At 45.9% G+C, this 144,179-nt stretch overlaps 3 protein-coding genes across 8 annotated transcripts; 2 read left to right on the forward strand and 1 right to left on the reverse strand.

Moving 5' to 3' along the window:
• Window positions 1-6,164: 6,164 nt before the first annotated feature.
• Window positions 6,165-7,152, forward strand: LOC126542639 (UPF0489 protein C5orf22 homolog). Its single transcript, XM_050189767.3, has one exon. It carries the CDS (start codon window positions 6,346-6,348, stop codon window positions 7,135-7,137), a length of 792 nt encoding a protein of 263 aa, XP_050045724.2. The 5' UTR covers window positions 6,165-6,345; the 3' UTR covers window positions 7,138-7,152.
• A 2,397-nt stretch (window positions 7,153-9,549) lies between these two features.
• LOC126542460 (uncharacterized) lies at window positions 9,550-112,952 on the reverse strand. Of its 6 annotated transcripts, XM_055077270.2 has the most exons (28): window positions 112,809-112,952; window positions 97,533-97,667; window positions 51,017-51,235; window positions 49,706-49,815; window positions 48,853-48,987; window positions 48,627-48,710; window positions 47,446-47,549; window positions 44,256-44,378; window positions 44,070-44,166; window positions 42,467-42,597; window positions 41,985-42,131; window positions 40,308-40,612; window positions 38,745-38,931; window positions 38,266-38,599; window positions 37,997-38,182; window positions 34,963-35,139; window positions 32,230-32,355; window positions 31,988-32,097; window positions 29,310-29,390; window positions 23,951-24,065; window positions 23,499-23,848; window positions 21,978-22,076; window positions 20,980-21,189; window positions 18,118-18,237; window positions 17,515-17,544; window positions 17,390-17,410; window positions 14,633-14,834; window positions 9,550-12,943 (listed from the first exon to the last, which is right to left on the reverse strand). In XM_055077270.2, exons 2-28 carry the CDS (start codon window positions 97,640-97,642, stop codon window positions 12,684-12,686), a joined length of 4,173 nt encoding a protein of 1,390 aa, XP_054933245.1. In that variant the 5' UTR covers window positions 97,643-97,667; window positions 112,809-112,952; the 3' UTR covers window positions 9,550-12,683. The 6 variants fall into 6 exon arrangements, with proteins under 6 accessions (XP_054933245.1, XP_050045490.1, XP_054933244.1 ...); XM_050189533.3 differs by lacking the exons at window positions 97,533-97,667; window positions 112,809-112,952 and adding an exon at window positions 70,315-71,751; XM_055077269.2 differs by lacking the exons at window positions 20,980-21,189; window positions 97,533-97,667; window positions 112,809-112,952 and adding an exon at window positions 70,315-71,753.
• A 524-nt stretch (window positions 112,953-113,476) lies between these two features.
• Tbca (Tubulin binding cofactor A) lies at window positions 113,477-117,471 on the forward strand. Its single transcript, XM_050189554.3, has 4 exons — window positions 113,477-113,674; window positions 113,944-114,049; window positions 115,293-115,379; window positions 116,222-117,471. Exons 1-4 carry the CDS (start codon window positions 113,622-113,624, stop codon window positions 116,309-116,311), a joined length of 336 nt encoding a protein of 111 aa, XP_050045511.1. The 5' UTR covers window positions 113,477-113,621; the 3' UTR covers window positions 116,312-117,471.
• Window positions 117,472-144,179: the final 26,708 nt, after the last annotated feature.

The raw sequence follows: 144,179 nt of genomic DNA on the forward strand, positions 1-144,179 counted from the left end.
CAGAGCTGCAGTATGGATAAATATATAAGTAAATAAATACGTGATTAAGTATTGTGTGTTCGCGTTCTGCACCGCATTTTCCAGCATAGCAAATACTTTCCTGCCAGGCAAGACGATTTTACCATTACCCCGTTTCCTATTACACTGTCCCAGTTTTTTTCACACCATCTCAAGAATTGGCCCACAAATAGTGCATGCAACCGAGTTCTGATGACGCACCCATGCAAGTTCCGTTATTTCAAAGGGCTAAAATTAGACGTCATCCCATGTTTTTCGTGTGGATTAAATAACGCGCCTATCGCATTACGGGCTTTTGCAACATTTTTTACTAAGTTGCGTAGTTGATGGAAATCAATAATTTCATGGCTATTCGGCACTGCACCCAGCCTTGGCTGCCCAAAAATTAACAACATATTGAGTGTCAGTACGAGTCGAGGTTATTTGAAGTTATCCGAGTCTTGTCTGTAGTGTGCGAATCGTTTGCTGTATCCAGGAAGCTTTGAGCCCTTGTTCATTTCCCTTCCGACTTGCTCTAGCAGAGGGTCCACAGGGAACCGTTTGTCTAACCGGTTTGGAACGGCCCCTCCAATAAATTTTGGTTCGGTTTGTGGGGTTTCGAGCACCCGCAATGATTGTGCAACGCCGCTGCGTTGCGTTTCCGACAACTTCATGTCCCTCGCCTCCCTGCCTGGACGGGCGGCAGCAGGTAAAAAAACACTGTCACTCGGAAGTCATCCCGCCCATGAGGAGGTCAACGGGCTTCCCCCGTCGGCCGACATTTTGGCGAGACCCTGGCCCTTGCTTGCGTGCGCTCTGGGTGCGCGAGCGCAGCACAGGGCTTGGGAAGACCACACCCAGGCGTCGGAGGGTACGCACATCTTCCTTTCTGCCGGCAGCGGCCCGATGGTTACTTCTGCTCGTTGGTGTCCCGGCCTCGGCGGGCGCATCCACTCTTTCGTAGCCTCGATGTCCCGAGGCAGCGCCTTCCGATCGTACCCCCGTGTCCGTTCCTCGGGTTGTTTCTGTTTGTTTTTGTTTTTCTGCTGCGAGGTGTGCAATGGCCAGCTCTGGTCGTACGATAGGGAGCCTCTCTAGACTGCGTTCTTTGCAAGGGCGTAGCCAGGGGGGGAGGATATGGGGCTTCAGCTTCCCTCCCCCCGAAATTTTTTCGTGCTGTCCATGCACCGTCGACCAAAGCAACCCCTGGCGCCGGAAATTCTGTGACCTGTGATTGCGCAACATGTTTAGTTTCCTTGTGCGACGCATTACATACAGTTACTTTTTCTTAGATACGTAGATTTATTGGAGACTTATACGTATATTTAAATATCTTGTTGCGAGGTTTTGTGTATACTTGCAGTGAACTTTCTTTCCAGTGACACTTTTTTGCCCTTTATCAAGCATTTGTATATTCCATTGTATCTTCGCATTTCTAATGAACGAGGGCGAGTCAAATGAAAGTAAACCAACCCATCCCGCGCAATAATGGTTCGGTTCATTATCTCCGAGGCACGCGCGTAGCACACAGGTATCTCTCATTTACAAAAGTGACACGCAGGTGTGAGGATAAAGGTTCTTTAATGATCTCATACACTGGGCTGAACATGGCTGTGTGAGATAATGGACACTCCAAAAGTTGAACAGTGTGGTGTCGTGAGGTTTTTGACAGCTGAAGGTGTTTCCCAAAAAGAAATTAGTCGCCGTATGACTGCCGTGTACATTGAACATTGCATTTCATTGGCCACTGTGAAGCGTTGGAGCAAACGGTTCATAGAAGGACGTGAAAGTTTCAAAGATGATCCAAGACCGGGCCAATTAGCCATCGTGCAATTACCCCCCAACAAAATTGCAAATGTTGATGAGCTGATCAGACAAGAAAGTAGGATAAGCATCGATGACCTGGCAGAGCATGTGAACATCAGTCACGGTTCGGTTCACGCCATAATTCATGAACATCTCGGTTATCGGCTCTTGCGTGCGCAATGGATGCCCAAGATTTTGAACCACCGCCAGAAGACGGAGCGGTTCTGCGCTGCCTTGACTCACCTGATCCGGTATCACAAAGAGGGTGACGACTTCTTGTCTGCAATTGTGATCGGGAACGAACCATGGTGCCACTACTAAGAGCCTGAAACCCGACAGCAAAGCTTACAGTGGAAACATTCGATTTCACCACCCACAAAAAAAGAAAATGCCGTCATTTCTGGCGGAAAGGTGTTGTTGACTCTTTTTTTTTTCGATCGTCAGGAGTCATTACTGATAGAATTTGCTAAACCCGGAGACACTATCAATCGTTTCCGATATTGTGAAATGCCGGATCGGCTGCGTGTCGCAATCAAGAACAAACGACGTGGAAAATTGACGAATGGGGTCATCTTGTTCCACGACATGGCTATGGTGTTTTGCTGCTGAGCACGAGGTCGCGGGATCGAATCCCGGCCATGGCGGCCGCATATCGATGGGGGCGAAATGCGAAAACGCCCGTGTACTTAGATTTAGGTGCACGTTAAAGAACCCCAGGTGGTCGAAATTTCCGGAGTCCTCCACTACGGCGTGCCTCATAATCAGAAAGTGGTTTTGGCACGTAAAACCCCATAATTTAATTTTTAATTGTTGCACGACAATGGCTGTCCCCACGTCGCTGAAGTGGTTAATACAAAACTGGCAAAGTTCGAATGGGAAACGCCGCAACATCCGCTATACAGCTGAGACCTGTCACCTTGCGACTTCCACATTTTGGGACAAATGAAAAAATCAGCTCACGGGAAACAGATTTGTGTCGGACGATGACGTGAAAGAGTCAGTTGCAGACTTTTTGAAGCAGCAACCCAAGGAGTTTTATGAGACGGGAATCACGCGACTCGTAAGTCAATGGGACAAATGTCTAAATGCTCATGGAGACTACTTTTGAATAAAGTACCCCGTTTGTCATATATTCGCATTGGCTCACTTTCATTTGACTCGCCCTGGTAGATTTTGCAGAACGGCTTTGTAATACGTGCTCTCTGTTGGGACAATAATTTCAGTGCAATTACTCACGATACAAGACCGGTGACAGTTGCTCCTGCGCAAGACACTGGAATTAATGACAACGTCACTGAGATTTTTCACCGGCCGTTGCATATATACAAAATAGTAAGCAAGGTTCTTGAATGACAAAGTTTCATTAACATATTTGTCCTCAACTTGTTCATTTCATGGCCTTTACATTTTTCATATCAGTGGGATGCACTGCTTTGCTGGTTTCGAACTGATATAGCTCTAAAGTTCGTGTGATATTTTATTTACTAAATACTAAATACTTTACTAAATACTATTTACTAAATATTTACTAAATAGACAAAAACATGGAAGCATTGATATCAGTTATTTTGGGCACAATTTTTGGCACATACGAGAATATTTTTTTATGAAGAAATACATATTTTACTTGTTTTGACAGTGCGTAGCGTTCAAGAATTTGTTTGCAGCATCTTTGGCAATGGCAATGCAGTTATTATTCATTATTAAATTTGATCCCTCGACAAATTGTTTAAGGGGAAGCTTTAGCTCGGGCGCAACTCCGACGTGGCCTATTCAAATACATGTAAAACGCAGAAACGCTTTTCTGAGATAACCCCTGGATCGCTTTTGATGAAATTCGTTGCATTTGAGAGCAAAAGGTAAATTCAACGATCTGTTGAAAGCGGAATTTCGATTTAGGGCCTGAATATTGTTTAAAAATATTTTGAAATATACGAAAGCGCGAAAGAAATAGAAGCGCGACGTTTACAAACTAATAGCCTTGCATCAAGAACAGATACCGCGGTTCTGTAAACGGCATCTATTACAAGTCAAAGCGGAAAAATTTTGGTATGTCAATTTGTATCTTACGTGAATTGATTACGAGGTGTACAAGGGTTCTGCCAAAGCCATATTTCCATAACACAATTTTTTTTTTTAGATTCATGTGTAACATATCAATTTTGTCCACTGTAGATGAGCTATTAGATGCGATTCACAGAATTGATATTGTCACGTGGTGGTGACGTTAAGAACACAGTGGCAATACTGCGAAAGGCAAAACTAGATTTTATTGGGCGAACCTGTGCCCACAAAACAGGCTACACTTATAGCACAACGAAAGCGGCGAACACAGTCGGCGATCGTCGAAAATCTGATCAGCGAGTCAAGCGCGTCGGCTTTTATAGAGCAGTCGTCGAATGTTCCAGACTAATCGTTCGGACCCGCGTGCCTTCCACAAAGTTCTACACCATTCGCGTTACACGATGAAATCAGATAACACAACGTTCGGCGACAACAGATAGCCGGGTAGAAGTATCGATAACTTTCCAGAAACTTCGGATACCTGCAGGCGCGTCCCGCGCTGTGCGATTACATTTCTTAGGTGGCGAAACGTGGTCGCCCGATAAAGATAAGTACACGTGTCAATACCCCCCTCTTAAAAAGCATCGTCCCGATGCTACAAATATAAGAGAGCGAAACACAAAAGGACCCTTATTAAACATAAGTAACAAAACAACGAAAAGAAATCAAGTCCAAAGGTCAGTTACGCGAAGTCCGAAAGTTCGTCAACGCTGGTGGTACGGCTTGAGTCGCACAACGTGGACAATTTCAGGTCGTGAGCGGCGCCGCTGTGACAGCGAAATGCCGTCTGGCACGACCTCATAGTCCAGTGCGCCAATACGTCGGATGATCTTGTACGGCCCGAAATAGCGACGCAAGAGCTTCTCGCTCAGTCCTCGTCGGCGTATAGGGGTCCAAACCCAAACACGGTCACCGGGCTGGTACTCGACAAAGCGTCGTCGGAGGTTGTAGTGTCGGCTGTCGGTCCTCTGTTGGTTCTTGATCCGCAGGCGGGCGAGCTGTCGGGCTTCTTCGGCGCGCTGGAGATAGCTAGCGACGTCAACATTCTCTTCGTCAGTGACGTGGGGCAGCATGGCGTCGAGCGTCGTCGTCGGGTTCCTGCCGTAAACCAGCTTAAACGGCGTGATCTGTGTTGTTTCTTGCACCGCCGTGTTGTAAGCGAAGGTTACATACGGCAGGACCGCGTCCCACGTCTTGTGCTCGACGTCGACGTACATTGCTAGCATGTCGGCGAGCGTCTTGTTGAGGCGCTCCGTGAGACCATTCGTCTGCGGATGGTAGGCAGTTGTCCTCCTGTGGCTTGTCTGGCTGTACTGCAGAATGGCCTGGGTGAGCTCTGCTGTAAAAGCCGTTCCCCTGTCGGTGATGAGGACTTCTGGAGCACCATGTCGCAGCAGGATGTTCTCGACGAAAAATTTCGCCACTTCGGCTGCGCTGCCTTTTGGTAGAGCTTTAGTTTCAGCAAAGCGGGTGAGATAGTCCGTCGCCACGACGATCCACTTATTCCCGGATGTTGACATCGGAAACGGCCCCAACAGATCCATCCCAATCTGCTGGAATGGTCGGCGAGGAGGTTCGATCGGCTGTAGTAATCCTGCTGGCCTTGTCGGTGGTGTCTTGCGTCGTTGACAGTCTCGGCATGTCTTGACGTAACGGGCGACGTCGGCGGTCAGACGCGGCCAGTAATACCTTTCCTGTATTCTCGACAGCGTCCGGGAGAATCCGAGGTGCCCAGCGCTTGGATCGTCGTGTAGACCGTGCAGTATCTCTGGACGCAGCGCTGACGGTACAACAAGAAGGTAGCTGGCGCGGACTGGTGAGAAGTTCTTCTTCACGAGTAGGTTGTTTTGAAGCGTGAACGAAGATAATCCACGCTTAAATGCCCTAGGGACAACATCGGTGTGCCCTTCCAAATACTCGACTAGGCCTTTTAGCTCCGGGTCCCCTCGTTGTTGTTCGGCGAAGTCTTCCGCGCTTATTACGCCAAGGAAGGCGTCGTCATCCTCGTCATCTTGCGGCGGTGGGTCAATGGGGGCGCGTGATAGGCAATCGGCATCTGAGTGTTTTCTTCCGGACTTGTATGTTACAGTGATGTCGTATTCTTGTAGTCTGAGGCTCCACCGCGCCAGCCGTCCTGAAGGGTCCTTTAAATTAGCTAGCCAACACAACGCGTGGTGGTCGCTGACGACTTTGAATGGCCTGCCATAGAGGTAAGGGCGGAATTTAGCTGTAGCCCAAATGATGGCGAGGCATTCAAAGTCGTCAGCGACCACCACGCGTTGTGGTGGTCGCTTTATTAACCGTGTTATTATTCATGACCATAGCATATAGGTTTTCTGTGTCCGTAGGTGTTCCGAGCCATTGTCTGGGCGTAAACTGTAAACTTGTTGGAAACCATGCTTCTTGCGCCGCTTGCTGGGCTTGCTTGCTTGCTTTGTTTCAAATGAACGCGTGAACACCGGCGGCACATTCAGTACAATGGGTCGCGCTATTCCGGTTCATGTGGTTGAGCCACACTTTCATGCATTGGATCACATCTACCGTGCCATTGGGTCCAAGAAATTGAACTTCGATGGCCTGCTATTGATTCATTTCGACGCCCATCCGGACCTTGTAATTCCTCCCCAGCTCGAACCGCTAAAGATCCAGGACCGTGAGCATGTGATGTCATCTATTGACATTGAAAGCTGGATTATGCCTGGTGCTTTGGCAGGTCACTTTGACCGCCTGCTATGGGTTCGTTCACCCTGGTCAGATCAATTGCCCGACGGAGACCACTGCTTTCTAATTGGCGAAAAGGATGGACGTGCCAAGGTTTCCAGTGCACTGCCATACTTCCTGAGTGAGTGTGCTTGGGCACCTAGTGAAGAGCTGTCCGGTGCACACGGGGTGACTCTGAGGGTGCGGCCCCTGGACTGGCTACTCAAGCAGCGAGCCCTGGATGAGACCTGGCGGCCAAGCAGCTCACGACAGCTGGTGCTCGACATTGATCTAGACTTTTACAGCACGCAGGACCCCTTCTCACTCATGTTCACTGCCAGCCAGATGGCCATGCTGCGAAAACTTTACCACTGGGACTGGCCAAAAGATGTGCGTGATGCACAGAAGGTCAAGGAAGCTCAAGATGGTCGTGCTAGGCAACTTGAACACCTGAGGACCTGTCTTAACTACCAGTTGCAGGACAGCAAGAACTTGGAGCAGCCAGTCGATGAAAACAGCCTCGGAGAGCCTTCATACCCAGCACCTCTACCAGATGTCACGTGGTGGTGACGTTAAGAACACAGTGGCAATACTGCGAAAGGCAAAACTAGATTTTATTGGGCGAACCTGTGCCCACAAAACAGGCTACACTTATAGCACAACGAAAGCGGCGAACACAGTCGGCGATCGTCGAAAATCTGATCAGCGAGTCAAGCGCGTCGGCTTTTATAGAGCAGTCGTCGAATGTTCCAGACTAATCGTTCGGACCCGCGTGCCTTCCACAAAGTTCTACACCATTCGCGTTACACGATGAAATCAGATAACACAACGTTCGGCGACAACAGATAGCCGGGTAGAAGTATCGATAACTTTCCAGAAACTTCGGATACCTGCAGGCGCGTCCCGCGCTGTGCGATTACATTTCTTAGGTGGCGAAACGTGGTCGCCCGATAAAGATAAGTACACGTGTCAATATTATTTTTCATTGTTGAGTTAGAGCGTTTTAAACGTGATAATCTCGTTTACTGAAAATTTCCAATTTTTGCCGATTTTTAATAAAGAATTGACGACCTAAATGAAAAATATGAAACCAGAAGTCAGAAGTATTCATGTTTTTCTTTTAAATGAAACAAACCTCATCAAATTTAGTGCAGTGGTTGCCGAGAAAAACGAATTCACCTTCTACGTGTATTTAGATAGGAGCACCCGAGCTAAAGCGTCGTCTTAAGAGGAAGCTTTAGCTCGGGCCCAACTCCGACGCTGCCTATTCAAATACATGTAAAACACAAAAATTTTTTTCTGAGATAGCGCCTGGACCAATTTCAATGAAATTTGTTGCATTTGAGAGAGAAAGTTAAATTCTAGTGACTGTTGGAAGCGGAATTTCGATTTAGGGACTGAATTTTCATTAAAATATTTTCGAAAATTCGAAGGTTCGAGAGGAATGGAAGCACGAAGTTTACGAATTAATAGCTCTGCAGCAAGAACAGATATCGCAGTTCTGTAAACGGCGTCCATTAGGTCATTGAAAGCGGACATTCTCATTATGTCATTTTATATCTTACGTGAATTTGTTACGTTTTTTACAAGGGTTCTGCAAAAGCTGTATTTCCATATTACTAAGTTTCTTACTATTCTTCTGTAACATATCAATTTTGTCCGCTTTAGTTGTACCATTAGATGCAATTCACAGAATTGTGGCATCATTTTTGTTGCTGAGTTAGAGAGTCGTAAACTTGATAGTTTCGTTTTCTGAAAATTCTCGATTTCTGCCAATTTTTAATAAAAAATTGACGACTCACATAAAAATTCAAAACCAACACTTACTAGATTTTACGTTTGTTTCTTTTAAATGCAACAAACTTCGTGAAATTTGGTGCAGTGCTTGCCGAGAAAAACGAATTCTCCTTTTACATGCATTTAGATAGGAGAACCCGAGCGAAAGCTTCCTCTTCAGGAGGAGACCAAGCAGCAACGCGAGCCCCCTCCGAACGAAATTTCTGGCTATGCCACTGGTTCTTTGAACTGCATTTCTCTGTCGCGGTGCACCGTTATGGACCAGCGGCGATCATGTGGCTATGTTCTGTAGCAATCGCATTCCAATTCGACCGCGTTGTTAAACATGTGTTGTATCGAAACACAGCCTAATAAATGTCCTGTGCTTGTCTGGAGAGCGTCGCCTAGGATCTCCCTTTCTGCGTGCGCGGTCTCGCCTTCCCCTACAACCGGCCGGGAGCACGCGCGCGTCCTGCATGCATGGAGGCTCTAACCCGCGCTAGTCGTTTGGTGCACACGACCCGCGCATGCGTACCGAGAGCTGCGGTACGAGACAGACCACACGGTTCACGATTCACCGAAAATGGTTCGGTTCAGTTCCAGCTCGGCTTGATGCCCTCCCTGGCACTGTTCCATTACGTTTTTTTCTGCATTTGCTTTCGAACACATGTGGGCATTTTCCCCCCTAACTTTACGTCATGCACTGCCCGACCCAATGTGCAACAAACGAACAAATACGGTTGGCCAGTCTACTGGTTGATCGTACCCTTGTTTGCAGTAAAACTGTTCACTGATGATTCAAGACATGGAATTCTCGGGACGACATAACTTAGTTGTGAACATGCACTGAACAGTTGTGAACTTAATGCGTGAGAAATGTAGCCTAAATTTAAATTAATCCTGCAAGTCAACAGTATTGCTTTACCGTAACATTTTAAGGCAAAGAGCTAAAAAAGAACTTTAAGGTATAAGACAAAAAAAAAATGCCACAAATTAAGTTCATAACAGAGCCAATGCATGCACAAATCAAGAAAAAAAAATTTGCATTTCCCGAGACTCTCCAGTGCAAATTGCTGAACTACTGCAGTAGACCCCACCAAGTCGACCTACAGCAGTCATTGGGTGGGACCTAACTAGCGTGCAGGAGAATCTTCGCACCTGCTCAGAGCACAGTATCACACACGTGCAGAAAAATACACAACAGTCTACAAAAGTAAAGTGTTTATTTAATACACCGCACACTGCAGATTGTGCAGGATTATTTACAGTCGCATACTGGCACCAACACGCTGTAGGAGGTGGATCTGTACACTGCAGCCTTTTGCTTGAAAGAGTACTGTCAACTTAAAAGCCACCTTAGAGGTTCAGAAGGCACAGGTCAATTACGATAAGCATAGTAAAATGCTTGAGAATGGAAGGATGTTCCAAGCTGCCATGACTGAAAGGGTGAAAGTTAAAAACAGCCAAAAATAGCTTATTTTTATAAGTGAAGTAAAGCTAAGAAGCTTCATAGGAGAGATACGGAATCCTCGAATTACAGTCCCCAGTATTAGGTTAGTAAGAAATGTACTACCAAAATGAAACCAACCGATTTATCAGTTTGTGCACTGCTGATATGGCCTTGCACTAATCAGAACAAAAAATATAGCGTGGCAACTTGGGTATGTTGCAAAGAGTTAACAACAATGAGTCTAAACAAAGATATTCTGTTGACCCATTGCTGCCTGGTCATGAGCAAAGGCTGTTGAAACAGTACTATCACAAACAAAACATTTTGGAATGTGGCAAATGCACGATCAAAAGCTATGCGTGCAACAGCAATACAAAGAAAGTAAAAACATAATACAAGAATACAGCTACCTGCAGTCTGGCTGCATCGTGAAAATACTGTGTAGTTTTGATGAGGAGATTTCGAGAGGCACTTTACGAACAAAGTGTTACTGCAAGAAATGTGAATGCCTTCCGTTGTGGCAAAGGCAACAGCCCAGATGAAGGTAAGTTGAGACAAGGGCACACACTCGAAATTAAAAAGAAAGCAGCATATGTTGCCTGCCATGTCTGGAATGTTTGCCATAGGTCCACAGCAATGTTGCTATGGCACACAAACACACACACACTAACCCTGACTAGCTGTGTGCTCAATAATCAATACACAAAACATAAATCTGTCAGTGGTCCTTTAGCACGTAATTACCTGAACCCTGTGTTAGTTCCCAGGCAATTATTCTTTGTATACATACAGGGTGTATATATGGTGTATACATATGTGTGTGTGTATATATATATATATATCTATGTATAAATTTCTTTACAACCTAAATACATACAACATACTATAAAGACCTTCCTGAGGTAAATAGGCATACTAGACACCCCTCACAGTACACAGTGGGAAACAAGTGAAAAAAATCCATCAATCACTAAAAGCTGCACATAACTACGAGTTTTATAGCGCCCAGGAAAACTAAGTGAACAAAGTGATTAGCACGTTAATGTCCACAATGTACGCACCTAGCGATATGGCCCTTTACCAGTGAGTAAAGAGTTAGCACAATAAAAAAAAGTCGGCCTTTTTCATTTTCTCATCTGCTGTTGGACGAAACATAGTGAAAGTCCAACATCTGCAAATTGTCAGCCTTATTCTTTTGGCACTGAGAAAAAAGAAAAAGTAATCATTCATCAATTTACTCCACACCTTAAATAAATCGTCTTGAAACAAACAAGTGCTGTATAACCAGCTCAAATAATGTAACTGAATTATGAAACATTCACAGTTCTCTGTTGTAAAGATGAGAGACTTATGCTTGAGCCACTAAGAAGTAACTCTCTTATAATTAGGACATTCCAAATCATGGTATATCACTAATACTAGTAGCTATAAAAAAAAATGTTGCATAAAGATGACATAGTCTCACTCCGCAATCATCTACTGCTCTGCAGTCGAAGAAATGCCACTTCGCATGGCTAGCAAAAAGGTGATGCATAATTCGGTGGCGAATACAACACATAATTTAAATTGCCAGCCAATTTTGCATGAGCTAATTCAGTGTTTAACTCCACTGCAAATATGCATCTTGTACTGCCACTATGCTGCACATATTGAAAATGCAAAAGGGACATTACGCTAATAAAGTTGTTTTGAGAAAAACACAGCAGCAGCAGCATGCTCATCAAAAGCACGTATGAACAAGTTTAAAAGCACACAGCAGCCAAGCAATTAGTAAACACCTAACATAATCTTTATGAGCTGACTTGTACAATGAAAGCTAAATTGCGCAAAGCTGTGGCCTCAGTTGTTCCATAAATATTGATGCCACACAAAAGGAAGCATGAGTAATAATCATGAGAGGATAGCGACACAGCAACTTCCGTGCAGTTCAAAAGCCTGAAATCACTCGCAAATGGGCACAAGATGCAAGGCAATTAAGAAAAGCAATCCAAAACATTTAACCGTACATAGGCATACCATTACTGTATGGCTATTTATATAAAGGTAACCTAGTGCAATGAAAGTTTAGGGGCAGCAAATGATCATAACATTTCAATCAATTGATGCCCTATGCTGGCATGAAACAACGCATAGGCCCAATGTTCCTCTCAATGCATGTAGCTCTGCCAGTTTGACTCAGAAAAAGGAAAACAGCCCTGTTAAATAATACAGCTGTTACAAGTGTCCACACACCCCCTCATGAAACATTCAACAATCAATAGAAGAGTGTTTACAACATATTTCAGAGACATGTGCTGCACTGATAATTTGTTCGGCACATTTTGTACCACACTGATACAATCGAGTCTAGCAAACACAACAAAACATTGATAGTACTACAATGTTGTCTTACCATAAAAAAATTTTCATGCATTAACGAAGCCTAAATTTCACACAGAGAACTGATGACACCTTCATGCAATGAAATGCTTTAAGCTAGGTGATGTAACAAAAAACCACTGGATGTGGTGTCAGCATTCTTCTCTTAAACAGAAAAGGTAACAATGCATCGGTCTAAAATATGAAAGTGCAAAATCCAAAGACAAAGGAGAGAGGGGGTCGTGCCTCACAAATACTTTAGTTCCCATCCTCAGAGACGACAATCATGGTGTGTCACAATCACATGAAAAAAAAATGCTTCCAAGCATAATTAGTAGCTTCCTTACTTTTCTTTTTCAGCTGAACTGTCACAATTAACTAAGCTTTGAGAAAAAAGACGCAACCATATCTAAACAGAAAAGAATTACCACATAAAAACATTACTAAGTGGCATGCCCCGAAAGATATGTTGGCGTTTGCGTGTGCAAATGGTGTAATGGCAAGGCACAGGCACGATCACTGTCCCAAACCCCTAGGACTTTGCAGAGCTGTCAGGATGTCCCTCATGGAGTGGAGGGAATTCCTCAGTGACTGAGCTGTCTGAAAGAAGTCCCTGTTCCACCCGGCGGTCCCAATAGGAGGTGCGCTGGAGAATCCCACGAGATGCTGCAACTCGAGGCCGGCGCTTGCTGCTTGAGGGCTGTCTGGGGACCCCACCGCCTCCTCCCAGCGACGAGCTTGTGGAGCTCTCGTCGGAGGCGTAGCCAGGTGTGACATCCCCTGCTGCTGTGGCTGGTAAACATGAGAAATGTGGAACAACCTCATTATGGCTCGGCACGTACAGTAAGCAATTCCCATTTAAGATGAAGTTGAAGACGACTTTCAAAATCTGTAACTAGGCTTAACCCGTTCCGTACCAACAAGGGGGGCAATGTGGGCTCGTTGGTTGATCATCATGAAGCGGCATGAAGTATAGCTCAGACTAACAAGGACACAAGCGCTAACTTTCAAGAATGAAATTTTATTTTGGGATCGGTTGTACTTATGCATGCTTGAGTACTGTGCTACCAGCAAGCATGAAAAGAATTTCAAAAAGTAAAACCAAGAAACACAGGTAGTGTGTTGCAGATGAAATCATCTCTCAAGGCATGTGCAAATAGTCAAGTTCTTTGGCAGACAACGACAATGAAGGTTGACTGACGCGTTGGTCAGTGGCAAGAGGATGCACTCAATTTCTACTATTAAACCTAGTTTCACATTTACTTCTGCCTACAGTACTGGTGTCTTCTAGAAAGGGGAGGCATGCGGACATTATTTCTCATGTCCTTGTTTTTTGCTGCCCTACACTTTCCTTTCCCTTTCGTGCCATGGACAAGCTGGGATCATTCGCATGTAGATCAGCTCGTCAATGACACTTTCATTTCCTAGTGTATACTGCTGTTAAGTTTCACTTTAGCAGCAAATTCAAGATACAATTTAAAAAATATTGACATATTGTCTTTGTCTACATTGCCTTTCTTAAATGACTCTGCAGTAAAAAAAATGTAGCCATTGTTTGTCAGAATTTAGGATAATAGCATGCCAAAGAAGAGGTTAAAGGAGTACTGACACAAAACTGGTGCCTCGAATTTTTTGTTTTACCTCTTCTTTATGAAATGGCTGACAATTCTGTAAATGCGGTACAACGACTGAATTGATAAAATGTGTAAAAAACTCATGAATCGCACTATCTTTTAGTACAATCAATTCAGAGTGCAAGCAAACGAATAGCGACTTTGCATATGTAAGCCAGGACACCTTCACAAGCCACGAAAATCAGAGGTGCTGGTTGCACAATATCACTGTGCAGCCCAGCCCAGTCAGCCCAGTGCAGTGATCGCCTAGCTCCTCCAAAGTGTGTATTCTTGACAACAGTAGTTGTAACAGTGAACAAAGAGTTTGGTAATTTTGTGCAAGTGTACTATTCTAGTTGCATTAGTGCCAATCAACATGAAGAACCATCTATAATGTATTTGCCCTTCATGTATTACAGAAATATAAATAATTGCCAAGGTACACAATGATGTTGTGACCAAGCAATTTCTTGAGAGATGTTCCTCATAACAGGCAACATTACTGACTCCTTTACAAAGAGTAATAATCGTTTCAATTGCTCTTTGTAGCACCCAATCATTGTGGCACCCAAATACCCAATCATCACTGCTATCAATTCGGAATGGTACTGTTTTGCCATGTAGCACCAAGCTGCCAAAATGGCACTTGGTGAGTCGAAGTCTGCCTACTTAAAGTGACGCTAAATCTGCCAATATGACTAGGGCATAAGTTGAAGTACCCCAGTGCTTCCATGTTCTGCCTCCACAAGAATGTAGCAGCTGCTGCAGCCAAGAATCAAGCATGCAACTTCGTACTCAGCTGTTAAGTGCCACAACCATCGAGTCACTACAGCAGCTACAAGACAGCAATAAAGTAGTTGTGACAAACCTGAAACATTATTGTTCTTGCTGTTGTTGGCTGCTGGCGTTTGCAGCGGGTACGGCTGGAACACTTGCTCGCACAGAGTTCCCGATGCTGGTGGGGATGCTGGTGATGTGACAACAGTGCGGTTCATCCGTCTTGGAACGAGATTTCGTTGGGCATGCTCCCTGAACTCCCGAGGCAAGCTGCGCGCTGTCAGACTGTGGACCTGAGAAATGAAGAAAAGAAGTGCAATCAGAGCAATAATCTGTATCGTGTAAGTATATTTATGCTAGCTATAAGCAGTTCTGTCCTCTACTTATAGAACACAAATAATAGTGGCATTGTACATACAACTGTTGTCTCTTTTAACTTACAGTATATTAATGATGCACCTCGTTCATGATTCTCAATGTTTATAGATATTCGAACAGGAATCCCTACAACACATTTTTACATGAGATTAGAGCAAGGCTACTATGTAACAGTTTCTGCAGCAACTCTTCTGATCTACTCGTACCAACATCAAGTGCTCGTAAAATTTCTAGCTCTGTTCTTGTGGCAGTTTTGGCTTGTTAGCATTTATGCTTTTTGTTACAAAACGGGCAATTTGCCATATTTTTGTGTCATAGTGATACTTTTTGCATGGTCAAATTTACAGGTGCGATAGATTGGTTCATATATTTAGCTACATAACTGCTAAGGGATATCAGAACGAGAACCTATGACTATTACGACAGCTCCTTAGGTTGCATTGCAATCAATGACAGTAATTTCTTTTTAACTGTTTATTGTGTACGTTTTTATCAAATTTAGCCGTTTTGTTCATCAAAAGATATGTGTAGGAGGATAAAAGAAATGTATAGAGCATTTTTTAATTAATACAGGCTGAATATCTTAAAGTGAACTTTATACAACAAAATATTCTACTTGCTTGGAGATATTTCAGTTTAATTGTGCAACTTATTATTAGGCTTGTTTTAACAAGGCTACCTGCTCATTAGCCCATGTTTTGTCTAGCCTATCTGAACAGAAGCAAAGGGGGGCAATCAATATAACAAGCAAGGCATTGGGGAAGCTAGAGATTTCAAGAATGGGATAAGATGGTCACCTAAAAAAATTTGGGTTATAGAATCTTATGACACACCTTTAATATAAACACTGTGAGTGTTATAATATATACTACCAAAGTTTCTACCAAAACATAAGATAAGGACATTCAAGTGCACACTTAGCATGACAATGAACACTTAACACTTATGTGCATAGCCACAAATTACTTGCATTGCATGTGCAAGCAGCAGTGTTGCAGGAGCATAGCAGCACGAGGCTGAGAAAGAATCAGCAGTGCACTCCATGCAGAGTGAATGCACGTCAACATAGAAGCGATAAAGAAAGGCCAAACCTGTTGAGTGTGCTGGTTGTTGTACTGTGCTGCTATCAATCCCACTGATACAATTATGTTCGAGCACAATTACTTTGTTAGCACAAAACAACAGACACAAGAAAGACGACAGGACAAGGCAGCGCCTTGTCTTGTCGTCTTTCTTGTGTCCGTTGTTTTGAGCTAACAAAGTAGTTATGGATTCACACCAACTAGCCCACCAACGCATTGTGCTGAACAATGTTTGAGAAATGTAAAGCCATCAAGCTTGTAAAGCTTATAATGAGCCACTTATTTCAATGCTTTAATGCCAGGTTATTGAGAAAAACCTTCAGATGTGATGTGCATTAGCATCATTGCAGGTGGCACATTCCTGCATCTCTTATTCTACTTCTTAAAAGCAGAAACCAACTGCTTTCTGACACTAAAATAAGCAAGCTGCTCCATATTACAAGAAAAAACTGTTAACCTGAATGGCATGGGCAGCAACATAGCAGTGAAAGCAAGCAAAACACAGTAAGTCAGCACGTTAACTTGCTTCTACACCCTACACAACTAAGCATAAATAAACCACTAATGAAACTTTTGTCTGAAAAATAGTGTTTGTTGTGCTACGTTCTCCACTGTAATATGCTTAAGTCAACTAGTGAAAAGCAAGCAAAGTTACCAAACAAACGATCTTTCACTGTTAAGTGACAAGTACTACCCTTCTCTTTGATTTGCTTCATCGTAGAAAGCTATGAACTCTCTCATACACATTTTTTTCTTCGTAACCTAAATGCACCAGTGTTTCCTTGGAATTTCAATATTGCCATAAGTGGCTTTGACTGCATTTGTGAAAACACTTGGGAAGATGAAGCAGTCTAACAAACACTGTTTTACCTACATTTCAGCTTTAACGGAAAACATATTCAGCGCAGTCCCTTTAAGACATACTCTGTTGAACTACTTTTTCAAAATTAACACCTAGTGGACTTTATTAAGCCGCTCATACTTGCAGTGTCTTTCTGTTAAGACTAACTTCTCTTACGGCACCCCTCCGTTAAGATGAGCTTCCATTAAGACAAATTGCTAAGACAAATTTTAAGGCCGAGCTTCTGATAACAGGAGCGTCTTATATAATAAACAGATGACCAAGCGCTCATGTCAGTATCAAGGGTAATTTACTACAGGCAAGACAACAAAAAAAACAATGAAAGTTGTAACGTGTTCAATAGACATGTGCACAAGGATAAGCACATGAATGCTGTGCATACAAGCATCTGCATGTAGACCCATGCACATAACATTGTGGTCTTTGCAGGAAGCAGCAAAGAGGTGCCAAGGGACTCAAAGATGTCGTTAAGAGTCACGACACAAACATGCAGCTGCACATACATTAAATGAAGTGTTTTACGAACCAGACTTTTTCTTGGCAGAGGCTGAAAAAAGGCAACATGTTCAGGTTAAAAGCAGCAGCGGTGCATTAAGCATTAGAAAAGCTTGCAAGCGTACTCAAATATTTTGAACATGTACCATGACTGACCTGGGGCCTTACTGACGGCTCATCAGAATCCTGCAAGTCATGAACCATACGCAGACATCTATTAGAAGCTAGCGTAAAACAAAGTTAGAAGAAATACAAGCTTATCAAGACAGTATTTGTTCTTTTTAGGGATCTCATGCTTTCTTTCAATTTTTTCCAGCTACTAAGTTGGAACGAAAACTCCCACCTGGAGGTAATAGTTGATAAAGTGAAACTCATTTCAGTGATGTTGCATAACAGCGTCCTAGAATTTACAAAACCAAAGTCAAAATTTATTTATCAAAGTCAATAATTTTATGTCCACAGAGAATACTTCTCATGTCAGTACATAGCATTTTCCTTTTCCCGTTGATTGTATCACAGATGGCCTCACGTAAGTGAAAAGCCATATTTTGTCCCCAACAAGACAAGTAAAGCCTTACGTTTCATATTTCAAATGCCACCGCCGCCAGCCAAGCATAGTGCCTTGTTAAGAAACTCATTCAAGTTTCCACAAATTGCAGTCTTCTCTCAGCACCATTCCCTGACCAACACAAAACTCAACACCACACAATGCAAACATCAGACAGCAAAAGTGCCAAGCATTGTCAGACAAATGTTTACCTTTTTGATGGACCAGGCATCTTGATTTTTAGGAGTTGCGTGGCGTTCTTTTTGAATAGAGTTTCCCTGGCCATTGAGTGCTTTCTCTTCCAAGATCACCTTCTTGTCAGGAAATATGCTCTGCAGGGCAATCAGAAATAGTGCTGGTAAGTGTTCACAGTTATCCACTGAATAAATAAAAAGCCAGAAAATGAGTCATGTTCTTTATAGGGGCACTGAAGATAAAATATTCAGGAAACAATAGCATTAAAGAGACCCTGAAACACTTTTCACAGAAAGACATCACTTGAAAATTATGTCGCCTCGCAAATCTTCTGGCGGAAAAATTTTTCAAATCCTTCAAGCACGAACGAAGTTAGACATGGTTATTGGACCGATGAGCAGCTTTCTTTCTTGTTTCATTTCCACTAGCATGCTGGAAACTACACAGGGGAGACAGCAAGTGGGCGCAAGGGAGAAATGCCCGGGTGGCTTCACCCAAAGGCTTAATGTCTCAGCGATGAGACAGCTCGTGGCGGCACCACATGGCAGCCGCAGTATCTACGTTACAATTTTTATCTCAGAGGTCACACGCAGCAGACGTAGCAACATGCAACTGTCGTGTGTAGACCAGCAGTGGCAAGATGAAATGATTTTTCTGTCGGTTTGAGATCCCAGACACATATATTGGCCAATAGCTGTTGTGGGCTTCGCTGCTTGCGATGACACTGCATAATGACAATGCAAAGGAGAGAGCAAGCAATTTATCACTGGTCTTAACATGAGATTGTAAATTCCCTGCTGCCTGCAGTGCAAAAATATTTGGCTCACATGGTCACAGGAGCCCCGGTAACAGATCAGCAATGTTTTCTTACCATGTTCAAAAAGTGGTTAAGGGCCCTTTAAAGTAACCCTAACATCATTGCAGCCACTAAAGATGCCAAGCAGCAGCTGGTGTGAGCAGTCATACAATATGGTACGAAACCAAACAGCATATTCCTCCAAGCGCTGCACTGTAATTTTGACATTCTGAGTGCACTTGAATTTCTTAATGCAATTCAAGTATCAAACTCTCAAGAAGTTGCATCTTTATGACAGAGCGCAGCAGTGAAATTGGGAAGTGTGTAGGTGTGCACCAAAACCATGCAACAGTGTCAATGTTTGCCGAGTCATTCACATAGGCATCCACATAATCTATGCTAGCTTATCGTTTCACCTCACCATCAATTGTGAAAGCAGACAAGCAAATTAGTACAGCACACGAGCTAGCCAAAGCAGCAGCCCCACACATAAAGACAGAAGCAAGGGCACAAGGTAAGCTTCTTTATACTCACTCTGTTAATTATTTAGCACTAATTATGTCACAGAACCAAACGGCCTAGTTGTCTCTACTTTAGAGATGACTCTGTTTGTAGAGCCAACTCTGTTTGTAGCACCAAATGAGCCACACACTCTGCAACCCTAGGAATCTTACAAAGTCCATAAAAAACACCAACATAAGATTACGCATCCTTGAAATAGAAATGCTTGGGTCATATTCAATGCAAATAAATAAACAGTGGAATGTATAAGCAAAAGAGACCACAGTTGAAAATCAACCGGCACCAATTAACAATTGAACCCAACAATTGAAGTATCAGTGTGTTAGTAACCGCATGCACCTAAAATCTAACAGTCCTCTGATTTGGCTTCACTTTCTGAAGTAGTTCTTGAGGGTGCCGTGAATCATGCAACACATGTTTACATTGTGCGAGTGTAGTGCAGCACCTCTGCACTCTGCAGCCTTTGCAAATTGCGACGATAATAAGTGCAGCAACAAATGAGTTGTGTCATCTGCCGCACACGGCTAAGCATAGTAGATTAATTCACGAGCTGGATACAAATGGTTGCTTCTGTTCATTATCGTAATGCCCTCTGGCATGGCAGTGCTATGTGATGGCAGCCAAGTGATTGCCATGGATGCGACTTTTTCACACAGAAATGCCATGCTAAGAGAAAACTGTTCTAACCAAGGAAATTTAGCATGCTACAGGTGCACAATGTGTGCTGGCAACCATCCTGCCATCTTACATGTAACTTATTTTTTTAGGTCAGTCAGCATATTATATCAGCGTACGAGTGGTGAGAGAGTGCTGTGCCATGTCATCAGCTACCAAAAGCTTTAAAAACGCCTGCCCTTCCAAAGTATTTAGCACAAGAAAACCATGAGTTCATGCTGAACTGGCACCTGATTGTTGCCAAATTGAAGAGTGCAGGGCCAGCGGTGCCTGCTGCACTTAAATATGTGCTAAAGTTATGCACGTCCTCAACTAGAACAGAAAGTACAGCCAAATCCAAGAGACTAAGGCTGACTAGGTGCAACCAGCAACTATGGGATACAATCTAGGTTAGGCAAGATGAAGCAAGGGTCCACCACAAAAGAATTTTCTCAGCCAAAGCCAGACATGGGTGCCCATGAAAAGAAGAAAAAAAATGAAAGAAGAAAAATGAAAAGCCAAAAGATGTGCCAGAGGTAAGAAAAGCAGAGGAGGGCCTGTTTCTGGGAATTAGGTTTTCTAGGAAGTAAGAAAACTGCTCTGCTTATATCACCATCACAGTTGCAGTTATATATAATTTTATAATGCCTGTTATGGTGGAGTATGATGTAAGCTCTGATAGCAATTCTCGCCTAGCCTGTGCAGAGATATATTAGTATAGTAATGGGAGTGGACAGACAAGAGTGAAACACCACAAGATCCTTAATGTGGCATGGCCCTAACAGCTTGTAGTGTCTCTACACTTGCGATTGAGACAATAAGATATTAAATGTGTTCCCACAGATAACGTACTTTGGTAAGACCACCATTCCCCCTGCCAAAGCCAACACTCAAAGCCAAGGCACACCTGAAACTCTTGACCAGGACTGGGAAGACTCTCGGAGTTGGAGCCATCGACAGCTGACTGAGCCGACTGGCTGGCAAACTTCAGCACCAGTTCCCGCACCGAGGGCAACGATGGGTTCCCTAGCTCCTCTCCCATCTCCTCCTCTCCTTCAGACCTTCGCCGCCGACGCCCCGTCCCATTGACAGAATCAAAGGCACCCATGCTGAAACCCTGGGGGCAAGAGGCCAGGAAACAAGAGTTTACCTCTCCTACTAGATGCAAGCGGTGACAGCGAGCACCACTGCTTCATTTTGGAAAAGCTTTGCATATTCACCGACTCCAGAAAATGGCACCACTTACTGCAGTTTTCCCTTTATGTATGTTTATTGCACACACAAAATACTAGCACCCTTCACGGCTACAAGAGGACCTTTCAAGACACCACTTTCAAGTGCAAGGATGAGTCGCATGCATACATTCCTCTGCCTTGATAATCACAACCTTGCTGTTTTACACATATTCGCCAATGAACAGCAGCAGAAAGCATCCACGTTTCAAAAACCACAATGTGTAAATAAGATGCTACAGTGACGAATCATTTGCTGCTAAGCACAACACCTTGACTTTTTTTTTTCTTTCCAGGTCCCTGTTGCTCTTTCATTTGTTAACTTTCCTGCAACGATTCTTGTATTAGTGGCATGCACTCTAATAACTCTGGAGATCTCTGGAACAATGTACTAACAAATGATAATGTGCTTTTACTTTGTAGACCAGTTAGCTCACATTTTTTTGCACCGGTCCCCTCCCCCTCTCCCCACAGAGAACCCCTTTTTTGCCGCAAGGCTTCGCCTATTAAATGCAGAAATAAAGACGTTTAAAAAAAATATATCCCCTTACTTCTGCAACTAGCTAAGTGGCATTTGCTGTCATCTAGTACTTGGTTCTGGTATGTGTCAACATCATACACCACAATGTAATAAAGAAAAATGCAAAGAGATTGAGAAGTGTCTAAAACTCACGGTTGTGTCCTCCATGTTTAGGTGCGGAGTGCTGACAGCAGCTGTGAGTGTTCGCATGTGTGATGCTGGGCGGAATGCTTTTCTAGGGCTAGAGTAAACCTAAAAAGAAAAAAATTTCAGATGCATTCCAACATTAGTCATGCAAGATCCCATTTTTTGCCATTCTCAAATGCTGCACTTAAGATAAGACTCAGCTTTTTTTGCTAGCATTTTTAACATTTTTGTTTAGCAGAATGGTTATTGGGGTGCCATCTTGCTTAGGAAAAGGATGTACAATACGATTTGCATATCTGAAGTAAATACCATGTGCAGTCGTTGTCAAATGAAATAATACGACCAGGAGCAGGAGGGCTGAGCCATAACATCATGACTACATTGTGTTGCACCTGTAAGACACCCAGCACTAGAAAGCTTTTTTTTTTATAAGGTGAGTATGAGAGCTGGCTTCCCCCTGCGGAGCTTTCAATCAGAGCAGACAAAAATATGAATGAATGAATGAATGAATAAAAAATGAATGAATGAATGGATGAATGAATGAATGAATGATCATTTCCCATTGAATGATGGAGGAGGGTGGGGAAAAGGCCGTGAAGAGACTGCTTGAAAACCCTCAACCACCCGACAACACGACAGCGAGGCAGGGTGGCAAAACATACACACACAATAAAAAAAGAAAGAAGAGGTAATAAAGGCATCAATAAGGAGCAGCATGACAACACACATATGATAAACCACGAGACCAGCTATAATTATTCCCACAACGACAAAAGCAGTGCATACCACAAAGCAAAATGGTTAAAATGGACATTTTGAAAACAGTTTGCCTTCTAACAAGAGTGTCATCATTAAGCCCAGGCAATTAATTTAAAAGACAAAGTGGGCTTATTGTAATGATAACTAACCGTTAACAACGGCCTTCTCTTTCTTGTAAGGGCTGGATAGACAAGATTTTCACTGCTTACATTTTGGCAAAGCAAGCAATCTCAGTGAACAAATATGACTATTTCATCCTCCTGAATATTTTCTAGCAAATAAATTCTATTGATAATACCAAACAAACACACAAGAAATTCACAAGACAGCTATGAAATATAGCCTGTGAAGTAGCTGTTATTTATGCCATAAGCAAGTTCATGAAATGTAGCAAACCACTCAAATTGTTATTTTGTGAGTAGCCAATAACAAGGTAAGCAACAGTACAATGTCTGTAAACTTTGTATCTTTTCGCTGAATTCTACTTGAATTAATGCTACAATAAGTAATTCTTTACTATTTTCTTTACTGCATTACATCAACTGCTGTGCACAAGATAAAATTTCCATCATAAACCATTTAACTGGTTAACAGTAACCAGTACACCAACACTATAAAAGCAAAGATGTTAGCCTTGGTAAACTTAAAATTTAGAAACTGTGCATTTGTTTTCACAATTTATTCCTGCTATAAACTTCACATCAGATACTGTATCCTCTGTTCAATCATAATGTCACTAAATTTTGTTCCGAGCTTTTTCAGACTGACCTGTTCTTCAAAAGAGTGTAGAGTTTCCTCAGGGTCCCCGGAAGATGTCAACGATTTAGCACTTTGTGAAGATGATCGCCGCACAGATGAGGCTTCCACTAGTGCCACAAGCTTAGGATTGTTGATGTAATAATCCCGCAGGTAGGACGATGGCAGCACAGGTGAGCAGAAACCATCTTCGTCATTGTCATCCTCGAGTGGTGTGTCAAACGATGACCCTGTCTTGGCAGTGGTCAGAGAGTCTCGACGACTTTCGCTGGCACGCCTTGACAAGTTTTCCACACTGTAAGGGTTGTTTGGCAATGGCACAGCATTCTGCCACTTGGCATGTTCGCGCTCTGCAATAGTACCTGCCAGGACAAGTAAAAATTAATGCACAGGTCAGGAACATTATACTAAGCATCAGATATGTTCATGCATTCTACTGGGACTCCAAGAAGGCAGGAACTAACCAGGTTTGGGAGGTGCATTCAGCAGTTCAACTGAGGGAACAAACTCCGTCTGCTCATCAACATTCTTGAATGTTGATGTGTCATCATAAAGCAGAGAGCTTTCCCCACTCGCAGCCTGAAAAAGAAGTATGTCTAAGCGAGACATGTAATTGAATGGCCAAGGCAATTTGTTGTTGTTTTTTTTCCTCCTTGCTCAAGCAGCTACGTGAAATCAAAGGACATAAGGAGAGTTCACAGCAAAATATAAATTTGCCCATCAATGCTCCTAAGCATTGTATGTGTCTTATAGTGCTGCCCAAGTATAGCTTTGGTTGGCAGCAAGATGACAAAAGCTAGGAACACAATCATTAAGCCCACACTTAAACGGACCTTGAAACACTTTTTATCAAAGTGGAGGAATGCATTTGAAATTAAAATAGGAGCTAAATTGAATAGGAGGCAATCAAGAAAGCCCTTTGCAATGGTTCTGCTCTCTCTTCAATGCCTTGCATTGCAGAAGCTACGGCAGAGCGGTGCGTGCCCACAACGATCTGTCTACTGAACGCCACCATGGTGAGCAGTCCAAATTTGACTTTGGATGTTAACATAGATGCCACTGTTTCGAATTGGACGCCTATGATGCGCCAAATGTAAGGACTAGCACGGTTGTCCTCAGTGAGTCGCAGTGCGCTTAGGCAGTGGACTTGTCGTGGCACCCTGTAGCGGCCGCAGTGTCTGGGCTACATAGCAGACCACAGCTACGTGCAACTGTAGTGCACAGCATTTCCTTCGTGCATGACAGGGCTCGAGTTCGTGCTCGTGCTCATGTGCGCGTCTGGCCATGCTATGCAGTGCGGACCAGCTTTGTATTTCACCAGCTTGACCAACGGATAGTAGCCACATCCAACTTGCACATTTTGAAGCACTATTAATAAGTCTGCCAAAGTGTCTAACCAGAAGCAGCCAGGAGTCTGCACACACTGGCAAGCGTGCATATGGTCTGACCTTAAGTTCACATGGTTTGAGGCAAGCTGAGCGTTCAAAACTAGTAGCAATTAGTGAGACCCGATGGACACGACGATATGCAGGGTGGCCAAAGTTTAATTTCTACACGAGTGGTCGCGGCCGAGTGTGAGCAGATGGTAGTCGACTTCTTCCGGAAGTAAATAATTACTGAAATTCGAAACCAGATTTTTCCTTACTTCAGTCTGCTTATTAAACTTTGTTAATAAATATGCACAGTAACAATGGGAAAAAGCACACTGATCCAAACACACTTCTTTATCGACATCAGCTATTGGCTCAATGGCAGCCATATATGGGAACCCATTATATTACAAACAAAGCTTCCAGAAAAGAGCGAGGAGCAGGCTTCAGTTGAAAAGAGAATGTTTGAGAGAAAGGCGCCTTTGCCCTAAGCTTGTGGGTTCCATGCGCCACGCACGACTACAAAACTTGGCCGAGATGTTCACAGCAGTGTATGCTATCCGCAAACTATGTTTTTCCACCAAGCCCGTGGGGTGGTTCAGGACCCCTTTAATTCTCACGCTAGTACTGCCACATTTAATTGCAATCCTCTGTATAGACACAGAGGACTGCAAAAATGCTTCGGCATAGTCCCTTTATTATGGACACTGCTCCAGCTACTGCTCCTAACAAAGTAGAATAGTCATACAGAACGGTTAACTACAGGTCATTTATCAGCATAGGCATTCATTGCAGAGACATTTCAATTAAATTCATATGTGGTCATGCAAACTGTTAAACAATTATTCATATTTGGCGATTACTATGTATTAAGCAAAGGTCAGCAAAGAGAAAAATATCAGAATATTAACATGTAATCACAATGAGCAGAGGGCAGAGTCAATCTGCAGTGAACGCACAGCCTAAATTGGCAGAAACATTTACATCAACTGGCAGCATATGGAAAAGTTAACTATGCAACGAGCTGAATATTGCTTGCCCATGTCACATTTAGGGATGTCACAAAACAGCAGAAATACAAATGCTATAGGATACCCTCAAAAACCTAACCTGCTTTGCAGAAGCCGGATTATTAGACAAAGAACTGAGATCTACAAATGCTGTCAACATACACAAGCACTGACAACGACTATAATGCTGATGAACAGTACCTATATTTTACGGTTAAAGAGCAGCTGCTGTCGGTACAGGCAATTAAGAACTGATGGAGGCACAATATTATGAATTCAAGACACAACACAATTAAACAAGCACTCGTCCAGTCTTTTCTTTCTTCGAGTGTCTTGAATTTGCACTATCATGTCTCCTCTTTAGTATATTCGTCATTGGTAGACGATAGTAGACCTGTGCTCTTATCGTACAGAGTTATCTGAATGATCACATTTGCATTACACTTGATGTCAAGTCTTCTGACAGGGAGAACATAAATACTGTGACAGCTGTAAAAAGAATTATTTAGCATTAACCATCATGACCTGCAGCAAATAGCACAAAAGAAAGCCTTCTTAATTTCTAACTTTTCTACAAGGAAAGCATTTCTGGTTAGCAAATGATAAGGTCACAAAAGGCCAAGCTTCCAAGTGATATCAGCCATGTATGGAATACATGGATGCTCTTGTCACTCCTTTCATAAATGGTGCTATCCAAAACACCTTAATAATTGGCTTTCCTAAAAGTCTATGAAATGCAACAATGTTGAAGGATTGGCGATTAAAACAACTTTTTAACATTCAGCACGGCAGGAATAAAGAGCACAAGAAATGTGCCACAATATGAACCATTTGTATCACCGCATAGATTCTCTTCAAAATTTAACATCTGCCGACAACAATTGTACCAGTTCCTTCAACATGCAGCAGTTTCCTGTGAGTTCTGTGGCCTATTTTTCTCATTTAACCTTAAAGAGTCGTAGACCAACCTATATGCATTAACCCAACCATAATACATTTGCACTGAATATGCAGATGGAAACATTTGCACTGGTGGTGATACCTTGCAATGCTGTATTCAACCAAACGAAGCTGGACTCATGGTAATGAGCAACTACCATATTTACACTATTTAGATGCACAACCTTTATTCAAAAATACAACAAAAAAAAAACTTATGTTCATGTTAGAATGGAGTATTAAAGCAAGGTTCCACTACCCACACATCACTGTCATGCCCATTAGGCTTGACCTGCATAGGGCATTCTCTGCGTGTAAAACTGCTTTGCATACCCTGTGCGTGGTGTGCCATCATTGCATGCGAGAACTGCATAAATCGAACACAAGTTCAGTGAAATTCATTGAGAAGAGCAGAGGCATGGAGAGTTGCAACAGCTACCGCAGCTAGCCAATCTCAATAAAGGGACGCAGAGTACCAAAAAAAAAATTTTTTTCCCCCAAAAAAGCAGCATGTTTTCAACACCAAATTTCTGTAACTTATTATTTGGCCAGAATTTGAGAGGCAGTGCACTACTTGCCATCATAAAAGGACTGCCATGGTAGCCTAAATTTGCCTGGCATTGCATCACATTGCATCATATTGCATCACATTGATGGACTGAAAAGTTTGTTGGAACCCTCCATAAAGGCCGAGGGGCTGTGGCATGTTGCTGCCAGGAACATGGTTGTGGGATCAATACCCTGCCATGACGGCCACATTCTGACAGGGGCAGAATCCAGAAATGTTCATGTCGGTAGCAGTGACTGCACATTAAAGAATCCCAGGGGGCCACAATTAATCTGAAGCACTCTAGTACGACATCTCTTAAAGCCCCGTGTTGCCTTGGAATGTATGTTGCTTTGGGATGTCAAGTACCCCATCTGTCAATTACGCAGTCAATGTGATTGGTGGGCAAGTTTCAATGTGCACACATACACGAGTACAGATACGAAGGACTGCCAAGCTACAAATGGATCAGGCAGACGGTAATAGGCATTGGCTCACGGGCAATAAGTTCACTAAGCCACTACATGAAGAGCCACACTATTATTTAAATAAACATAAAAGATTTAGTGTGACGTAAACTTTTGATGTCTGGTGGGGGTGATCATGGCACAGAATAACGGTCATTGACCAAGGAAATAAAAGTGTAAGATGAACAACATTACAGTGAACATTATGATGAACAACATTCTGTCTTGGCGCTGTTTGGTCATACCTGGCCCTTGCGCCACTAAACAACACACATTCATTCAACAACATTACAGCTCCCACACGGGAGCCAAACGTCATTTGTTACTTTTAAGGGGGAACGACAAGGCGCTCCGAAAAACTTCTTTTTTGAAACAATTTGAATAAAATTTACACGTTAATGTATTTTTACCAGCTGATCTCAAAAATCAAATAATCTTTCTTTTCTATTATATTTTTCTATGATATCCAAAACAGGATGTTCTTTGTTTAGGGCCTAATTAGCTAATTAACAGCAAGTTGCACAGTAATGTACAGCACACAGAATCGATTCTGAATGTTCAAAGTGTATTGGAAATTTAGTGTTTGACGTAAACTCGTCTGGTGGGGGTGATCATGGCACAGAATAACGGTCATTCACCAAGGAAATAAAAGTGTAAAATACATGACATTGCAGCTCCCACACAGGAGCCAAATGTCATTTGTTACTTTTAAACATTTATTTCTTTGGTCAGTGTCCATTATTCTGTGCCATAAAAGACATCTGTGCCACAGGGCAAGCTTTATGAAAAAAAGCAGAAAAAGAACATCACGCAACATTCTTTGCTGGTTGGCTAGAAGCCAATGCAAAAACACACATGCATGTGTTCACCATGAGCACTGATGTGTGTGTGATATGCATGCAGAATTGCATCTTGCTTGCACATTATGTGTACATGCAAAAAGAATTAACTTTTGCAAGCAGACTGGAGGACAATGAATTTTCTTTTCCGGTGGTCTTGAATACTAGCTGTGTGCTAAGAGTGAAGGCATGTCAGAATTGAGTAACTATGCTACGTTGTACCTACCTCCCAGTGCAGATAGTGTCAGCGGAGTTATAGCCTTTGCGAAAGAATTTCCGGCTCTTTATACTCCAGTGAAAAGAGTGATGCAATGCCAAATGTTTCTAGTACAGAATGGTCAAACACAGCATCCCGAGATATCGCCAACAGAACTGGGCTGCTCCCATCTGTGCCTCCAGTATTAGGTAGCATGGCAACACCAGGTTCTTACCAAAACCTGTAACTTTGAAGTGATGCCACACCCTCAGGTGGCAATGCTAAATGCAGCCCACCAATCACTTTGCTGACACACCAGCCCCTGATTACTTGCACATGTTAAGTGCCAAACCTGCTCACTGCAGGCCATATAACAGCTGACATTAGATATGCACACACACACATAAGGCCCAATACAAAATCCCAAGGTGTTAATAGCACCGAGTCAGCTTTACCTTAGCAGGCTGCACCGCTGCCTGGCGCTCAGCCCATGTGCGCTGTATGACCAGAGGTGGGTGCCGCCCGACTGGCAGATGCTGCCACACGGGATGCCAAAACCGTGCAAGGTTAGTGCATAACTACAAAGCCCAGGGGAAAGCCACACCACAACCAAGACACAAAACAGCCACCACAAGATGCAGCAACAAAGCAGACATGCAGAAGATCACCAGTCCTTCAAGAAGTGCAAGCTGAACTACTATGCAAGTGAGAGAACAGCCGGCTCGTTAATGTTGACACAATTTATGCAGAAGCTGAATTCAGAATGATACCAACTGCTTAAAGTTCCTGGGTAAAAGGCACTACCTGTGTACAATATGTCATACTTCTGGGCAACACTTAGGATATCATTGCATTATACAGATGATGCCAGTAGTTGAGCATCCTTAGCAGCTTAATTACTTGTACAGTCTGTATGGTGCAAGTACATGAACTGCTGGGAAGACGGTGGTGACGACAAAATGAGAAATGTTTAAGCACAATGTCAAAGCACCAACACAGCTAAATTGTTTTTTGAGAGGTTTCTATGCTACAGCTGAAAAGAAACCTCAATATTTACTTTGTTATCAAGTTGTAGAAACTGAAATAATGGAAGGAATCTGTGAAACAGACAACAGTATCAAAATACATGGCATAATTCAGCTTCGTTCTGATGGACCAATTATAGAATGTTTTGATATAAAAAAAAACTTTAACTATAATTTAGTGGCAGGTATGTTGGCAAATGCAGCCAAGTTCTACTTACAAAATTTTTGCTTTTAAATAATACCATAACTTGTAGTTGCAGCTACAGGGACACTCTGAAAGATTCATTTGTGACATACTAATAATACTACATGCTACCACACACAATTCCTTAAGATAAATTTATGACTTCTTGTAAAACCAACAACCAGCAGTTCTGATGCGGCATTTATTCAAACCGTTCAGCTAACTCGCATCACCTTCACGAATGAACAAGGACACTGGAATACGCTGTCATGCTTAATTTTTACAGATAACCCAATTAGCACTATTCCCTGCAATTGTCAGGAGAAAGGTGCTACAAATGAATCTTGACCTAAATGTCCAGGTACAGTGTTTTACAAGGGCCTGAACACTGGCATGAACAATGTTTGTGTCACGTGGATAATGCTCATCTGCTTTATCATATTTTTGTTAGACTTCTGCACTTAAATCTTGATGCACATAAGCTTCACTCATTGCAATGGCCTTTAACAGACCATGATCAGTTATTTCTGCCATTTTAATGGTAATAACGTAACTTTCTTATCCTTTCCCTTTCAACTCTTCCCCAGTGCAAAATAGGAGGCTAGAGCATGCTGGTTCAGGCCTACCTCCTCTTCCTATAAATCATCTTTTTTCTCTTCTTGCTGCAGTACAAATGTAGAATAAAAATCAAAGCTCAATGCAACCTTGTGCAGTAATTTTGCCGTAGAATCCCTGCCATCACCATCACATTTAATGAAGCACCTGTCATGCAAGCTCTACAGAACAGTAAGGAAAGGCAGAAGCATAGCAGAGCGGAACAATGCACAGTGATGTACAGCTCTCCAAGCTTTTAATGATCTCATGGGAGTGCCAGCTGACACAATGGGCTTTTGTCACAGGAGCTATGTCGAACTGAATAGAATAGCCTAGCCAACAATGATTGCCCAAGAGGCTGCTATGCACACAGGCGTCTTGCCCTAGCTAATATCACAGGGGCACTCCACAACATGGCACTGACTGTCATGTCACTCTCATGAGATAATTAAATACTTTTCAAGCTAAACACCACATAAAGCAGTGCACTTGCAATGCACTCAGACACACTGCAAAGGAAACTGGCTCAATTAGCTTAGCCAGCAACAGACTGAAACTGTACCCAGCATGGACATACCTAACCTTACAATGATATCTGTCAATATATATAGAAGAAAAAGCAAATTGATGGTGGTGTCTGAAAGATTATGCACAACAAGGCTACCACCAGCGACATGATGCTCTAAACTAAATGCACTAAAGAACCACTACTCGAAGTTAGTTAATCAGAAGTTTAACGAAAAGCCTAGAACAAGTACAATCATAATAGTCGAGTTATTGCTCTGTAAGACAAGCAAAAAAAAAACTATTTGTTTTCATTCATATTGTTCCTAAAAACTTGTGAAGTACTCCTTGAGCAGAAAACATGCTAGATTTAAAATTTTTGATAGCTTGCTCTCACTAAAAGTTTTCAAGCACTTATAAATTCTTTTCTGACCCCTCATCATGGCTAAAATGTTTCATTGTTATCATTAAGAACTGCACGCTACCAGCTAATGATTGCATATAGGTAAGAAGCAGGTTAACTGAGCCAATGAGACAAATTCATATCGAGATTTCTGTTTGTAGTAGCTTTCTTGGATAAATAAGCAAACTACACAGGTCTCTCCGCTTTTGATGGCCAGGAAATGAATATAACACTCTTTCAGTAGCAGACTCACTTCTACACAAGAGTGTCATAAAATTAGAACAAAAAACAGATGCAGACACTTCTAGGATACCACTGTAGCAATTTAATTAGACCTTAATATATGAATGAAATGCTCATAAAGAGCTGCAGCCCTAAATGTCCATACTGAAGGCTAATAAACTTGGGACAAGAAAATCTTACTCCTTCGGACTCTGCCTTTTCCACAGCTCTCTTCGAAAATTGGTGATTATTTATGTGAGCACCGGCTTCTTTGACTGGTCGCTTGGAAGCTGGCTTCACCTTCAGATCAGCTGGAAAAAATGGAGCAAACAAAAATGCAATTTATTGTCTGTGCTTCTATCCATTTAACAGGATTTGCTCAAAGTGAGGATGAAGGTATTTTCAAATTGAGACAAAAAAAAGAATTAAAGGCATGCACTCACACAGGCGGAAGAGGATTGAGCTATGAGCTCTACCAACACTGTTCCCAGCCACAGCGATATACTTGGCCTCATCTTCAGGTGTCGGACTTTTCATCCTCAAGCACCATTCACCGTAGCCTTTGTTCTCTATTACAGAAGAAAGCAGACCAAACAGCACATTAAACGGACACTAATGACAAACACCCAATCAGTTTAGACTGACAAGGTATTCTTTCAAGACATTAGTTTCATTAATATCACAGTAATAGGTTGATTAGCAGAAGAGAAAATGAACTGCAAAGTTCCATTTTCTTTAAGTTCGCCACGAAACCTTAGTGCAGGCACGTCAGTATCACATCGCACTTTGTATTTCTTTTTTTTTTTTCATATTTCAGCCATTGTGGCTCAGTGAACCTTCCAGAAACTTTCTATGTTCAGCCTTTGGCTTCTTTAGCATAGGATTTAGTCCATCTTACCAATAGAATATTCACTAGGTCTGAGCAGATGCTGTCAATATCCGTGATATCATGGCTAGCTGCTGCAGGAACTATGGCTTTGCCACCCGTCTTCCAATTTTGCATCTTTTCTGGTTTACTAAGCCTCTTCTCAAAGTAATAGTGGCTATTTCGACATTGTAGAATGGTACTTAGCTCATACAGCTTAAATCGGTTTTTTCTTGAGTGTCCCTTTAAGACCATTTCATCTCCTGAATTATGTTTACTAAGTAACAAAATTAAGCTGAAAATTGTGCAGTGCTGCCATCCAATGAAGTGCCACATCCCCAATTTAAGAAATAACCATCAAGCAAGTAAACACTATTCAAATGGTACCAAAAAATTCATCAGGGATTTCTAAGGCGCCAAATATGTACAATATCAAGCATTTGTTTTCTAAGGCATGAAATGGAAAGGTGAAGTAAACAAACTAACAGGCATGCTATACTGCTCTCTCTCTCTCTCTCTCTCTCTCTCTCTCTCTCTCTCTCTCTCGCACGCACGCACACACGCACACACACACACACACACACACACACACACATAGCACAATATCCTAAAGCAAAAAAAATCAGACATGAAAAACTTTCAAAACAACGGGCATCAGAAATGAAAATGCCTGCAGATGTAGACACAGTATATTATTGAAGACCAAAGTAGCAATGCGAAGGACAGTAGAATTTTTTACAACAGCATGACACCATAACAAGCCCTTGTTGGCCTAGCTACTGCTTGCTGAAAGACATGTTTTTTTGCTGCAAATTAAAAAATGTATTTGTGACAAAAAAAAACGTCTTTCAATAAGCCACACCATAACGGGACAAACTAATTAGCCATTTAGCAAATGTGTGCAGCTGAAATCAAATGGTTTAAAAAGCTGCTCACAGAAATTCTGAGATCGTGGAAGCAATGAAAAAGTTGAACATTTGTAGCCTACAGACGGCAAGAGAGGTTGATGTGCGAGCACCACAAATCAATGTATTGAGTATATCTCCCAATTTCAGATTTCACTCCCAAGTTGCAAATGCCACATTTCTCATGCTTCCAATGTTGTGACACAGCTGTATGTGTGAATACAGGCATACTAGAGCTAGTTGGTGATGCACAGCTATTAGAACAGGACCACAAATTCACAACATGCAGAGCCCTGTCTCCTTCCTTTGCATATTGTTAATCTGCACTCCTCTTCTAATAGCTGGGTGAATACAAAGCAGGAGTGAACACTGAGCAGTAAGCGTAGATAGGATTGTGACATACACTCAGCCAATGGTGAGAAAAGGCTAGACGCCAGTCGGCAGCAGTCAGGAAAGAGAAAGAAAGAAAACATAGAAAACATTTCACACACATGGGGCAAAGCTACACACACATGTGACAGAGGCATACATAGATAGTTCAGGTAGGAGCAGTCGCAGGAACATGTACAGTAAAACAAATCTAGGGTGACCACAGTTAAATTGAATTCTCACAATGTCCTCTCATTCTGTACCTAAATAAAGAAATTTGCTCAGCCTTATCAGTTGCAGTGCCCAACTACAGCAAAGAACTATTATTGGCAGCATCTACAATCGGTTATTCAACCTAAGCCAGTTGTGGTGAATCACAACTGCTTTGCAGCTCATATGTACAACTCAGAGCATTATAAAAGTCAGAGCCCTGGATAGAACACAAGAAATACGACATTCATACTGCAGCAACAATATCTATAATTCTATATATAATATCTATATATAATATCTATAATGTCTATATCACACTTCAAAGCACAGCCATCTTTAATAAAATCGATTTTGAAAAGAAGAACACAATAAAGAGAAGGCAATTACTATCAGCAGTACTAATGGAACTAGCACCCAAGGCATGACAGGTACTGGGAGTGTTCTGAACAACCAACTCTTAACAGAGAGAGCAGTAAGGTTGGTTAAAGCTGATGTTTGCAACATTCATTCCTGGGGAAAATGAAATAAAAATGCAACAAGTGCCATACTGCCTGGAACTAGTTGCCAGGAAAGTATGTGCAATAAATATAATGTCTGCTTGGTTACGCAGGTGGACCCTTTGATACTGTCAAAATTTTTGCTTAATCTGGTCTTGTAAATGTTGTCAAACCTGATGCTTCACAAATCTCGGGACAAGAGGCCCCTGATGCAGGTACAAGTTCCCTAATAAGCAAACTTGTTTTGCTACAGTATTTCTCAAGCCTGCAGAAATATGTGCTCATATATATATACATGCAGCAAAATCAGAGAAATGCCCCACTCACCTACACAGAACCTTTGCTCTTCACTGTCAGGAAGGGGTAGGTCATCGCGCAGGAACGAAACTCGTGGCTCAGGATAACCACTAACCGTGCATGAAATTTGCACCCAGGAATCTCCAGTCAACTCCACTATGTGCGGAGCCACCGTGAAATCGGGTGCATTTGCAGCCCGGCTTGTAGCTGTAGTGTAATAAAATGTCAACACTGTGTCACCAACTTAGATGCAACTTTCTTGGTGAGAAAAAAAACAATGAAGGATAAAGCTCGTACAGAAGTGTAGTAGACTCCCATTGCAACTTGTTCTCATCAATAAAGGGCCCTCACCAGGTCTGGCCATTTTGAGCTAACAAGCACAGTGCATACAATGTGCACTCACGATCGTGTCTGCTAAGAATTGCATCGCTAAACGCCATGGAAAGCGCTGAAATTTCAAACTAAACGCCGTTTGCCCTTCTTGCGGGCACCGCGCTCCAAGACGGAGGGTTGACGTATATGCGCAAATGCGCCTACTTATATGTACATGCTGTGACATGTCTCATAGTGACATGCAACTTCAAGAATTATTCAAGGTAACATCTGTTATTTGTGTAATCTGTTGCTTCAATAGACAAATTAAAGTTAAGAGTAATAATAAGACACATAACCCGAATGTCTGCGTGTTTCTGTTTTACATCGCACCGCAGAAAGAGAGATGTACTTCCGTTTCGTCTGTTTGTTCCCACATTGTTCAGTAGCGCATGCAGACAACGAGACTATATCGTTTTCTACCATGTTCCAGAGCGCAATCATGCTCTGTGATCGGCTTGTGTCTGCCTCAGTGTTCATGTAGCACTGACTGACACTGCTAGTCAGGTGTTCTTGTGCACAGTGCGCAAAATAATGCACTGCATGAAACGAGACAAATGCAACAGCTTGCACGCGAGAGCATCAGTAGAAGTGGGCCGTGCAGCAAGAAAGTGAGAGAGAAAACAAGGAAGGTGGGACCCGCGACGTATGCGTCATGTGATGCACCTCCAGCTCCGGTATGGCAGAATGCAGCGAAGGAATTTTGCCTGCGGAGGCTAGACGGGGGTAATTGGCGAGAGTGTAATGTTGGCGGTGACGCTCACCTCCTGAAATCACGGGTTCACAGCACTGAAATATTTATATCTGGGCTATTAATGAACCGATTTCAAAAATTTTTGCAGTAGAACACTCCCTAGAGGGCACGTAACAACTTGCAGCGTATAACCAAAATTTTCTGTGTGGCCTGGTGAGGAGTGCTTTAATAAATCTTTATTTATGCCAAAATTGATGCAAGTGCTTGGCTGATTTTCTATAGACCAAATACAAAAAAAATAATAATAATAATCTACTTGCTAAATTCTGCCATGCAGAGGCACAGAGTGACCTCATACTCCAGCAAAAGCAGATGGCGGTTCTGTGGACATAAACTATGCCAGTGTCAGCAATGATAAGAGACATACAGGGCTAACGCTATAGACACTAATTTAGAAGGTCCTCCAGGTGCCTGAAAGTGAAATGAATGTCTAGTCTTACACATGCCTTTCGATTTTAACACTTCGGTGAACCTAGAATAAGAAATTAATTTTATTTGATGACTGCTGTTCCGACAAACTTCTGACAAGACTGACAGATTTTCTTTGTCCCTTAAAGCTTATCTTAAAGGGTGTGTACTGTAAATGACAAACATCTTGGCACAAAAAACTAATTTCATTAACAATGCTAAATGGCAGCTCCACAGCTATATATTAACCCTTTCCCTACTGAGCTTTTTGGGCAAAAGTAATACAGAAATACCAATTTTTTTATTTGCTTATTTAATTCTATGTATTTTGAAACAAAAAAAAAATCTTCAAAGGCACTTCATTGGTAAAATATGCGCAAAATGTTTTTTGAGAACATTGGCTTCACTGCACTGCACAGCAGAGAGTCACCAAGTTTCTGTAGTCCTCAATGTAAAAAATCTCTTTGGAATTTCAAAAACAATACTGTGACAAGCAGGGCTCATACTTGTGGTAAGGGATATCAGATCCCTAAATTGCAGACTTGGTGTGCTACATTTCAAAGCGAGGAATAGTGTAGACATGTCAAGACTGTTGTGTTGGGCTGCTGAGCACGAGGTCGCGGGATCGAATCCCGGTCACGGCGGCCACATTTCGATGGGGGCGAAATGCGAAAACACCCGTGTACTTAGATTTAGGTGCACGTTAAAGAACCCCAGGCGGTCAAAATCTCTGGAATCCTCCACTACGGTGTGCCTCATAATCAGAAAGTGGTTTTGGCACGTAAAACCCCATAATTAATTAATTTGTCAAGACTGTCGTGGTCTGAATCCGATGATTCAGAGAAGATATGCTGCTCAGTATTCTCACTGCCACTCTCGGTAGAGAACAGAACTTCTTCTTCACTGTCCAAGTCCTACGAAACCTCAGCAAACAAACATTTTCTTTCTTTTTTTCAGAGAGCAGCAATTGCTCACACACGCATGCATAGAGGACGACGCCATTTCTAAATTGCAGTTGGCAGCATCAAACTGTTTCTCCACAGAAATGCAAGCTTTGAGCGAGTTTTTAATTTTTTACTGTGCCATCTGTTCAAGCCAAAGAGAACTAAGCAAAAGTTATCAGGATAGCTTGAACGCGGCAGTTGCAAACGCTTGTTTCAGCATGGACAAGCTCAGCTCGTCTTCGGTGGGAGTGGTGCAAACGGCATGGACTAGCTCAGCTCGTCTATGGTAGGGAAAGGGTTAATCTCGAATGGTGCTCTCCAAGAAACCTTCTTGAGAACTTACACATGAGAGTTAGTATGGGTGCATAGTGGTGCAAACAGCACAAAATTAGAATGGATACAAAACAAAAACACAAACAGGCACTTTTAGTGCTAGTGCTCAGCCTCTATGAAATAAATGACATTACAAAAAGTTCCCACAATTTCTCTCTTGCGTGTAAAAGGGTGTGTGCCCTTTGACGCGTACATTTTGACGCATACACACGCATGCACGTACACACACACAAAACATGATAAAATTACGTACCTCTTACAGCCAAGGCAAAATCACACCAGACCTCATCTTTGTCAGTGTAGGCAACAGCAGAGTAAGTGCCTTCATCACTTTTGCCGACATCATAAAGCTCCAAGACATATTCCTTCCCACGAATTTTAGTAATCCGACAATGGTCATTTGGCACCAGCTGCTCTTTGCCTCGAAACCAGGCCACACCTACAGAAGATATTCCAAAACATCAGGAATACAGTGTTTCGTCATGGGCCCTCAAACAACAAATAATATTCTCATATACTTACCCAGCAGCTTGGGTGTAGATACCTCACAAACAAACTTGGCGATCTTTCCACAATGTAAAATGGTCTTGGCTTCCGGCTGCAAACTGAAGCGCAGTGTAGGGTCCTTGCACTGCTTTCGTGCACCGGGTTCAGAGTAGGTGGGTATTCTCAACTGCTTCAAAATTATCTTGGCAGCTGAAACATGCTCTTGCTTGTCCTTTTTTGGCGTTGACGTCAATGGCCTCCCAGAACTCTTGCAGTCTTGCATCATCTGCAGCGAGGCTCTAAGTGGTGGCTTTGGGAATCCCCTGTCATCTTTTTCATTCTCTACGAGCGACTTGTATTTCCAATTGGTCTGCACATGAAAGAAGTAATGGACATTAAATGCCAGAAACTAGAACAATAAAGTTGTTCCAGATGCTGATGAGGCAGCTTGGCAGCAGTAAGCTACACCAAAATCATGAATAATGACCAACAAATAAAAGAATGGATGCTATTACCGGTGCATCTACGGATTTTCGTGGCACTATGGCACTCTTGGCATTGCCATTGGTAGCAGCAGCTGTCGTTGGTTCCTTATCAAAGACATCCATAGCACCCAATTCCTCCTCTGACTCCGATGCACTAGATAATTCCAAAGAGCCAACAGAGAGCTTCTCTGACATTTCTGAAAGCTCATCAAGGTCCCTGGAACAAGAATGTAGAATCACATTATAGCCAGGGCTTAAACATGGCGTTCATGTACTCAAAGTCAGCACTAAACGAAGACCCACATTAAGGAATTCATCATCAAGGTGCTGTGTGTGTCCCTACTGTCTGTTTCTCAAACTCTACCCTCATCCTTTACTTCCACCACTTTAATAAAGAACAAAGAAAGTTAGGACAAATGATTGCAGACAAGCGTGCAGTATACCGTCTGTGTGCTGGATACATTATAGCTCATGTAAAAGTGTATTTTATAACTAGTTCGACTTTTTTCGAGGTAGACATTCCAACATTTCGCTTTCCGACACAAAAGTAATGAAAAAAGCAGTCTTCCCACAGCTTATGCATGCAACATAAAATTATAAGGTGCACCCACATGACCCCCACCTGTTCACACAGCTTTTATATTTCAAAAGCTGTGAGCAGCTGCGCCCTTTTCCCTACATGTCTAACTCCATGTAAAGCTCAAGAGTTTTGAGTAATTTCAACTAAATCGTTCCAACTAATAAACAAACATACAGCTGGCAAGGAAAAAGATGATCAGATACAGCCCCTCCAAAGGACAGCCTCAACAAAAATGGTGCCTCTGAACGATACTCTGCTGTACTTTTTAGTGAAGCCTGCAAAGACATTTTATGCCACTATCACTCCAGCACAATAACTTTCACCACTTGGGCCTGAAGTATCCCAATTTCATATGCAGCTCCACAAGCACCAGCGACAAGTGTTGAAAAAAGGACGTCGTCACTGTAATGGCATCCTATGACGACGAAGAGTGCCTAGAAGCACCCTGGTCCTAAGTGATGAGGCTGGCTTTAAAGGGCCCCTCATCAGGCGCAATAGCAAATTTTGATTATACGCTGGAAGTTGTTATGTGTCCTCTAGGGAGCGTTCTGCTACTAAAATTATAAAAATCAGCTCATTAATAGCCGAGATAGAAATATTTCAGTGCCGCGAACCCATGATTTCAGCAGGCGGGCTCCATTGCCAACCAAGACGCTCTCTCCACTCGCCCCATCTAGCCTACGCAAGCGAAGTTCCTTCCCTGCATTCTCCCATACCGGACCTCGAGGATCGGGTGACGCATACGTCACAGACCCCGCTTTCTTCTTTTTTTTTGTGCTCCTTGCCTCAATCCGAACGCCGTTCGGATTGAAATTTCAGATCATTCAGCGGGGCGTAGCGATGTAATACTTTGCAGACACGATTGTTATCACGCGATGTATGCTCTGCACTTGTCAGCTCAAAATGCGTCAGACCTGGTGAGGGGCCCTTTAAGACGACTGCATGGGAATTGTAAATATACAGGACACTACGTATGCCAGAACACAATACTCTGAAGAAACATTACTACTTACTTGCTTCCCAATCTTACTCGTCCACAATCATCTGAGGGATTTGGAATGACCATGTTGATGGGGTCATAGTAGGCCGCATAACGACCACCCCGGAAGGCACCAAGAGCCGCACTGCGCTTGCGCTGCCGAAACAACCAGTTGTCCTCCCAATCCTGCACGCATGTTGTCCAGACACGGGCTGGCGTGTCTTCGACTCCTTTGGCACTGCCCGTATGGCCATCGACACCATCTCCTTCCAGCTCATCCTCCTCCGAGTCCAAGGCATAGGGAGTCACAATGTCCACACCCATTTCCGGAAAGGGCACCTGCATCAGCAGAGAAAGGAAGACATGTGGTGCTGCCCTCTTGACCTCCCCCTTCTTGGGCATAGGTGTGTATATCATATTTATTCGCATAATGAACGCCCTTCTTTCCCCAAAAAGTATGCGCAAAGTTGGGGGGTGCATTCTCATGCAAGGTAAAATTTTGAGCGATTTCTTTTCCTGCGGCCACCTATAGAAAAGTCAGTTTCGCCCTAAATGCAAACCATCGATTGCAATAGCATATGTGTAGACAGCTACACGAAGTAAGGATAGTAGCTTTATTGACCGCATAAACTTGCGAACATTTGCTTCAATGCAAACTGAGCGGTGAGAACACAGCATGCACAGAAGTACGAGCCGCCATCGACTCAGCCCCCAACGCAGATCGCTTGCAAGATGTGGCGTGATGCGGCCGTGCAGTTGTTGCCAATGTAAAACACCATGCCCCCCTCCCTCTCCTCCCCCTGGCGCCATACGCGCAACGGAAGACGGCGTGTTTCCTTCCCATTTTCCTCCCTTGTATGTGGGAGACTGAGCCGCGATTGTCGGCACCCCTCGGGCACGGTTGTGCAATATACAGCTGCTGCCAGAGTACAACGCCGCCGCCCCTCTCTCCCCTACTCCCTACCAGGGGCTTTTGCACGATGAAAGATTGCACGAGCTTGAGCCGCGATCATTGGCTTCCCTCGCGCGCTTACCTACACCATGCGGCACGTGGAGACGACGACAGCAAAAATTCACCTGGAGCGTCCACATAATTGCTGTTGCAATAAAAGTAGGAAACACGGTAAGATTCGGCGTCCGACATGGTGTTGGATGCAATCGCAGCCACCGTTACAGCATATCAGACGCCGAATCGTACCGTGTCTCCTACTTCACGGGAGCAAGTTCAGGGTGCAATCATTATGCGAGAAAAGAAAAAACACATTTCTTCATTGGAAAAGTGGGGAGTGCTTTCGTTATGCGAGTAAATATGGTACATATTTCTTTCTCCATTGGTAGGCAGCACTTGTGCTTGCTTCCACCTTTTTTTGTTGATTCAATACAGTTCAACGCACATCACATCGCCCTGACATTACAAATACAATTGCAGAATGGAAGCCCGACTATGGTTTGCAACAGTAAGCAAGATGAGAAGCATGTGAATATGAAAAAGAAAGTTTCTGACCTAAGGAAATTGGAAATGTACTACAGCTAATGAGCATTTATGTTCAGTGAAAGCAAAGTGAACAACCAATTACTATGCGAGGGAAAGTCAGAACTAGTTCTCAAATTATTCTTGCATGCACATAAACGAATATCAGCCATATGCCAAACTAACTTAAAGCAGCGAATAAACAAACGAACAAGAAAGGCACAAAAGAAATGCACCCACCCTATGCTCCCGAGACAAGTCCAGTATAAAGGGAACCTGTGGACGAGCAATGTTGCTGCACTCTTCAGGGTCGGAAGGAACTCGATTCCTCTCGTCGTCGGATTCTGTGTAAGCTTCCGTTATTTCCTCCTCAATTTTCTCCTCAATCTGTTGACAAAATGTTTAAGTCACTCATGACAACAGATCTTTCAAAGGAAATTCCAACCAGTCTGCACATTAGAGGTTGTGAACGATTGTTGCCATTTCCTTAGAGACATTACAGCAAAGACGCCTTCTTTTTGCCTCTTAAACTCTTTGATAACACGATCATTTCATGCAAGTATCGCACTGATTTAGTTTTTAGTTAAGCTACACGTTACAAGCCAAACACAGAATAAAACACCACTTTGTAGCACACAGTGCAGAGCATTTCGTACTAAGGCTAAGCTTCAGCTCTTCTAAAGCACAAACTTCAGAAGTCAGACACACATGCAGGAACTCACAATATATTTAAATGGGTCCTCCTTGACACGTGACCAAAAGAACTCATCAGACTCAGTTTCCTCAGTAAACTCTTCTTCCTGGCCGGAGTCTGACAATGGGATGTCGGATTGGCAGCCGACATCAATGTGTTCTGCAAAGAAGGAGATGAGGAGCTCAAAAATTTGGCAGTTTCATCGGACTGACAGCAAGTTTTAGCAGCACGCTTGAACTCGTCGGACGGCGTTATAACTATACGCGAGTGCGACATGTTGGCGTGATGCAGCACGCAAGGCAACTCTAGCTGGGCAAGAGGAACAGTGCCCTGGCAGCTACTAGGTGCCTCGCAACACTGCCGTTATGAGCACTGCCAGTGGTGTAGCAGGCATCCCACCTCAACGGTGCACAAGATGAGATCAACAGGAAACTGTTAGTCAGTGCACAATTAAATATTAAATAACGTCAACTTGATGGTTACTGCTCAGACCAGTGCACGTATACAGCAGCTCAGCAGAAACGCTAGTGTTCTCACAGTACCCAAGTGCACAATGTTGACGCCAGAAGCAGAAGGCAGACCGCTACCTCTGCTGCATCACCGAGGCAATTGAGGTTGACAGTGCGGTCACTTTGCACTTGGCTGCAAAAACACTGAAGCACTCTGTCTCTCTATAAACCTTTAAACCCTTCATGCAAGAGTCGCACGTGCACCGTCAGCAGGACAGCCTAACAACAGCGGCAGCAGCACTGAAAGCATCTGTATAATTGCTATCCCAATAAAACGCAAAAATAAACTGCTATAAGAGTGCTTATGCCAAAGCATAAGTGGATGGACAGGCCTGCAAGAAAGGCCACAATTCGCTGTGTAGTGCTGTTATGGTAATACAGCAAAATCCCACTGATCTGTGCCCTATTTTGTTTCCCTGGTCGCCACATCGTGTCTGCACAATCTTGGCGTAAAGTCCATAGACTCCTTGATTCCTTAATGTTACATGTTCCTGGCTCTGGTACTTCCTTTTTATGGTTCTGCGAGAAATGTGCTATTAATGAAGTTTTATTACATCTGAAAATGAAACTGGCTTTCTGGCATTTCCAGCATCTTCATTTTTGAAGTTTTGTACCCCTTTCTGTAAGACCTTACCTGTCATAAAATGAAATATGATTACAAATGCCTATTAACATGTTCACTGCGGCAGCGTTTTTTGAAGCCTCGATTAATGTGCAGGGTGAACCTCCGGTGGGTCATCTGTCATATTGCTCTGATGCGGTGTGACCCAGCGATGAGTTACCAGAGAGTTGTGCTTCTTTGAAACTTCACCAAGGTGTGACAGATGGCACCACAACATATTGGGCCAGAAACAAAAATTTTTCCTTTTCGCCGATTTCTAGCAAAGATGTCCCTTGCACACTGCAGGTGAGCCAGGCACAGTCGCACAGTGGGAGCTTCCGTGGACCATAGGTGACCTAAGCCACAGTGACCATTTTAATTATTCCAACTACTACTATTAAACTAATACTGCTATTACTGCTAATTTTATAACTATTAGAAGCAACAAGTAACTACGTAATTTCTGAAGGTCCTTTGAACTGCCTGCATAGTGAGGATCATTGTCTGGTGGCATCTCTCACCTTTCTTCACTGTCCTGATGATGTCAGGCTCACAGGCATTTTTCAAATCACCAGGTGAACTGTCTGTAGCGTACTTACGTTGAGCCATTTCAACAGCCTAAAAGAATAATGCAAAATGTAAATGTCTTGCTATGTTGCATGAAATGATCTCACACTGTAGGACAAAAAAGTGAATGCTCAACATACCTTATTGATGACAGCAACAACAAGAAGCTCCTCATAAGTGTCACAAACAATATCGTCACCATCTTCACTGCCTGAAGCATCAGAACAGGCAGATGCATCTTTTGTTTTTGGCTTGCATTCCTCCTTGAAACAAACAGATTTAAGTGAACCTCAAATGCACATGTGAAGCAAAGGCAAACATACATGAATCAATAAAGTCAGCTGCCTTGTCATACACAAAGGATTTCCTTAATTTAAGGCCATGAGAAGTTTATGGGGTTTTAATTGGCATGACTGGTTAGGCAGCCCAGATGAATGGGGTTCAGCTGCAAGGCAAGCTGAACACTACAGCTTTCCGTCACAACCCTAACATGCATTTCTGCTCCAGTTGCATGGAATAATCAATTGTGACAAGAAATGTCCTAGAGAGCATGGTTGGGGTCTGGTTCGTTCATGATTATCATAGGGAATAGCTGCACAAATGCAAAGAAAGGAGCACTATCATACCTGCCAATCTGTAAACACTGTATTCATAAAAATCCTGCTGACACGGCACAGAGGATGGGTGGGAATTGAATGTATTTCTTTAAAATTTAAAGCTTGCCCCGAGTACCTGCGTTTTGCAGAATACACATGCACTTTTTTTTTTTAAGTTTTAAATACTGGCGTATTACGTGCCGAAACCCCGACCTGATTATGAGGCGCACTGTAGTGGGGGGCTCCAGAATAATTTTGACTACCTGGGATTCTTTAACGCTCACCCAATCTGCAGTATACGAGTGCTTTTGCATTTTGCCCTCATCGAAATGTGGTCGCCGTGGTTGGAAATCGAACCCACAACCTCATGCTTAGCTGCGCGATTCCATAGCCGCTAAGCTACTGCAACAGGTTTACTGTATTAACAATGATTTAAAATTTTAGTGCAGCACACAGCCTGTTGTCCAGCTGTGCTAAATTACATCGTCTAACGTTTTTGTATTTACTGCTTAATAATGCATTAAGGATGCCTCTCACAGACTTTGTTCGTATGAACACTACAAGACTAACATGTCACAAGCATGCACTCACTCTTGAAGAATATTTCTGTCGCAGTAATTCTTTTCGGTATTCTTTTTTTCCGCAAGTTGTCCGAGATTGGAATCGTTTGCATCCATCAGTCATGGCCCAGCACACCATAGACAAATTTATTACCCTCGCTGAGAGCTCTGTGCTTACATTCCTCTCAGCATAACCTTGTTCATAACCTTATATTGCGGTGTTCCTCTCAGTGTATTTATTGTATACAAGTGCCATCATCAGTTTTATGTATTACTGTCATGTGTATTGCATGTTTTGCCTTTACTTTTGACTCTTAAAAAAATTATTAGCACTAAACCTGTATTTGTATGTTTTGCCCTCTCCTGTAAAAATCCCAAGAAAGGATTGACAGTATTCCGAAATAAAATAAATAAACAAGCAGCAGCAAACTTGAAACAGGTGAGACTTAAAATCTGCACAATGTCTTTAGACCCCAGTTACTTTTTATGCAACTCTGCTGTTAATTTTGACTATTTCAGAAACTTGTCTGAGTAAACTTGCTGAATATGATTACCCTCTGGTATCCTTTCACTATCAGAATACTAGCAACAGAAGGGTTTGAAGATTGACAAGGAAAAGCATTTTGTTAACGGAATTTATTTTTGCGAAATTTGATGCAACATCTGTAAAACCGTAAAATGAGCCCAAATTCATAAGCTTATGGAAAACTTGAGCGAGTAGGGTGGTATGTACTACGAAAGAAGACGCAGACACATTCTACATGTCTTGTGTAGTGTCCGTCTCTTTGCAATCACTCAGTAATTCCTTACAATGCTACAGGAGACGCCGAAGCTGATATTGCCTGACAGGCATATAATGCTGAGTATTGATCTAGTTAGTTGTACATGACAGAAAATTTTGCAGAATTCGCATCACAAATACAAAGAGAGTGAGAAAATATGCTGCATGGACAGTGCCGTGCATGTCATTCTGTGTTCACGTAGCGAGCACTATGAAGCTTCAGAATATGCCATTCTCGAGCTGCAGTTGAAAAGATTCGTGTCTTTTTTCTCAGGCCTGAACACAGTGTGGAAACAAAACATGAACTGCAGGCACCGTGTCACAGCTCTGCTTGCAAGGACTGCGATACTTCTGCTAGCCCTGCCATGAAGCCGCAGTTTTTCAATGCCACAAAGGAGCCATAAAGTGCAATTACCAGTCTAGTGGCTGGAGCAGTTCAAAGGAGGAAACATTCATGCTGATTATAACTTTATAATCCCAAGAATTTTCAAACACATGCTCACAGCAAAGCCACCTATGGTACTTGCTTGCTAAAAGCATAAAGATTATTACCACCCCCTCCCCCAAGAAAAGCAGTGTTTGTGGGCATGTCCTAATCAAAATTCAGAAAAGCTACAACATTGTCATTTTCATATTCCTGAAGTCTTGGGTATATTTTTCCCCAACTCTTATGAACCCTGGCAGTCTATGACAGTGGTGGTCCAGGTGCAAGAATAAAAAAAAATTAAATGGTGGCTTGCCAAGTTAATCACGAAAATGCTTGCCAAATTAATGCCAGAATATAATACTCAACAACTACTACAAGTAAGCTGTAACTCAGCTGGAATGCACTATCACATTTGACTGAACGTGCTACATGACATTTAAACCACCCTCCAGGCTCACACTCAAAAAAGACACTATAGGAAGCGTGCAAAATGTGGAGTCTATACATAATGCATTTCCAGCTTCAAGATTGCTTTCGTTGCATGCAGTTAGCAAAAGGATAGCCTTTGAGATTAGCTTCTGTTACATGAAAAGACCCATCTCTGGGATGTGAATTTGGACACCACCTATTATTTGCAGACTGCATAGGTTTGGAAAAAACTTTGCTTAATCCTGGCATAGCACTATCTTTGCCAAATTTAATTGGGGTAGGTACCAATTTTCTAGGGTCATAGTGATGGAAGTAAAAAAATTCAATTTTTCCCCAATTTTCCATACCTCACAAATTCGTGGAAAATTCCAGGTATGGTAAACACCACAATATTCCAAAGTATACAAACAGGAAGCCAAGTAGACATCCTGTTGTCAGCCACTGTCGATAAACAATGACTTAGCTTTCTTTCCCAAAGGCTAATTAGGAGATCTTCCAGTAATCATCTACGCAAGAAAGAAACAGAAGCAAACCTACCTGCAAGAGGGGAAGAGTTTCTACATCCTTAGTAAGGTTAAATATTAGCTCCTTGAGTCTGGCATGTGTGCTTGTAGGTGTCAAGTCTCCTTCACATTGCTTGCCTGCATTCACATCAAGAGACAAAGTCCTATAGTGCCAAGATGCATGCATAGTTATGGAAAACTATAACGCCGTTAATATACAAAAGAAGAGTTAAATTCGCACATCATCTGAACGGTTCGGGTCCTTTCGTATAGCTCCCATAGATTCAGTGCGCCTCTGTGAAGCTAAACAGAACTAACATGAAGGGACATTGGAAACCTGCTTGTCTTTTCCAGAGGCCACTGTACCAGGGTTGAGCGACGTAACACAGCACACAACAGTCATTATGAAGGAGACGCCATTAAAACTGTAATTATACACGAAAACAAGTCTGCACTCATACTGCTCCACTCCCTAGATATTGGGATACAGCTAACTAAAATGCCTAAACAACTAGTTTTAGCTTCACATTGCTGAACTAGAAGCAAGAACTTTAGGACAAACTTTTAAAATGTGCTGGGCAGAGCAACTCTAAAACAGCTCTTTGCACATTCCTTACACTAGTACAATGTGTCACAATACTAGACAAGAAAAGAGTTTATGTACTTTCAATGTTATCAACAGTGAAGTGTGGGTTTAGTGTTACCACACTGCCACATGTCTAACAATACATCTCCAAAAAGGAACACTAATGTCTACAAAAATCAGTCCGGAAAACCTATAAGCACTATACCAAGCTCTGCAATAAGCCACAGTATCTTTCACAGTGCCATCAGCATAAATTGAAATGCAAATAGAAAAAATAATTTTAAGAGGAATACATATTATGCATGACTTTATGAACATGTGGTCATGTATCTTTCTATATTCAATCCCTGAATGTTCTGCAGTCCCTTAACTGCACTCCAGAGAACAAAGCTTGCATGTGTCATAAGCGCTCACTAACACGGGATCATAACATAGTAGTTCTGGCTGTTCAAACTTGTTTATGTTTGAATTTATGTTCATAGTAGCTACAGATACCTATTGACTTATAATTCATAACTATTTTAATAATCATTGCTACAGCACACAGTAGTTACTGTCACTAATGGAAAGTACATGCTCAAAAAACTAAAAGAAGAAAACAACTGAAGAAAGAAAGGCTTTATGCTCACCTTGCAAGGCAATAAGAAGGGCTCGTGTAAATTGAGAAACACCCTCTAGGAGCTTCTCACGGTGGTCAGCAAAGGTCTTTTCATCTGTGAGCAGCAAGCATGAGCAGCAAGCATAAAAGAATCAGGATACATTATGCAAAAGACAGAAAGGCAGACAAAAAAATTAATGGATTTTAACTCACACGCACGCAAAAGAAGGTTAATGCCAGAGCTTAAAAACACTCACAAAGAGGGTGCCTGTAGAGATGACTCACAGAGGCAGAATCTAGAGATTCGCCTAGGAGGCTCTCGATTACAGATTCTACATGTTGCTGAACATCAGATTCTTCTTGTTCCGTTGCCCCCAAGTCAGATCCTTTGTCTGCAGGAGAAAAAAGAAAACACTGCCAGAATTTAGATCAACTAAAGATAGATGTCAGAAATGATAATTTCAAATATAGAAATCAACTGTTCAAGTCATGGAATGCTTACTTGCCTACAGGCAGCCAGAAGCCCCCAAGCAATGCTAAAAGTCTACTTACAAGAAAGCTCTAGAACTAATTGTGAAGCTGTTGGAAGCATTAGCACCAACTCATAGGTAATTACCTATGTTTTTAAAAATAATGCTGCAAACAAGAATGAAGAAAGAAAACAGGCAAACTTATCTTGTTTTATTATTACCATGTACACTCTCTAAAGGCCAACACATTTGTGTCAGTTTCAGGTTACCAACTCATCCTCTACAGAGCCGCCGGCAAGAAGTAAACATTGATTGAATGGAACTCTCATCACACAACATAAAAAAAAAAAAAATTGTCCCAGTTCAGCAATGCACCACTTCGTGGCAAATATTTATTAGCACAACTTATTTTGTTATGCAACCAAAAGTGAAACATTTTTTTCATTCTTATGTGTTAGAAGCTTTATCAGGAGTTGATATTCTAAAACACAGGGTTTATGTAACATATGCAAAAGTAGAGCCCTTGGAAATTACCCACCATTATAAGCAATTTGGAAAATAGCAATGCACCTTCTTGCTCATGCCACATAGCATGCAACTCAGGGCAGGACTGCCGTGCAATAACGTAAAGCAAACTCGCCTGTTTTCTTTGGACCATAGAGAGAGAGCAGGACCTTGGTGCTTCCAAAATGGTTGAATTTGACCTTCACATTATCGTAAAACCATTCGCAAGACTGTGCACGCAGGCTCCTGAAGGAAACAGTCATTCCACATTTATACAAGCTCACTCGAGGAATCTCAAATCAAACATTCGGCAAGGCCAGAACATACAATCCCAAAGCACAGATCATGTTGGCAATTGATGGCAAGGGAAAACAGCATAATGGTCTCATAACAATGCCACTGTAAAGATTTATCATCGATAAAAGTAAGTTACATTTCTTGGCATTCACATTAGCTCAAAGCAAACAGCAGCAAGATTTCTTGCAACAGCTGCAAAGTCGCGGCATACAACTGTCTACTTGTGGCACTTTACGCAGTCTTCAGGAATCGCACACGCCTGCTTTGACATTGAATAGAAGAGCTGGCTGCCACTTGTAGACGACCCTATTCAATCATCAAGCACAAAAGTAAAGTTTTTAAAATTAAATTCTGGGGTTTTACATGCAAAACCACAATCTGATCATGAGGCATGCCTTAGCAGGGGCTCCAGATTAATTTTGACCAGCTGAGGTTCTTTAACGTGCACCCAATACAAGGTACACATGTATTTTTGCACTTTGCCCCCATCGAAATGCAGCCACTGTGGCTGAGATTAGACCCTGTGCCCTCAGGCTTAGTAGCGCAACACCAAAGCCTCTACGCCACCACAGTGGATAAACAAAAAACTACAATACAAAATCCATAAATATTATACAGTGAGAACTGCAAATTTAGCTATGATGTATTTCTGAAAGCTGTTGCGTATAATAAGTGGATTGCACTGTAGTGCATTGAGCATCCAGGAGTCTTCAATATAAAAGCAAGTGTGAAATAAAAAAGGGGGGGGGGGGGGGATAGTCAGCAGCTTCTAGCCCATATGCTACAGGAAGAGCTGCCAACAGAAAACATTGTAAAGGATTAAAAGCTTAGGGCAGCCACACACTGGGGCTTTTGTAGCAATACTGGAGTTTCAAAATAATCAAGGCCAGAATACCTGAACTCCACAGTTTTTAAGCTTCCAATACAAGGGCCATTTCATCGTCCAGTGTTATCTCTCATTTTTCACTCAGTGGCCCGGGAACATTGAAAACCTTGAGGTATGTGCTGATCTTTCCAAACTTAAGCCATATTCCAATTTAATTCCTCGACATATAGCCTATTTCTCTAATCTTTTCCATTTTCTTTTTTTCTTTCCACCTAGCCAGCAATGAGCAGAAAGGAGGAGTACAGTACTGCAGCAGGCCCTTACCTCTGCTGTTCACAGAGGCGACAGTACCATCCCCGGTCTCGAGAGTCATATGTGGCACAGTCACGGCACACAAAGAGGCCGCACTCCCGACACACCAGCTTTCGGTTGAAGAGAAGATTGAAAGTTGAGTTACAGTGGGCGCAGCTCTTGCCTCCATCCTTGCAGACCTCTCGATGCGTAGACTCCCGCACATGGCCTTGCAGCTCTTCCTCAAGGCGTCTGTGGCAAGACAGAAGCCAGTCACACTTAGTAACTTCACAAGACAAGAGGTTCACAGCAAGATAGAGTGATCAAGAGTGGTCAAACAATAGATGTAGTAATTGGTTGTTTATTGAAGTAAATAAAACATGTAAGGAAAGAGGAATGGAAGGAAATTACTGATAACCACGCTGTAACTGTCTGCAACATCTGCTGACCCCTGAATGATGATAAGGTAAGAAAGGGAACTCTGTGTTTGCATACATACAACAGAGCAACCAGGTAAAAGTTCATCCATAGCTTGTGCAGCAACTTCCTCGAGACAGCTTGTCATCCCCCGCCCCAGCTTCCTCCCCCATACACTGCCACTGTTAGGTTACAGAGCAGCCAGATGGTGAGGCTTGAACTGTCAAGGAAGTCGCACAGTGTTTTGTTAGCTGCCTGTTTTGACAAGGGGGCTTGTTCTTATCAGTCAACAGTGTTTCTGCAAGTCCCCTTGTTGAAACATTGGCTCCACCAGCATCCCTTGATCGACCAATGATTTAAACAAAAAATACAGAAGCACTGGAATATTAAAGTGTTTCAATTGTTGGCGGGCATAATGTTTTTACCCAAAGAACACCCAGCAATGCAGCCTGCATCACAGCCCAAAAGAGTATGTATAACCAGGCTGTCGTAAAGCACAGCTGGACGCTAACATTAGAAAGACAGCACTGCATACAGGAACATGCATCAGATATAGCTGAGACTATAATAGTGCTAAGCTTGCATATAGTTTGAAAAGGCTCAGGTATAACAAAGGAATTGCACCAAATATAGTGAAGCATTTGCAGTCTTGGCAGGTTTCGAGCAGTGGCAAACCAGGCCCTTAGGACTTCCAAAGGGTTTGAGAACTCCCTTATACCCCAGTCACATGGGCACTTTCAAAGTCCTTTGAACAAAAGATGCTTTACTTCAAGGGAGAATGCGCACTGTCACACAGGCACAGCAAAGGAGCCCTACTGGAAGGGAGCTTTGAGTCAAAGGAGTGCGCGTTCATTCTTCGTCCTCAAGGGAATACTCTCGAGCCTAGAGGGCGTCCAACAGCAGAAAAAAAAATCTCAGAAAATATGGAAGTTCAATTTTTACCTCTTCAGAACAAGCTTATAAGTACTGAATACTATTACTAAAGTACTAAACATTTTCGGGACACCCGCAATCTCCATTATGAACGCGCCAGTACAGCAGCGCCGGCACGGTCTGTCGTCAGCAGCAACATCGACACAACACGGGTACCATGTGCGATTTGGTTCTTTGGTTAGCGGCTGCTAGGCATCCCAGTCTCCTCAGCCCTTTTCTGCGTGTCTTCTTCCCTCGTCACTTTTGTGTTGTAGCTCATCTTCACAATCATTGCATTGAAAAAAAAAACCAAGGCGGGAACACTAAAGGGCAACAACGAATAATCGACGCCGACATGCGTTGTACGAAGTCGTACACATGGTGGCCATCATTACAATAAATACATCTGTATTTGGTAAAGTAATGCCTTTACTACGCATGCATTTTGTTTTAATGTTTCTATGCATTAGAAAAATTAAATATTGCTGAAAAAAATATGACCAATTTATTATAAGGTGCATTGGGGCCATATTTTTTTATTACTTTTGAGGCGATGGCAGTGCTAAGGATACATTGCGGTTTCTGTTAAAAGCTTCAACGGAGACCATCTGGAGACCGTGCAGCACCGACACATATCCCTTGAACTAATGTGCCTTTGAAAGCTCAATGCTCCTTAACTTCAAAGGACCTTTGGCATGCTCGTGTGACTGGGGTATTATACAGCTTCACTTTCTTAGTTGAGTTGCTCGGATTCGATACATCTGCAAAGTTTTTTTTAAATCTCCAATCTTCCCAGGAACACAAACCTATGTCAGCTTACAAAGAAAAGAAGGTCATTTTCTTATGCCTTTCTCTGTTTCAATGACTGCTGTTCTGTAAGATGACTTCATGCATCACTAGCTAGCACATTTGAATCATTAAAGTTGTAAAACAATGACCTGAGCATTGCCGATGTTGCTCTTGTTGAATATATGCACTAGACAAAGTACAGCAAAAGACTTGCAAGGGCATTGCTAGCATGTATTATAAAACAAGTCATTACCTGTTGTAACCAAACATTAGTTCAGGGGAGACTAATTTGCTAAGCATGGCATGAACAGGCCCAAACCCCTGCACAAACAACTGCACCATACGGTGAAATCAGCACTAGACCCTTTGTCAGGTAAAGAAAAAAAAATGGAATGGCCAAATGGACTGATTGTCAGAAACAACATACTGTAACAATAGACAAAAGAAGAAATGAAGAGTAATCCCGCATACTTCTATATGTTCAGCCTTAGTTAGCATGTAGTGTATAAGAAGGCAACAGATCTCTAGTCCTCAGAATGCTGAACATACCAGCTGCATGTGAAGCTGTTTGGAAAGAAAATAAACAAAAACCTTACTTTTTAACGAAATGTTTTTCCATAGCCGGTCGCTAACCATTCAGAAAAAATAAACGCCACACAAACCAGTACTCCACGGCCGTAACACACTCTTGCCATAACACCTGCTCTTGGCCGGGATAGGCTGGTTTCCAACGAGCTGTCACTGCTTTTCTAGTTTTTCATTCTGACCCCTCTCTTCACTCCTCTCTCCGCCCTCTAGCCTGTCACTTGCTACTGACAGATCTGCCACACAGCTGCTACGGCTCTTCGTGCAGGCAGCTTCCTTCCCCCCCTTGCACCACTCCCCTAATTCTCCGTGTTCTTTCACACTTACATCTTCTGCGCCCAAGAATAAACATGTCTCAAGCTAATAAGCAGAACCCACACCTGTGACCTAAAGAAAACTCCTACAAAAAACAGCTGCGCAGTTGCATGGATGCTGTCCCTAAACAAACAATTTTGTATGGCACAGGTGGTATGTGTAAGCGCATGACAAGCATCAGTTACCTTACAAGCAAGCCGCCTCTTTTAAAAGCAAAACAAGGGAAAATTACAAAAGACACCTGAACAAATGATAAATGAATAAAAGAAAACAAATAAAAGATGGATGACTAAAAGAAAATAACAGATAAATCAAAGATAATTGTTGACTATTAAAAACCCTGAGCATTCAATCACTTCGTAGATTTTTTTTGTTGTGTTGCTGGCCAACCTCTACAGAGTCCAAAGCTTTTTACAGCACTATGACTTCTAGCATCTTTTACTTTGCAATAAAAGACCAGAGCCCAAGAAAAAAACTGAAAGAAGAAAGCAGATCTAAAACACCGTTTTTCCATAAGCAGTGTTTAATGTTAAAGCACATGTAGAAAATAGCATAAGCTAAGAAACACACCGCCAGTAAATAGTATTGTAATTGTGCTAGTTCACACGGCTTCTTGGATACACACAGCAGAAAACAAACCAGAAGACCCCTCTCTTTCCATCTGCTTTGTGCTGCGTGTAGCAATAGGTACGGCCAGTAGCTGCTTGTGACCTTGTAACTAAGTATCTTCAAGCTCATTTTGTTTGACTGTGCAGCAATGTTACTTTATTGGCCGTATCTAAAATACTAGCAGTCAGTGAATGCATGCTCCTTCAGATTTGTCAAATAATAACAGTGTCTAATGCTCAAACATATGGGGTCAAACATCAAGAATATCTATTAAAAGTAAATATGCATGTACGTCCAGATAAGCGCACAAGTCCAAAACAAGGCTATTTCTACTATCACCATCAGCAGAAAGTGAAACATGAGGGGAAACAATGAAAAAGTATTTAGTTGATTACATGGGAAAGTGCCCTGTTACTGTCATTTAGCCAATTAAACATGCTGCAGCTCTAAAGCTCTACATCTAAATGTCCTAGTACATCTTAACAATAAACTTCAATGTCTTTGCAATGATTTGCATCAACCTCATGCACACTGGTGAAAGTGGAAATGCCAAGGATGTGTTACAGTAAGTTTTGACTTGTGCAGTCACCTAAAAAACCGATGCAAAAAGTCATAGAAAGTGCTTGCAATGGAAGAATACCCAAGGAAACCTTGAAGAAACTTGGAAAGCAAACCTCCGCAAAAAACTAATATTAATGCATGCACCATATAGTCCACGTGCTCCATAAGTGCTTGCAATGGAAAGGTACCGAAAGAAACCTTGAAGGAACTTGGAAGGCAGACCTCTGCACAAAACAAATATTAATGCACCCACCATATAGCCCACATGCTCCATAACCTGCAAGCTGTAAAGCAGCCTACTAAGATAAGCAGGATAACAAGTAACATCTTTCAGAGCATGTGCCATCAAGATAAAACAGAGGCCAGTTCTTAGCAAACATAAGATGTTGCCAAGCAGTTTACAAAGCTAGAAATTGGGATGGGGAACCACCTATAGGGTGTGAAGTAAGCCACAGAACCCTGAAACTTGTATGAAACATTGCTAAATGGCAGTATTTTGTAATGCATCACACTTTGCATCTCAAATATATTTTTCAAGACATCCCAAGAATATCACGAGCACGACCTACTGAACTCCAGACCTGCACAGATCTCCCTGGTCCAGCACGCCTGGTCTAGTTCGCCCCTTTTGCCGCTAGAAACAGAACGTACGAGCAGAGTGGCGCTAGTTAGCAGAGTGTTCGCTGTCGTCTGCTTCTACGATCTGTTCAGCGCTCATGTTGCCATTTCGGCAGGCACAACGCGCTTGTATTGGCGGTAAATGAATAAATTCACAAATATACAAAAGACAACAGATATTTGTGAATGTTTTGCGTTTGAATAGTGAAACTAGAAGAGGAGGAGCGGTGCAAAAAATGTAAACAACTAGCGTAGGTGGCAACTGCAATGCTAGATCGATGGCATAAATTTCCCTTTCCTAGCCTCCGTAAGAGACTAGAAAAATTGTTTTAAAATATTCATAGGATAATCTAGCTTTTTTGAGTTGATTACAGATAGCCTAAAGTCGTAGATGACATTGGCATTTACTGCTGTGTGCCGTAGTGAAAGGCAGATGATCTGGTAAAAGTACAGTAAAAGTATTCACGAGTAAGTCCTCCGCCCCATATGTGCAATAGGTTGATAGATTCTGTTTCAAGGAAAGGTGAGCATATCTTGTTTTTATTGTCGTTGGATGTATAGCTCAGTAAAAAGCTTGCAAAAGCGATCCAAGTGCTTTAATACGTGCTGCTCTGCAGGCCTTAAATCGTGTCACGGAACTCTTTTCAAACTGTAAAGCTAGCTTTTCTGCGTGGTACGGCAGCAGCATAACAGTGGTGCTTAAGATACGTACGCAGTGAAGCTGTGTGCATAATTCACTTTTTGAACTCACGACGCATTCACGGACAACTTTTAAGAGTTAAAATGAGTGATAATCGTTCTGTTGAACTTTACGGTGGTTTCAAGTTTCTAAAGAGCGCAGAAATGAATTTTACAACGTATACAATGAAACTGCTGTGTACTTTACGAACTCTATAAGCAATGTGATTTACAATAATCTGCTTGAAAAAGGCAATAGGAGCAGCTATTTAATGCTCCTTTAGAGAGCAGCGCAGACTACACGCTCCGACATTTTTTAGGTTTGGGCAGTCAACTTTTGGAGCCAAGTGACCAATCAAAGCCTTGTAACATCACTGTCACTGCGTTAGCAAAAATCATCAACTAGACAAGCAGCTCGTCACAGCGCAACAGCCGCCGTACTAATTACAACGCTGCACCAGTCAACCGTAGAGTAGCAGAAAAACAGGTTCTAAAAGCAACACCAACGGCCAATGGTTGAACGAGAGTGGGCGCAAGTCGCTCTCATAGAAACCGGATATCTGTGCAGGTCTGGAGTTCCAGTAGGTCGTGATCACGAGCATATCTTTATAGCGATTAGCATTGTTTGCCTACTTCAACCGTTTTGAGCCTATTTATCTATATATCTGTCTAGCCTCTTGAGCTGACACAGAGGCCAAAGTTGTCTACCAGCTGGGGCCACTACACGTGCACTTGTGGTCGTGATGCCGTCGTAGTCGTTGCATCGTCGTCATTCGAACTTCGCAATTTCACTCTCGTCATACAATAGCGTCATGCCTTCTGCACCAACCCAGTGACCCTAGTTGTCCAATACCTAGTAGTTGTGATGATTTCATGGTTGTTGCATCGTCGTCATTACACCTTTGCTATCCCACTCTTCATGCCGTCGCCGTCATGTCATCGCCATACATTCATCATTAAGTCATCATGTATTCGTTGTCACACCACTGTTGTGATGATGTTGCGGTCATTTCATTTTCGTCATCTGACTCTTGTCATGCTGTCGTCATCATGCCATCCGTCACTACACAGGCTTCATGATACACTCTTCATCACGCCATTGTTATCATACTGCCATCATGCCATCGTCGTCACTGCATTATTGTCATACAGTCATCGCCACGTATTCGTTGTCATACCATCATTGTGATGTCACAGTCTTTCCATCGGCATCATAACTTCATCATCCGACTCTCATCATGTAGTCATCATTACACCATCAGCTTCACACAGTTGTCATCATACTATTGTCGTGAAGCCGCCATCTTCATACTGCCTTCATCATTATATCTTAATAAGACTTGTCATTCATTCGTGAATATGCTGCTGTTGTCATTAAGTCGTAGTCATTGCGTCGTCATCAAACACTTGATATCTCGTATCTGATGTCATATCGTAGTCGTCATGCCATTGTAGTTGTGTTATCGACGTCACTCCAGCTTCGTCATGCACATCTCATCATGCCACCTTCGTCACACCAACGTCATCATAAAAGCTTCATTGTACAGCCATCGCCACACAACTGTCATAATACATGCATCATCACCCCATTGTCCTCGTACCACTGCCGTGCCATTGTCACCTTTGGGTAGTCATCACACAGTTGTCATGCATTCGTCGTCATACTGCCATCGTGATGCCGCCACGGTCATTCCATTGTCATCAATCTAACTTCGACATCCAACTCTTGTCATACCATCATCGCCATGCCGTTGTGATCACATGGTCATTGCGATACCATTGTTGTCATGCCACTGTTGTCACGCTGTCATTTTACCATTACCATTACTTCATTAATGTTACCTCATTGTCTTCATGCCGTCGTCATCATACCACCTCCGTCAATCCATTAGCATCATTCCTTTTTGTCGTTCTATTGTAATCATGCTGTCATAATTCAATTATAGTTATGGCATCGTTGTCTTCCCATTGTCATCAGACAGTAGCTATCACACATCAGTTGTGCTACCACTTTCATGCCATCGTGGTCCTGTCATTGTCGTCATTCCAGCTATTGTCGTCATGCCGTTGTCCTCATACTGCCTTTGTTGTTCCGTCAACATCATTTCTTCTTTATTCTATCATCGTCACTACATCAGCATCATGAAGTCGTCATTATAACTCAATCCTCATAGGTTACTTTGGCAGGTGAGTACCACAGCAGAGTGGCATGACACCAGAATGTGTTGGATATAGTCGAACCAATGGAAGTCTCAGAATGAATACTACAGATGTTAAATAAATGTGACTTTTGTTAGGTCCAAAAATTTGTAAACTTTTGGGGTCCAAAAAGTGTGTACTTTGCAATTGTACAGGTTATTTATGTTAAAAAAGCTTTCAAACTTCAGAAATACAGTGTACATTGCCCGAATGCTAATTGCATTACTGCCGACAGTCATCACGAGATTAGTTCTGCCGTAATTATTTTCGCTAAATTGCATACAAGCACTGCCTTCAATAGTGTGTACATATGTGTACAGATCATTCACAGTCAAATTCTTTTAAAAGCCATTCAAATTAAACATTACCACTTTCAGCATGACTTGCACCCAAGGTGGAAAGCCTGGTGTAACAACACTGGTCTAGATAAGCAGCGATGCCTACTTGAGAAATAATGTTGACCAGCTGGGACAACAGTGAAGATGTTGCTCCAAAGTCTCAGGCTTTCAGCTTCCGTACAAGAGAAGTGTTAACTGATGTATTCAAATTACAGGCGAGCCTTATCATGTCTCCTTCTGATGTATCCACTACATCTTCACAACAGCACTGACGTTACAAGCTTTCCTTAGTTGCACTGTGCCATCAGTGAATGACAGCGCGTCAACAGTAGAGCTTCACAGAATGAAAGGAACGCACCTGAACTAAGGAAAGAGAAAAGGGAATGATCATATATTACAGAGGCAGTCAGAATTTCTCTAAGTCAAAAAATATTTCAAGGACAAAACACAGGCGACAGTAATCTGTTAAATGAAGTTGATGCTTACTGGGACATTAAGTTACAAAGACTCATGAGCCATGTGTGCAGAGGTTACAAGAAAGTAATTTAGCAATCAGGAAGAGCATCGTTCAGTTAAAGAGTGCAACACCCTCTCGTTTGTAGGTTCCACTCAAATTATAAGCCGCTCGCCAGAGAGCCCAAAAAAATAATTTATAGCTTCTGTCAGTGTTCCTTACTGGTCTGTGAATCCTCTTTGAACAGGCCACTCTAGAACAGCGAAGTACATGCAATAAGGAAGCGAGCAGTATCATAGCACAAATGCAGACAATCAAGAAGGTCATTTGAGAAATGCTAGACTAAGAGGGCACAATCTCAATTACGTGATGCGCCAATATAATTTTGTGCTCAATACATCAGCAGTCAACTATGATCCGTGCACTCGAGGAAACGACCTTGAGAGAAGGATGGTGGTTCACAAGGAAAAGCCATCGGTTGTGGCCTGCCTTCACGGTCATTGCCAATATAGGCTGCAAACTATTAGTGATAAGGATACGTAACGAGGAAAGAAATGTCGTGCAAGACGTGATCCCCATAAGAAGGAAAGTCATACTGTGTTAGAAATGCAAAGGCATCAACTGCTGAAGATGAGAGCCATGTTTGGAGTGTAACCGCAGATTTTAGTTTCATGTCTTGATCTTTTAAAGAGTTGTCGTCCTTTCCCCACAGGAATGTTTGTATGGTGCAGTACAGCACAGAATATAGACAGTAACAACAGCTCCTACTTAGCTTTTTAACCTAGTTTCAATATAGATAACTTATTGATTTGAAAACCTGGAAGCCAATTGTAAAGATTAAGATTACATTTTGGTAGCTTTATAAAGTCAAACCTTTCATTTAAAGAGTCCCTGAAACACTTTTCCAACTAATCAGAGAATGGCCTCATTATTGAAGCACATCATCCCACGAATCTCTTGCCATGAAAAATATTTGAATCCTCCAACTGTAAGTGAATTTTTTGCACCGATACCCGGTTTTCTCTCTCTTTCGCCTCTGGTAGCGCACTGGAGGCTACACAGCGGAGAAACCAAGAGGGCGATGCCCCAGCCAAAAGTTGAGAGTCGTTGTGGCGAAAGAGCTTGTGGCATTGTAGCAGCACCCCGTGGCGGCCGTGGTACACTAGGCTGTGCAGCACACCACTGCCATCTCAGAGGCCACATGCAGCAGATGCAGCTATGTGCATGCAAAGATGAAATTATTTTTCTGTCCTTTTGAGATCCCAGACCTAAATATATTTCATTTATTTAACTCAAAATTAGCAATTTTGTATTAGTGAGAATGTTCCCACGATCACGAAATCAGCCAAAAGCATTAGTCTGCCAACTGTTTTTCATCAGCTTTCTATGACGACATTGAGCAGATGCAAGAGCAAGCATCTTTTCACTGCTTTTGATACAAGATTGTAAATTCCCTGCTGCATGCAGTGCAATAATATTTGGCTCACATGTTCATAGGAGCCTCGTTAACAGATCGGCAACACTTATGTTACAATGTTCAAAAAGTGTTTCAGGGCCCCTTTCACAGTAGTAGTGGTGACAGCGCAACCTAGCATACACAAAACTAAGCCACTGCAACTTGGCATATTATGAAGGCTTGTTCGTAAGGAAACATCAGTTTGCTTTGTTCTTGGGACACTGCTCACTTGGAAATTATTTCCATTTTTCATACCAAGTCTTCTTCTATACACGGATGAACATGACTAAGCAGGTTTCATAGATTTATTGCACCATACCATATTTTAACACAAAGCTACCACAGAAAAGAAACAATCACCACCAGCTGCAAATTAAAGTTAACCCGCCAGATTTTTTTTTTTTTTTTACCTGAGCGGCGCCTCTACAAGTTGGCGTTCTAGCAGGAGCAACCACATTGAGAAAATGCTTTCATAAATAAGCCCCACCAGATATTGGTTAGTTTCAGGGCTGAAAACTGCTTTTGTAACCCAAAGTACATAAAGCTAGAGTAAGCATTAAACACCATGAAGAAGATACAAGAAAGTACGCATAAATATGCCACTTAGGACTGTAGGCAGCACTACGTCAAAGGAATGTATACAGAAGAGTAAATGTTTAGTCAGATCTCTTTTGAATAGTCCTATGACATGAATCCACCATTCTTTAAAAAACTTGTGGGGTTTTCCATGTCAAAACCACAATTTGATTATGAGGCACGCCGTAGTGGGGGACTCCGGATTAATTTTGAGCACCTGGTTTTCTTTAACATGCACCGCAATCTAAATACACAGGTGTTTTTGCATTTCGCCCCCATCGAAATGTGGCCACCATGGCCGGAATTTGATCCCACTACCTCATGCTTTGCAGCGCAACACAACAGCTACTAAGCGACCACAGCAGGTCCACCATTCTTCCTGCAAGCAAATAGTACCATATGGGGGAGGGGGGCACATTTTATAAATCAGGGTGTTATGTGACAGAGGGAGAGAGAGAGAGAATGGAGGAAGGAAAGGCAGGGAGCCGGAACCACAATATGATTATGATGCACGCCGTAGTGGGGGACTCCGCATTAATTTTGACTACCTAGGGTTCTTTGAAGGAACACTAAAGGCAAATATTAAGTGAACGTGGGGTGTTCAAATATCACTCCATAAACCTCGCAGCGCTTGTTTCGTGCGAACAAGAGAATTCGTTTTAGAGAAAATCAAGTCTGCAGGGTGCGCGTAACCTTTAGCACAATTGAAATCGCCCACCGCCGGGCGGGGGTGGCGACGTCGCATACGCCATCAGCGCCCTTTACTGCCGCACGTGAGTAAAACGACGCCAGACAGCACTACAGTTTTTTGCGCAAAACGCACACGCGGCAACGGAGGAAACACTTTACAGCGTTGGATTCGCCGCTGCAGCTGCTTTCGGTCAAGTGGCGTGGACCGTTCACGTATAGGTCGGGCATCTCGCGACGTCACATGGAGGTGCAATTCTCTGCTACTTGCAGTTTGTATGAGCATTGCGAGCCAGCAAAACCAGCGCAGGACTACGCGATAAGGAAACTAATGAAACGCGAAAGGGCGGACTGCGCAGAGTTGAGCGAAAACGAAACCTTTTGACCGCCCGCGTCGTGGTCAAGGGTAACGTCAACGAATTCTATTTCTAAACATCGAATAGAAACGAATAAGTAGCATTTTGCAATGCTACTTGATAATGCAATGTAATTATCTTTTTATTAGGAAAGGTTGAGTATTAGTTACAGATTATAATGAGCGCCCACGTCACCGGGATATAGTACTTGAATGCATCCCCGGTGAGGCGCAAACCGTGTCCTGCATTTACTTCGATTTCCTTATTAAAACCAGAGAAAAAACATGGAAGGACTCTGTTAAAACTCTGTTCGCGATAACATTGACGCCTTAGACGTTCTAGCGCATCGATGTATCAATTTAACATGACTTAACAGTTGCCTTTTGTGTCTCTTTAAAATTCACCCATGCGCGAGCATTCTTGCATTTTACCACCATCAAAATGTGACCGCCGCAGCGGGATTTGATCCCACGCCCTTCGGCTTTACAGCTCAACGCCATAGCCTTTACACTACCACGGTGGGTGTCCTGAAGACAAAAGCGGCGATCTGTAAGTTTTCATAACACATTCCGTATGATTCGTTCAGCTGACCGCCACCCAAACGCCGCTTCCCAGCTACAAAGGTCTGTGCATGAGCTTGCGATGTGCCCGCAACCAAGGTTAATTGATTCACGGGGTTTAACGTCCCAAATCATGAGGGCGCCGATGTGGAGGGTTCCGGATTCATTCTGACCACCTGGAGTTCTTTGGCGTGCACCCAAGTCTAGTACACGAGCGTTTTCTCATTTTGGTCCCCGCCGCGGCCGGGATCCAAACCCGCAACCTCGGAGAACTGAGCCACCGTGGCGGGTCAAGCAAGAAAATTATCACTGCAAGAAGGCGGCTGGACAAAGCAGCGCATCGCGACGCTCTCGACTTTCTACCAACTCGGTGCTTCAGAGCGGGAAACAAGTCATTGCGGCGACTGCTACAGGACGTATCTGACAGCGCCGGCGAAAAGACAAAAATAATAATAATAAAAGGAGAACGAAAGCGGGCAGCCGGCGCTGCACGAAGTGCGAAGAAAAAGACACCTCGCCAACACCAAGGCTCGTCACGGCGCGAGACACGTGGAAACGACGTTTCGCAGGGCAAGGGAAAAAAAAAAGAAAGATCAAACCAAAAGCCAAAGAAAGAAAGAAAGATGTAGGAAGGCAAAGAAAGCGAAAGGTGCGTGGTGGGGGAAGTTTGCGCGTAGTACAGCGGTAAAGGGGAAAAAACGAAACGGCTGCAAGAGGGGCAGATCTCGACGGCGGCGTCGACCCGCACCGGTAGCAAAGTGCCTGCTGCGCAAACGCACGGCACACAGCAGCGTTCCTTCCACTACACGCGCATTAAATTTTCCCGTCCTTCCTTCCTCTCTCTCTTTTGACTTTATTCGTTCTACACGGCTCGCGCGATGCTCGCCGCTAGCGCTTCGCTTCACGAGTTACCCGAAGCGTGAAGAGATGCAGTAGTTCTGACAGGAATGTCACACTGATATAACCACGTAGCACCCGCGAAGCACAGTGCCCGATCGTGTTACAATAAGTTAACGGCGAAGTGATCGCGTTCACCGATTCAAACGCGTGCCAGGAATTTTGAAGCTCCAGCCGAATGGAAAATGGGTCATCACTAGAGAAGCTCTTGACACTCGCATGTGGGCGGCAGAACGCGCGAGAAAATATACGATGGCGTGGCGTACCTTCGACGACTTGGAGCAGCAGACAACGGCGAAAACTATTTGAAGAAATAAATTCTTGCTAGGCTGATTGGTGAATCATTATACATTACACTCACGAGGCGCGAACTGACACACTCGCACGTTATTGACTGGCTTCAACGACCCAATGTAACACCGGATCTACTAGAGCGGCCTTACAACGGAGGGCTCCGGATTTATTTCGACCACCCGGGGCTCTTTAACGTGCGCACAAAACCGCAGTACATGCGTGCATCTGCACCCAACCCTCATCCGAATAGGGCCATTGCGGTCGGCAATTCGACCTGCAACTTTCGTCTCAATATCAGAACGCCGAAGCCCCTGAGCTAATACGAGTGCACAGCCTAACAATACCGCGGAAAGCGAAAAACACGCAAATACAGACATCATTAAGTTGTACAATATCTACAACAACAGACAGCGCCTCGCGGAACGCGTAGTATAATGTGATTCCCAAGAAAGGGAGAAGCCAGTGACAGACACTTTCGAAATTTTAGGAACTATCCACACTTCTCTCGCAAGTAAAACTGACGGTCATGAAACAGTTACATAAACAAACAAATTTAGTATCAAAGTAAACTTTCATACTAAAGTTGTATCGAATTGCCGGGCCTGGCGTCATCGAAATAACCGTGATGTCCCGACGGAGAGCAAAATTTGCTGACGTCGCGTAGCAATAACGCTAGGTATGATGGTGTTGCTCATTTAAAAAATAATAATAACAACAACAAAGAACGCCGTGCGCGTCTGACTGCGTTTGAGTGTGGCAACCACACTACAGCGATTACAGGAACGGAGCGAGCCAAAATAGTGACGTCATGGCTCATGCACCCTCTGGGTACCGAGACTGGTTCGTACAAAAGAAGTATTAGAGTTAATTACTTAGGGCACTCTGGCGCTTGCTAGTATTTTCTTAGAAATCTGCAAAGATTCAGACCTTTATTTAACGAAAGAAACTAAAGGCAGAGAAAGAAGTCGAATCATGTCACGTCAGCTTACTCCTTTAATGGACAGGGAAGAGGCAGGTGCCTCTAGCCTACAATACTGGGGTAAGAGGACAGAAAGTAGGTTTACAAGCGACAGTAGAAACGGCAAAGGAGCAACGTATACCTCCACGGGACAAAGAGAGAGGCAAGACCTCCGCTACAGAGTGCTTAAGGACACTTTATCGCTAGTTTAGTGTATATGTTCCCCTTAAAGTAAGTATACGCCAGTGCCGCACACGAATTCAAGTATAATGTGCGGAGTCCCTCTGCAAGCGCGGGTCTCCTGCCAAGGTATCCAAAACGTTGTCATTAGCCAGCAGCAAAGTCTTCGCTAACCAAGCAGACAATAGCTGCATGCCACCCTCGAGCGTAGACGGGTCAAATGCGGAGAGTGCGTGGCGGCGGGTATTTCAAATTAAAAATGCATCAGCATGGATACGTCGGAGGAGGCCTTTAATGAATCCTACAGCGAGATCCACGAGTGACAGGCGCTTTTCAATGTGGCTAATGTCAAGGCGCGATACTCCAGTGGTGTGGCGCCACTATTCCGTCAGAAAAGGAGCATGCTGACGGCATTCGTTGTCAGGACCTCCGATAACATCACCGACACCTCGTAATCCACTGTTAGTGATATCCTTGATGTCTCACTGAAGGGCACAAGTCGATTCGCGTGAAGACCGCAGTATATACAGAGCTAAAAGGAGATCCCAGATGTTGGGATACACCCAGTGGACGATCGAAGGAGGCAACACAGCTCATTTCGAAAGCAGCCAGTGTTCCATGTAGAGAAACGGGACACCCGCGACGAACAAAAGTTGGGCTACGGGAAGAGTCACGTGTATCCCCAGACTGTCCCAAAGCTATTGGAATATCAGCAGCCTGTGTCCAGGGGTGTTTATTCTGACTATCACCGTTGTAGAGTTCTCCATCCCATCTGTCCTGATTAGGTTGGCGAGCGGTTACATGCTCACAGACTCAAACAAAAGAATGCGACTGTGCCCAGAGCACGGAGGAAGAGTGGCCCAGAGTAGCACACCAGAACACAGCCCCCGTAACGGAGTGATAACCTGGGGCCGGAAAGGGACTGGCGTAGTACATGCCGGCGACGATGTCAAGGTTAAAGGAAAGGAAAACAAAAGGAGAAGCAACAAAGGCGGTATTCATTTGCGGCCCGTATCGGGAAAGCGGCGCGAATAACGATTCCCTGTCGATTACGGGCCAAGCTAATGACGACACGCAGCAGCGCCGAACTCGTCGAGCGGCGCACACACACACGCGCGCGGCACAAAACGCGGATGCAAATAACCTCCTGCGGGAAGAGGACGCCCGGCGACTGGGACGCGCGGCTCGAGCGCATCGCTGATGTCGACCTCGGCAATCGGAACTCGCCCGAGGGCACACTAGGCGCACCGACAACCGGGAGTGGAGGGGGGCGTGATGCACGCCGCCGAGATTTATGAAATGCGCCCCCTCCCCACAGCAACCACTGCTGCTTGTTGCTTCCCGCGTTGGGTCAACGCGGCGCTCGCCGCCCCACGATCGAACGCAGGTCGTGCCGGCGCGTCGAGCTCGGGCAAAATAAAGACACCACACATCTGGTACGGAACAGAAAGAGGAACGCAGAACCTACTTGCCGCTGTTGGCGCTCGCTTGCGTAACCGGACGCAGCGGAGCATGACGGCATGTTATAACATGCCACCGCACGCACGCGCGCACAGATGCACAAATCAGGCATGCTATCCAGTCCGCACGCGAGCAAGCAGACGCTGTCTCACGCGAATGTGTAACGGTGCTGAAGCGACACAAATAAGCAACTTCCTCCCGCACCGCCCCCCCCCCCCCCCACACACACCTCTCTCTCTCGTGGGAAAAGCAAACGCCACGGGTGAAAGCGTTGCGATAAGCCGAGGCAAATAAATATATGTGGCACCACGCACCTAGAGGCAAGAGGAGGGTGCCACGGAAGGTGAAATCCCCCTTACGAAGTTTACGCTCGCTTCGCTGTGAAGGCGCGCGCTCTGCGACACCTTTGCAAGCAGGGCGTTTCAGCGACCACAAGAAAGAAAGAAACGATGCGTTTATGCTCAGAGACGCGGCAAAAATTGAAGGAGTAAGTTCTCTTTCAGCCAGCCGGTGCTGCAATATACAGGAGGAAGCTGCGAAACGACGGAAACTTTCCGCAACCGACGGGCACATCGTGCGCAAGGCGTGCGGACGGGTCTACCGCAACAATTTCTCTTTACAATACATTTGGGCTTGCAGACTAGAGTTATATGGCTTGAGATTTTTCTTTTTTTTTTAAGGAAAAGGAAACTTGCCGCAGATGTCACACTCAGTGAACAGATGCGGCTGCCGGTTCGAGACAACAACGGTACAGCTTGTGTGACCGCTTAAAACAGGAGCGTTTTGGACAATTCAACGACCTTTAAAAAGTCCATGCATGTCAACGGACCACTAGCCACTTACGAAATCAAAGTAAAGTACAGTGAGAACACACGGTAAATTTGCAATACAACGCCTGCTTAATTGAGAAGGGGCATCGAGATGGCGAGGGGGGGGGGGGGGGGGTAAAGCAAGGCGCTACAAAGCGGTCGCGCGTTGTGGGTAATACTGAGCGCGAGCGACAGTACGTTGAAGAAAGGTTAGTCTATGGGCCTTCGTGTCCAAACCAAGTTGTAATACCGGTGCCAAAATTATAGGTTGTCCCCTCTAAGGCTCTACCGCCGTCCCATATTCAAAACCTCCCAAGACCAAACTGCGTGCTGGCAACGAACCATACAACGAACCGTTGCAACCCTTGCAATATATGCCGCTGGGACAGGACCGCTATGCTACAGTCCTACTGAATCGCCAGAGCTACAAAGATGCGAGGACTCTTCCCCGTCGACAGATCAGGGCGCGCCAGCTGATGCGATACGGATGTCCGACCAAAGAACCCAGAAACAGCGCAATTGACGGACTGCAAATTTTTGAAGGTAACTGTCCAGACAGCAAAAACAAGAAACGTGGTCGCAGTGTCGTGCGACAAGGAGCACACGTTAGTACACGACTCCTGCTTCGCGGCATCGGCACGTAAACGGCTGAACCCCATGCCGTGAGCATGCCGATTCGTAAGGCATCCTGAACCACGCGTGTGCGCGTATACCTCGCCGATAACGCGGGTAGCCCTTAGAGCTTATTTTCCGGCTGGTGAGACGCCACGCTTCCAAGCATCATCTAATTAGTATGCAAGGAGTGACCGCAGATAAGATCACACACGTAAATGCACGTAAATACGGTGCTTATCGCAGCGTATTTGCTATTTTCATAGAACCGCCAAAACGGGGAAGCAAATCTGAAATGTCATATTACGCTTGTTAAGCGTTACGCACAGTATAGCAGGTGTGTTATTTATGTAAACTGATGTGTTAAATATATCATAAGACAGGTGGCAAAATTCTTTCACGCCAACTGCATTAAATTAAGAGGTGGAGATTACTCGCACGATAAATCGCTGTGTGACGTTAACAAAGTTTCAATAAATGACTTCTTCATTATTCACCTTAGAGTACGTGACCCAAAAATTCATTTTTTTTTCGTGGTGCTGACACGGGTTCTCTGGAAGATGAATGTATTTTGCCACAGATTCGGAAGACGTACTTTTCGACAATGGTGTCAATCACAGTATTTCTGATAAACAGATAAAACTTCCCTAAGCCCGGCGCGGCTCGAATTCCGAATTCGGTACATATATGACCTAAAGTAAATATTTAAGAAGTGAATTGGTAGAACTTCACTAACATCACACTGCGATTCGTGCTGCAAGTAACTTGCGCCTTTGAAAGTAATCCAGTTGGTGTGACATAATTATGCGATCTGCTACGTATCTTTAATGAACCAGTTCCCATTAAAAGAAATCGCGTAGAATAAAAACACATACGTGGTGACAGAGCAAATGCGATTAATGAACAAGTGCACACACTCGCCCAAACGGAATGTTTTGGACATGCTCATAATGCAATTCAGTAGGCATTTCCAAAAATGCCAAGATGACAAGCTCTAGGATTAATAACTTTTCCAACCCTGGTCCGCGCCAGAGGCTCGAGGTATTTTCGAAACGGGAGCTATGACGTAATCAAATAAAATCCTGCAGGAAACAATTACAAATTTAACTGTGCTGCTTGCGACTATGTCATTCTTGAAGTTTGGGCGACATTAAAGAGCATATAAATAAAAGCGCGAAAATTAATCAATAAACATGGCCCATAGTTATGCCACCGGCTCTCGCATGTACGTTAATTTATCACGAAAGCTCACAGCGATAACAGGTCACTGCCTTAAGAGCGTGCAATAAATGTTGTGTCACAACGACAATCACCATTTGCATCAAGACATGTTCAGTCTAGCATGTTGTGCTAAGTGCAATTCTTTCCGCACGCTCTATGACGCGTCAAATCTATATGAATCATGTCAAACCAACTAGCCGAACAGCTTACAATTCTGACTTATGAGCCTTCGATGACTACGTAGAAGAATAAAAAAATTAATGACGGTTGGAATAACGGTCCTTAAGAATCTATAATCATCTTAACAATGTTATCTTACTCGCAATTAAGCAATGATATTTGCGGAAGAACTGTGAAAGAACACCAGAACAACCTGGAAGGACCTCATGTTCTGGAGTTCCGAACGAACAAACGGAGCCCATTTGCCGGAAAAGGGATATTAGGCTGCATCTTAGCATTCACAACTTCACGGTATGCCACTGGTGCATGAGTGAGTATGCGCGTTGCATTAACGAAGGTCCACCACCGTTCGACGCAACCTGTCACGGTCTGTCGATGGTTTCGCCAACCATTTATTTCCCAAAACCACTGGCCGATCCAGCTGCTATCTCGGCGCTGACTAGCGAAACCCAAATAAATAAAGCGATAAACTAAATCGAAAATAAATAACACTGCTTCCGTCACCTGCACAAACAAATGCCCAAAGCGTTTCCACAACAGCGTTATTCATCGCGCCACGTGCCCGCGCTCCCATCTTTAGCGGGGCGCATCTACTGGCTAGCTGCTCACCGGGTGCTCTTGGCATCGGCATCCTTGAGCACGACCAAGAAGGCGGAGGTCCAGCGAAGGGTCAAGTTGATCAGCGACGTCCAGCGGCAGACCAGCAACCAGAGAAAACCGGTGCCGGCGCGCAGCCACACGCGAGGGCTGGCCAGCAATGCCACCCACGTAATCCACGAGCGGCCGCATACTTCGGATGCCTTGGAGCTGCTCTTCGAGACCCGCCGCAGCGACGACTGCTTTTCGGGCGAAGACGTCAGCGAGGAAGGCGTGTCGCCGGCGGACCGCTGCCCTTCGGCTAGAAGGCGGGCGCGCCGCAGCGGCCCGCCGAGCAGCGACGCCAGCACGAACTTGAACGCGCCCCAAAGGCCCCACCCGAGGTCCCAGAGCCGGATGCTGTTCTGCTTCTGGCGCCGATGGGACGGCCGCCGACGACGATGGGTGCGAGACACTTGCATGTTCTACTGCAGGCAGTTGCGAGGAGCACAAGACCTACAACACCGGGTAAGGCGAGTACTGCGGGAGAAGAATAAGACGGCGGCGTCGACAGGCATTCTCCTTCGCGTCGAGTGCTGCGCGGCGCTCCAGGGACGCGGGCGTGCCTCGAGCGTGGCGCTCCTGTTTACACGCTCCTCTTGAACCGATAACGAAAAGCGCGCGCGCGCGCGCAAGCGGCGGCGGCGGCGGCGAAGACACCGCGCCAGAAACCACCACCACGACGACGACCGGCGAGACCGAAAGCGAAGTCTTCTCGTGCCTCCGGGTTGGGTCCTCCTCTCTCGCGCACCTCCAGTCCAACCACGGACAGACGCCGCCGCCACCACCACGGCAGCGCTATTTCCCTTCTCGGCTTCCCTGTCTGTTGCTGTTCTTTTGCGTCGTCGCCAGTGTGCTGTGGCACTTTTTTTTTTCTTGCTTTTTTTCCCCGTCTCTGTATTTATTGTCCCGCGGGCCGGCGAGGAGCCGCTGAACCGACTAAACCTCTTCTTTTACTTCGTTTTCTCTTCTCCACAACCGCGGGCGGAGAGGTGGGCCGGGAGGTGCACCTCGCTCGCTCGCCGATGTGAAGGTCGAACGTCGGTCGGAGAAGAGGAGCGTCGCGCGAGGGGCTGGCCTCTGGCTGCTCCGCACACCGCGCACGATCGCCGCCGCGGGGGCCTTTCCAACCCCCTCCACTCTCCGCACACACTCTCGAGAGCGCGACCGGCGCACGTGCGCAATGCCACACCACTAGCAGCGGAGAAGAGGGAGGTCCCGGGGAAGTTTTCCTCATCTCGTTCTTTAATGTCGTTGTCGTCGGCCGGCAGACAGGTAGGCCGACTGGCGTCGTCGTGACGCGCGGGGCCCACTGGCTGCTGCTCTGTGGCCGCTTCGGCAGCGTAGCAGTGGCGTCAGGGAAGAGCTGACGAGCGGCTACGCAGCGTCGGCGCTCGTGCCGCCGCCACCGAGGCAATTACACCGCAGTGCGGCTACCACCCCTTTGTCGTCGCCCGGTTACCCACAGAGAAGTCCGCGGAGGAAGGAAGGAGAGCTCCGCACCCTCGCCCTGCCGCCTCCGCCGTTGATGAAGTGCGTTTTTCGAGGAAAACGGGCACGCGAGCAGCGGAGCAAACAAAGGAAAACCAGAACCTATACCCCTCTCACACACCCTTTCACCAGCATATTCGCTTATCAACCCTGGGAGAGAGAGAGAGAGAGAGTGTGAGTGTGAGTGTGTGTGAGTGTGAGTGTGAGTGTGTGAGTGTGTGAGTGTGTGTGTGTGTGTGTGTGTGTGTGTGTGTGTGTGTGTGTGTGTGTGTGTGTGTGTGAAGAGAGAGAGAGAGAGATGAACCTCGCACTCGTTTCTATCCCCTTTCAGTTTCGTGCTCGCGCTATTTTTTTCTGTTTATGTAACGTCTTCCACGTAATGCGGCACCACTTTCAAGACGGCTTTTGTATATAAAAAAGGCACGCCTCGTTGCCTCCTCCGCGTCAGCGAAAAGCGCCCCGAGAAACACTATTCGAAATTTGCTGGTGCTTAAACGTAGCAGGTGCTGCTTTCGGGTTAGTTCGTTAGGTTAAATAATGAAAACAGAAAAAGACGCGGCTGACTACCTTCACTCGTCGCTATTTTCCACTTGGCAGCATCTTTAGATGCTACCTCGATTTTCTCGCTGTAGGTACTTCCGTCCCTCGTTTATTTAGAAAACGTTCGATGCTCGCTAAGGATTGCCAAGCGAAATCACGGTATTCCCTAAGCAATTATTTTCTTCATATGCATGACGGCCACTCCTACGCAGCTATACCTTCAGCGTAATCACGAATGGTCACGTCACTATAGCGCATTCCAGCAAGTTAATGCGCGTAAAGTACTTACAGAACGTGGGCGGGAATGCGACGAAGTTACAAACCACCTCTCAGCGCCTGTGTGAAGCGAGCTTTTAAAAACCCTTTTGTCCGACTACTCCAGTACACCATGCGGCAAGCAATGCATCTAATGCAAAAAAAAAGGTACAGCTAAGTAGTGGCCAAGTGCGATTCGTCGCCGGTACCCTTTGATTCACCTCTTCCTAGTTGATACCGAGACCACACCCCTCCTCCCAACGAGCAACATCAGGAACGCGTTGCGCCGCCAGGGCGGTCTCCACCCGAAGCTCAAAACAAAAACACCCGCGTCTGTACTTCGGTGCGCCAAGCTTTCGAACGTGCTCGAGCACTCGCAGACATGGTAGCTTCCCGAGGCGATGCCCGTCGATAGCGACGACCGTCAACGTCGTTTGTTTCCGCAAGGAATACTAATGTTATCGCCGGACCGTCGAGGACGATAACGATGGCTTGACGTTCCGCTCGCACCTTTATTTGAACGCCCGCGGAAAGGTTGCAGGAGTAGGCAAAACAAGAGAGCCGTAACCACCGAAGAGGCTCCGCCATCTCAGCGTTACCACCGTGCAGGGGGTGAGATAAGGGGTGAAAACACCGGGCGGATATTGCGAGCTCCCTTTCTGGCCAACAGGCCTTATCTCGACGCGCTTCGCGACTGAACAGGCAAGAATCAGCCGCGCGGCCCATAACTTACTTGCCCGTGTGCGATCACTGTCAAACGTGGACGGACGCGAAGGATGGACGTCGGCCTCACCGCGGCCGTCGGCTGACACACTTGACCGGGACGTCGCTAACGTCTGCCCGGAAATCGAACGTCCTTGCCCAGGCGCACATGAAACCGTTTAAAAAAGGACGAACCAAAGCGAAACGCGGGCGCGAGAGAGTTCGCAAGCAAAATAGCATGCCGTCCGAGGCGGGTTAAGAGGAAGCGTCAGCTCGGGTGCTCCTATCTAAATACATGTAAAATGAGAATACGTTTTTCTCTGCAACCACTGCACCAAATTTGACAAGGTTTGTTGCATTTAAAAGAAAAACTTAAAATCTAGTGACTGTTGATTTCAACTTTTTTATTTAGGTCGTCAGTTTCTTTATAAAAAATTGGGAAAAATCACAAATTTCCAGAAACCGAAACTATCAAGTTCAAAACTCTAACTCAGCAACGAAAAATGATATCACAAATATGTGAATTGCCTCTAATAGTACATCTAAGGCGGACGAAATTGATATGTTACGCATAATTCAAAAAAAAATTAGTAATATGCAAATAAAGTTTTTACAGAACCCTTGTACACAACGTAACCAATTGACGTAAGATATAATTTCACATATCGAATTTGTCCGCTTTGAATGATCTAACGGATGCCGTTTGCAGATCGCGATATCTGTTCTTGATGCAGAGCTATTAATTTGTAAACTTCGCCCTTTCATTTTCTTTTTCGAACTTTCAGATTTTTGAAAATTCCTTTTCACAACAATCAGGCCCTGAATCGAAATTCCGCTTCCAACAGTGACTAGAATTCAACATTCTCTCTGAAATGCAACAAATTTAATTAAAACAGGTCCAGAGGTTATCTCAGAAAAACGTTTCTGCGTTTTACCTGTATTTGAATAGGCCGCGTCGGAGTTGGGCCCGAGCTAAAGCTTCCTCTTAACCACGACACGCACTGTGTTGCTTTTTTTTTTCTTAGGAATACGCCGGACCCAGAAATGGTATAGGTTGTTACTCTTGCACGACGTACTGTACGTCGAGCAAAACGCAAACGAGTTGCGGCATTTCCGCTTTAGTCAATTCGTGTAACGTCGGAATGATTTAGGTTTGTACGCTTAGTGTGAGGTCTATGTACCACCTTTGTTGACTGGGTAAGTGGCGGTGAGGAGTCGTACTCCGGAGTTACGACTTTGGAAAGACTTTCTACGCTGTTTCTTTTTTTTTTTTTTTTTTAACGTTTCGTTTGTCCACGGTGGTAGTCTCAAGATGGTCGGATCGGCGCACATTGACCATGGAGCCCATGCACGGAGGCATTGGCCCTCAAACTTAGTTGATCGGCATGAGTAAAACCTCAACTAAAACGTAGAAAAACCTGTGGCGGTCTCTGTGTTCCTGTTTATTCTTATACGCTTTAAAGTATAAGCACGATGATCTTCCTCAGAAGTATGCACGCAACAAATGTCGCCGCATAGAGAGCGCCATGCGCAGCGGTCCTGTCGGCACCATGATGACAGTACAGTTCTCGGCGCTGTGCTTGGATTCAAGGCAATATTGAGGTAAATGCCCAATACAGCGCCATTGTGGATTTTCCCAGTGAACTACAGGGAAAAGTTCGGGGCTGCATCTGCTCAAGCCTACTCTTAGTGTAAAATATTTTCATTGCCACCTCCCTCTGGCTTTCGAGCGGGTTTGTCTAGGTAATTACCGAAATTTCCCTTCAGCCCGCGAAGTACTATTAATGGCATGCTTTACTGTAGCGGTGGCGAAGTAAAACTCCTCGTGAGATCGGTCTGCTGAGAAGTGAAAACATCCCGCCGAATAAATTCGTTGTGCCTATATTGGGCCAAATGATAGCTGCGATAACGTTACCCTCTGGGCCACATCCTTCCGTTGAAGGCTCGCCGTGCGGCGGCAGAGTGAACGACAGGAGAGTTCGCAGAGCATTAGCAACCCACGTTTTCTTCACCGCTGCCTTCACGTGTTCGAAACAGGGCCCGTGGCATCGCAGGGGCAGCGCTACGAGAAGCTGCCCGTTGACTGCGGCTCGAGCCTCACGAACACACATTGTATTCACCGGACTACCGTGCTGCTGAAGTGAAACTGGCGGCACAGACTCCTATATAGGTCACGTTTCACCAGCAGAATTGTACAAACGCTGTCACGTCGCACGAGTCTATCTTGCGGAAAACAGTCAAAAGCAGCCACGTTGAGTAGAATAACAATTCGACGAACGTTAACAAAGTGAAACGTACATAACTGCGGTGACAACCGACCTTTATCGCGCCTTGATGGTCAATATACTGGAGGCCCAAGCAGTGCGTGGAAGAGGTCACCGCCGCACACCGACACTTCAGGATTACTTATCAAAGGTATGTGCTCGTCATGATTATGCATGAACGAGTAAGCAGAACTTAGAGGCGCATTCCACACACTTGCACACTGTTTAGCAAAGGCTACCCCAGCTGCCGCTAATGGCGCTTGGGTCTCTCGCGGGCACTACCTTATGCAGATGCGTGCTCTTATACTACATGTGGCGAAGGAGGTAAGTCACACTGAAACTCTACTGCCATGCGACTCCCTTGCCCTTACGTATCCAAGCTCCATCGCCAGCCATAGTACTTACGAATATATTCTGGCAAAGAGTACTTTGTTTTATTGTTATCTTTTTATTTTTTTCAAGCGTTGTGCAGGGGCCTCTGTCATGCCGTAAAATGTGACCATATATCAAGGTTGTACCTACTCCGCAATTAAACTATTCATGTGAAAATCTTATGCGCACTCTTTATCCGCAGTGAATTTCACAGTTCGTAGAGTGTCCAAAACTACCAGCACACACACAGTATACATCATCTGCGAATTGGTCATCTGGGTAATGTTTTAAAGACAAAAAACTACAAATAAAGAACGCCTTTATTACCATGCTCAAAAGTAACAAATGCCGTCTCCAATTACTCGTAAACCAAATAAACTGGCAATCTCTTTCGTGACCCATCGACGTCCTGGCAAATACAACGAAATACGAAGACGGAGGAGAGAGGCAAACTGGAAGAAGATAAAAGCAAGAAGAAGAGAGTGTATGCAGCACTCATTGCCTACGTTTGTTTAATCAGATCCGTGTAAGAGTGACTGCTGAGACGATAACCGTGATCGCGACTCCATGGTGGGTTCAGTCGCAGTGGCGGCGGCTGCAGCTGCTCACACGACGGTCGCTGGGAATCGCTTTGGATTACGCAGTGACGTCAACCCCTTGGAGTACGGCAACGCACAAAGGCGACACGCTCAACTACCCGTCTACGAGCGCTAAAGCGCGTCAACCGATGCGCCGTCACGCTCCTGCGATGCATAACTGTGACGGAGCTTTCTCACCGGGCAGCGGGCACGGAGTGGCGGTAGGGTGAAGAAAGGGCAGATTTTTTAGCCGCGATAACAGGATATTGAGTTTAGTATTATAAACGGGATGTCGCCACCTCTCTGCTCAGATTCCACGAAAAGAAATCGCGTGGTTGCAGAAAGGAATAAAGAAAAAAAGAGAAACGAAGCACGACGGTTGACACGTGCCATCTATTTTGTTCTTCCCCGATGCAAACCCCCAAGAACAAACGATTGTTGTCAGTTAGCATCCTCGGGTAGGCCAGCACATGTATAAGCACATCATAATGATGTATGCACTGCGGTTAATTGCACGTATACACCTTTATGCGTCAAATCGGCTTATAATTAGACTATAGGGCCCCATCATGCAGGCTAGCCTTAGAGATGATTGTTGTCCTGTTTTCCGCAGATATATTTTCGTCAACATACATATTAAAAAAATATCCAGAGATTAGGCCGTTTGCGAGAATGCAGACATTCGCGTGCGGTTGGTACAAAAATAACTATGACCGATAAACTGGATTAACAAATCAACATTCCACGTGTTTCTCGCTGAAAATGTTAGGCAGAACATCCCTGACGTCTGTCCATAGAAGTGATGGTTTTTTGTAGTGTTGGAGAACGGTGCACTAAAACACAAAACATGGTATGCACAATGTAAAATTCTTCATTTACCGAATACGACGTGTCCATGGTTCTGGGTCGCTTCTTGTTCAGCAGCTGTCTGAATCGCCATAGGTGGCGCCATTCGCAACAGAAAGAAAGGGTCTTCTGCGCTCTCTTTTACATACGTCTGATGACGTCCATTGTCTCTTTATGATTGGTTAGAAGTTCAGAGCACCTTTTTTCAATGATATAGGGAACACATATGCTCTTGCTACTGTCGGAAGACTACGTGCTGACGATTTCATGGTATTTAAATCACTTGCTACCATGCGCACTCGTCATCAGTCACATGAGTGAACTAAGAGCACACGCAGCGCACAATCTTTGGTCAAACGCCCCAGTCGACAAGCGCTGATTCATAAGAGTTAAACTCTGGGCTTTTACGTGCCAAAAGCGCGATCTGATTATGAGGCACTTGCAGACGCGGAAAAGGTGCAGGATGTGTGGTCTGCATTAAGTACTATATAAGCAGATACAAGGCTACACGTCTTCTGGCACGATTTCCACCTGTTGTGGGAGCGCGGCGCTTTGACGTCAAAGTGCAGCTATACACAGTCTACAGCCGCTGGATTATAACTCCAAAGCGCAGGGAAAGAATAAGAAAGCTTCGCTTTGAAAGAAACGGCTGTGCAAAGAATTTTACGTGTAGCTTATGCACGTAGCACCGTTTCTGTATTCGCAAAGTGTTACGCTGGGACACCACTCACAACAACAACGCCAAAATTTTGCCAGAAATATGTTCCCGTGGTCGACGTCTTACCGATGTTCCCAATATAGCGTCGCCACTCTCCACGATAGCGTGTTCGGACCGCGTGCTCTGAGAGTGACTGAGGAGAGCGAGAGCAGCACCAACAGTAGCATTCTGTACGTAATTCGATTTCACAATAGAAACATCGGAAAGGTAAATATCTCTTTGACACGTTTGCGTGCCGGCGTGCGTGCAGTACAGCGCACGACGGAACAGTACACGAGTCTTCGAAAGCAACTGCTTTCTATTGTCAATCGTTCGTTGCGCGCGGAACAACGCACCTTGCGCTTCTCTGTGTGTGTCGGCCTGACTCGCTCCAGAAGCGGACACGACCCCGCCTCAAACAATGGGCGGCACTCCGAACATCCTGCAAGCAGACGGCACGCTTGCAGCCGTCGCACAGACCCGGGCAGACGACGACCATCTCGCGTATAATGGTCGCTTCGTCTCTCGTCGACCCGCCGCCGCTGCAAGATGGACTCATTCCAGTACGCTCGCTCGTTTAACATCAACCTTGGAATAATTTCATCACATAGAGGGAAATGCACACAATCTCGCCAGGACGTTTAGGGCTCCTCAGCACTAACAGCATGCAGCGATCGTTTGCGACGCGAATCTTCTTCGTTGTAGTCTGGCGAAAACATTCTTCCATAACGCTCGTTAAAAGCAACCACGAGGAAGGTATCGATAACACGTGGCTTGCAAATAAAAAAGGAAAAAGAAAAGAACGCGAGTCATGGGTCCGCTCGTAAGGAGTTGGGGGAACAAGGAAATCGCGGCGTGAGCTACACGAATTATCCTTGTACTATATAGCAGATCGCGGTTGTCGACGCGTCGCCGAAAGCAGCAACAACAAAAAATAGATCATTACTTCAACGCACAGTATTGCTCGACCAAACGAGGCTAAACATGCGGTGCGAATAACTACTTTCATGCACGGGCGCGCGTGCATTACAGGCAGCAATGCACGCCGCGCGGTTTGACCCAATCCGTCAAAGACCTTTGCAAAGCGACAACGAGATGAGTAACGATAATTAAGCGTAAACAACCAACCGTGACTCGCAAACTATTCGATAAACAGACCGACGCGCTGCAATACAAGCTTAATTAGCACCACACAGGGGGTTGGAAAGAGGCGGGAGAACAGTGAAAAGACTTAGCCAGCCTGCCTATGTTTTGCGAAACACACGTTGTCGCATCCTTCAAGCAAATCCTTAGGCGTATTTGTAGTGCGTACATATCCTCCTTTCGCAACGGGATATCAAGCCGCATACCGAACGTCACATTCATCCGCGGTCACATATATGGCAGAGGTGATAACACCCTTGTGTGTGTGTGTGTGTGTGTGTGTGTGTGTGTGTGTGTGTGTGTGTGTGTGTGTGTGTGTGTGTGTGTGTGTGTGTGTGTGTGTGTGTGTGTGTGTGTGTGTGTGTGTGTGTGTGTGTGTGTGTGTGTGTGTGTGTGTGTGTGTGTGTGTGTGTGTGTGTGTGTGTGTGTGTGTGTGTGTGTGTGTGTGTGTGTGTGTGTGTGTGTGTGTGTGTGTGTGTGTGTGTGTGTGTGTGTGTGTGTGTGTGTGTGTGTGTGTGTGTGTGTGTGTGTGTGTGTGTGTGTGTGTGTGTGTGTGTGTGTGTGTGTGTGTGTGTGTGTGTGTGTGTGTGTGTGTGTGTGTGTGTGTGTGTGTGTGTGTGTGTGTGTGTGTGTGTGTGTGTGTGTGTGTGTGTGTGTGTGTGTGTGTGTGTGTGTGTGTGTGTGTGTGTGTGTGTGTGTGTGTGTGTGTGTGTGTGTGTGTGTGTGTGTGTGTGTGTGTGTGTGTGTGTGTGTGTGTGTGTGTGTGTGTGTGTGTGTGTGTGTGTGTGTGTGTGTGTGTGTGTGTGTGTGTGTGTGTGTGTGTGTGTGTGTGTGTGTGTGTGTGTGTGTGTGTGTGTGTGTGTGTGTGTGTGTGTGTGTGTGTGTGTGTGTGTGTGTGTGTGTGTGTGTGTGTGTGTGTGTGTGTGTGTGTGTGTGTGTGTGTGTGTGTGTGTGTGTGTGTGTGTGTGTGTGTGTGTGTGTGTGTGTGTGTGTGTGTGTGTGTGTGTGTGTGTGTGTGTGTGTGTGTGTGTGTGTGTGTGTGTGTGTGTGTGTGTGTGTGTGTGTGTGTGTGTGTGTGTGTGTGTTTTAATACAAGCTTGACGCGCCGGGCTATGGAGCCGATACTCGCAGCTTATCTAAACGGAATTTCTTCGGGAGTACAGCTGCAGATATACGCGAACATCGCATTCGGGTTTGCCACGGATGCGACTTTGCCCAAGAGGACGGGAGCATACGGCTCCAGAGACAAGGCTTCTTGGATGCAAGCTTGCACATTAAGTTGCTGTACTATCACATCTCGCACAGCAAATTTGAGCACGGGCTCGTCACTCCATCGTGGATTGAACGGGGTCTCACTACCACGACAAGCGAGATGGTGATATGCAGCAGCTGTGCAGGTCAATGCGACTCATTAAGGATAGCAATCAATATCTATTAGATAGACGTACTACAAGACTTTTCACCTGCACGTTAAAAGTGGCTTTGCTCTCTGTCCATGCACGTCTGACTTGCCGGAGGCGCCGACTCCGCGATCCCATTTATCGCGATGCTTTTGTCATAATGTATTTGTGGCAAAGGCACTGCAACAAAGACATAGGGACAAAATGCAAGGCCGCGAGGCTTCTGCCGGCCGCCGTAAAGGATTGCGCTCGAGCCCTAAAGCAGGCAAGGTAGAAGACGAACCCATCCGAGCGGGGAGATATCGCAAGGTCTGTCACACGCTACACACTGTCTCGTTTACGAAGCGCGCCCGTGTAGTTCTTGCATCGGCACATTGGCGAACGCGTCGTGTTGCACCACGTTGTACAATATATGTTCGAATGTTGACACCCGCGGAGTCATCATCCGTATAATGTACCAGTGGTCGCCGTGAATACAGGCTACGTTAGTACATGGCTATGGACAGAAGCCATTTATGTCCACATACGAGTATCGCTGCAGAATATCGCTACAAGAGATGTCCTCTTTCACTTTAGAAGAACACACGGCCTCATTTCACAGCCCGAACGTCATGATGTTCATAAAACCGGCATGATCTTGAAGCGAACGTTTCCATTTGCAGCACTGAACAAAAACTACACATCAGCGACGTTGTTGCGAGGCCACCACTGACGTCTATGCCGTGTACTGACGTACAGCACCGCCACATTTTTCTCCTCTTTTCTTACGCTTGCGTTTGCGCTCCTCTTTTCTTACGCTTGCGTTTGCGCTCCTCTTTTCTTACGCTTGCGAATAACAGCCATCCCTGTTATTCAACGGTATGGAGCCTCCCTAAATAACAGATTCAGTTTTTTCGTATATACTAAATACGATATGTCCTCTGAATGCTCGAATCGCAACTATAGCTAGCCAGTGGTTCTGCTTTGAGGGGAACCACCCCGAGTTCAAAAGATTCGCGATTCTTATCAGGGTAATGAAATCCCCATAAAACGCGGCACTGTTCTACTGGCGGCCAAAAGGTGCATAATTTTTTTCCTCGTGGAGTAAAACTGCCGTATCAACCGCAGGTGCGTTCAATTTCGTGGTTAGCCGTGCAACGAAAAGTAAATTTCCCGTACAAGAACATCTGGGTCACGCGCGCAACGACTTTCTTTACGCACTATATTACACGTAGAGAAAGCACAATGGTGCACGCTTAGAATCGCACAAGCACAAGCCACCCGCAATAAAAACAAGTGCCCAAGCAGCCCAGAAGACAAAAAAATAATAATAATAATAACAATATCAGCTTTCCAGAAACCGTTTCTTTACATATAGGGCAAACATATGGTCTCCGTGTTAAACAGGCAGCAAGCGGAAGCGGTTACGAAGGTTTTTGAAAGTGCTTCAGTTAAGCTCATAACAGAAAGAGCCCATTAACGTACCACGTCAAATAACGCACCTGGTCGGCACAGCTTCTAGCTATCGCCGACCTATAGACAGGCAGGAACAGCAGCTGCACGGGGATTCCGATGTCGCATGCTACGTCACACAGTGTTACGCCAATGAACTTCGCAGGAACGAAGACGAGAGAAAAAAAAAAGGGGGGGGGGGGGGGGGAGGGGGCAGAAAGCGCGGCCCCAGCGAAACTACATTCAAGGAAGTGCCGATGACGACAGAGACAAGCAGAGAGAAGGGGGAAAAGATAAATAACAGGGGGCTTAGTAGGTATAACGCCGAGAGAGCGTATGACGGGGAATGAAACCGATAGGAGTGACTGTCATTTGAATTGCCCGTCGCATGCAGGACTTTGCGGCGTGATGGCGGGCGCCCTGACGATCAAGCAGCTGCCAGAACGATCAGGCTTGAGCAAGCGTCGCATAGCACTCCACACACATGTATACGGCCATTTAAAATGGCCGCCTCGCGGGGAAAATACATGCATGGAGGGATGTCCAGATCTGAGCCAGTTATAGCCCACACGCGTTACAGCTGTTGGGTGTTGAAGCACGTGCGCGCGCCGCTTTGCCTTCTGCCGTTTAGCTGGCGGTTGCTAACGCAAGTCTTCCTTAAATGCTAGGACTGCAGCATGATTTCGTTATTGCTATAATCGATCGTTTTAGTGTAATGTCAACGAAGTACTACGTGAATAAAATCTCTAGAATAGGAGCGTGGGTTGCGTTTTGCCACAAAGGTTTACGCCACCCACGGAATACTTGTCTTAAGAGAGTCCGTCGAATTCGAAGAGAAAGTTTTTTGCAAAGAGCTCATGCTGTCACAAGTGTGCTCGCTTATAGACCTTTTCATCGGGCGAGGAGGATAGGGCGCACGGAGAGCCTTTCCTCCTCTCTGGCTTGGGCGATCCGGCGCGGCGCTGCTTGAAAGCATTGCTGTCGCGTGCTGCGGAACGATTTCGAGATGTTTTAGATCGTACTTTGTGAAATTTACGCCATGTCTGTTCATATAAGGTCGTCAGGGCAGCCTTTCGGTGCATCGGTATCTACAGATAGGCGGAAATATCTCTTGGGGGCGCAAAAATGTGACGCGCTTTATCAGCCGCGGTGTACGCACATTATCAGTCGCGGTGTGTGTATGTGTTGTGAACTATTTTGCTTATTTCGGTATTAATTCAACAAAGAAAACCGGTGTCTCTGTATTAGCAGCATGAAATGGTAAATCTGCTCACTATCTGATCGCTTGGCGTAGGGAGTAAAACATAAAGCCTAAGAGCGCATGCTCGCGTACAGCCAACCTAAGGCAACCACGAAACATCTAAGCGGCAGGCGCTATCAAATATTTGTGATACAACGGCATCGTTCTCGCGCATTTCAAGTCTAGTAGGCTTCAAATTACCATGTGCGTACGCTAGCCTTCCTGCATGAGGCCGATGGCGCTGCTCAACACAGCGATCACCATGGTTGGTGAACCAGCACGATACAAAGGTAAGTTGTGAGCTTCGGCATTGCCTTTTTGGCCTGTATACAGCCATAATATATGAGGGATCGCATAAAAAGAATGCGATGCCTATTTTTGAGGACAAAATTTCCGTAATACGTGTGTGTGCGTCGTAGAGAACGGAACGAACACAACCGAAAGATAAATTCGGCTATCACCCTCTTTCTCGAAAAAGCAAGAGAAAACGGGCTAACGACGCAATACGACCTCGCATAGTCACCCCGCAAAACGTTTATGAATATGTAACCGCTGATGCGGTATGCTTGGACCATGCGGTATATAGAACGAAGATATCTGTAATCCGGCACCTACCACTGCTTTGGACGCTCACGCAGTTCGTAAACAATCCCTTTGCTGGACAAGCTTAATTCAGACTGCAAGGTATGCTGCTATTACTTGCCAAAACTATTTTATTCAGGGGCGGAAACCTCATCCATCGAACCAAGTAGTCAGGCAATGTAACCTGCAGCGAACAGTTTGAACGCTTGTCAAAGTATAACATCCCAGCTTCTATCGTAGCAGAACGGTACCCACGCTGTTACGATCGTCGAGTATGTTTCATGGCTCCTAAACCGCAGCTTAGAAATAGAGGATAATACTGCAATAAGGTCACATTAGTGATTGGAAAATTTAGAAATACACAATTGATCTCCGAGGCTGATCGTAGGCTCAAACATGCGCGCAACCCCCCCCCCCCCCCCCCCCCCCCCATCGCGCTGCGTGTTCCTTCTACCTCAACGCCAGCAGAAATTCCGGCCATGACGCCTTAAACCACTTCAGCAGGTCTCACAGAACCGTTTACCACGTAGAAGACGCACGTCATACTAAACAGACCACACGACCGCGAAAACACGCCAGAACCTACCGCCGAGCGTACACCTTCCATGCAAAAGACCGCTTTCACCCAAGCCAGTATGGCGCTGCTCATAGGCGGCGCCACTGCGTTCACAATATGGCGGCGCCTACGAAAAAACGGTCTATAGGCTTGCTGGTATTGTAGTGACAAAACTGCGTGGCTACATCGTTTTCGCGTTCCTGACTGCTTGAAGTCTCTATCGTAGAACAGAAGTGATGAGCTCCCCCGACTTCACATGGCCTCTCAGGTCCTTTCAGGTATATAACGTCACTTGTTTATACGGTTGAAGACATGCGTTTTCAATTACACACTTAAGCGCCAAACATGTTCTCCTCACCGATATCAAGCTACGCGAGCCAGAAAAGCGATCAAAAAAGCGACAGATGGGTGGCGACAGTATGCCACCGAATTTCTCCCTGTCACGCCTCAGGTTTTGATAACGACTCGCTGAGGCTCGTCAGCTGCGTATCCTAATTAAACGTCGATCACCGCCGCCGTGGCTATGACGCTCTGCTCCTGATCACGAGGTCGCGGGTTCAATACCCGGCCGCTGCCGCAACATTGCGATATTATAGGCGAGTGCAAAAAAACGCTCGTGTACCACGTTTTGGGCGCACGCTAAAAAAAATAAATTGATGCGAAGGCATCCCGTGTGCGACGTCCCTCATAGTCCATGGTGCAGATCATGCACGCTAAAACTCCATCCTTGAACGGAAGTTACAGCGAAAATAAGAAATTCAACGTGTATGAAAAACGCCATGTGTGCTTTTCCAAAAAGAACAATAAAAATTCCTAAAGATACAGGAGATACGGCACCTGCCGAACAATGGTGATTAGCGCTTCAACCTCGATATGCGAGGTATCAAATCTCTCGGTAGCCGCCGCGCTAGCTTCGCAACTACGGCGTTAATTGCGCTGCTAACCTCAAGGCCGCCGTGTGTTCGATCGCCGTGTGTTCGATCGCCGAGGCCGCTTTTCGGTAGGGGCGAAACGCCAAAAGGATCGTGCACTTAGATTTAGGTGCACGTCAAAGAACCCCAGGTGGTCAAAATTAATCCGGAGTCCCCCACTACGGCGCATGCCTCATAATCAGGTCGCGGTTCTGGCACGTAAAACACAAGGCGCTCTCTCTCTCTCTCTCTCTCTCTCTCTCTCTCTCTCTCTCTCTCTCTCTCTCTCTCTCTCTCTCTCTCTCTTCAAATCTGGCAGTGATAACTTCGCGCTCACAGAATGAGTGCAACAAAAGCAGGAACTAACAACAGTATATAGGCAAGTACACGCTGCACGAGATCATTAGCTCAGCTCAATGCAAAGTGGCGCGGCCTCCCCGTACGGAATCCGTATTGCCTATTCTTCTCGCAGTAAGTGACATATGCCATTACCACGGCCCGTCGATGGAAAGGTGCACAGCCTTTCCATCCATGCTCCTACTATGCTCCTTCACTGTCACGTGTTAGCAGACCTACAAAAAGTAGGCTTCTTTTAGCATAACTACTGGCACATGATCTCGCCGACCAAGTGCCAAAGTACGGCGTGCACCGTAAATTACTCGCATCGGAGAGCGTTTTCCGAAGCACGTGTGACTACTAAACGACATCGCGAAAACGGCTGCTTGCGCAACTTTTGCCGCGTTCTAACGCAACCTTCTCTGCTAGGAGCAATTCCTTTTTTTTTTTTTTTATGCAAACGTTGGAAGGTCTCCAAATGAGCGGTCTGACTGATCAGCATGACTCAGCACTCGAACTCAGGTCAGGCAGTGGGCCGCATACCAAGTACTACATGGCTTATCTCGGTCAGCCAACATTGACATGCTCTGGTAGTCTGATGGGGCTGCCTGAGGCTTTCGCTGTCTCAGTGAGAACTGGGTACGTATTTACAAGGGTCAAGCGGGCCGTACGAAAGGAATTCGCGCGTCGTGTGCGGCGCGCGGGCTTGAGATCCACCGAGGCTGTATACGGCGCTATAACGAGAATGAACTGCGGCGCGAAAGTACACAAGATCAAGAAACACACGTGATGGCACAGATGAGGACTGCCTATAGTGTGAATTCGAACCCCTTGTAGTGAAACAATAAGAAACAAGCTGCGCCTGCGCTCTACTGCTTTCCATATACGTGGACGACTGCTTATCATGAAGGTTCAATTTGCCGCTGCGGCGAAAGGAAACTGGCAGCGTTACCGAGAGCAACAATGAAACGTGGCGGATATCGTCGATTAAAGTCTGTTCTGCCAGAGACGGAAGGACGCATGCACGGGTCGGGTCGTCCGTCCCTCAAACGCTGACACGACACGAGACGGCTGCGTGTGTGTACGCGCACGCGTCTAGCTAACGGCGCGCGCCGACGTCGGAAACGAAGCGCGACGCGGGGTGCGTATGCCGAGCGCAGCGCCGCTTCCACGGTTGACGGCGCCCAGATGCGGACGGAGCAGACGCCCAGCTCTTCCTCGAACGAGGCTTACGTAAGAGGAAATAGAAGAGGGAAAAAAAAAAAAGACAGAGAGAGAGAGAGGGAGCCGCACGGTCCCCGCTGGCGAGAATTGTGCCCGAACTCTTACGGCATGTTCGAAGAGAAGCGGCCAGCGCATTCTGACAATTGTAAGCGTGAAGCGCTCTCACGCTCACGCTGTACGGCCATAGAGGTACGGCTCTCTAAACAACCGCGACGCGTTCTTTGTAAGCTGCATACCACGTATACCACGGAACGGTCGCTTTACGCAGTACTTTCGCGCGACGTGAGATTCAAGCAAACCTTCCCGAGGATGGACATTACTTGGCGTCGATCACGATTTGAATGATGCTGAATACTCCAGTACAAAATACAAATAGAGAGAAAGTGAGAGAGAGAGAGAGAGAGAGAGAGAGAGAGAGATGTTTGTCAGCGCAATATTCGCCTACCTGCTACTCTGCAAGGGTGGGACAGAGAAAAGGCCCTAAAAGAAGGAGAACGGAATCCGTGCGAAGTTTACGGAGATGCGGATTTGGCGAAGAAAAAAAAAGAGAAAGGAAGGAAGAAAGATTGCTGTATTCCCGCGCAGTATTAATTTGTTTGCGCCATCTTGTCCGTTATCGAAACCGTTTACATACTGTCTGCAGGCTTTTAATCGACTTCTTTGCCTCTTTAGTGTTTTTAACGCAATTAGCCTAGTTTGCATGCTACACGCATTTTGAGTCTATCTATCTAGCCCCTTAAGCCGACCCGGTGACCCAAGTTGTCTACTAGCTTAATTGGGCCACTATACGTATGTGCTCGTGGTCATTCCAGCTTTGTCGTCCGACTCTGTCGCCGTGGTCACGCCATCATCGTCTACAGTCGCCGTCATGCCGCCGTCGTAACACCACCTTCGTCGTTCCATCGTAATCAAGCTGTCGTCACTCAGTCGTGATTGTGCCGCCGTCGTCATGCCATCGCAGTCATTGCGTCGTCGTCATGCATTGGTTGTCGTGCGGTCGTCGTGATGCTCTCGTGGCCATCCGAACCTCGCTATGCACATGGTCACGCCATCTCATTGTCCTGACGGCGTCAAGCTGTCGTCGTTATAACATCGTCATTTCAGGATCGTCATGCCGTCGTCGTCATGCCGCTTTCGTCGTTTCATCGACGTCACTGCTTCTTCGTCATGACGTCATAGTAATTGCCGACCGTGGAGAGCGAGTGTCATATAGCAAAGTGGGCCCAGCCCGGATAGAGTGTATGTCGCATATAGCCGAAGCAATGCAAGTCTCGAAATGACCATTACAGATTCAAAATAAAGGTGCATTCGGCAATACGGTGCTTCTGATGGGCGCCTTTGTACGCTTTCTTTTAGACTGCGATCACGTCGCGTTGTTTAGTACACAAGCTGTCATTGCAATAATTACAAGAATTCGCTGACGGCGAAGGACACCAGCCTACAAATTAACCTTGTCATGTCAAGAGCGCCGTTATCTAAAACAGTTTACCATAGTGACCGTTATAGAATAAAGCACGCCAGTCCGACAAACCAATGCATTTTGTCAGACACTTCGAAAATTAATACCTCGAAACTGGTTCAGCCCTGAGAGTTCGTTCCAAGTGGATACACCTTGCGAACTGACTAGCTACAATTCGTAGATTAATATATGTGCCATAAAATAATTAATAAATATATTTAGCGTAGTAGTGCTAATTACTTAATTAAGCATTTCATTTTTCGTAGAAGTAATGGTCACCTCATCTCGTAATTTAGATCAAGGGTTACAATTGTGCTATCTGCCACAGGCAAATTTAAAAAAATTTGCTGCATGTAAAAAAAAAATAATAATACGCCCTATATACTTAGTTTAGTACTTATTCTAGGAGTGCAACACTGTGGAAACTGACGCGACTTGCCATAATGCTATCTAGAAAAAAAGGGGAAAAAATGAAAGCAAGAGGCGTCAAATAATCGGCGACTTCGTGCAAAGCCCGCATCTACGAACGAGAAATTCTGCGTCGCATACCAGAAAAAAATCTAAACGGATTATTTTACGTAATGTCTACACCATACGTTCAATAGTAATATCCTAAAGGGTTACGTAGAGAGTCACCGATTACGTTAGGTTACTTCGCTTTCAATTGCTCGTTTCTTTGTATTTCACCAGTGTTTCACAACTGCCGAAGTGCGTGCAGAGATCGGCAGCCGATCCTGGTGCCACGACAGAGGATTGTGAGTGCATAATAAAAGACTGCTACTCAATCTGTATATAGATTATTTGTACGTGAACTATGAACACGTAGAAATAGAAAGCTGTAACGGGAGCTGACGAGGTTAGCATAGCCAAATTCCAAATATGCTACTCGAGATGAATAAGGAAGTATGCTCAAGACTGTACGTTTCGTAGTGCACCTTGCGGCGTGTATATTTCACGAAGTACACTAGATAATCCAGATTAAGGAAAGATGTCGAAGAGCTCGAAACAAGGCGACGGCTCAGGCTAGGCGCGCTTAAACGGGAGGCCGAAGCAACCGCCACGCCGTGCACGCGAACGCGGATGGATGGATGGATGGATGGATATTATGAGCGTCCCCTTTGGAACGGGGCGGTGGGTTGCGCCACCAAGCTCTTGCTACTATACTGCCTAATATCCTACCTAGGTTAAACAACGAAAAAAGAAAAAAGAAAAACACTATGAACGCGGCAACGAAACGACACTGCCGCGTACGGCGCGACGATGGAGTGACACAAGAGCGTGCAAAGTGCATTTCGTTTTCGATATGCCTTTTTTTTTTTTTTTTTTTATCAACGTTTAAGCATTCGCAAACGACTGCTGCGACGAAAACGTCAGCGGGATCCGGTTGCCCGTCTCCGAGAGTATAGTGGCGCAAATCCTCTAAATTGCTCGCGTCATTTTCTCGCTTGCGAAAGCTAGCTTCGCGGACACAGCGGTGCGTTTGTTTCGGAGCGCCAATAAATCGACCTTTTTCGGAACACCAGAAGTTGGTTTGGCGTCGAGTGGGTCGGCATCGTTAACCTTTGTGAGAAGGTTTTCCTTTCTATTTCAGTGTACGACGTGTTGAACTCCTGAGGGTACACGGCACTCTGCAGTGCAGACGAGTGACGCTACAATCGAGCAGTATGTTGCGTTGTCAAAAAAAAAAAAGAAAGTCCTTTCTTGTTCTATATTTTTTTTATCAAGACAATCTCAACGCAGAATAAATGTGGTCAGCATAATATTCAGAAATACTTGAACAGCCCGCCGAATATTCGTTTTCAACTCGTATTTGATTGGAGACACAAACATGCACACCCGTAGTCAAAAGAGCGTTCTAAACGGTAAATTTATAGCAAACGTATAGAAACATTTCCTCATCTTCATTTCGCTGTTCGCCTCCCCCTGCAGACTAGACAACCAGACGCTTTTCTGGTGAAGATCACTGCCTCTCTCTCTCTCTCTCTCTCTCTCTCTCTCTCTCTCTCTCTCTCTCCCTAAAACGGCAGACTGTACCACCGAAAAATTGAGTGGACGAGATCTCGTCCTCCGCAATATGTTTTTGAAGCTGCACAGTCAGCTACGAATGACGACGTAGAGTTTAACTCAGGATAAATTTCAACCACCCCGGTTTCCTTACTGCATACGCCTAAATCTCAGTACAAGAGTGTCTTCATATTTTCGCAGCAGCCGCGAGCGGGAATCAGACCCGCGACCTGTTGTTCAGGAGGAGGACGCCGCAGCTACCGCGACAGGTCGCAAAATGTTTTCGGGTGCTTCACGGTAGGCGGAGGGCCCTCTTACACGACCATCGCCCGCTGATGCACAGAACGACGCTACGCGCAGTCTCAACGAAGTGCAACGTCCGTACGCAGGAACACAAAAGGAAAATAAACAAATTCGCAACGAGTCGGCTTTCGCGCGCGCGCATCAAGGCCGTCAAGGATTTTGCCACAAAGCGCGAGACTCGAGACACCATGAAGGAAAATAAGTGGCTGGGCAACGGTTATTACTCGACAATACTGCGCTCAAAATCGGTCGCTCGTCTCCATTGTACTATATGGCCGAGCAAAGCTATAGACGGCCTCCTTTCTTTCGGCGTCCCCGTCTTTTGTGAAGCGGCCCTCCTCCGCCGCAGCCTCTTTTACTGCGAGCACAGTCACCGGCAGAATGATGAAGTGTGTGTTGTTCGTCGTGAAGGAATAGCTACTATACTACATAATGGCCCTCGAGCACGTAGCCGAGAGGACGTTTAAGCGAGAGTCGAAAGTGTGGACGCTCCCGCTTTCTTTTCACTCGCGAAGCAGTGCGCGGCGGATTACGGCGCTGTGACGAGCGTGTCGTGTCGACTGCATGCCACGCTGCAGCGCGCCGACTCGGCGACACCGAACGACAGCCAGGCGTGGTGCAAGTGGTGCAAGCTCGAGTGAGGAGCGCTTGCGAAGCAGATTTCCTGGCCGGAAGACTTCGCTGGTTGAAGCTTTTAGCTCACAACAAGACGAGGATAAGTAGACACCGAAACACACGAGCGCTGAAACACACTTCGCTGGCTTGGCTGGAAAATGCTCGCCATCAGCTGCGAAATTTTATGGGCACGTATATACGAGTACGCAGACGCAATGCTTGCAATTTTTTTGACGTGAATGGATTCGCCATTTTGTTTACAAGCATCGCGACGCCGCGCCCCACGAAGTAGCACGAAGCTAGGACAGAGCCCTCTATGAGGCGATCGCGTAACGCAGTTTGTAGCGCGCGTAACATTCGCTGTCGATTACATATATTTCACCAACCCACCACGTGTTTTCTAAGACAGCTCATATCTGGCGCCGACCAAACGGTCAGAGATAAGTGGCGCAAACATTTTCAAAACAACCCTCGCATGCGAACAAAACAACAACAAAAAAAGCAATCACCACGATGGCGATATGTTATATTTGGCTACTATGACGTCTGCCCGAAAAGCAGCATTACCCTTCCTATCGCATGCAGGCCATCGACGCACAGACCAGCGTCACGTGTAATTCCCCCAAGGTGCTCACGCGGCCTTCTAGCAATAGAGCGAAATGAAGGCGAAGTGTGCGACTCGGATTTCAACCTTAATAAGCGGATATTTTGGTCGCTCGCAAACGAACAACGAGTTTCGACGGCGCGAGAACTATTTTAGGAGGCAGACGCCGTTTCGCAAAGCATGCACCACGCCCACTCAACAACAAAGCGAACGCGAAATGCACGGAGCGCCAGATCAGGCGAAAGGAGCGCGTCTCAAAGACAACGACCGAGCAAATCGACTGTGCCACGCATTGAATTGCGTGCTCCGGAAAACGGGCCTTAAAACCTCGAACGCACGGGAACGATCGAAACGTATGGAAACTTCTCGAGTGAACAAACGGCAAACCTGATCTGATGTTCCGAGAGTCCTTACAATTAAGCGTATACAAGTCGACAATGGACAAGGAAGAGGAAAAGGAAAGACGCAAACACGGACTGCGTCTTGTTGTGGCCGTTTTTCCTGTTCGCTGTTTTTGTGGGAAGTTTTCGAGTCACACCAATAAGCAACCAAGTCACACGACCCTCCAGAAGGCGTACGCCACCTGACAAAATGACGAGGCGAAGGTCATACTGCACAAGTCCCCTGTAATAGACGTACGTAAGAGCTTTGTCCTGCACGAACAAAAAGCAGAACCGCGCAGCATTTCCAAAGCATAAAAGGCCCAGGTATGGGTTAACCAACCTTCCCCGTTTAGTCTGAATAGGAGAACAAAAAAAGAAAAGAACAGCGTTGATTATCTATCGGCATCCGCATAATTTCTAGGTCACGGTATCATCGACTGGTGCTGCATACGTGATGCTAGTCAACGTCACTTATGACCAACCAGAACTACGGCTGCTTTATTGTTTGTCGTTCTTATACAAGACGCATATATACCACAGCTATTATTATTATTATTTTCTTTCTATGTGTGCGCGCGTGTGTATGTGTGGGTGTGCAATGTCTTTTCTGTGCATTGTTTTGCCGCGTGCGCCAGCACCATGGCAATCGAGGTTGTTACTGGGCACTGTAATAAACATATTTGATTGATTGATTGATTGATTGATTGATTGATTGATTGATTGATTGATTGATTGATTGATTGATTGATTGATTGATTGATTGATTGATTGATTGATATTATATCATGTAGCTTTCGTTTTCGCTATATAACTCGCTACACACTGAACGTGATATAGCCACGTGTATATATAATACACAAACAAATTTTAGAAGGTAGATACGGCAACACATGCGTTTTGGTTGTGCCACCAGATTAAAATTCTTAGCATCTGGTCTCTGTAATAAACTCAGTTGGTAGTCAGCACATATCCTGTTTTCGTTGCTTTTCTTGTTTTGCTTATCTGAAGTGTTGTTGTCGAAGATGGAGAAAATATTCGATATTAGATTCGATATACGAAAATCACTTCCCTCAAGTATTTATATTTTATTCGATCCAGAAATTTCACTGTTACAAGACCCCTAATGAAAACCCTAGCGCGGGCACATCTGTCAACGGTATACACACACACTTTTCACACGGCCTTCAGACGAGATTGGCCAGCGTTAGAAACCCCCGTACAACACCTATGACCAGCTCTGATCTGTAAATGCTATCGCATTAAAAAAAAACAAAAGTATATATGTCACGCGACGGCCTGTTAGCGACAAAGTCGCTCGTTCCGTACTGACACCTACATTTCACTCGCAAAGCTTGCGTCTTGCCGCAGCAAAGTTTGAAGGACGCTTAAGCTTCGCCTTTAAGAGTGGAACGCGACAGCATTCAAAAATCCCCGACTGCTGTTCACGCTTCCCAGCAACTGCAGCTTATGTAACCGTAATGTTTACCGGAAAACGCTGTCGGCGAACGCTACGCTCGAAGGCCAGCTTTCTAGCAGAAATGCGGCCTCTTGCGTGGGCCACGGATGCACGGAGGCGAGCGACATCTGGAGGTGTTGCAAGGAACCGGGTGCGCCGCGCTATTAATTTTACAAACGCTGGAAAAGGGGTTTTGTTTGAATTTTCGCGTATCAGAATTATGTTTTCTCGTACAATCAAGTTACAATCAGACGCTATAAGGTCTGTAGGTTGTAAGCCGTACTTTACAATTTTTCTGACGCATCTTACTTTGAGAAATGCAATTCAATAACGTTTCTGCGGTACACGGAAGGTATGCGTAGTTGGGTATGCGCGGTTCGGTATGATTTTTCGGAATGTTCGGAATGAACGCCAAAATTTCTGCGAAACGGGGCCCGAGCTAACGTGTTAAAAATGTTGGCAAACCAACATGCGCACCCATAGCGACACCGTTTCCGTAGCATCATCGAAGACGGAACAGGCGAAGTCGTCTACACTGTATCAAAATAAGGCGAGAGAGAACGAAGCAGCAAATTAGCGAGGGTCACAATGTAAGAAAACGAGATAAGTTCAAGGTAAACCGCGAAACTACTCAGAAGGGGTTGAGAGTGAGCTATGCGGCCACATCGCACTGCCATCAAAGAAGTGCGCAAAAGAAAGGGAAGGCCTCTCCTTGCGCGGCCGATACGGCCCAAAGGCCAAGGACCCCACGTGTTCAACGCAAGGGCAAACAAAAGCGGCTCGTTTATCCTCGCGAAACGGCTCCGCCGAGGCGGCGAAGCGCGAGCGAGACGCGCGCGCGCATCGGCTTATCGCGGCTCCACGCAGCGCGATCCATATGCACCCAGCCGTTATGCGACCGCGTCTCGGACGGCCAGACTTTTTAACTGGATCTGTACCAGGGCACACGGCACGGCTCGAGCTGCGCGCAGATAGCATCGGGAACCACCCGCGGCACGGCCAGTGCTGTACGAGCGCACAGCGGCGCACTGCGCCGTTGCTCGTGGTGCGACGAGCAACACGGTCAGCAAGCCAGCCCAGACGGCCGAAGCCGGCGAAGCAAAAGTGTGCCACAAAACTCGCCAGCCAACGTGCGCGCGGCCTCGAGGGAGCGCTACCGTGCGCGCGCGGTCCGCCGAAGGGCAAACGCGGCTTCAGAGGAGGAATTGATATGAATGAAAGCGGTTAGAAACCGGCGCTGGCCTGGCTGTACGGCGTCCCGAATCGCGAAACGTTACTTCTCGCAGGAAATTCAATCGTGCGTGTGCCAGCAGTCGTAAACAAGCAACGGTACGAAAACTGATTGAAGCATACCTTCATGATAACATATTCCTCTGGATATAACAGCTGGCGTCCAAAACACGTACGCAAGACATTCCGTCGCCCATTGTTCCCGGCGCCCACTCTCTCGTGACGTATCGGGTTGGCAGTTGACCATCCACGCCTTCGGCGCTCTTAATTTAATTAGATAAAAATACTTTTTTTTTCGTGCCTTTCAGAGCGTTTGCGCAGCCGTCCTACTGCCCGTCTGAAGAGACAAGCAAAGACATGGCAGCACGCCAAAAACGCAGGCTCAGAAATTGTGGCATACCACGCTGTTGCGACGTTGGAACGCATAAGACTCAGAGGTCATGCGAAACTTGATGCACGTACAGAGTTTTTGTCACGGTGTGATGAAGTTGGGCAGCCGTTAATAAAAAGACAATGAAACCACACCGCTTCCTGACCTGTTTTACTACAGCGAGAAGGCCTTGGCGAAAGGTCGTAGTCGTTTCTATACTTTCATTTTTCACTCTGGTCGACGCTATGTGATTGGCAAGGAGGAGGGGCAATGCGGATACTACATATTCCGTTTGCCCCCCCCCCCCCCCTCTCCCCGCCCCACACATACAGACACTCACCACGGCCTACAAATCCGTCAGGCGATGGAGGCACTGCACGCGCCACCAAGCTTAGACCTCAAGGAAATTCGTCTTTCTTCACAGCTCCGAGATGCGAAAACTCTTGTAAACGACAGTGTGTGCGCACGTTCTGTCGGGCATTCGAATGGCCAGAGCTCGGAACGCTCTCGCCAGCGACCAAGAGGGTGAAGGCAGAACGAGTCAAAAGCAGGCTGCCGCTCGGCGATTACACGAGGAAAAAAAAGGAGAAAGCGTTGGGGGGGACCAACTGCCCGAACGTTTCCAGCGGCCGAAACGAGACTCTCCGCGCGTAAGAGGAAAATACAACGCGGCGGCTGCAGCCGGCCGGCACACATCGAATGCCGCGCGCGCGCTCTTCGCTCCTCGCACAGTGTGCGTGTGTAATGTACCCGTGTAGCGCAGTGCTAAACTCACCGACTGGCCACTGCCCGCGCTTTTCTTGCTGCCCGCTAGTTCGGAGCACGTACCGCATCGAGAAAATGGAAGAGAAACCCGCCACGTTCCTCTCGAAATCGAAGCTCGCACAGAGAACAGCTGCATATAGCGGGTAAGGCCGTAAGACAGGGAGAGAAAGAGAAAGATGGGGTGGGGGCCAGACAGCCTAAAACGGGTAAATGCACGGTGTATAAACACACGCGCAGGGCTGGCCGCAAGCAAAACCTGATCGAGCGGCGCGTCGACCTCGGTCAGCCGAAGGTGACAGAAACCGATTCGGCGGCGAACCAGAAGGCGAGCAGAAAAACGATGCTGTTGCTCGCGAATCGGAGAGAAAGCACGGAACGGCGAGGAAAAGGCACACAGACACACACACACACACGGCGAGGACCGCAGTTGGGGTGCGGGGACGAAAGGCGACCTTCGACAACCTTAGCCCAGATCTGCCTTCGATCTCAAGTGGGCACCGACCGCGTTCGTGTGTTTACTGCGGGCGCACTCACGCACAACGCGGGTCGAACGAGAGGGCGCGACGCGAGCGAGTCGAAAGCGAACGACTTCGGGTCGCAGACTGCGCGGTGCGCGCGCAGTGAGAAACGGGTCGAGGCGAGAGCGATACACATAACCGTGCTGCAGTAAAATATGCAGGACGAGGGGGAGAGAGAAATATATTATGGGGTATCCAAGCCCTTTGAAAATACCCGCAGATGTGTTGCAATCTGTCAGACGGTTCCAACCTTGAACGAAGTAGAACAATTACATTAGTGTTTTTTTTTCCCCATTCCGTACTTAACTGACCGAGGACACTGAGTGAAGGAGACGCCCAGGTAATCGCAGCAAAATCTTTGCTTCTGTCTAGTGGCAGAGATAGGCCAGACTTCGCCGTTTTCAGAAACAATTGCTGAAACGCCTTTTCGCAGCACCGTCGGTACAACAGTGACATAGCCGCATTATTATTTTTTTTCTTTTTTGCCAATGAGTGGAAAATGTAAAAAATAAAAAAAGCAGTTCCGTTGTAACTTGTTGTAGTTGTAGTAACTTGTTGTAAAAACGTACCCTTAAGAGTGAGTAAACCATTCACAGAAGCTCAGTTTGTTACACAATCACGCTGTCTACACCCATGAAGTAGAACAGCTGGGAATTACTCGGAGAGAGAGAGAGAGAGATATTAGGTGAGATCTAAGAAGGTTAGCCAGATGGGAATATCCAGTTTGCTACCCTGCACTAGGAAATGCCAAAATTAAGGTAAATGAAGAGAGAGAACTTCATCAAGGCGATTACAAGGGGATCACGAGGACAGTATTTTCTCCGGGCTGCGCGAGCACTCCTCGAAGGGGAACCACGCCGTGACCGACTCCCACAGGTCGAGAGAAAGCAAAGTGTGATTCACACACACTTCTCACCCGAGGCGCTCCTTCTCTCGTGCGCGCAGCTCGAGGTCGCGCTGGATGACGGCGAGAATGCGCTCGCACTCTTCCTGGCTCAGGTGCGACAGGTTCAGCCTCCGGCCCATGGCTGCAGCCCCGATCACATGGCACCTGCAGCAAGTGGGCGCAGATGTCAATCACCGATGACAGCAAACATCGCGCTAAAAGCGCACGCTCCGCGCAGAAGCACGAGCAGCGACACTACATAAGAAAAAAGAAGTTGCGGGAGACTCCTCTTATTGGAATAAATTATCGTCCCATACTTAGTTATTTCCAAGTTGTTGTAGCTAGAAAAGAAGTAATTTCACTCTGACACCGGCACCGCGACAGAGCACGTGTACAAAACAATTCATCGAAGATTACGAGCAAATGGACAAGAATTCGCTCCACGTGAAGGAGCTGCCAGAGCCCCAGTGTGGTTGAAGCGTGCGATCCAGTTTCGAGAGAGCACGCGTTGCAGGCTATAACTGGTCACTGGCAGACTATATATAGTAAGCACGACGCATAAACAAACACGCACTGCGATTCGCGCAAGTGTGGTCGTCGGAACACTGCGCGAATGGCTGATCGCGGGAAGGAACATTATCTGAAGAAGAACGGCAGATTGGGCGAGTTTATGGGTTTCCCTAATGTGTAAAAAAGAGCGCTACAAAACATACACCGGACAACACAATAGAGGATGGGAAACACAAGGCGCTGACTTACAACTGCGTTTATTGGGAAAAACACGATGGCTTTTTGAAGCCTTACATCAAGCGTGCGCGCATGCTTGATGTAAGGCTTGGCGTAAGCGCCGTGTGCGTCCCATCCGCTATTGTGTTGTCCGGTTTACGTTTTTAGCGCTGTTTTTTTAAACATTATGACAACATTATTTTACAAGCGTCTCCTTGTCCGAGCAGTCGCCACTCGTAACACGGGAAGATATTTCACAGGTAGAGAATGAACCGCGAAGACAAACGTGCATTCGGTACAGCCGGGATGATTCAAATGCTTCACCCACTCCTGGGAACTAGATTCTCCAGTTCTTTGGAGGGCGGGGAACAACGAACGCGCGTGGCGCCAATTTTCGGAGCATGCGTACACGATTTATTTTTTTCCATATACAGGGTGTTCCACTTAACTTGGGCCAAACCTTAAAAATATGCAAATGCTATACGTACCTGGACAGAACCAAGGTAGTGTTTGCCGTCGCTTTGAGATACTCAGATTATCTTTTTGCATCCCGCGGAATTAGGTAATTAGTCTTGATCAATCAACTTCTAAATTATTATGATTAGATATGAAAAGTGTCGATGAGTAAATTGTAGAGCAACATGAGAAACTCCCAATACGGCTTTCTGTTGCTCAATACGTGCTACATAAAAGTGTTTTTCCGACCGTGAAAGATGCCCGCGAATACGCACAAGATTGCCGCGCGACTGGCCGCTCGAGGCACTTTGCGTGTATAAGCCTCCGAGTACACGCAAGGTGCGTCGAGCGGCCAGTCGCGCGGCAATCTTGTGCGTATTCGCGGGCATCTTTCACGGTCGGAAAAACACTTTTATGTAGCACGTATTGAGCAACAGAAAGCCGTATTGGGAGTTTCTCATGTTGCTCTACAATTTACTCATCGACACTTTTCATATCTAATCATAACAATTTAGAAGTTGATTGATCAAGACTAATTACCTAATTCCGCGGGATGCAAAAAATCTGAGTACCTAAAAGGGACGGCAAACAACATTACCTTGGTCCTGTCCAGCTATGCAGCATTTTCATATTTTTAAAGTTCGGCCCAAGTGAAATACCCTGTATGCCACGGTGCCTGCTATTAATGTCGCATTTATAGATATGCATCATAAAACGGGTGCGCCACATTATCTCGGTGTTCGTTGCAAGCAAGTGACAGGTTTACCATAGCCACTGAAATGAGAACAAGCATCCAAAAGAGCCAGCCAGCAACTTTTCCCGGAAGCGCGAGTGACACCATATACGCTTCAGGATCATACGCCCATCAGCAGCGAAGAAGCATGCGTCCTTTCGAATTTTATGTTTACCTGTTTTGGAATCTTTCACAAGTCTCGCGCTACCACCAGCGCTAAATGTAATTCACGCACGTATACGTTAATTACGAGCATTCCGCCGATGCAAACTACGCTGCTGGCTTCTAGGCTGTACTACACTCATAACCAGAACGCGACCGGCTGTGCACCAGCTGCTAAACATTGCCGCCAGCTAGAACAAACACTGCTGTTATTTTTGCGAGCATGTGTAGTGCGCTAGAATAGCAAGGGACTGCGCGACGGGCATCAACGTTGGCAAACGCTTCACCGAGAGTCTCTCATTTTCCTTTTCTTTTTTTTCCATACCTTCAAGGCCCCAGCGGGACGTTACCGTATTTTCACTGTATTTTCGCCATTTCCCTTGTCTGCCGTAGTTATACCTTTCCTCTTCCCAACGTTTAGAGTCAGTCGTCAAATGGACGTTAATTCTGACTAAACGTCCCTTCGGCACTGGCTGACACCGAAATGAGGTTTCGCATGCCACCAAAGCTCAAGCGCTGCGACACAGGCTTGGTGCACAGAATACGACTTGGTGCGACATGCACACGGCACTAGGCGCACCTCATTGGTCGTGGGAGCAGCCCAAATTGCGACCACTGCATGCCACGTACCAGAGACGCTATAACGCACAGAACTCTGCGTCTTCCCTGCACACCCGATCGAGCGACAGAGTGTTTCCCCTTCTCTAGCAATCATCAACGCCAGGCCATTCTCGGAGTAGTTTATTCTGGGTCCTTGGCCCCACCCGAGACGTGCTGCGCTAACAGTATGGGCCATCGTCTAAATTATGCACGAAACAGGTTTGGACGGAATAGATTCAAGTGCGCTACTATGTTGACCAGCATCCGTCGTAACCGTATTCTTGTCATCATCGCCATCGATCCTTTTTCGTTCCATTTTCCGCCTTGAAACTCAAGCCCGATTTACCTGCTTTTCCACAAACAAAATTAATTCTCCTCCTTGATTCTAACTAACCTCTCAGATTCCGTTTCCCTCAATGGAGCAGACTCTGTACACGGATCTGTGCACCGGCACCTTCGCGACCCTGGCGCTCTCATCCGAAAGTAACAGTCTTTCTCACGGCACGCACTGTCACATCAAGGATCCGCATACCGGCCTCGCCGCAGGTCCTTATAGCGAGTTACTGACTACTCGCACTTAATTGGGCTGTCACTAAAACATCCACCGCGTAATCGCGACCGCGTCGCGGCGCACGAGAGTTTAAATTTAGCCAGAAGACTCATCGGCGCATGCGTGCTCGCAGCTGCAGGAATTTCTGCCTGTCACGGGCTTTAGACTTGGCGGCGGCGGCGTTCAAATGTATAGGCGTGGCGGCGTCATACACAGGGCGGTCGTCTGCAGCCGGAATTCATGCCGAGTCACTTGGAGGTTGTGTACACATTCGAATGCCAGCGCAGAACACGAAACGGCGCGCGTTAAGGGCAGCGAAGTCGCCTGAAGGCACTTGCTGCGTGTCATATATCAGCCCTGCCGGCGTTGCTTTTTTTTTTTTCCTCCTTTCCTACTGTACTCTGTAAAAGAAACATTTCTCCGTGCAAGGTATCTTGCCCTGCACGCGGTAGGGTAGCCTCTAGGGCAGGGTATTCTTGAACGTCTGTTCGAGTCGCCTGCCACCAACTAGTTCCCGAGGTGCTGCACCCGTCATTCGTTTCGGCGCAGCAATGGTGTCATCTGAACTACGCCGTTCGTGGCGCACAATTTGATGCGAGAGCATCAAATGGTCCATTAAGGCTAAACCCCATGAGCGCGATATTGTGCGCGACAGCGACGAGCGACGGATCGGGCCGTCGCTCGAACAGATCGCTCGGTCTTGTCGCGCGATCGCTCGGTTCTGCAAATCTAGAATTCGTCGCTCGTCGCCCCGAAGTGCTATGAGCGATTGGCCAGTGGTAAGCAGCCGAAACGGGATGTACGTTAGTAACGTACTACCGGTTTGCGCACGTGCGCGCTTCTCGGTATACAAACGGAACGAGCAAACTACCAAATTCTTATATGTAAACAAAATGAACCTATTGCAAGACCTTCAGAAACACTTTATGTTGCTTTGTACAGCCAAAAAATCAACTTAAATAATTATAGCAAGTGCCACGCCAGGTTTGGCGCTAACTCGATCCCCTAATACCGGCAACACTGGAGAGCTGTGGCGCGAAGCGGTCGCTCGCTTGGAGCTTGACTTCTGGGCGACGAGCGAACGCGACAGCCATCTCCATCGCGTCGCTTGTCGCTGTCGCGCAAGAAATCACTTGCATGGGGTTTATACATTAAGCGACAAAGGCAGCGTCGCCAGAAAAAGCCAGAGCGCGTCGATCTGTGAAATAACAGATGAAAAGACGTTGGCGGTAGTGAGTTTCGAACTTACGACCCCACGTTCAGCGTCCGAGTGTCTTGCCCATTGGGCTGAACCTGCCAGGAGGCCTGTGCACTCTGCTTCACGACATCATGCTACTTGGACCGAAATTTCCATTGCCAAGCCCGGCGTGACGAAACCGGTGACGTCAAAATCACCGTGGCTTACTCGGCTAAACGAGCGGCTCCGTTGCCAAGCGTCTCAACGCGCTCGCTTGCCCGAAGGGAGTTCATAACTAGAAAGACCGCTCAGCGGCGTTAATTTTCACATTAATGCATTCACAACTAATAAGTGCTCATGTTTCCTCGAACTTCTTTTGTGAACCTTCCATACTGAGTGTGGGTGCAGACGTGCAGGCGCCAAGCAGCAATTAACGAAGCCAAGCAGCAGCGTATAGCAGATGCCGCAGCACACGGGCGTAAACGCCGTTGAAACCCCGCTTAGGCGCGCCTGCTGCGTCTAAAAACGCAGGGTGTATTTATACCTCAGAAGCCGATCATATACCTGCGGTTCGGAACCTCTCAAACTTACGCGGACGGCGCACATTAGGCAGACAAAACGTGACACCTGCACCGCGTCTGTAACTTCGCATTCGTTCCGACTGTCGCTTTGAACCTGCATCGCTGAAATTGAGCTGCACATTTTCTGAACTTCTCATGCCCCGCCATGAACACGGTTCACAATGGTGCAGGCAAATCGAACGGGCCTTTTACATTAACCGTGCGCGTACCCGTGCATCCAAAAGACTACCCCCACGGCGGTACAGATACGGTCAAGTTTAGTCGCGCTCCCTGCTCTCTTATACTACATCAGAGCATATACCCCGGAACAATGCAAGGCAGCCTTTTGGGCTTTGTTTAGAAGTCATTGGGTTCACGGCTTCAATGCCTACGTCAAAGGCCGCACGACCGCGTATGCGCTTTGGCCAGCTGTAGCAATGTATTTGTATTACTTCTTGAAAAACGAGACAAAGGAGTGTTTACTCGCATTCTTTCTCTTTTGTGTGGTAATGAGAACTAGCGCTACAGCCGACTAACTCGCGAGCTTGGTCGTAAGGCCTTTGACGTAGGCAGGGATGTCATCGGGCGCGACGCAAGAGTTTAAGCCATGGAGTAAATACACAGGCGCCGACTCGCCTACACTGGCAATGCGTTTGTCGCCGCCAGCTAATGTCCCAGTGATAACAGGCGTCCACGGTGCTCTCTGTCTCCGCTCAACTACTCTCTTCACCGTGACTTTCCAACATACTCTCCTCCCTTTCTTTCCATAGCTGTTGGATGGATGGACGGACGGACGGACGGACGGACGCTATGAGCGTCCCCTTTGAAACGGGATGGCGGATTTCGCCCCCAAGCTCTGCCGTCACTCCGCCACCACCACCGGTGACGCCGATGATCCTGATGATTATTTATTGGCATCCCTTTTGAAACGGGGCGGTGACAAACAGTCACCTAGTCTGCTTGAGTTGATAAGGTATGCTACACATGCATGCTTTTCATACTGGCGTTTTTGAATACGCCTCCCAAATCCCTTTTTCTCTTCCTCAAAAATTAGCCATCCACCGTGCACCGCTGCCTATACTTGCAACGGATCCGGTCGTATCAATCTCTTCCCTGCGTTTTATCCACCAACACTCTAAATGCCTCTTGCTTATCTCGGCTATTGACCAGTTGACACTTCTACCCGTTTTAAATCCAAGCGCTTCTGGAAGGTGTATACGTTACTTACGGGTAACGTACAAATTAGGATGCGCTGAGTGGCCTCCGGATTTTTGCTGCAGCATACATATGCCTCATCTTGTTTGGAATATTTGCTCCGGTATGTTTTTGCTCTTAGGCAACCAGCTCGAGCCTGAAATAGCAAGGCACTTCCCTTCGTATTATCGTACAGAGTTTCCCTCCTGATTTCTTTCTTCTCATACTCCATGGTATTTTTTACACCCATGCATTGCACCCAATTCACTGTCTCTGCTTCTCTCACTTTCTTTTGATGACTTCTGGTTGTCTATTTTCAATTACCCTGTACTTGGCTGCCAACTTTCTTTATCTCTTCCTCCATTCTGTGTCCACGCTTTTCAGGTGCACATACTTGTGCACTTTAGCAGTCTTTTTTTTTCTTTATCGATGTTCCCGAGTCCTTCTCCAAGATTATATTTCAATAAATTTTTAAACATTTTTTTTTTATTGAGACATGTCACCCTGCACTGCCTCATTTGTGGTTTCACCGTGGGCTCTCATCAAAGCCAACCGGCCTACCGATCATAGGTTGACTTTCCATCCGGATAAGCTATCCGATTTTAAGCACAGAGTGGCATGTGCGAACGTTGGCGCTGGCACAATTGCTGTTGTCCACACTCCACGCACCACCTCATATCTATTGCGGCCCCAAAGTGGTCTATGTTTCATTATTGCTGCATTCCGCTTCTCCTTTATCTTCAGTTTATCTTGTTGGGTGCTTGAGTAAGTCTTTCCTTCATTTACGTATACGCGGAGGTATATATATTGCGCTGATGAGTTGACACGTCGTAATTGCTCGTCCCTTTACTAAAGATCATAATTCCCGATTTCTCTGTGCTAAACTTATGGCCTAGATTTGTTGCTGCATTGCTACATATATTCGCAAGTCTTGCTATGTCCGCTAGTAGCATTATGTCGTCCGCATACATCAGTCCAGGGACCTCCTGTTGCACCATTTGTACATTACGCTTTTAGGATAAATCAAACCCTAATTCACTGTTTTCCAGTACAGTCTTTCTATGCCCTTAACATAAAGCGTGAACGGAGACAAAGGGCATCCTTGCTTCAGGCCTTGGTAAATTCCCACCAATTCCTCACACTTTCGGCCTTCCGATACAATTTGTACTCGGTTGCCTATACACAGTGTCCCTACTATCATGCACCAAGATTTATAATTATGCAAATTCCACGTAGCTGGACAGAACGAGAGTAATGTTGTTTGCCGTCGCTTGGAGATACCCTGATTATTTTTTCTAGTCCGCCTAATTACATAATTAGTTATAATTAATCAACTTCTCAAATATTATAATTCGATGAAAAGTGTCAATGAGAAAATTTTCGAGTAACATTAAAAACTTCCGACACAGCTTTGTGTTGCCCAATACGTGCCACATAAAGATGTTTTTCCGAGCGTGAAAGAAGCCCGCGAATACACGCAAAATTTGCTTTGGGTGCTAGTGATAGTGTGCAATGGTCCACTGACGCCATCTGGGACACGGACAAAGAACGACCGAGACAAAAGCTACAAGGACAGCCGGATGCGCCATTTTTCCCTCTGCGTGAGCAACGCGCGGTCTCCCCCACCCCCTCCCCCCCACCGGCGTAACTTAAGCCGAAGGCAGTGAACTGCCTTTTAAACTGCACGTTTCAGCGTATGACGGCCTATTCGCATGATGGAACGATCTCGCGAATATCTCACCAGTGACCTGCGTACGTAAATAAATAAAATAAACAAATTGGTACTTTATCACCGCTATAGCACGAGCTACATATTCTTCTACATATTGTACTCAACCTCACACAAATTAGTGAAAAGAGAACGAGTTAACAAAGAGAGAGAGAGAGAGAATAAGTACGGACAAGGTCCTGGCTTCGGGCGAAAAAGGGACTGTGTGCCGGTGTAATAAAGCACGCTATGTTGTTGTTCTCTTCAGCGAGCGGGCAAAAACGTAGATATTGCTGATCAGCGAGGCGTGGTGGAATGGCATTGTTTATCGGTGCTCTCATACAGAGTTCAACACTGCTTCGTTGTCGCGGCGCGCCGGTCGATTACACGTACGAAAACGGAGCCCGCCGAGTTGCGAGAACGCGAGATGTATGCTGCACGACAGAAGTAATCACTGCGTCGTTTTTCTTTTCTTTTTTTTTTTTTTAGCCCGTCTCCGCTGGGCTCACCCTTATGGACAAATTAACTGCCGTGTCTATAGTTTTCCGAAGTTAGGACCAGCGCAGCTTCTCACAGAAGCAGCACTCTAACTGCCAACGCAATATATAATCAGCATTTCCTGAATATCCACAAGAAAAATATTTTCGCGCTACCCCATAAGAGCCAAAGTTCTGAGCGCTGTATAGTTCATGCCTACAGCACGATCTTGCGTATTAAAAATAATTGTAGAGTTTTACGTGCCAAAACCACGATCTGATTATGAAGATTGTGGCTATGAAGATTATGGGGACTCCGGGAATTTGGACCACCTGGAGTTCTTTAACGTGCACCTAAGTCTAAGTAAAGGTGTGTTTTCGCCCTTCGCTCCTATCGAAATGCGGGCGCTATGGCCGGGATGAGATCCCGCGACCTCGTATCTATAGCAGCACGACACCATAGCCACTAATCAACCACGGCGGGTCATCTTGTGCATGGGTATTTCATTAAGTCTGACAACGCGATTACCTACATTTGTATTTCTTGCTTTCTTACTGGATGTCGTAACGGACGATTAAGCAACTTCCTTGCCTATATAAACGAATGTCCCGTTAATATTTCATTTTTATCCGCCGCGGTCGCTTCGCAGCTACGGCGTTGCGCTGCTAAGCACGAGGTCGCGGGATCAAATCCCGGCCGCGGCGGCCGCATTTCGATGGGTGAGAAATGCAAAACCGCCCGTGTCCCGTGCATTCGGGGCCCGTTAGAAATGCGCTAGTGGTCAACATTAGCCCGGAGTCACCCACTCCGGCGTGCCCCATATCAATTCGTGGTTTTGGCACGCAAAACACCGGAATTCAATATCTTCCCTCTTTATTTACTTTGCCACTTAAGAGTGGGATATGTGTTTTCTTTTGCTTCCCTTTTAGCCAGTAATATGGGCGCTGGAAAGTCGCTGACATATTGTAATTTGCCCTGATTGTATCGTTGGGTGTTGGCGCACAGGCGGGTTCAGCGTGGCGATCGAGGCCAGCAATTGCTCCGCCTGAGCGTCTCTCCCATTGAAAGGGCCTCAGAAACTCCGGTAACTCTTCGTGGAATTACGTTGTGATGTCCTTTTCCACGAGATATGAATATATAGAAAACGAGATCTCGACCGGCCAGCTTTCCACCAATACGACATGCACACCGTAAAACAAATCCAGTCGAAACAAAGAACCGTAATCATGATGCTTGCTTGTGTACAACTGAATTACACAATGAAAAACGATACAGTTAGAAGGAATAGCAATGAGTAAGCTAATCAGGCGCAGTCTAACGCTAAATAAAAAAGAAAGAAAAACGTTCTGCCAGCTTCCCGTACTAGTGGTCTCACACCTACACGGTGCACGCTCACACTGAAATCGAAGCTGCGCTTCCAAGTCAACGCAGCTTTTCTTCTCTCCTTCCATGGTTACAATGTTTCCAAAATTCCTCGAAGTCGGGGCACACAAGCCTTCGTCATCGAGCGCAATAGCCGTTCCCGGGAAGCCCGGGCGTGGAATATCAAGCTACAGAGCTGCAGTACGCAAAAGTGTACGTTAGAAACACAAGCTGTGACAGCCCAGACCAAGTAATCACCGCGAAAACTTTAGGCGCTGACAGTACGGACTACTTCCGCATCGTTCACCATGTGCCTCCACATAGAACATGATGCGCCCAATGAGCAATTTCGTTATAGCGAGCGGTTTTGACGAGCCCACTCGCTCGTACGATGCCGATGGCTTGTGTGTGACGTCGCTGCTTCTTGCCACGCCAAGTGTGTAACTTGTAACTGTAAGGAGCAGGAATGCAGCCTTGTCGTCAAAAAACGCTCAAGCACTATCGAGGTCTTGGGCAAAACGAGTGGACCGTTAACTGCAACTGCAGGGTTGCGAGCAGGGTCAGTGTACCTGCAAGGCGACAAACCTGCGGCTGCACAACTGCGCCGGACGGTGCCGCAACACCGTCCATTGGGCGGCATGGCCGAACTTGGCAACGTCCAAAAGGGCGTCGTAAACAAGATAAGCGTGATTATTTTGCAAGCCCGAGTGGATGGCGTCAACTGCAGACGTTTCGAAATGTCGACTAAAGGAGCAAGCGCAAATTAGAAAACCGCGAGGAAAGCGCTTTCAGATAATTTTTTTTTTTTTCTCCAAAACACACCTTTCGCAACAACGTCCCATTATGCGTGTGAACTTCCGGGTCCACAATGAAAGCTTTAGAAGCCAAATAAAATCTACGGCCCGAGACAGCCGCTCGTGCGCGTGCTATGAATGAACAAAGCCCGCGCAAGAAGCCTGGTTCTCCGGAGACGACGCATTCATTGTGTTCGCAGCGGGGTGAGAAGAGAGAGAGGAAAGAAAGAAGCCCGTATAAAACTTGCTGGGCATAAATGGGCTGCAAGTACGAGAGCCCGCGCACGCCGTGATTGGGCGCTCTCTGTACAATTACTCGAAATGACGCGGTTGTCCCTGTGAAACCAGTGCAAAGCTTTCGCTTTGCAAGTAGTTAGGCAGACAGAGCGCAAGTCACCTCGCAACAAATGACAGTTTTCGTCGTTTCTCGTTGCTGCTGAACACACGCGTGGTCTGTTGAGCTCAGCATGGTTTTCAACCAATATGGATCGTCTTCCAGCAGTTGGATCAACGGTGTAGGCCCCTCATTTATTGCATACAGATACCAGACGCGGAACAGAATCGTCAAGAGAGAGAGAGAGGAAAGAGGGATAAGTCAGGGAGGTTAACCAGAAGGAAAAATCCTGTTTGCTACCCTACACTGGAGAGAAAGTGGAGGAGGAGCTAAGAAGGTATACACATCGCTTACGCGGGTGAAATGATTGATCGCTATCAGTGTCCTGCGAGTACTCTGTCCGTTCCAGGGATGTGCTCAACGACACCTAACCGTCACGGAATAGACCAGCGACTATGGCGTTCTGCTGCTGAGCACGAGGTCGAGGGTTCGATTCCCAACTGCAGCGGCCGCATCTTGGTCGGAGCGGCACGCAAGAAATGATCGCACGTGCTAAAGAACTCCAAGTGGGCAACGTTCATATACGAAGCCGTCAGCTGCGATGTCCTTTATGGTCCGAATGCCGACTCAGGACATAAGACCCGTCAATCTATTGCACCTTCATGAGCGTCGGTGTCCTACTGCTGTTGCGGACGTCCTGCCGCACGTCCGGGTGACCGCTGCACGTTCCCGGCGTATACAAGTCCTTGGCAAGCACGTGTTCATATGGCAGAACCATTAGAAAAATCATCAATGGCACTGATTCATCAACAACGTTTCGCTGATAAAATTAAAAATGAAGTTGCATGCGGAACAGCAGTCTACTCTGAGTGAAATGTATATAGCACATACGGCTACCTTCGAGTGTGAATGACTTAACTCACTAGACTCGGATATTTGCAATCAGCTTGTTTTGCCCACCATGAAATAAATAGTTCAGGCTCCCACAACAGAATCGTACTGCTATTCTTATAGCAATCATTCCATTCCTCATCCTGGCGGAGTTGAGCACTCAACTGTTTCCGAGTGCTTCATAGTCCGCGGACCAGACCTCGCTACTGGAGCACCGGAGCGAAAACTTCGGTGTCCAGCTGTCAAGACAAAGATTAAGTACCCATTACTAAGACAAACTAGGCAAAATAAAATTAGGCCCGTCACGCAATCTCGCACGATAAAGGCGACTACTGCACTAACTATAATTAATTATGTAATTAACTAATATATTTTATTTAGGAAGGGACGGCTCTGTGGCCTATAGCAAATAAGCCGGCTTGAGAAAACGTGAATGCGAAAAGGTGTACGGTAATACCATTTCACTGTTTCTTTTCGATGCCTTGTCAGCATCTGCCGCGGAAGTGTCTCTGAGGCTATATGGCGGTGCGCTAAGCACGACGTCGCCGGTTCGATTCCCTACCGCGACGGCACCATGTGGATGGGAGCGGAATGCGAAAACGGTGGAGGACTCAGATTAAGGTGCACGCTAAAGAAACCCGGGTGACGAAGCTCGTATGATACAGCCGTCAACATATGAGGGTGCTATTACACATCGGACGGAAAATTAAGATGACACTCATCAGCATTAGGTATAGGGTATGGTTAAATGGGTCCAGCTGAAGAGGCTGGAAGCAGTGCGCGCCCAGGGCTACTTCGTTTCACCTATACATAAACTGGCGTTCAAAATGAGTAAAAATAAAGCAATAGTAATAGGGTCAATTTAGCACGCGCAGATCCTCACCGGCATGCTCTCCAGCCATGCGCCCACTCACACACTCCTCAGACGAATGAGTGCGATGCGAACGCACTTACGAGTATGTAAATAGTGCTGTCCTGCACTATTTACATACCATAAGTAACGCGACAAGACGTGTGTTCGAAGTCTGTCTTGCAAATACGCTGGTTTATTAAACGTCTGTGCGGCTAGTTTAGCCATTGCTTACGAGTGCGGTGCATTGGCGACCTAGTTCTCACTGTTATTGGTTCACGCAACCTAATGACTGCTGTGCACAATAAGGAGGAAAATAAATAAAAGGCGGAAACTAAACTATTATCCTCCGGCACCGCCGTATATGCAGCCGTTATCATCATCGAACAATAAGGAAGGGCCAATGCCACCGATAACATTTTCGGGAAGGAAAAACGGTATGACAAGGTCACTCGCACAAGGTTGCTCCATGGGTCGGTTTTACAACACCGGAATATTACAACATGCATGTAACGAAAACGTGAGTCACGCTAGATTAACTAAAAACAGAAAAGGCGCCCTCGTCAACAGCTTCAAGTTTACACAAGAAGGCCACAAGCATGGTAACGACCTAACACATGCAAATCACTGATTTCATGACCCGTCGAAGGCTCAAAGAACAGTATGGGCTCGCAATTTCTGCTTGTTGCACTAGACTATGTAATGTTCCAACAATTAACAGTGGCGAGCGCACAACTAAATCGTTTTCTTAAGACGCAAGACGCTACAAAGTGCACATAGGGAAGGCCAAGCTTTTTCTGCGATCGAAATCTGCAGATAGTGAAGAATGAAGCAACAACAATCGGCTGTTTTGAATAACTCCCAACAAATTTGCGTCCGTGCAATACGGCAGACACTTTTCTTCCCACTTAGAACAATGCAGCACGGCGTCGCCGAAAGTTCATTCCCACACGACTTGTAAAGATATGCATGGTGCAGGGGATGAAAGAGTCGCCGTCAAAACGTTACACCAGAGTGAACTCTGAATGTGATAGGCGTAAAAACAAACATGAAAGCAAACGCTGCGACAGACTCCGTACGCAGCGACCCGCACGCCGCGGAAACATGATGCGCCAGCCGGTTCCACGCGTATGCCGCGGATAACGAGACACGAAAAAAGAAGTATAAACATGTATGCTCTGTAAGTACGACGTTCACAGGAAATGAGAATATCCTTACGCACGCGAAACGCTTCCATGACGCCGAAAGTGTGGTCATAAGCCAAGGCTGCAGCCATTACACTGCGCAAACAGCGGCATGCAAAAACTGGAAACTTCACGACGGCCGTCACGTCACGTCTTTGAGATTTTGAACACTTCATGGCTGCTTCCCTCTGGCAGCAAGCAACCGCCGCGCGCCGGCAGCCACAGCGGCCAATGTCCTTGGCGCCCCGCGTGCAGGTGTTTACAAGGGAGGGGGCAAAGGATCCTCGGACATTTGCATCCGGCGCTGCGGCCGGCCAACCTCTCCGACACAGTCACTCAGCGCATTTAACTATGCTAACGACGAGCGAGTCGCTCAAAGGGGCGCGTGAGAACGTGCGATTCTCCAACTTGAACGTGAGAGATCACTGCTACTGTTCGAGGCAAGCGATGTGTGTCAATGACATCGACCCGCATATCAATCCGAACAACCGGCGCAGAAACAGAAACAAGCCACGGGGGCTGAGGCAGGCATCTACTTCTTTTCAGGCCCATGATGCGATGAGCACGCCGTAACGTGGCTGCTGAATTGTTCCGCTGCTTAGCTGGGACCACACACGCTTGCATATGCATACAAGCAAGAACGAACGCGCGAAATGGCAGGCGCGCGCGATTGCGCACTCCGGCTTATGCAAATGATCGCACATAGCATTGGGCACAAGGTTACGGGAGCATGGAAGGATACAGAAATAGAAAGGAAGCCATGAGCTTCCAATCGGTGTAGGTGCCACAGTCGAAGTGGCAAGCAGCCTGCGTCGGGTGGAAAAACTACGTTTGGTCATCTATCTCGCCGCGCTCTTCGTGACATGCTAAAAGCCAGAACGTCCGCCACAAATCGCGACCCTCAGGCCAGAGGCGAAGAAAGGAACGCAGCCTTCTACACAAGCGACAGAGTGAACAGTCTGAGATAGCACTTTGGACGAGCAGCGCACTGCGTGAGCGGCATACAAGCAAACCCGGACGTGGCTCTACGCGCCGCGATATTGATGGGCCGCACACAAGAACGGCCCGTGTCTACGTCTCGGGTCACAAAAACTGAAGTGGGAGTTCAATGTCAGTTCGCGATGTAGCAAAATATCGGGGCAGCTTCGTATTATGTGCAAAGCCACGCAGAATTGTGCAGCGGATTGAAATGGGTTGACTATCGAGCGACCATCGCATAACCCAAAAACCCCTGTGCCCCTCTGGTGAGAGCCCTTTTTATGCTTGTGTTTGGCGTCCACACCACGGCGAGCGTAAAAAGAAAGAAATGCTCTTGTCGTTGACCCTACGAGGCGAAACTCGTAGGAAACACGGAGCGTTTCATCCGCGAATAGTACAAAAGTGGCCCATCGAAGCCGTGCAATGAGTGACATGCAACACTAATCGGTCATAAGAAAGCTTGAGGACGTGGATTTCACGCATCTCGCCCGAGGGGGATGTCCTCTACAGCCAGTAACCACATTCCCGGAGGATGGCGATGCCGCCAACACGGACTTTCGCTTGACTTACCACGAATATGGCGCAGTACCTTGCAAACCCGATCCGGAATGGGAAGCCGCAAACCCCGAGCTCCGTGTGCGCCTCTGTTTATGGCATCTGCGGCTCGGTTTTCAAAGCATTCGACCCCCACACCTGTTGCATCTTTCGCATTCACACGAGTTTTCGCATTATTCGCCAGTGGGCGCCACAACTAGCCCACTCACAAGTTTTGTAAGCTTACCACATCAGACAACATTGCTTGTATGCTAGATGGCAGCACCAACGGCATCCATATACAGCGATTTACGCGCTTTCCCCTCGCCTCTTTTCAAACTTTCAGCGACATCGTAACGTTATGCTACTTCAAACGCTTCAAATATTGAATACTCATAATGAAAAACTAATACAATAATCATTTTACTACAAGTGTTTTGTCCATATTTCATTCACGCAAAGTTAAAAAAAATTTGAATGTAACGTCGCCTCCATTTTTCTTGTCCCCATTTAATAAGTGTAAAATTAGTCTAGTAAAGATTGCAATTTATGATTTCCGTATTTAATGTATGTGTTTAGGAGTATTTAAAAATGTTCAAGTAAGTCAGAATGTGTCGATACACAATGTTAGCAGCGCCATCTATGCGCGGACGAAGAAACTACAGAGCCGAGCGTATCCGTCAGTTGCACATGGCATGCGCACAGCACGGGCAGCTTCGACGGTGGTCTAGGGCCGGTATATAAACATAAAATCTGCTGTCTGCATGCTAGGGCGGGCTAAATCTTCGTGACAACACGCTGCTGTCGCGAAATTTACTGTGCTCCTTGTTTACGCGTGGGCGTCTAGACATGGATGCAGCTGCTATCCGGAATTTGAAAATTAAGACAGGGATTGTGAAACGGTACGTGGTGAACATCTCGACGATGTAATGAGTCGATGACGCCGTACTTTTTTTCTCACTACGAAAACGAAACAGTAGGTCCCGCCTAAAAAGTGTTGGCTAAAGATTTCGGATTTGTCGTGATATTGATGGTTCGTTATAAAAGAAATATCGAAGTTAGTTCTCTTCGTTGTATACGGAAGTGCTTTCACTCTTTTGTGATGATTTCCCACGCGACCGGTCGTTTCCTTTTTGTTTGTTTTAACAAATGGACTGACCGATTCTTGCAGAATGACAAAGGAAAAGGCGGCCTACCTTAAGGAGGTCGAAGTCGAGAGGGAGAGGGTCATCAAGATGAAAGAAATGGGCAAGGACGAATACGATCTGAAGCGGCAGGTGAGAGATAACACGCATTTGCAGAACTCACGCGCGTCCTCTTCTATGACCGCCGTGGTTCGCTTCCGGGCAAGAGCTGCTGATCGCGACTTGTGTTTGCGGCTGCTGTCGCCGTTTCTCACGTTTTGCTCTCCGCTCCTCGGTGAAGCGCCTACTGTGTTGCCTTAAGGTTGCATTCATATTGAAGGCTAATATCCACATGTATTGTTGGAGGTATTACGTATATACAGCACGGCAGAGATACACAGGACACATACAAGCTGAACTGCCAAAAAAATTGATTGGTTTGTGTCAACGTTCCCCTTTATCTCTGCAAATGCTGTCGACAGAGTTACGCCAAAGCACTTTTCATCGCTGTCTAAACCACCATGCTCGTCCATCTGAACCACTGCTTTGTGACATGCAAACAAAATCGCAAACACCAAGTTAAAACACTTTATACCTAGCTACACCTGGCAGCAGGTGCCACTTTTCATAACGGTTGTAATGTTATTGCCCGCGACTGTCAGTGCAGCAGCGCCTTTGCTTCCTACGAAGATGTGCCAAAAAATTAAGCCTCTGATTTTTGCCTATTTCGTCTCAGATGTCTTTCCTGCATTCAGTCGACATAATTTCCCAAAGCTGATGGCAGTATTGAAAAGGGTGCTCCTATCCCTATGTTTCCACGCACACAGCCTCTCGGTAGGTAATGCAGAGTGCAGTACCACCACCAGCGCAGTGCGTGCTGTGATGTAGATATCTGTGGTTTCACTGATGCCACCACATCCTTTATATTATAGTGGATCCCACTTCCCTAGAAGTTAAACTTTGTTCCACTGCCATATTCATGAGAGCTGTTAGATAGTGCCTCCTAGAAAAATTATATACATGTGCCCACATAAGTATACAGGAGAGAGGTGCTGCAGTTCAGTCAGTAGCGCATAGCAGGTAACATAAGTAGGTTGTGGGTTTAAGCCTTACTGGTGATGTGGTGCCTTTCCTTGCAGGGTAAGGTGAAGTGCTAGTCATTGTTCCTGTTCTAAGAGAATTCACGGACTGAACTCTTCGTAGTTTTGTGTGCATCAGCTGTCTTTGTTGCATTGCTTGATATAGGTCACTTTTATACATAAAGTTATCCTGAAATTAAAATACTTTATTTGCCTCTGTGTTCCTTCGTCTGAATCACCACCTACTCATTTCATAGCTTTAGTTCACCTAGAAGAAGTGCTGTCAGGTTATTTTAGACTGTATCATTCTCTTTCAGGAAGCCGTGGTCAATGAGACCCTCAGCATGGTTCCAGACAGCCACAAGAGGTTGCTGATAGCATACAATGAGCTCAAAGAGGTCCTGGTAGGTGGTGGTGACATCTTGCTTGATAACTTCTTTCATTTGATGACAAAGTGCAGAGGGAAATTTAGTGCAGAGCATTGCAGAAGAGGAGGCTAAATTCCCTAAATGTTTGGAGAAGTGTGAAAGATGGGGATTATTGTTTTCATACGAACGAATGTTTTCAGATGAATTGAACTTGCACATTACAGGAGGCGCTGAGACATATAAAGCAAGCAATTGTCTGGCTGGAAAAAAAGGTTGCCAAAGAGGCCTTTTAAGTTTGTTGTGCCCATGGTTATGCTCTTTTGATACAAGCTTTCACTTGGCTCATAACTTTAGATATTTTTCTCACAGGACCCATGCATTGATGTAATCATGCTACATGAATGCTGTAACTGGCCCCTATGATGTAGTGTTGCTCAGTCTCGTGTTATTCTGTCGTACTTGGTTACCACGGCACCCAGCAAGTTGCCAGACTTGGAGGCACCTGTGTTTTCACGTTTCTTCTGTTTGTGTAAATTTCATTCGTGTGGTCAATGGTTGCAAACAGTGGAGCATACTTTTGTGCTGTACGAGGCTGCTGTTTCAGTTTAAGTAAAGTTGAGTTTGTGGATTCGATTCCTGGCTGCATCAGCCGCTCTCTGATTAGGGCAGAGAGCAGAAATGCTCTTGTTGAAGCCTAGGTCAATAAAGAACCCGAGATGGCCAAATGAACCCACAGGTTTCTGTTACAGCACCTCTCATAGCCCCTGCGATGCTTTGGGACTGAAGCCCCTCTCAATCAATTACTAAATAGATTTAAAAAATGGAGAAATTACTGCAGAACCGTCAACTTAACATGCTGTTTACCTGTCTCATTGCAGGAGAGTTCTGAACACCTTTCAGAACGGGAAGAATACCTCGCTGCCAAGGAGGTGCTGGAACAGGCACAGCAGTCGTTAGAGTCTCCGTAGCTTATCAACATTGCTTAGGAGGGTGCCTACTTTATTCAATATGTGTTATCTAAGCAACATTTTCTCTAAATTATTCAAGGTGCCAGCAGCCCATTTCTTACAACCGTTTATCTTTTTGGCTACAGAAACAAAACAGCTTTGTATTGGGGTCCTTTTCTAATTTGGGTTTTGTTGCCAGGTGGACGTTAAGCAAAGGAGTGAGATGTGACAAGGTATAGTTGAAATGTGCTAGCTTTAGGGACAATTTCAAAGAGTTTATAAACACTAAATGCAAGGGAAGAGCAGGAACGCTGCCGCCACATTCCCCTCTGCCTTTCTGCTTTTAATGTTAAGTTGGAGACCGCCCCTTTTCAGCATCCCCGATAATACACTTCACAGTTTTGAGGTGTTAAACAGCACAATTTATATATTTCTTTTCACCTTAGCCTATCTTCTGCACCTGTCCCTAGATATAAATAGAGAAAGAGAACTCATATTTAACTGCCTTGACTGCCAAACTTCTGTAGTCTTTAAAGACACTGAAAAGCTTTTCAACTCTTCACTGAATAGAAGTATCATGAATGTCCAATTATATAGTGGTACTTTTACCTAAATTCACCTAGCTCTTTGCCAATTCATTTCTTTGTTTTTTTTTATATAATGTTAATTCGCTGGCTAATCTTTCCTACTACTTTGCTGACTACTCGGAAGATATGCAGTCGGGGTTGCTACAAGCAAGATTTAATGGTAAATTTGGTATTCAAGCTATGTAAGCACCTTGCTACAAAAACCTTGGAAAGGTAGTATAGCCTTGGAAAACTATTGCGGCCATGCCAGCAGTACATGTCTGTGCCTTAGACTTCCATGTTAGCTGGCTACTTTATGCATTTTTTAATAGTTTTTGTGTCTTTTTAACAATTATTCCTTAACGTTCACATGTCAACATAACCCAGCTGGAAAGGCAAAATTTATGCAGCTTTTGTAGATTTTAAAAGAAAAGCAAGCAAGACTCCACTTTAAAATGCTGTTAGTCAAATGGCTTCGTAACACTAAGTCTCTTTGACTTTCTTTATTTTTTATGGGTGAGCTTTTCTTTTTCTTTATATATTTCAAGCAGATTTGCAAGGCTGTACTACACTCTATAGGTATGTTTATTTGTAATAAATGCTTTGAAGTGAAAAGGCCTGCACTGCGATTCATTGTGGATTCATGTATGTTGTACAGCTATGGTACACCTGTGCAGTATGTACAAATTGCCCTTGATGGAGTGTATAGAAATATTTTCTTTTAATTTTACCTATACACATTTTTTCCCTGCATGTGAAGTATTTTTCTGAGTGAAATATTAAGAGAGTTTTAGCCTGTTTGTAAAGATATTAACCTTCACAGAATATTGATAATTCGAGACATGAACAGCAGCAACACTGGTAGCAACATGTTTTGCTGGTTTGCCTCACCACAATGCATTCGACACACCTTCATGTTACGTGGGTGTTGTCGAAGGAAAGGAATAGCTACATGTTGACAATTGTGTCACTGCCAATACTAGCAATCTATAAAGCAGCAACACCAGCAGCTGAGTAATATATAGTTGGTTACTGCAACAATAGGTCCGTGTCCTCTCTGGTTAAACTGCTCCACCAGATGCTGCCACCAACCTGGCCGCTTATGTTTACATCTCTGGTAACATGGCATTTCACAAAAATAAATATGCTTTGTCATCATCAACTTATGCATAAACTAAAGCTGCCACTTGTCATGTTGTAGTGATGCTGAATAACCATGTACTGCAAAAATTGAATTAAAAATTGAACTCTTTATGTGGTGAACTTGTGCCTAGAAAGAAAAGCAGCACTGAAATCACAATGATAGCAGTGAGCGTGATTGTTGCTGGCCAAAATTTGAACACCAGGGTTAAGGCCATCTACTATTTATATGAGTATTGCCATCGTACATTCCATAGTGATCATTAGTGGATATTCAAGAATGTACAACAGTGTTTGCATCGTGTATAATTTGACAGACAAGATACTTTGGTTATAAAATCAATACCGTGTGATATATTTCGGATCCAGTAAGCCTGTCTTGCACTGAGTGATAACTTGACAGCAAATAATCTGGTGAAAAATGGTCACCAGCAAAAAGCATAACATTCTGCGCATGACATCATAGAAGCCTAACTATAGTGCGTGACCATTATATTTCTATTTTTAGTGCATGTGCTCAAAAGGCTTTGTTACTTGTGAGCAATTTATTAATAGCGTTATACGTTATTATGATGATGCCCTGAACAGCCATTCCGAAAAAGATGACGTCAGCTAATTACTAAGACAAAAGGAAAATTTATCATGCAGCTGGTTGCAGCAGACATGCCACGAGAGAGCCCATACAGTTGCTTCTATAAACTTTCCAACCTAGCAAATGGTACAAGGAGGCTGAAGTATCGAAACTCCGGAACATGGGGTATCGCTTTAACCAGTTGGCCTGGCTGCGCCGACCTGGCGGTTGCACCAGGCTCAATTGTTAGGTGAATGCAGTTTTATTTCGAATCATACGATCATTCCAGGCGCATTTCTGCCGTCGTCGTCGTGATGTTCCGTATAAAGTCCAAGGGCGATAACATCGTTCCCGCGCGCCGTATGCTGCATGTGCGAGGGTGAGCCAACGATGGCGGCTCAATCTTTCGCGCGCAAGGGAGGAAGCGCGCCGTCTTCCGTCGCACGCAAGTCACCGGGGGGGGAAGGGGGGTGGCTGCTGCGTACGGCGCGGCCGCGTGGGCCCAATCTTAAAAGCGATCTGCGATGGGGACTGCGCATGATAGCTTCGTGTGCTATGTTTTGGTCGCTTGATTCGAGTTGGAGCGACAGGCAGCACGAAAGTCAATTCGCTCGCGGCCGCTGCCGCGCTTCCTAAATCCAGCGTTTTGACAGCGAGTTTCCGCGGTCATCGAGTGAGATTGTTCATGTTTGCTTGTGGGTCCGTGACACCATGCTTGTTAGTTTAGTTAGTAAGCCAATGTTTGCAAGTTTATACAGCCGATAAAGCTATTATGGTAAAGAAGTCCGACACGGTTGTGGACGACACGAAGGACGCGGACAAGAAGACTCAACAGCGTAGGCTTAGCCAGTCAAAACCAGGAACAGCGTCTAGCCCGAGCCCCACTTCAGTAGCGCTGGCGATCCGGCTGCGGAGCTCGGCACGGCGCACTTCTTCCTTACAACTTCCCCCCTCGCTGAAGACGGAGCCGCACAGGAGGCCTAAGGCGTCGTGAGGACGAAGGGCTCGTGGTACGGCTTGAGCCGATCTACGTGCACAATTTCCCGGCCTCGGCGGCGCAGGTCCGTAGGGGGCCTCAGAGGTTCGATAACGTAGTTCACCGGAGAAGTTTGGCGTAGAACCCGGTAAGGTCCATGATATCGGGATACAAACTTGGAGGAGACACCTTGTGTCGAAGTAGGAGGCACCCACAACCAAACAAGAGCGTCAGGCGAAAACTGGTGGTGGGGGCGCCCGTCGTCATGACGAAATTTCTGTAGCGCTTGTTCTTGCGTTGTAAGGGTGCGAGCTAGTTTCCGACATTCTTCTGCATACCGGGCGGCTTCGGAAGCCGGTGTACCCTCTGATAAGTCGGGACGGTAAGGGAGAATAGTGTCAATGGGAAATGATGGTTCGCGGCCATATAGAAGAAAGAAGGGAGAAAAGCCCGTCGTTGACTGGGGTGCAGTGTTGTAGGCGTACGTGACATAGGGAAGGATGAGGTCCCAGTTGGTGTGGTTGGAGGCGACATACATCGAAAGCATGTCGCCAAGAGTTCGGTTAAAGCGCTCTGTCAATCCGTTTGTTTGCGGGTGATATGCGGTGGTACAGTGATGAATGACGCGGCATTCAGCGAGAAGTTCTTGAATCACGTCGGCGAGAAAGACGCGACCTCGGTCGCTCAGGAGTTCGCGAGGAGCGCCGTGACGTAGAACGAAGCGGTGAAGCAGGAAGGAAGCAACGTCACGAGCCGTCGCGGCTGGTAGAGCGGCCGTTTCTGCATACCTCGTGAGGTGGTCTACAGCTACAATGACCCAGCGATTACCAGCAGCTGTGTATGGCAGAGGTCCGTATAAGTCTATCCCAACCCGGTCAAAGGGCCGCGAAGGGCATGGCAGAGGTTGCATTGGTCCAGAAGGGCGGCAAGGATCAGACTTGCGGCGTTGACATTCTGTGCAAGAGCGAATATACTTTTGCACAAATGTGTACATACCACGCCAATAGAACCTGTGGCGTAGTCTGGTGTAGGTCTTGAAGAGACCAGCGTGTGCGCACTGAGGGTCGGCGTGGAAAGCGGCGCATACATCAGTGCGGAGCTGCCGAGGTATTACAAGCAGCCATTTGCGGCCGTCGGAACCGTAGTTACGGCGATAGACAATTCCGTCGCGGATGGCGAAGTGCGAAGCTTGTCGGCGCAACGCTCGGGATGGTGGGCGTGCAGGTGAATTAGAGATGGAATCTATCAAAGATGAAATCCAGGAGTCCTTGCGCTGCTCCAAAGCCATGTCGACAGAAGCGAATGGGAGAAGTGGGTCGTCTAGCACAGACACACTGACAATGTCGGCGTGGACAGGCGAGCGCGAAAGAGCATCGGCATCGGCGTGCTTCTTGCCTGAGCGGTAGACAACCCGGATATCGTACTCTTGGAGCCTCAGTGCCCACCGGGCTAGGCGGCCGCAGGGATCCTTGAGAGACGACAACCAGCAAAGTGCGTGGTGATCGGTAACGACATCGAAGGACCGGCCGTACAGGTATGGACGAAATTTTGTGATGGCCCAGATGATCGCGAGACATTCTTTTTCCGTGACGGAATAGTTCGCTTCAGCTTTCGTCAGAGTACGGCTTGCGTAAGCAACAACATATTCTTGGCAGCCGGGCTTGCGCTGCGCGAGCACAGCGCCAAGACCAACACCGCTAGCATCCGTATGGATTTCCGTGGGAGCAGTTGGATCGAAATGGCGCAGTATCGGTGGTGTTGTGAGCAGGCGACGTAGCGTCGCGAAGGCATCATCGCAAGTCGGGGACCACGCGGAAATATTGGGGTCTCCCCGAAGAAGCTCTGTCAGAGGTGCCATAATCGAAGCGAAATTGCGAATAAAGCGGCGGAATTACGAGCAGAGGCCAATGAAACTGCGCAAGTCTTTTAGAGACGTTGGCTTCGGGAATTCTTTAACAGCACGGAGCTTAGCGGCATCAGGGAGAACGCCGTCCTTCGACACGACATGTCCGAGAATTGTCAGCTTGCGTGCCCCAAAGTGACATTTTTTCAGATTTAGTTGGAGGCCAGCGTCACTGAGGCAGCGTAAAACCTGCTCCAAGCGATGAAGGTGAGTAGGAAAATCTGGTGCGAACACTACTACATCATCCAAATAACACAAGCACGTGTTCCATTTGAGACCTCGAAGAATAGTGTCCATCATCCGCTCAAAAGTCGCGGGCGCGTTGCAAAGTCCGAATGGCATCACACGAAATTCGTATAAGCCATCTGGTGTGATGAAAGCAGTTTTAGGCCTATCTTCTGCAGCCATAGGCACCTGCCAATAACCAGAGCGTAGATCGAGGGAGGAAAAGAACTCTGCACCTTGTAAGCTGTCGAGGGCGTCGTCGATCCGCGGCAATGGATAAACATCCTTTCTGGTTATTTTGTTTAGGCGACGGTAATCCACGCAAAAGCGGATCGAGCCATCCTTCTTTTTAACTAAAACAACTGGCGATGCCCATGGGCTGTCGGACGGTTCAATGACACCACGCTTTAGCATGTCATCTACTTGCTCATCAATGACGCGTCGTTCTGTCGACGAGACGCGGTAGGGTCGCTGCCGTAGCGGTGGGTGAGAACCGGTGTCAATACGGTGACATACAGTCGTCGTTCGGCCCAGAGAAGTGCTATGGCTGTCAAAAGCAGGGCGAAATTTCTCGAGGAGACGGAGAAGGTGATGGCGTTGCGTGGGGCTTAAGGCGTTGTCGATGACGTGGCTGAAAACGTCTTCAGGCGATGTGGCAGGAACGGGACTACAGTAGAGGGTGTTGACTTCTGACGATCCAACAGAAAGTTCCGACGTGGTAATGGTGTCTTAAGGCTCCACAGAGCCGAGAGATTCGCCGCGAAGCAACGCAATCGGGAATGGGAAGTGGTTGTGTATAGGAAGGTGAGTAGCACCAGCTTGAAGGCTAAGCAACGCAGTTGGGCTAAGCAACGCAGTATCATTACTTCGTTATCGCAATCGATGCTTCGCCTTTCGGGCGAAACCGACCTTTATTTCGTTTTTCTTTTTTAACCACAATTTCTGCCTTTCAAGAAATGCATATTTGTTGTGACAGTGGTTCAATAAAGTGGACAGAAAGCTTTTTGTTCAAATAAATACCTTTACTCTGCCAATTTTCACAAAACACGTACATTTCATTAATTGCAGAACTGCGCACATACAATACAATACAACCTTTATTGTACGTAAAGAAAACAAAGTACATATAGCAGGCCTACCAAAGCCTCAGAGGGCTTGACTGGCAGTGCCTGACAGTCAGGTCACAGAAAATTGCACAGGGTTAATAGCGGAGTTAGCTATTAGCAGGTCGGAGCAAAATGGTGAACAGTTATACAAAATGTTACATCAAACATCGACAATTCTAAGTAGTTTCTTAATCCCACGTCTTGTGTTTGCTTCTAACACAGGCGTTGGCAATTTATTAAATGTGGCTGGAACATAGTATTGCCGCGTTCTCCTTCCGTACTTTGTCGCAGTCTTGGGGATAACGTAGAGTTCCTTCTGTCTTAAGGAGCGGACGGGCGTATATCATGTTTTAAAATCATTATTCCAGAAGTGTTTAATTACAACACTTTCGATAATCAGAGAAGTGCAGTTTGGCAAATTCAACAACCTAAAGACGTCTGCATCTTGCTTTGGACACAAATCGTAAGCCACTGTTGACAGCAGTGAACGTAAAATTGAATTAATTCTTGAGCTCCACCTAAGAGTACAATGGCCATACAGAGTCAAGCCATAACGTAGCACACTGTAGACTAAAGCATGTACAATAATTTTTCGAACGGAGATTGGCATAAGACATCGCATATCGTATAATACACAGGAGACCGCGCGCAGCCTTTTACAGATGTGGGATAATTGCGAGTTCCATAAAAGATCAGTCAAAAAGCAACCCAAGATACTTGACAGAAGATGCATATTTAACAGGTTGACATGTACATTCATAACAGTCCGATGTGTGTAAGAATAATGTCGTAGGCAGGATTTTTTTTCATGGGCTTATGGAAACAGACAAGTCGCGTTTTACAAGGGTTGATGCTTATTAAATTAGCCGCAAACCAGTCCATAGCTTTAGTTGCCTCATTCTGTAAGGAGCTGATTGCATCAGAGTAATTAGTTGCACAGGATACAAGAACAGTATCATCGGCATATTGATAAATAAAATTACCTACTACATTGGACAAATCATTCACATAAATGTTAAAAAGCAGGGGGCTTAATATTGTTACGTAGGAAGACGCAGACGAAAAGCTATGTACAAGTATATTTACAAGAAAATACGCCGCGCTTGGCCAAGAGGCAACAGCTCGCGCTAGCTTTTAGTCGTCGTCGTCTTCTCACAGCCCGCCTCTTCGTCATTGTAAACACTGTTCCGTAGCAATATTGAGCCCTGAGGGACTCCAGAATGAATACTGGTAAAAACACTTAAACTATTTCCCACCTTTACACACTTCGTCTATCCTGCAGAAAGTTAATTTAAGAATGACCCACGAAGGCCTAGGAGAGACAGTTTCTGCAACAAAATCTCATGACGAACACTCAAATGCCTTAGAGGCATCCATAAAGAGGTCACATGCTACCCGGTTACGGTCTAGTGTCAAGTTTAAAAGATCAGAGAAAGCTTCTAACAGTGTTTGTGTACCCTTCCCCTGTACAAAGCCATACTGATGTGGTGATAATACACTATGCTTATCTAGAAACTGTGTTACCGTAAAAGCCACATGTTTTTCTAATATTTGAGCTATACAGGGAATTATCGAAATAGGTCTCTAATTTTCAATGCTATTGCGTGCACCTTGCTTGTGAAGAGGAATTACAATTGCGGTTTTCATATCAACTGGAATCACACCACCATCCGAAACAATGTTTAAAAGGGATAGCAATATATGTTTAATTGCGTCAAAATTTCTCTGAAGGTCACTGACAGAAATTTTGGCGAAGCCAGGTGATTTGTTCTTCTTAAGATTGAAGACAATGGACCTTAATTCTTCAAGCGATAGTAAAGGAAGATATGCGGAATCTAGCAAGCTATCTGTTAAAGTACACACTGATGGTCGCCGTGTCCTCGATCCCGAGACACTTGAAAAGAACTGATTAAATAAGTGTGCCACAGTTTCGTCGTCTACAGAAAAATAAGACGAAAGGCGCTGTTTAGGCGTTGAAATGTTGCCGCCTCTAAGATTATTGATTAGGGACCATGTTTTCTTTATGTCAGATCGAGCTTCTTGAAATTTCTTTCTAAAATAAACGCGCTTCGCAAGTCTGATCATTGCATTCACCTTGTTTCTGGCACATTTATATCTTAAGCGCGTGTCGTTGCAGTTTGACGACCGCTTGGCCTTAGTCCACAACAAGTCTTTTTCCTTTATAGCAGGTGGATTTCGCTGGTCATCCATTTCTGGCTCAGGTTACGTTGCCTGATTTTGACAACGCGTGTTGCCGCCTGCCTAAGAGCATCAAACACAGCTACAAATTCGCGGTACATTTTTCTGGACTAGTTTATCGAAAAGCCTTGGATCAACTATACAAATTTGTTTGACAGAGTTAATAGCCTCCGATAACAAAGGATTCACAGTCTGTTTCAGTGAACAGCAGACGAAGTAGTGGTCAGAAAGCTTAACCTGTGCAATAGTAGATTTTACTTCCAGATTATGGGCTTAACATTTACATGATCAATGCAGGATGAAACAAGACGTTGAGATAGGAGTTCTTCGCGAGTTGCTGCATGGATTGTCAATTCCCCATTTAGATAGTGTATCTAAATAATCAGCAACTATTCCTACTGTTGGACGTAACGTATCTATATTAATGTCACCTGTGAGGCAAATACATTCATCGGTTCCTAGACGTCATAACGCAGAGTCGAGCTCAGCCAAAAAAAGACGCCTGTTACCACGTGGGGGACGATATACAGAAAGCAAGGCCAATGAAAATCGAGGATTGGATAAGCGGAGAGTAACAGTTTCGGCATGGTCGAAAGGCAACTGTAGTTCGGAGAATGACCAAGTGTTTTTTTACGAAGACAGCCACGCCTCCACCCTTCCGGACCGGAGGAAAAAAGGAGAATGACTGATAGCCCGGTAGCGCGAAACTTGAAAATAGACCTGGCGAGATATTTATCTCGGTGAGTACGATGACATCAAAAAGCAGGTTAACAGAAGATAGAATGGCTACTAAATGGTCCCAGTGCTTACGAATGCTTCTGATGTTTACGCGAGTAACATGGAAAGCGTCGTTACCCGGATAACAAGAAAACCGAGAAACTTCTAAAAGGTCATTGCAAACCTTGAAAGTACTACCCATGACTAGATAAGCCTTTCAATGTTCAATTTTCTGTTAATGCGAACGAGTGGAGCGCCGTCTGCTTTCCTTGCAAACACCTTGCCATTTCTTGTCCAGACGTACTTGAAGGACATTTCCTTTGCTTTAGGACGAGCTAGCCAGAACAGTTCACAATTAATCCGTGTGAGGTTTTCATTGAAATACAACCGTGGAAAATCATTCTGAATTAATCCTGGCAAGTTTTTACGTGATCGAAACCATTGTTCCTTCGCTTCAACGGAGCACATCTGGGCAAGAATAGCTGGTGCAGTATTGTCCCTACTGGGTAGACGGTGGATAGCAGACTTGAGTTGCTGCAAAGTTAGGTACCTCAAGTTGTTGCGCAAGATCACTGAGGAAGGATTGCAAGTTCTCCTTTGGCTTGCTGGGAAACTCGTGGATCTCGAAATTCTTTCTCCTACTATACTGCTCCATTTCATTCATTTGCTCACTTATTTTGTCAATCAGGTCTGACTGGAACTCGACGGTAGAAGACAGCGAGTCAATCTTGGAACTTAATTCCGCCACCTCCGTCTGATTTTTGTTTACTGTCTCCAATACCGAGTCATATTTTGTGGAAAGAAATTCTATTGAAGTCTGCACTTCCTGTATCGCGTTCTCGATCTTTCCAACCGAGTCCTTAAATGTAAGAAGTTCCTGTACTATCGTGGCGAGTATTTCTACGTTAGATGCAAGTCGGTCTAGTTTTTCATTCACATCAATAAATTGCTGCGCAAACGATTCTTCTTTCGCTGTCTGTGTCAAGTCTCCTTGTGTGCTTTTTTCCGGTCGACATGTTTGACTGTACTCATTTTCGCGTAGCTGTTTTCAACTACTGTAGAGCATCGTTTTCCAAGGTAGAAACTTTCTTGGCAAGCCGAACATGTTAAAAATTTCGCATCCAACGGCTTAGAGCAAGCAGTACAATCAGAAGGCATTTCTGTGCAGTCAGCGGGAAAAAAAATTACAATGATAAAATAAGTAAAAGCAAAAGGCTCACCTGCCGAAAGGCATGAAATGATTAGCTCTGGGAACGTATTTGCCGCTGACTGCAAAGAAGCCGAGCGATGCTGTTCCTTAAGTAGACATTCCCAAGCGTCTGGGGTGCAGGCTAGGTGATGTACTGACGAGAGGGTGACAGCTTGCGGACGAAAATTGCAGACGGGAACATGCTGTCTGCGCAGACCCTGCGCAGATCCAGGCTCACTTATGCCAGCGGCTGCACTGCCCGTGTCTCAGTGAAGCGTCCGATGACCACATGCAGCACCTGCCGAAAGGCATGAAATGATTAGCTCTGGGAACGTATTTGCCGCTGAGCGTCTGGGGTGCAGGCTAGGTGATGTGCTGACGAGAGGGTGACAGCTTGCGGACGAAAATTGCAGACGGAAACACGCTGTCTGCGCAGACCCTGCGCAGATCCAGGCTCACTGATGCCAGCGGCTGCACTGCCCGTGTCTCAGTGAAGCGTCCGATGACCGCATGCAGCACCTGCCGAAAGGCATGAAATGATTAGCTCTGGGAACGTATTTGCCGCTGACTGCAAAGAAGCCGAGCGATGCTGTTCCTTAACTAGACATTCCCAAGCGTCTGGGGTGCAGGCTAGGTGATGTACTGACGAGAGGGTGACAGCTTGCGGACGAAAATTGCAGACGGGAACATGCTGTCTGCGCAGACCCTGCGCAGATCCAGGCTCACTTATGCCAGCGGCTGCACTGCCCGTGTCTCAGTGAAGCGTCCGATGACCGCATGCAGCACCTGCCGAAAGGCATGATATGATTAGCTCTGGGAACGTATTTGCCGCTGACTGCAAAGAAGCCGAGCGATGCTGTTCCTTAAGTAGGCATTCCCAAGCGTCTGGGGTGCAGGCTAGGTGATGTGCTGACGAGAGGGTGACAGCTTGCGGACGAAAATTGCAGACGGAAACACGCTGTCTGCGCAGACCCTGCGCAGATCCAGGCTCACTTATGCCAGCGGCTGCACTGCCCGTGTCTCAGTGAAGCGTCCGATGACCGCATGCGGCACCTGCCGAAAGGCATGAAATGATTAGCTCCGGGAACGTATTTGCCGCTAACTGCCGCGGGACACATCCCGCTTCATATTCCCCCTAAACTGGAGATGCTGAGCAGGAGATAACGAGGTGTTAATTTTCAGATTAGGTCACTAACCTTGATGTCTTCCATGATAACACATTCTGTCCTCACTATTATTTATAGTGTAATTGAGAATGCATTCAGTGTAAGCCAAACAAAAACCACTAGCCATGGTTGATGAGCTGTTTATGTGTAATACTTATGATTGTAAACGTGCACATTGCAGTTACATGGATCATAGGTTTAACAGGGATGCATTTATCCTTCACGTACTGGCAAGTCTGTCCATCACACCCATAAGTAAATTGCTGCACGTGCTGTTTGGCCGAAATCGTGATGCGGTATGCATCCTGTATAACACTTACAGAGCTGTTCAGAACTGTCGTCCTACATTATCGATGGCGTGACATTCAGCACTAGAGTTTTTGCCTCTTCCAGAAACCTTCATACACACCCGCGGTGGTGGCGTATATTATAGTTTCGGCGTTGCGCTGCTAAGCCCGAGGGCGCGGGATCGAATCCCGGCCGCAGCGGCCGCATTTCGATGGGGGCGAAATGCGAAAACGCCCGTGTATCGTGAATAGGGGGCACGATAACGAACCCTCGGTGATCTAAATTAATCCGCAGACCCCCACTGCGCCGTGCCTCACAATAAACTCATGGTTTTCGAAAGTAAAACCCACGAATTTTTAAACCTTCATACAAGTGCTTCTGCGGTCCGAAAGCTCCACGCTTGCCAATCCGTGTAAGTCGTCCTTAACAGATTCCATCATGACGCTCTTTACATCCAAATAACGGTGCACGAGCGTTTTTGTATTCCGGCCTCATTGGGTGCGGCCGGGATCGAATCCGCGACCTAGCAGCGCAACGCCATAGCCATTGAGCTAGGATGTATGTGCTACCAACTACAGCACCTCTAAATCAGACTTGTACACGTTACAGAAAAGAAGTGACCGATTACAAGTCCTTGATTAAAATATATAATTGATCACAGTGGCCAATCACGGCCCCATGAAAGTAACCGAGCAGTTACTAAGAAAGTAATCGAGTACTTGTGCGTTACTTTCCTCCCAACGTATATCAACAAAGAGTAAATATATATATTTACTCTTTTTGTGTACTGTATACAGTACACAAAATGAGCTTGCCTGCCTCTTTCAGTGCGTTCGCTGCAGCCCTTCACGCATTATCTTCGTCATAGGCGCTGACTACGGGGAGGGGGGGGGGGACACAGATCGAACGCCCCCAAAATGTCATTACCAGAGTTCTCTCACTCGCGTCATTTGAGGTTTCCTTTGAGTTGCCTCTACCTTTTCACTTAAAATTTTATTGTGGCTAAAAGCTTACTGCATGTTGTGCACGGCTTTTAATTCATAGTTTCGCTTTATGTAAGCCAATTCCTACAAAGGAGGACAAGCGCATTAGAAGCACTAGCGGCGGCTAGCTCCTCCGTACATTCCAAATTCTTCCTTTAATTTGCACTGTAAACACCATGCACATGCACAACATATTTAACTATATACACAGGACAATGTTTATTATATATTTTAAAGAGAAGGAGTTAGCCAAATAACAATTATTTCTAATGGTATGGATAGCCTATGCCTAGAGAATGAATTTGTTGCTGTATGTTCACCTCGCTTCAAATTGCATTGCGTGCTCTTTTGACCCTGATAAAAGCCTGCAGACTTCAGTGAACCCTTCGGCAGAGTTCTTTAGCACGTGAATATGTGTCTCCATATTGGTTCTCTTTCCAGCAAGCAATGCTAACGACTCACGAAAAGAAAAGAAGACATTTTCTAATAATTTACAACATTTATTAGGAATAGAAACATCGCCACTTGCATGCCGCGGTAATAAATATAGTGGAATTCACTCGGTAACTGAAATGAGGCCAAGCAGGACTCACTCGAAACCAGAATCTGTAGCAATCATGCTCAGCAGCGCTTATTCTCCGACTCGCAGTGGGGGAAAGAGAGAGAGAGGCTGCTGTTTTGTCGGAAAAGCGAAGTAGTATTAGCGATAGCGAAGTATAAGACGATTACACGAAGGAACATTACACCACCGAGAGACGCCATGCTCTTGGTGGTGCGAGAGGACTCAGGTTGGGAAACTGAACTGTCTCCTATATACTATGAGATCTTGTAAGTAATCAGATAAAGCCGTCACTTCAGTGAACAATTCTTCGAGGTCACACGAAGTTTGTTCGAGTGCAACAGTTAAGATTATATATACATAGCATGTAGGCATGTCTTCTTTCTAGGTGTCTTCATACTTGTGGAGAATTAAGTTAGCTATGAAATCTCTGTAATACCTTCCAAGCTATTTACGTAGGCGTCCTGTACTCCTTGATTACGTAATGTCTCTATGACTGCTGGTGTCTCGACTGAATCAAATGGCTTTTCGTAATCTATGAAAGCCATATAGAGAGGCTGATTGTACTCTGCAGATTTCTCGATTACCTGATTGATGACATGGATGTGACCCATTGTAGAGTATGCCTTCCTGAAATCTGCCTGTTCCCTTGGTTGGCTAAAGTCCAGTGGTGTCCTAATTCCATTGGAGATTATTCAGGTGAATATTTTATATTGTTACGTAGGAAGACGCAGACGAAAAGCTATGTACAAATATATTTACAAGGAAAATACGCTGCGCTTGGCCAAGAGGCAACAGCCCGCGCTAGCTTCTAATCGTCGTCGTCGTCTTCACACTGCTGGCCTTTCGTGATCGCGCATATTGTGCCGTAGCACTACCCCCGGCTGCAAAAGCGCCGTCCCGGAGCGACTAAAGATCGGACTCGGAAGCAGTGTAGTAGGCCTTGAGCCTACTGACGTGTACGACATCACTAGATGCCACAGGAGAGGACGAGGTTGAGGCCACAGGAGCAATTTCGTAAGTCACAGGCGTCACCTGGCGCAGCACGCGGTAGGGCCCTGTGTATCGCGAAAGGAGCTTCTCTGAAAGTCCGACGTGACGAGAGGGCGACCACAGGAGCACGAGCGCACCAGGTGAAAACTGTACGTCACGATGGCGGGCGTTGTACTGACACTGCTGAGTGGTCTGTGAGGCCGTCAGTCGAGCACGGGCAAGCTGGCGTGCATGGTCAGCGAGGGCGATGGCGTCGCGCGCATACTCGCTTGTTGAGACCGCAGCAGGAGGAAGTGCCGTGTCTAGGGGCAAGGTAGGTTCGCGACCGTACAGTAGATAAAAGGGAGAAAATCCGGCGGTGTCGTGCCGGGAAGAATTGTACGCAAATGTTACGTAAGGAAGGGCAATGTCCCAGTCGTGGTGGTCCTTGGAAACGTACTTGGCCAGCATATCGGTAAGAGTACGGTTTAACCGCTCTGTCAGGCCATTGGTTTGAGGATGGTATGAAGTAGTCAGTTTGTGTTGAATGGAGCAGGAACGCACAATGTCAGCGATAACTTTCGAGAGGAAGTTTCGACCACGGTCAGTAAGCAGCTGTCGCGGGGCGCCATGAAGCAAGATAATGTCACGCAAGAGAAAGTCCGCGACGTCAGTGGCGCAGCTGGTAGGGAGAGCCCGAGTGATAGCGTATCGGGTGGCGTAATCAGTCGCGACGGCTACCCATTTGTTCCCAGAAGATGACGTGGGAAAGGGACCGAGCAGGTCTAATCCAACACGAAAGAACGGTTCCACAGGGACGGTGATCGGCTGGAGATGACCGGCAGGTAGCACCTGAGGTGTCTTCCGACGCTGGCAGGGATCACAGGCAGCAACATAGCGTCGAACGGAGCGAGCGAGACCAGGCCAATAGAAGCGGCGGCGGACGCGGTCGTACGTGCGGGTTACCCCAAGATGTCCTGAAGTGGGTGCGTCATGCATCTCAAAGAGCACAGTCTGTCGTAGCTGTTTTGGCACGACAAGAAGAAGGTCAGAGCCGTCAGGGAGGAAGTTCCTTCGATACAGAATGCCACCCTGGAGGACATATCGGCGAACGGATGCGTCGGTAGGTGTAGAGCGCAGACGCTCGATAAGTGCTCGCAGCGATAGGTCTCGGTACTGCTCATCGGCGATGTTACCGAAGGCAGAGACAGAGAAAATGCCGTTGGCGCTACTACTGTCGGCGTCGTCAGGCTCGTCGACCGGGTAGCGAGACAGGCAGTCAGCGTCCTTGTGTAGTCGGCCAGATTTATAGGTGACAGTATACGAATATTCTTGGAGGCGTAAGGCCCAGCGACCAAGTCTTCCTGTAGGATCTTTCAGTGAGCATAACCAGCAAAGCGCGTGATGGTCTGTGACAACGGAAAAGGATCGGCCATATAAGTATGGGCGGAATTTCGCAACCGCCCAAACTAGGGCCAGACACTCACGCTCAGTGATGGAATAGTTGCGCTCCGCGGGTGAGAGGAGCCTGCTGGCGTAAGCGATAACACGGTCGTGGCCACGCTGGCGTTGTGCCAGTACTGCTCCAATTCCGTGACCGCTGGCATCAGTACGGACTTCGGTAGGCGCAGAAGGATCGAAATGGGCCAAAACGGGAGGCGTTGTGAGAATGTCGATTAGATGAGAGAATGCAGAGGCCTCGTTATCGCCCCACTGGAAAGGAGCGTCTTTTTTCAAAAGGTCGGTTAGTGGTCGTGCTATGGCGGCGAAATTTCTCACGAAACGGCGGAAGTACGAACAAAGGCCGATGAAGCTGCGCACATCCTTGACACACTTCGGAACAGGGAAGTGCGTAACAGCATGGATCTTGCCTGGGTCCGGTTGCACTCCGTTCGCGTCAACGAGATGTCCAAGGACGGTAATCTGGCGGCGGCCGAATTGGCACTTCGATGCGTTGAGTTGCAGACCGGCTCGCCGAAAAACGTCCAGGACTGCTGAGAGGCGCTCGAGGTGCGTAGCGAACGTTGGGGAGAATACGATAACGTCGTCCAAGTAGCACAGGCACGTGGACCATTTGAAACCGTGAAGAAGGGAGTCCATCATGCGTTCAAAAGTGGCAGGGGCGTTACATAGACCGAACGGCATCACTTTGAATTGATAAAGACCGTCGGGTGTGACAAAAGCAGTCTTCTCGCGGTCGAGATCGTCCACGGCAATCTGCCAGTAGCCGGAGCGAAGGTCAATAGAAGAGAAATAGCGAGCACCGTGGAGGCAGTCAAGGGCGTCATCAATCCGAGGTAGGGGATACACGTCCTTTTTGGTAACCCTGTTAAGGTGCCGATAATCCACGCAAAAGCGCCATGAGCCATCCTTCTTTTTGACCAGTACTACAGGTGACGCCCATGGACTATATGATGGTTCAATAATGTTCTTGGCAAGCATTTTGCGAACTTCTGCGTGAATAACTTGACGCTCAGCTGGTGACACTCGATACGGGCGGCGATGAATAGGAGGGGCATCGCCGGTATTAATGCGATGTTTGACAGCTGTAGTTTGGGCTAAAGGACGATCGTTAAAGTCAAAAATATCGTGGTAGGAAAATAGAACGCGGTGGAGTTCACGAGCGTGCTCGGAGGGCAAGTCGGGGGCAATCATTTTCCGTAAGTCAGCGATGGTACAATTTGCCGACTGCGATGGTAGAGGAGTATCGGATGAAGTGTCGTCTACTGCAATGGATGCTACTGAGTGATCCTCGAATGAACAAAGCTGGGCCAAAGACATCCCACGTGGCAGCACTTGTGTCGTCAAGCCAAAGTTGACCACTGGCAGGCAGACGCAATTCGCCGTAATAGATAAAACTGTATGGGGTACTGTGATCCCATGTGTAAGGAGGACGTCTTGCATAGGAGCCGCGATGTAGTGACCGTCGGGGACTGGTGGGGATGACACTAGGTCAACGTAGGTCAGTGCCGAAGGTGGCAAGCGAACGAAGTCGGCGGAACTGAGGCGACTGGGGTGTGGTTCAGCAGGATCCAGAACAGGCAGGTCAAGGCGGAGAGTACTGGCGGAACAATCGATGAGAGCAGAATGTGCGGAAAGGAAGTCTAAGCCGAGGATGATGTCGTGGGGACAGTGGGCGATGACTGTGAATAGCACGATTGTTGAGCGATCGGCGAAGGAGACGCGGGCGGTACAGATACCAATTACGGGGGCTGTTCCGCCATCGGCGACACGGACAACAGGCGTCGTGGCGGGCGTGATAATTTTCTTGAGCCGGTTACGAAGGTCAGCGCTCATTACGGACAAATGCGCCCCAGTGTCTATGAGAGCAGACACAGAAACACCGTCGACTTGCACGTCAAGAAGGTTCAGATGAGTGGGCAAAGTCAGTAGAGGATTTGGCGGCGTAGGGAGCAATGCAGCGTCACCTCGAGGCGCTGCATCGTCTAGTTTTCCGGCTGGGAGCGGCGTCCGAAGGGAGTCGGCGAATAGGAGCGACGGGGCTGGGGAGAGCGAGATTGTCGTCGTTGGGGCGAAGGCGAACGAGAATAGGGGCGGTTCGTTGCAGGAGAATCAGTGGCGGCATTATCGGAGCGTGCGGCATAGGGACGAGAAGGGCCACCTGAGGGGCGAGAGTAGGCAGTATAAGTAGGCCGGCTCGGGGAACTCCAGCGACTACGACAGTGCCGAGAAATGTGCCCGATGCGATGGCAGTGGAAACAAATAGGCTTGTCGTCAGCAGTGCGCCATTCAGATGGGTTGCGGAAACGTGGTGGGTAAGAAGATGCGGGACGGGGCGAAATCGAAGAAGCCGGGCGGGTATTAGGGCGATGGGCCGAGCAGATGGTGTGAAGACCCATGTTTTCAAACTCCTGGCGGACAACTGCCTGGATCAGTGAGACCGTGACTGCAGATGTGTTGGTGGGACTGGAGTCGAAGGCAGCCGGATAGGCGGCCTCGATCTCACGCCGGACGATCCTGGTAACATCGGCAGTGTTGTTGGGACGAGGAGCGTCGGCACAGGAAGATGTCGCTGGGGTGTTGGGCAGACGGGCAAACTGCTGGTCAATACGTCGGCTTTTGGCGAGTTCCAGGCGGCGGCACTCTCTTATAACAGCATCCACCGTCGCTACGTTGTTGCAAACGAGCAAGTTGAAGGCGTCATCGGCAATGCCTTTGAGGATGTGGGAAACCTTGTCTGACTCAGTCATGTGGGTGTCAACTTTGCGGCACAGAGCCAAGACGTCCTGAATGTACGTGACATAGGGCTCTGTTGACGTCTGCACACGGCCGGAAAGCGCCTTCTGCGCGGCAAGTTGTTGACCGTAGGGGTTGCCGAACAAGTCTCGAAGCTGTGTCTTAAGTGAATCCCAACTGGTGAGCTCATCTTCGTGCGTGCGATACCAAACTCGAGGTGTGCCACCGAGGTAAAAGACTACGTTGGCGAGCATAATAGTAGGGTCCCACCGGTTATTGCGGCTGACATGTTCATACAGGCTGATCCAGTCATCGACGTCTTCCCCATCTTGGCCCGAGAATACGCCAGGATCACGGGGAGCGGGGAGAGTGATGTAGGTCGTCGAAGTGGCAGCAGGTGTCGGAGCCGGCGGAGTCGGGTTGTCGTCGCCGGGAGCCATGAAGGAAGGCTCGACGTACCGTCCACTGCGAAGCTCCGTGACGAGGTACAGGGAACGTCCACCTCCACCAGATATGTTACGTAGGAAGACGCAGACGAAAAGCTATGTACAAATATATTTACAAGGAAAATACGCTGCGCTTGGCCAAGAGGCAACAGCCCGCGCTAGCTTCTAATCGTCGTCGTCGTCTTCACACTGCTGGCCTTTCGTGATCGCGCATATTGTGCCGTAGCAATATAATACTGGAAGTAAGCTAATAGGCCTATAATTTTTCAATTCTTTAACGTCTCCCTTTTTATGGATTAGTATAATGTTGGCATTCTTCCAGTTGTCTGGGACCACTGAAGTCGCGAAACAGTTCGTATAAAGGGCCGCTAGTTTTTCAAGCAATATGTCTCCTCCTTCACACCTTTATGTCCACGTTCCTCCTCACCCTGTGCATTGGTAGCAGGCTAGAGCGCGTTAGCTCAGGTCGACCTCTCTGCCTTCTTTCAATTAAATCATCTCTCTCTCATGTCTCCTCCCTCTTTGATTAAATCGACCGGTATTCCATCTTCTCCGGCCGCTGTCCCCGTTTCATGTCTTGCAAGGCCCTTCTAACTTCTTCGCTAGTTATAGAAGGAGCTTCTGTTCATTACTACTTCGAATGGAGGTATCGTGGCTGGTTTGGGTACTGTACAGGTCAGTATAAAATTCTTCCGGCGCTTTTACTATATCTTCGAGATTGCTGATGATGACTGTGGCAGCAGCAGTGGCCACGACGACATCTGTTTAATCTGTATCCTGTGCTGTTGCAGAATTCTGAAAGACGGAAGCTACAACGACGAGCTAAAAAAGAAAAAAAGAGCAAGTCCAGTGCACGTGCACTTACGACGCCAGGATTTGCTCGTCATCGCAGCTTGGAGTCAATGACTCGTCGGTCGGCGCCAGCGTCGACAGGCCCAGCATAAAAAGCGGCCCGGTGGCACCTCGGAAAACACTTTGGCAGCAGCAGTGGCCACGACGACATCTGTTTAATCTGTATCCTGCGATGTTGCAGGTTGGTGCTCTCTCTCTTTTTTTCTTGTAGAAATAAGTTTAGTCAAATGTCTGATTGCTGCTGCTGCTGCCAAGTGTGCTGCAATGTACAATGGTGATGAATGTCCGGAGTGTCAATCAGTGGTGGAAGATCAAGAAGGCCTGTCTTGCAGTGTATGCCACACCGTGTTCCATGTAGGCAAATGTGCTGGCGTGTAAGAAACTACGCTGAAATCTAAAAAGGACTGTAAAAAAACTTGGATGTGCCCTAAATGTAGAGCACCAAAAAACTCTGGCTCCACAACCTGAGAAATAAGAAACAGAGCCAAACATGCAGAACATGTAGCATATGCTGCTAGCTATTAACCAAAAACTGGAAGTGCTGATGCCGCTGAAACAGACCGTTGAAGGTGTCGAGAAGTCTGTACAATTCATGTTTGATCAACTGGTTCATTTGCTCGAGCGTGTGCAGAAAAACGAGCATGCAATAAAAGAAATCAGGAAGAGGGTTGAAAAACTTGAAAAAAATAAATGTACCGAATCCCTCGTAATTCAGCTTAACGAAATTAGAATGTCGGAGTAGGCGTGCTAACCTACAGTTTCATGAAATCCCTAAAACCAAAAAAGACCTCTTCGCAAAAGCTAATGTTATCGCTACTGAGATTCAGCTCCCGCAGCTACCTGGTGATGACGTAGACGCCATACACCGGCTGCCATCACGGCAGGACAAGATTCCTTCTGTTATCTGTCGCTTCGCAAAGCAAGAAGTCCGGGATCTGTGGTGCGTAAACAGAAAAAAAGATCGCGAATGAAGATGGAAACATGCACGTGCTTGAGAATCTGACCAAAAGGAAGCGGGAACTGCTGAAAAAAATGAAGGACTGGGCAAAAGAACACGGCTACAAATACGTCTGGCACAGTAGTGGGAAGCAGCGTTGCCAGATTGGAAAGTCGGCACGACACCAGAAACTCGCTAAAATTTCCCCAGATTTCACCAGAAAATAAAATTGCCTTAAAATGCACAAAAATGACCAAGAATTAACATTCGTCAAGCACTCATCTTATTATTTATATAAAATCACGATGAGAAGCCTTTAATCATCCCTTGGAGCATCGTAGATGCCTGAACGAAACCTGCGTAGCATATCGTCTGTGACAGTGAACTTCACGCAACACCCCTCTCTGGAGGTCAACGCTGTGCGAATTCGTACAATGGAACCCAAAGTTTTCAGCGACATTTTGTTCCTGTACTTCGTTTTAACACACGTGACCTGACTGAAGACACGCTCCACCACTGCATTCGACACTGGGCAAGAAAGACATGCCAGTGCAAACAATGCAAGTTCCTGGTAGGGCTTTTCCCCCATGGCATTTTTAAACTTGAAAATTCTAGCCCAGAATGTTGCAGAATCCTCAGGAAGTTTCCCGTCGAAGACGGGCCTGCGCAACAGGTTTTTGTGACAGCGAAACGAGCGGAGCATCAGCACGTGTGTTGGCTGGCCACTTAACGCATTGCCGGTGGCCCGGCGTTGCTCTTCCCGTGCTTCCCACGGTAAATTCATTCCTCCACTAGAACAGCCGGTGCCGTCTATTGAAAGAACTTATAACTATACGTGCGTTGAAACCTAGCGCTAGCATCACACGCGAGCACAAACCTTAGCTACAGTAAGCGTTATATAGTTCACTGTACCCTAGCAGTAGCACAGCAACACAGGGATTTCATGAGGAATAAACAAATACAAATATAGGCCTTAGAATCGTGGCGGCCGCAGGCGCTACCTAGTGTTAAATGATTGGATGAGCAGCGCGGGTAGACGGTAATTTCGGTAGAGCGGTTTTCCCCAGATATCCCCAGATTTTGTCTGGTGTAGTAGTTTGTTGGCCTGGCCACCAGGAGCTCTACATTTTCACCAGATTTCCGAAATCTGGTGGCCAATTTCACCAGATGGCAACGCTGGTGGGAAGGTACTGGTCAGTAAATCTGATGGCATGTCGGCGACAGTCGTATCAAAAGCATATGAGCTTGATCAACTACCTTGAACTTTGCTTAGTATTTTACGTTTTCGCACCTCTAATGGACCCGCTTCGTTTTCTTTCGGAGCAAACAATGTGTCAATCATTCCTGCCGACTGATGTATCCGCTATGTCTACTCAGAAAAAGAAGACGACGTCTTTCTTTCACATCAACGCACAATCCTTGCACAACAAAGGTGACGAGTTTGAAGCGTTTCTTTCCGCACTTAACTTCCGTTTCAACATAGTAATGGTCACTGAAACCTGGTATCAGTATAGTTATGAGGCATTACAGTTGCCAAACTACAACGCGTAAGTGCAAAATTGCCTTGATAAACGAGGCGGGGGTGTTATGATAGCGACACAAAAAAACTTTTAAATGCAACCTTTTCAGTTATTACACCCTAACTCATGATGGCTACGAAATACTCTCCCTACAAAGTGGTAGAAATGTCTTCTCCGTTATCGGCCTCCTAAAAGCAAATTTTCCAATTTTGCTTGCTTTCTTGACGAATATATCCAATAGATCACAGAAAACAACCTGAATCTAGTTTTAGGTGTTGACATCAGCATTGAGTTTCTTTCATATTCTACGAACAAACTAGAGATTGAGTCCATATTGCAATGAAATGGTTTCATTTCCGTCATAAATTAACCCACAACATTACAGGCAGCGACGGCAATAGATGTCTTTTTTACCAACTTTTCAGCAGAACGTCTTAATTCGGGAGTAACTAATGTCCATATAAGTGACCATCTTCCAATATACCTGGTTGTTGAGTCTGTAAACTCTAAAAAACAATGCGTATATCATACAATCGAGTACCGGCGCATTAATGATGACACCTTGAATAACTTTCTGGCAAAACTTGCAAATGTTGACTGGAATGTTGTGCACAACAAAAATGATCCAGATGATGCTTACACCGCCTTTATTTCCATAATTAAATCTGTATATGAACAAAGCTTTCCTCTTGTGACGCTTAAAACGCCCCACAAAGCTCGAAAACCATAGATAAGCGCAAAATGCTTTAAAATGACAAAAAGAAAACATACCTTTATAACCGCTTTATCCAAACCAGGACACCGGATGATATTGTACAACTTAAAACGTGCCGGAACCAAGTTAAGTCGTTTCTTCGCCACGCGAAACAAGAATATATATGGAAAAACTGTTCCGTCAAGACTTACTAAAAAGGAGCGATCTTGTGTGGCAGAACATCAACCGAATTTTAAATCGAGGCACAACTGCAAATGGTGTGCTTGAACCTTTAGAGAAAATGAACCTGTGAGTGGGAAAAAGGCTGGCAGACAATTTCAATAATTACCTTTGCGTCTCGGGTTGATGAAAACGACGATCCCATCAATGTGAAATGTCTTGACTTACGGGTTCTTTGCAGTGCATTCGTGTCACCAACCGATGCGAATGAAATCAAAAATTGCCTGCTGGTTTACGCAACAGTAAGTCGCTTGACATTGATGACCTTAAAATTTTACCAATTAAACATGTAGCTAATGTAATTAGTCCCGTGCTCGAATATATCTTTAATTGTTGCATCGAACATGCAGTGCTTTTTTTGTGCTGGAAAAGCCAAGTTATTTGTGTGCTCTTGAATCGTGTTTAATTTGCAAACTTACAATCTCAAAGCAAACGCAGAATTTAAGCTCTCATCATTCATTATCAACATACATTAGCTAGAGCCCTCTACACACACAGTAGGCAAGCATAAAACTACTAGGTAAATTCAGGTCACACCTACATTTTTTAAAACTCACTTGACACTCATAGCTAGAATTTTAACATTTTTGTTTCACTTTTTCTTCAGATATTAGTATTGCTTATTTTTGCACAAAATCAGCCAAAGGGCGGGAATAGACATCATACGTACATCAAATATTTGGACATCCAGTGAAGAAAACAGAAACTCAGGCTTCGCACGAGAACTGAAATATTCAAGATGTACACTAAATAATAGAAAACTCCGCAGTTTTATTTCGTTAAATAATTTCCTTGTTTTTTAGACGTCTAATAAGTAACGTTTAGATGATCGCTCAAAGATCCTTACTTGATATTACTGGGAATTTCATTCCATACCAGAGCGCCACAATATACTTGTGACCTTTCATTTGAATTATTTCGGCATATAGGTAAGTTAAACAATAGTTGTTGCCGCCCTCTGCTCCTTTTGAGTGTCGTGAAGACACCATTCGATATAGGGTAAATTCCTATTTATGGTGACTTATACTAACCACTCATTGTAACTAATGCGCAAAGGGGACGGCAACACGAGAAGTTGTAGTAATTCTACTTGTAGTGTGCAGAAAGATTTGATAGTTAAAATGTGGAAAGACTAAAATAAAGGTCTGCTTGGGTCTGTGTTTCGAATGCGTCATAATAGTAAGAGCTCGTTTCTGTTGTACTAAAAGCTGCAAATATGTGGGATACGTATGGTTCCAGGAATTGATACAGAGATCAGCGACGCGCATCAAGGAAGTTTCGCAACGCTGTCTGAAAGTATAGCTCATATCATTGATAATCGGATCTCTCACTGACAAAAATAAAGCTCACTGACACATTTCCAGTCTATTTTACTACAGCAGTAATCCGCAATCTCGTATATATATATATATATATATATTAGAGGGTCTCAAACGTGCTCTTGGGACAAAGGAACGACTCACCACAGTAGTGCAAACAATCACAATGACCTTTATTGCACCTTTCATACACAAACATAGAACACTCCGATGGGCGTGCGACCAATTCAGGAAGTCCGACTCACCGCGGCCGGATAGCGAGCGAATATGTCCGCCCCTATGCTGGACACCAACGCCTATTCGCGTGTACGGTCACGCGAACGATCGTGTTCGTCGATCGTGTTCGTCGATCGCGTTCGACACAGGCGGCTGCCGAAGTCGCTGAGCCGAACTGCCACAGGCATCTGCATTGCCTGGGGTCGCTCGATCGTAGTCCTAGGCAGCAGCGCAGACAATGTGCAGGTGACAGCAATCCAGGGAAGACTCCACTCACACAGCTTACACTCAACGTACTGGACAAACACTAAAGTAGTGCAAGGGAGAATAATCCTGCATGTACATCGTCTATGTTGTACGATGTTTAACTCGGCTAGCAAAAGATCAGGCGGCTACTCATATGCTAAGTTCACGTGAACAAAGCTCCCTTTCTTGAGTCGAACGAGTAATCTGAATTCGTACGAGGCTAACTAGAATAGGGGAAGCAAAGTGCGACACCTCAACGCCACAGTCCACCAGGTTGTGTTTCTTAGACCTAATGAGACCTTAAGCCTTAGACCTAATGAGTCGTTACCCTGACAACAACCGGCATCCAAAAACAGCTCCCAAAAATAGGCGCAATGCAGGCGGCCGTGAGATGTCAGCTCTGCGAGGTGGTCCTACCCCGCTCGGTGCATACAGCATCCGATTTAACGGCGCCCATCGTCCCAGGGAGTGTCAAAGTGCCCGGTGCCAGGCCGCAATGCCAGACAGCCCGTAGCGGCACCCGTGACCAGCAGCCACCCAGCTCTTACAGTCAAAGAGATAGAAGAAGCTATTTACATAAGAAATTCGGACCACCTACGAGGCTTCCGTACTCACTCGCGTCAGGCTTGCCACTCCGCGGGCGCTAAGCCTCGCTCTCCCAGGATGCAGACTACGTGGCTCTCGTACTGATGAATGTCATTAAAAAAAACACTTGCAAAAACACGTAGCATGTTGAAAAAGAAAGATGTTCAAACACACTACAGCAACTGTCGCCTTGCTCAAGAAAGCACGCCGCCGATGCTAGCGATCAAAATCCACGCTAAGCCTACGCTTCGGTACAAACAAAGGTCTTGAACGAAGCAAAAGTATCCAACTATCATCCGATGCCCCAAGTGGTCTACGTTGGGCAGCCACATCTGGGGCCTCACATGTGCTTTTTGGGACAAAGGAACGACAACACAGGAGCGCAAACAATCACAAGGGCATTTATTGCACCTTTCATACACTAATGCCTGCTATCCGACTCACAACACATAGAACATACCGATGGACGCGTCACAAATCTAGAAAGTCCGATTCACAGCGAGCGAATATGTTCCCCCCATGCTGGACACGAACGTTTATTCGCGTTTACGGTCACGCGAACGGCAGCGCGTTCGAACGATTGTGTTCGTCCATTCTGGTGTCCCGCCAGGGACACCAGAATGGTGTCACCAGAATGGCGGAATGGTGTCACCAGAATGGCGGAATGGTGTCACCAGAATGGCGGAATGGTGTCACCAGAATGGCTACAACCGGGAAAACCGGGAATTCTCAGGGATTTTGAGTAGTCTGGAACAACTCAGGGAAAACTCAGGGAATTTGTGTCTGTATCAGGGAAAATTAGCTGTAATTTTATCGAAAGGGTTGAAAGTCGCGGTAATGCTGGCTCGAGTAACAGACAGGAATCGTAATGAATCGTCTTTGACGTCCTGTCGTCGGCTGGAGGAGTTGCCAGTGTACAGTCGATGTCCGACTTTCCGGATTCCCGATAATTTGGACGGCTTGGCGGCACCACCACGTGCCCCATAGAGTCAATGTATCAGAACGTCTGAAATTTCGGACGCAAGAACTCTTCGCCGTCCGATTTTCCAGATGTTTTGCCGTGACCACAGGTCCGAAACGGCATTAACGCCACCACTGCTGCCGTTTTGATTACCTCGCCGCCTCAAATCGGCGCTCTCGCACACAAATGCGCTGGCATCTGTAGCCACCATTGCGGCAACGCTAGGCCTAGCTGCTTCGACCTTCGCTATGAAGCTCCTTGCCGTTGGGTGCCGTGTTTTTTATTGAAATAATTCGCTGCTGCCAGCAATTACATGGACTCCGCCTTTGCGGTCCTCGCGATTGGCTTAGAAGTTTGGAACGCACGGTGCGTTGCATAATGCCAGTTCCCGAAAGTCAGCTTCGCCTCTATACAGATATGTTACTTGGTGAAGCATACGCAAAAGTATTGCAGTGAAGCATAAGCGTCGGAAGGGGCTATTACCACGGGACACAGTATGTATTCCTTAATTATACACGCGTGCACTCTGTATTTCCTGTCACAGTACGAGCACCGATATGCCTAATACGTGTACCGACAGGCCTTCAGAGCGTTTTCGAATGTGCCTGTGGCGGTTTGAGCCCTTAAGGGCAGTAAATGACATGCATTTATTTTTTTCCAACTGGCCAATTTTTCGGACGTTTTCGCGGCCCCTAAGAAGTTCAAAAACTCGGACGTGGACTGCGCAACTGACCAAGAAGATGCTTCAAATCGTCCGTGGGGCGGACGAGTGGCGGAAGGAGTACAAGAGCAGAAAGGACCAACGCATTGAGGAATAAACTGGAAAGGAAGCGTGTTGTCGCCATTTTGAAGGAGGTTGAGCTCAAAAAACAAAGTGTTGGCTGACGCCGAGATGCAAGTGTCCCTCATCCAAACCAAAATAAACTCTTTAAAGCAGTGAAACACAACACTGAGGCGTCGTGCGCGGGCTGAGAGTATGTCAGGACAGTTGAGGTTGACTTACGAGCTGTTGAGAGAATCACATTTGTGACAAAGTTCGGGCCTCATACCACTGAGCTTGCTATCAGTTGATAAAAATAGCTCATATTCGAAAATATTTGCTTTTGTATGCATCTC

Source organism: Dermacentor andersoni, chromosome 2 (genome assembly GCF_023375885.2).
Source record: "Dermacentor andersoni chromosome 2, qqDerAnde1_hic_scaffold, whole genome shotgun sequence".
Lineage (NCBI taxonomy): Eukaryota > Metazoa > Arthropoda > Arachnida > Ixodida > Ixodidae > Dermacentor > Dermacentor andersoni.

What these genes read in the sequence shown, in the direction of transcription:
- LOC126542639 (XM_050189767.3), top strand. Translation starts at nt 6,346, where the DNA reads ATGGGTCGCGCTATTCCGGTTCATGTGGTTGAGCCACACTTTCATGCA.
- LOC126542460 (XM_050189533.3), bottom strand. Translation starts at nt 70,763, where the DNA reads ATGCAAGTGTCTCGCACCCATCGTCGTCGGCGGCCGTCCCATCGGCGC. An exon ending in CTATGGTCCAAAGAAAACAG is followed by an intron (nt 48,988 to 49,705) that starts GCGAGTTTGCTT and finishes TTTCTCCTGCAG; the next exon opens with ACAAAGGATCTGACTTGGGG. An exon ending in CAGCGGTGCAGCCTGCTAAG is followed by an intron (nt 24,066 to 29,309) that starts GTAAAGCTGACT and finishes CTTCTTTTTCAG; the next exon opens with GCTGCGAGTGGGGAAAGCTC.
- Tbca (XM_050189554.3), top strand. Translation starts at nt 113,622, where the DNA reads ATGGATGCAGCTGCTATCCGGAATTTGAAAATTAAGACAGGGATTGTG. An exon ending in AATACGATCTGAAGCGGCAG is followed by an intron (nt 114,050 to 115,292) that starts GTGAGAGATAAC and finishes ATTCTCTTTCAG; the next exon opens with GAAGCCGTGGTCAATGAGAC. An exon ending in ATGAGCTCAAAGAGGTCCTG is followed by an intron (nt 115,380 to 116,221) that starts GTAGGTGGTGGT and finishes GTCTCATTGCAG; the next exon opens with GAGAGTTCTGAACACCTTTC.